The sequence below is a fragment of the Ranitomeya variabilis genome, chromosome 1 (genome assembly GCF_051348905.1).
Source record: "Ranitomeya variabilis isolate aRanVar5 chromosome 1, aRanVar5.hap1, whole genome shotgun sequence".
Lineage (NCBI taxonomy): Eukaryota > Metazoa > Chordata > Amphibia > Anura > Dendrobatidae > Ranitomeya > Ranitomeya variabilis.
In genome coordinates, this window is record NC_135232.1 from 752,193,851 (window position 1) to 752,338,029 (window position 144,179).

The 144,179-nt window shown below is 45.6% G+C and overlaps 1 protein-coding gene across 5 annotated transcripts; it reads right to left on the reverse strand.

Moving 5' to 3' along the window:
- Positions 1–26,279: 26,279 nt before the first annotated feature.
- S1PR4 (sphingosine-1-phosphate receptor 4) lies at positions 26,280–101,601 on the reverse strand. 5 transcript variants are annotated; one of them, XM_077270748.1, is made up of 4 exons: positions 72,663–72,726; positions 68,184–68,308; positions 30,890–31,099; positions 26,280–29,164 (listed from the first exon to the last, which is right to left on the reverse strand). In XM_077270748.1, the coding sequence occupies exons 2-4, from the start codon at positions 68,282–68,284 to the stop codon at positions 28,246–28,248; spliced, it is 1,230 nt and encodes a 409-aa protein (XP_077126863.1). In that variant the 5' UTR covers positions 68,285–68,308; positions 72,663–72,726; the 3' UTR covers positions 26,280–28,245. The 5 variants fall into 5 exon arrangements, with proteins under 5 accessions (XP_077126863.1, XP_077126835.1, XP_077126844.1 ...); XM_077270720.1 differs by lacking the exon at positions 72,663–72,726 and adding an exon at positions 101,529–101,601 and having other exon boundaries at positions 27,581–29,164; XM_077270729.1 differs by lacking the exon at positions 72,663–72,726 and adding an exon at positions 101,529–101,582 and having other exon boundaries at positions 27,581–29,164; positions 68,184–68,352.
- Positions 101,602–144,179: the final 42,578 nt, after the last annotated feature.

Here is a 144,179-nt window from a genome sequence, read left to right on the forward strand (position 1 = left end):
GTGTTTTTTTGTTGTTTTTCATACATGCTTTTTTTTTTTTTTTTTTTTTTTTTTTTTTAGACGAAAAGTCTTATTCAGATGCTCACATATATTTTCGTCCTTTTTTCACCATATATATGGCCTAGTTTTTATGTCATTTTTATATTTTCTTGGATATCAGAAGTGTAAACAATTTTTTTATTATGACCGAAAGTACAGCTAAAAAACATTTTTAATTGCGTTCCCCTTTACATAGGAATAATTTTATATACTGGACATATTTTTCCCACTGGGGATTGGGCTTGAAACACCAGACTGGCGGTGTCTTTTTGTTGTTTTATTTATGCTTTTTTTTTATTTTTTGCATTTATTTATTTTATTTTACACACTGTGCCTCCTATAATGTCTTAAAAGACCATTGAGGGACATTTTAACATATTCATACATTTTTTTATTGCCAATTTCCCCTCTAACTTTGCAGCCTTTCCTTTTCTGAAGTGATTTGCGTCATTTTGCGAAACGTGCAATTTTTTTGTTCTAAAAAGTTGTATGTAAGGTTAAAAACAAAAATGGCTATTTTTTTTCTTACTTTATGCAAAGTTTGTGACCCATGTGCATTGTTGGACTGGGGTGCCAAGGGCCCACCAGTAACAATGACTTTGGGGGCCCACTTTTCACCTGCATACAAATATTACACTGCCATCATTCCCAAATTCACCTATATCTCTATGGAATAATAAACTGGGTAGCGTGGATAATGACTGATGAGATGCTGCTTGTTTCTGTACAGAGTAAATCATGCGAATTATGCCAAGTACTACCCATGTAGTAGGGTTGGGGGCCCGTGTCTGCACAGGGGCCCTCCGGGGGACTCCCATGTTCCCCTATGGGCCAGTCCGAACCTGCACCTGTGCCGTTTTGGACAATTTGACACAAAAAAAACGGCAAGTACCACAAGATAAAAAAGAAAAGTGATTTTAAAAACACAAATGATGAATGTGGGCAATATCTTTTTTTTTTGTGATATTTTTCTTGATGCACATACTATATATTTTTATCGTTTTAGCAATCCGTGTGTCCTGTTTTTTCCTGTATGAAAGGTTCTGTCAACAGCTCTTTGAAAAATGGTCAGTGCTTGGAGTAAAGGGAACATGTCAGGTCCCCCATGCCCTCCAACCCAGCAGCATTCACCTATGTATGACTAAATTCCCTGCCTAACCAGCCCTGTATAAGGTTATTGAGTGAAAGCAAGGTATAGAAAAATAATTTATAATGTCGACTGTATCTATGCTAATGAGGGCATTGTCTAGTCGATGGGGCGTTTGTTGACTCAGACTAGTCAGGCCTCTTTCCATGTTATCACGCCCCTGTTATTGCCACTCACAATGGCGTATCCGAGGGGGGCATCCGGGGCATGTGCCCCGGGCGCAGCCGACAGGGGGGCACCAGCGGGCTGTCTGATGATGCGGCGGTCCAAGGAGGCTCCTCGTCCTGTACTGAGCGGTCACATGGTACCGCTCATTACAGTAATGAATATGCGGCTCCACCTCCCATAGATGCCAAACTGGTCTTTTGCCCCAGGTGCAGGAAAGGCTAGATACACCTCTGGCCACTCATGTAAATCTCGCTCATTTCTGCAGCGTCGCTGCTCCTCTGTAGCCGGGTGTACACTTCCCAACTTAAGAGGAGCACTGTGCATGACTGGAAGTTTAGAAGATGGCAAGTTTGGTATGTATTTGGAATAAAAACATGAATATCTTTTTTTTTTTGTTATGCGATTAACTTTCCCATCAAAACCAGACTTTGGTACAGGCACAAGTTCTAAGTTTTAATCCAGCACCAAGTCCCAGATATGCTCGATGGGAGACCTGGTACACATGGCATACTGTGCCAGGTGTACCAATCAATAAGATTTGGAGGTGATACGTCTCCTGCAAATCATGTTACTCCCACAGGAGCATGATGACATGAATAATGGGATGATTAGTCTGGAGACAACAACGCCCTTTAACTAGTACCCAAGTAATCAGCACAATGCCAACACATAGTTAAAAAATGATTTTTGGCAATGTGCATTGTGAAAAATATTATTTTTTATGACATACAAGCAGCGTCAGACTGGAGCACCTTGGGCTCACCAGAGAAAATAATTCTTGCGGCCCACTATGTAGCTGCATAGAAATAAATACAAGACCACCAACTGTGCAGTAATACACGCTAATTTCAGGGTATACTATAAGGTAGTACATGTCTTAACCCCTTAGTGACAGAGCCAATTTGGTACTTAATGACCGAGCCAATTTTTACAATTCTGACCAGTGTCACTTTAAGAGGTTATAACTCTGGAACGCTTTATCGGATCCCGCTGATTCTGAGATTGTTTTTTCGTGACATATTGTACTTCAAGTTAGTGGTAACATTTCTTCGATATTACTTGCGATTATTTATGAAAAAAATGGAAATATGGCGAAAATTTTTAAAATTTTGCAATTTTCAAACTTTGAATTTTTATGCCCTTAAATCAGAGAGATATGTCACAAAAAATAGTTAATAAATAACATTTCCCACATGTCTACTTTACATCAGCACAATTTTGGAAACAATTTTTTTTTTGTTAGGGAGTTATAAGGGTTAAAAGTTGACCAGCAATTTCTCATTTTTACAACACCATGTTTTTTTTAGGGACCACATCACCTTTGATGTCATTTTGAGGGGTCTATATGATAGAAAATAACCAAGTGTGACACCATTCTAAAAACTGCACCCCTCAAGCTGCTCAAAACCACATTCAAGAAGTTTATTAACCCTTTACGTACTTCACAGGAACTGAAACAATGTGGAAGAAAAAAATGAACATTTAACTTTTTTTTGCAAACATTTTACTTCAGAACCATTTTTTTTAATTTTCACAAGTGTAAAAACAGAAATTTAACCACAAATTTTGTTGTGCAATTTTTCCTGAGTACGCCGATACCCCATATGTGGAGGTAAACCACTGTTTGGGCGCACCGCAGAGCTTGGAAGTGAAGGAGCACCGTTTGACTGTTTCAATGCAGAATTGGCTGGAATTGAGATCAGACGCCATGTCGCGTTTCGGGAGCCCCTAATGTGCCTAAACAGTGGAGACCCCCCACAAATGACACCATTTTGGAAACTAGACCCCTTAAGGAACTTATCTAGATGTGTGGTGAGCACTTTAAACCCCCAGATGCTTCACAGAAGTTTATAACGTAGAGCCGTGAAAATAAAAAAATCGCATTTTTTCTACAAAAATGATCTTTTTGCCTCCAAATTTTTATTTTACCAAGGGTAACAGGAGAAAATGGACACCAGAAGTTGTTGTACAATTTGTCTTGAGTACGCCGACACCCCGTATGTGGGGGTAAACCACTGTTTGGGTGCATGGCTGAGCTCGGAAGCAAAGGAGCGCCATTTGACTTTTCAATGCAAAATTGACTCGAATTGAGATCGGACGCCATGTCGCGTTTGGAGAGCCCCTGATATGCCTAAACAGTAGAAACCCCCCAAAAGTGACCCCATTTTGGAAACTAGACCCCCATGGAACTTATCTAGATGTGTAGTGAGAACTTTGAATGCCCAAGTGCATCACAGAAGTTTATAATGCAGAGTCGTGAAAATAAAAAATATTTTTTTTTTAACAATAAAGATTTTTTAGCCCCCAAGTTTTTATTTTCACAAGGGTAACAAGAGAAATTGGACCCCAAAAGTTGTTGTCCAATTTGTCCTGAGTATGCTGGTACCCCATATGTGGGGGTAAACCACTGCTTGGGCGCACGGCAGAGCTCGGAAGGGAAGGAGCGCCATTTTGGAATGCAGACTTTGATAGAATTGTCTGCGGGCGTTATGTTGCGTTTGCAGACCCCTAATGTACCTAAACAGTAGAAACTCCCAACAAGTGACCCCATTTTCGAAAATAGACCCCCCAAGGAACTTATCTAGATATGTGGTGAGAACTTTGAATGCCCAAGTGCTTCACAGAAGTTTATAATGCATAGTAGTGAAAATAAAAAATATTTTTTTTCCCACAAAAAAGATTTTTTTAGCCCCCAAATTTTTATTTTCACAAGGGTAACAAGAGAAATTGGACCCCAAAAGTTGTTGTCCAATTTGTCCTGAGTATGCTGGTACCCAATATGTGGGGGTAAACCACTGTTTGGGCGCACGGCAGAGCTCGGAAGAGAAGGAGCGCCATTTTGGAATTCAGACTTTGATAGAATTGTCTGTGGGTGTTATGTTGCGTTTGCAGAGCCCCTGATGTACCTAAACAGTAGAAACCCCCCACAAGTGACCAAATTTTGGAAACTAGACCCCCTAAGGAACTTATCTAGATATGTGGTGAGAACTTTGAATGCTCAAGTGCTTCACAGAAGTTTATAATGCAGAGTAGTGAAAATAAAAAAATATTTTTTTTACCCACAAAAAAGATTTTTAGCCCCCAAGTTTTTATTTTCACAAGGGTAACAGGAGAAATTGGACCCCAAAAGTTGTTGTCCAATTTGTCCTGAGTATGCTGGTACCCAATATGTGGGGGTAAACCACTGTTTGGGCGCACGGCAGAGCTTGGAAGAGGAGCGCCATTTTGGAATTCAGACTTTGATAGAATTGTCTGTGGGTGTTATGTTGCGTTTGCAGAGCCCCTGATGTACCTAAACAGTAGAAACCCCCCACAAGTGACCAAATTTTGGAAACTAGACCCCCTAACGAACTTATCTAGATATGTGGTGAGAACTTTGAATGCTCAAGTGCTTCACAGAAGTTTATAATGCAGAGTAGTGAAAATAAAAAAATATTTTTTTTCCCACAAAAAAGATTTTTAGCCCCCAAGTTTTTATTTTCACAAGGGTAACAGGAGAAATTGGACCCCAAAAGTTGTTGTCCAATTTATCCCGAGTACGCTGATGCCCCATATGTGGGGGTAAACCACTGTTTGGGCGCACGGCAGAGCTCAGAACGGAGGGAGCACCATTTGACTTTTTTAGCGCAAAATTGGCTGTCGTGTTTGGAGACCCCCCTGATGTACCTAAACAGTGGAAACCCCCAAATTATAACTCCAACCCTAACTCCAACACACCCCTAACCCTAATCTTAACCCGATCCATAATCCTAATCACAACCCTAACGATAATCACAACCCTAACCCCAAAACAGCCCTAATCTCAACCCTAACCATAACCCTAATCAAAACCCTAAATCCAACACACCCCTAACCCTAATCCCAAACGTAACCCTAATCCCAACCCTAATCCAAACCCTAATCCCAACTCTAACCCTAACTTTAGCCCCAACCCTAACCCTAACTTTAGCCCCAACACTAACCATAACTTTAGCCCCGTCGTCACAAAAAAAGTTCAATGTAACCTTTTTTTTGTACGTCGCGTCCGCCATTTCCGCGCATGCGTGGCCGTAACTCTGCCCCCTCCTCCCCAGGACATAGACTGGGCAGCGGATGCGTTGAAAAACTGCATCCGCTGCCCACGTTGTGCACAATTTTCACAACTTGCGTCGGTATGTCGGGCCGACGCATTGCGACCGCCCCGTACCGACGCAAGTGTGATAGAAGCCTAAGGCTACTTTCACACTAGCGTCGTACTCGGCCCATCGCAGTGTGCCGGGCCGATGTACCGACGCTAGCGTTGTAAGCGCCGCACATTGGGTGCAGCGGATGCTGTTTTTTCAACGCATCCGCTGCCCCATTGTGAGGGGAGGCGGGGGCGGAGTTCCGGCCGCGCATGCGCGGTCGGAAATGGCGGACACGTCGCACAAAAAAGTTACATGTAGCTTTTTTTGTGCCGACGGTCCGCCAAAGCACGACGCATCCGTCGCACGACGGATGCGACATGTGGCAATCCGTCGCAATGCGTCGCTAATGCAAGCCAATGGAGAAAAAACGCATCCTGCAAGCACTTTTGCAGGATGCGTTTTTTCTCCGACGCATTGCGACAGAAGCCAAAAAACGCTAGTGTGAAAGTAGCCTAACCCTAACCCTAGCCCTAACCCTAAATTTAGCCCCAGCCCTAACCCTAACCCTAACTCTAGCCCTAACCCTAACTCTAACCCTAACCCTAACTCTAACCCTAACCCTAACTCTAACTCTAACCCTAACTCTAACCCTAACCCTAATTTTAGCCCCAACTCGTCTTCTCCTGCCGGCCGGCAGATGGCAGCAGATGGCGGGCGCACTGCGCATGCGCCCGCCATAAGGAAAAAGCCGGCTGGCAGGAGAATACAGAAGAGGACCCAGGGACACCGGGTGAGTATGTTAGGGTCCCCGAATCCCCCTATTTCTCTGTCCTCTGATGTGCGATCACATCAGAGGACAGAGAATTACAGAACGCTTTTTTTTTTTTTTTTTGCGGTCGCCGGTAAACTGTTAATTACCGGCGATCGCAAAACGGGTCGGTGCAAACCGACCCCGATCATGTTCTTTGGGGTCTCGGCTACCCCCGGCAGCCGAGACCCCAAAGATCTGCCGGGCGGCGGGCGTACTGCGCGTGCGCCCGCCATTTTTTCCCGGAAAAAAGATGGCGGCGCCCATGGGGACCCACGAGGAGCACCGAGGGAGATAGGTGAGTATTGGGGGGCTACCGGAGGCCATCGGGGACCCTATTTGTCTGTCCTCCGATGTGCGATCACATCGGAGGACAGAGAAATTAAACGGCACATCGCGTTTTTTTTTTTTTTGTTGTTGCGACCGCCGGTAAACGGTTAATTACCGGCGATTGCAACTCGGGGGTCGGTAAAAAAACCCCGAATCATGTTCTCTGGGGTCTCGGCTACCCTCGGCAACCGAGACCCCAGAGAAAATCCGACTCTGGGGGGCGCTATTCACTTTTTCCACAGCGCCGTTAATTAACGGCGCTGTGGTTTAAGTACCCTTAGCGGCCGCCGTTAAAAGGCGTATCGGCGGTCGTTAAGGGGTTAATTATGTAGCAGGGGTTGGGGTAGTCCCCCTCATAGAATATAAAGTAGCCCCCCTCATATAACATAATGCAGCCCTCAATAGAATATAATGTAGCCCCCCCCTCATAGGGTATAATGCAGCCCCTACAGAATATAATGCCATCCCCTCACAAGGTATAATGTAGCCCTCTCATATGGTGTAATGCAGCCTCCTCATAATATAATGCACCCCAATAGAAAATAATGTAGCCCCCTCATAGGGTAAAATGCAGCCCCCACAGAATATAATGTAGCCCCCTCAGAGTATAATGCAGCCCCCTCATAGGGTATAATGCAGTCCCCCACAGAATATAATGCAGCCCCCTTAGGGTATAATGCTGTCCCCCTCTTATAATATAATGCAGCCCACTCATAGGGTATAATGTAGCCGCCCTCACAGTATATAATGCAGCCTCCCTCATAGGCCATATTGCAGTCCCCTCATAGGATATAATGCAGCTGCCCTCATAGGGTATAACGCAGCTTCCCAACAGAATATAATGCAGCCCACGTCACAAGGTATAATGTAGCCCCCCTCACAGAATATAATGCAGCCTCCCTCATAGGGTATAATGCAGCCCGCCACAGAATATAATGTAGACTCTCATAGAGTATAATGCAGCCCCACATGGAATATAATGTAGCCACCCCCCCCCCATAGAAAATAATCCAGCCCCTCAGTCCTATGGCCACCAGGACTCATATATATATATATATATATATATATATATATATATATTTATATATATATATATATATATACACTTCCTGATGGAAGTTATGTCGCTTATCCATGTTATGTAATGTTATCCATGTTGTGTTAAATTCATCCATTGGTTGTATAAATTATTCTTTTGAAAGCTGAAACCCTCCGAAATGTTGTTTAGGTTAAGAAAATAAATTGGCATCAATGCAGAAATATAGATCAGTTAATGGACACAGAATGGTCAGATTTTGGCAAGACAAAAGTTTTGTTGCCCACAGAAAGTAATGTGATATTCAAACAATTAACTTAAAATACAAATATATGATGCATAACATTGGTGAATGAAGTTGTGGTGCTATTAGAGTCATATTTAATACTTTGCGTGACTTCCATGAGCTTCAAGGACTGCATCCATGCGGTTCAACAATGATTCATACAATTTATTAATGAAGTCATCTGGAATAACAAAGAATGCAGTCTTACATGCCTCTGAGAGTTCATCTAGATTCTCTGGTTTTGTCTTCCAAGCTTCCTCTTTCATCCTACCCCAAACATGCTGTCACGGGGAGACTAGGTAGGCTAAGGCTGGTTACCCGGGCCCCTGCGATATCCCTCAGACTAGGGAAACCCTGTCTGTCCCTCTCCCAGAATTTACACTAATGGTGTGCTTGTCTGGGCCACCAGGCCTGGCCCTGACTCCTGTTTCAGCCCTAAGCTGAAACCACCACGCGCCACCCAGTGAATAGACCACACACCAACCTCCACAGAAAGCACAGACAGGGAAAACTAAAAAACGCACCACGCCGCAGACACACAGGAAAACACAATAATGTGCCCAGGGCAAAAGAAATACAAATATAGGAAGGAGAAATAATATAACAAAGGATAATACACCACCAGATACGATATTTCTTCTCCAAGACCACCACTCCAGACCGGAATCACTAGGCACGAGGCACAAGCTATAATCGGCGATGCCCAAAGTCCAGCAATACTATTTAAAGGTCGTGGGCGTGACCTAGCCTCCAACCCGAGTACCAGCTAGATTAACCCTGGGCAACCTGGATAAAAATCTAGCCGGCGCCACTGAGCGTATAGTGGACGAATGTGGAATTACCGCTGTCTGTCGGACGCCCTAGTGTGAATAGCGTCCGACATGACAGTACCCCGCCTTCTACGAGGGACCCCAGGGCCCTCACGACTTATAGGACCCGGCTTGTCCGGATGGCAGTGGTGAAACATACTGACCAGCCGGTCCGCATGTATGTCCGAGGCTGGTACCCAAGACCTCTCCTCCGGCCCATAACCCCGCCAGTGTACCAGGTACTGTAAAGTGCGGCGCACTACTCGAGAGTCAACCACCTTGGAGACTTCAAATTGCCATCCACCAAGACCGGAGGTGGCATCAGCGCCGCGTCCACGGAACCCACCACCTTTTTAATAAAGATCTGTGGAACACGTTGTGTATCTTATATACCGTAGGGAGCTCCAATCGGTAGGCTACCGGGTTAATGATGGCGGCGACCCTAAATGGACCAATAAACCTTGGAACTAATTTCAGGGATGGTATTTTGAGTCTTATGTTTTTTGTGGACAACCACACCCAGTCACCCACACTCAGGTCCGGACCTGGCACACGTCTACTGTCAGCCACACGTTTGTACCTAGCACCCACGCTCAGCAAGCGCTGTTTCACTCTCCTCCAGACAGATGACAGTTGTGCTCCTAGCTGGTCCTCCTCCGGGACGCCAGCAGAGCCCCCCTGACGCACAGTACAAAATTGAGGATGGTGCCCGTAAACACAAAAGAACGGGGACTCCCCAGACGATTCCTGACGGTGATTATTTATGGCAAACTCCGCCAAAGGAAGGAACGTCGACCACTCCTCCTGATTGTCAGAAACAAAGCAGCGTAAATACTGCTCCAAATTCTGGTTCATACGCTCGGTCTGACCATTTGACTGAGGATGAAGCGCCGAAGAATGCGACAACTTGATCCCCAGCTGTGAGCAAAATGCTTTCCAAAATTTTGCCACAAACTGAGTACCCCTATCAGACACGATGTCAGAAGGGACCCCGTGAAGTCTGACCACCTCCTGAACAAATACCTGAGCCAGAGTCTTCGCGTTAGGCAACGAAGGCAAGGACACAAAGTGCGACATCTTTGAGAACCGATCAACAACCACCAGGATGACCATGTTCCCAGCTGAGGAGGGCAAGTCTGTAATAAAATCCATGGAGATCTCCGTCCATGGCCTACTGGGTACCCCGAGAGGATGTAGTGTGCCAGCAGGACGGGAGCGGGGCGTCTTAGCCCTAGCGCACGTGGTGCATGCTGACACGTACAAGACCACGTCCTATTGGATTTTGGGCCACCAAAACCGACGCGACACCAACTCCAAGGTACCCATAACCCCTGGGTGGCCAGCCAGGACAGCATCATGATGCTCACCCAACACCTTTAGGCGAAGATGGAGCGGTACAAATGATTTGTTTATGGGAAGCTCTGGTGGTACCTCCTCCTGAGCCTCGGCAATCTCAGCCTCAACCTCGGTCGTGAGAGCCGAGACCACTACACCCTTTTGGAGGATGGGTACCGGATCTTCCCGAGGTTCTCCCCCCGGAATACACCTGGACAAAGCATCCGCCTTAGGGTATGACTCCACGATCAGGATGGCCGGCGGTATCGCCGCAGCGGCGAAGCCGCTCGGCGCTAAGCCCCGCCCCCTTAATGGGACGCGATCATGCCGGATGTGTTAACTCTTCACATCCGGGATGATCGCTCTGTCCCATAGGGCCCTGTGATATGCCTTGCCGGGACGCTGCGTCCCCGCAAGGTGTACGGACATGCTGCGATCTGAAAAGACGCGTAGCATGTCCGTAGTCGCAGGGCCGCCGCGTGCGGGTTTCCACGCATAGTGGAGACGGGATTTCATCAAATCCCCTCCACTATGCTGGAACATCTGGACGCTGCTTGTTTGACGCTGCAGCGCTGCGCAGCGTCAAACAAGCAGCGTTTCCTGAACGTGGAAACATACCCTTAGTGTTCTTAGACCCCGGTCGGTAAGTAACAAAAAAGTTGAATCGCGTGAAAAACAATGCCCAGCGAGCCTGCCTGGGGGACAGACGCTTGGCTGACTCTAAATAAAGCAGATTTTTATGATCGGTGATAACTGTAACCTGGTGGACCGACCCCTCCAAGAAGTGTCACCATTCCTCAAAAGCCAACTTGATAGCCAGCAACTCCCTGTTGCCGATATCGAAGTTACGTTCGGCGGGCGACAGCTTCTTGGAAAAGTAGGCGCATGGACACAACTCACCCAAGGATGAGCCTTGTGACAGCACCGCCCCCACTCCAACCTCAGATGCATCGACTTCCACGGTAAATGGTTTTGATACGTCCGGTTGCACCAGAATGGGGGCCCGAAGCAAAACTGTTCTTCAGGAATTTGAATGCGCGCACAGCAGCCTCAGACCAGGCGGAGAAATTGGTACCATTTTTCGTCATGTCAGTGAGCGGTTTAGCAATGATAGAAAAATTTTTGATAAACTTTCTATAATAGTTAGAAAACCCAAGGAACCGCTGGAGCGCTTTTAAGTTATCAGGCCGTTCCCAACGCAGCACCGCTTGCACCTTAGTGGCGTCCATTTTAAACCCTAAAACAGACACAATATAACCCAAGAAAGGCAACTCCTGAACCGAAAATACACATTTCTCAAGTTTTGCATAGAGCTTATTCTCTCTGAGTAGCTGTATCACCTGCCTAACATGCTCTAAATGAGTATCACGGTCGCATGAATAAATGAGAATGTCATCTAGGTACACAATAACGAATTTCCCCCTGGAAATGCGAGAACACATCATTTATGAAATGTTGAAATACAGCAGGCGAGTTTGTCAACCCAAATGGCATCACCAAATTTTCAAAATGACCCTCAGGAGTATTAAAAGCCGTCTTCCACTCATCCCCTTGACGGACTCTTATGAGGTTGTACGCCCCCCTGACGTCAAGCTTGGAGAACCACTTAGCACCAGCCACCTGGTTGAACAAATCAGGTATCAGCAGCATAGGGTATGGATCACGAACCGTAATCTGGTTTAACTCCCTGAAATCCAGACACGGGCGTAATCCGCCATCTTTCTTCTTAATGAAGAAGAACTCCGCTGCCACAGGCGAGGACGAAGGCCTGATGTGCCCTTTGCTCAGACTCTCAGCAATGTAGTCTTTTAAAGCTTGCCTCTCAGGACCATAAATGTTAAACATCCTTGCTTTCGGCAATTTGGCCCCTGGTTTTAACCTAATAGTACAGTTATAGGGTCGATGTGGTGGCAATTCTGAGCAACCCTTCTCAGAGAACACATCCGCGAAATCCAGCAGTGACTCAGGAATGCTAGGAGTCACAGCGGACACACATGTGGCCAGGCAAATCTCCTGGCAGAATTCGCTCCACTGGATTATGTCCTGGGTTTTCCAGTCAATCACCGGGTTCTGCATAGATAACCATGGAAAACCCAGAACCATTTGTGCAGGAAGATTACTGAGCACCCTACATGTAACCTGCTCAAAATGTAGGACACCAATGTGGAGTTTCACCTCAGCCACAAACTCAGTAATCTCCCCCTGTGGGAGAGGAGCGGCATTGATGGTGACCACCCGGATAGGATGAGGCAGTTTTTCGATCCTGAACCCGGCTGTGCACGCAAACTCCTCATCAATGAGATTAGTGGCAGAACCACTATCCACAAAAACAGTGATTGGCAGCTCTCTGCCAGCGACCATAACTCTGGCAGGGAGCATACATTGAGAGACCACCATGGAAGATATGCATAAGCTCAGATTGGCCTCTTCCACACCCTCTGAGCTTAGTAGTTTTCTGCCGTTGCACTTTTCTTAGATAACAGAGGACAAGCATTTACTTAATGCCCATTTTTACCACAGCAAAAACAGACTCCCTGCTTCCTGAGCGAGGGGGCTCGATGATGTGACACCCCTGCGATTTGCATAGGCTCCGTGGGCTCACCTGCAGCAACCTCACGTGCACCTATGCCCTCCCCCATAGGCGGTGTCTCTTGTGCCCCCTGATGCAAACGGCGATCAATGCGGATAACAAGACTCATAGCAGACTCTAGAGAAGCAGGAGTCTCATACATCAGGAGGGCTTGTTTAACCCTTCTCGAAACCCCATGAACAAACTGACTCCGCAGCGCGGGGTCATTCCATTGTGTGTCCACCGCCCAGCGGCGAAATTCAGAACAGTAATCCTCTGCCATTCGCCTCCCCTGGCAGAGAGTGCGTATTTTAGATTCTGCTAGAGCCATTCTGTCAGGATCATCATAAATGAGCCCAAGAGCAGAAAAAAACTCTTCACTGAGTTAAATGCAGCTGAATCAGATGGTAAAGAAAATGCCCATGCTTGGGGGTCCCCGTTCAGTAATGACAACACCAGGCCCACACGCTGAGCCTCATTACCTGAGGAGATCAGGCGCATACGAAAATATAATTTGCAAGCTTCACGAAAAATAACAAATTTACTGCGTTCCCCAGCAAACCTCTGAGGTAAAGGGATCTTTGGCTCTGCAACTCTACCTGCAGTTTCAGCTTGCACATTAGATACTACTAGACCCTGTTGCTGAACCTTCAACTCAGGTGTCACGGGGAGACTAGGTAGGCTAAGGCTGGTTGCCCGGGCCCCTGCGATATCCCTCAGACTAGGGAAAACACTGTCTGTCCCTCTCCCAGAATTTACACTAATGGTGTGCTTGTCTGGGCCACCAGGCCTGGCCCTGACTCCTGTTTCAGCCCTATGCTGAAACCACCACCCAGTGAATAGACCACACACCAACCCCCACAGAAAGCACAGACAGGGAAAACTAAAAAGCGCACCACGCTGCAGACACACAGGAAAACACAATAATGTGCCCAGGACAAAAGAAATACAAATATAGGAAGGAGAAATATAACAAAGGATAATACACCACCAGATACGATATTTCTTCTCCAAGACCACCACTACAGACCGGAATCACTAGGCACGAGGCACAAGCTATAATCGGCGACGCCCAAAGTCCAGCAATACTATTTAAAGGCCGTGGGCGTGACCCAGCTTCCAACCCGAGTACCAGCTAGATTAACCCTGGGCAACCTGGATAAAAATCTAGCCGGCGCCACTGAGCGTATAGTGGACGAATGTGGAATTACCGCTGTCTGTTGGACGCCCTAGTGTGAATAGCGTCCGACATGACACATGCTCAATGATGTTCATGGCGGGTGACTGGGCTGGCCAGTCCTTGAGCACCTTGATCTTTTTTGCCTGGAGGAGTTTTGTTGTAGAGATGGATGTATGAGATGGAGCACTATCCTGCTGCAGAATTTGACCCCTTTTATGATTTGGAATATAACCGGTAACTAATACGTCTTGATATTTTAGGCTATTGATATTGCCTTCCACCTTGCAAATGTTTTGCACCCCCCCATACTATGATCTTTCCACCACCAAATTTAACTGTTTTCTGGGTGTATTTTAGATCCATAAGGGCTCCAGTAGGTCTCCTGCAGTATTTGCGGCAGCTGTGGTGTAATTCTACTGAAGATTCATCAGAGAAATCCACCTTCTGCCACTTTTCCAGCGTCCATCTGTTTAGCAGGCTGTGGGACTTTGCAAATGCCACATGGTTTTTTATTTGCCTTTTGTTTAGTGCTGGCTTCTGGGCACTGATTCGACCATGGAGGCCATTTCGAGACAGAATCCTACAAACTGTTCTAGTTGACACAGGGACTTGAGGTGACCAGGCCTGTTGGAGCTCTGCTGCAGTGGAAGAGGGGCTTGCTTTGGATTTTCTAACCAACAAGCGTTCCTCCTGAGCAGTTGTCTTGCGGGGTCTGCCGGACCTGGGCTTGTCAAGCACATCCCCAGTCTCTTCAAATCTTTTTTTAATTCTTTGTACTTGATGCTGAGACATATTAAAGGTGCCAGCCACCTCTGCAGTGGATCTGGTCTTCAGCCTCTTGATAATCCAGGCTTTGGTCGTAGGGTGGATTTTTGGCATGTTGTTAGAGGTCACGTTGCAGTTCAAGTGAAGGTCTGGGGTGCTGGGTTTCTTTTTATACACACACACTAATTAACCGATCATTTACTGAGCACATAGGAGGATGTAAACTAGGTTTGGGTGCATTATATGACCTGGCGACAAAACTTTAGTCTTGCCAAAATCTGACCATTCTGTGTAAATTAACTGATCAATATTTCTGCATTGATGCCAATTTATTTTCTTAACCTAAACCACATTTCGGAGGGTTTCCCCTTTCAAAAAACGCTTAGATATGCATCCTATCATTTAGAATGCATTCCGCATTTTTTGTGCACTTGATGCGTTTTTTTCTGCAAAAAAACGCATTGCGGGAAAAGAAGCATCATGTTCATTCTTTTTGCAGATTTTTTGCGGATTTCCCATTGTTTTGGAGTGTCAGGGAAAAAACGCAAAAAATCCGCAAAAAAAGCGTCAAATCCGCGAAAAAAACGCGAAAAAAAAACCTCGAAAAAAACGCATGCAGAATTCCTGCGGAAAACCTCAGGTTTATCTCAGGAAAATTCTGCATGCATTCCGGACGTGTGCACATACCCTAAAACATATCAAATGTTTAGAAATTCTACTGTGCCTAATAATTTGGAACCGTGCATTTTGAGTTTTTATTCATTTTGGAGATTATACTGTTATTATTGGGAGGTTTCTTCAATAAATTTCGATGTACCTGTATACTCTAACGGGTGATGACTTTTATTAGACTGACTGTCATTTGCACCAACCATTTAGGAAAATCCCAGAAAAATATAATTTGCATAATAATTTGGAACATGGTGTATGTAGCAGAGGAGATCATGTAGTGCATGCTTCTAGTCTCCCATGGAGAAAAAAAATGTTTAAAAATATTAAAAAAATAAAAATATAAAAGTTCAAATCACCCCCCTTTCGCCCCAATCAAAATAAAACAATAATAAATAAAATCAAACCTACACATATTTGGTATCGCCGCTTTCAGAATCGCCCGATCTATCAATAAAAAAAGGATTAACCTGATCGCTAAACGGCATAGCGAGAAAAAAAAATCAAATTGCCAAAATTACGTTCTTTTGGTCGCTGCGACATTGCATTAAAATGCAATAATGGCGATCAAAAAAACGTATCTGCACAAAACTGGTATAATTAAAAATGTCAGCACGCAAAAAAAAAGCCCTCACCCAACCCCAGATCACGAAAAATGGAGACGCTATGGGTATCGGAAAATGGTGCCTTTTTTTTTATTTTTAGCAAATTTTGGAATTTTTTTTCACCACTTACCGTATATACTCGAGTATAAGCCGAGATTTTCAGCCCAAATTTTTGGGCTGAAAGTGCCCCTCTCGGCTTATACTCGAGTCAAGATCGGTGGTGGGGTCGGCGGGTGAGCACTGTCATATACTTACCTGCTTCCGGGGCTCCTGGCGCTCCCCCTCCCCGTCCCACGGTCTCCGGGTGCCGCAGCCTCTTCCCCTGAGCGGTCACGTGGGACCGCTCATTAGAGAAATGAATAGGCTGCTCCACCTCCCATAGGGGCGGAGCCGCCTATTCATTTCTCTAATGAAGCGGTGCCGGTGACCGCTGATAGAGGAAGAGGCTGCGGCACCGAAGACAGGCAGGGGGAAGGAGCGGGACGCCGGGAGCAGGTAAGTATCGCATATTCACCTGTCCGCGTTCCACACGCCGGGCGCTGTCTCCATCTTCCCGGCGTCTCTCTCTCCTCACTGACTGTGCATGTGCAGGTCAGAGGGCGCGATGACGCATATAGTGTGCGCGCCGCCCTCTGCCTGATCAGTCAGTGCGGAGAGACGCCAGGAAGATGGCGCCGAGGAGCTGCAAGCAAGAGAGGTGAGTATGTGTTTTTTTTTTTTTATTGCAGCAGCAGCACAGATTTATGTGGAGCATCTATGGGGCAATGGTGCAGAGCACTATATGGCAGAGCTATGGGGCAACGGTGCAGAGCACTATATGGCACAGCTATGGGGCAACGGTGCAGAGCACTATATGGCACAGCTATGGGGCAACGGTGCAGAGCACTATATGGCAGAGCTATGGGGCAACGGTGCAGAGCACTATATGGCAGAGCTATGGGGCAACGGTGCAGAGCACTATATGGCACAGCTATGGGGCAACGGTGCAGAGCACTATATGGCAGAGCTATGGGGCAATGGTGCAGAGCACTATATGGCAGAGCTATGGGGCAACGGTGCAGAGCACTATATGGCAGAGCTATGAGGCAACGGTGCAGAGCACTATATGGCACAGCTATGGGGCAACGGTGCAGAGCACTATATGGCAGAGCTATGGGGCAACGGTGCAGAGCACTATATGGCAGAGCTATGGGGCAACGGTGCAGAGCACTATATGGCAGAGCTATGGGGCAACGGTGCAGAGCACTATATGGCACAGCTATGGGGCAACGGTGCAGAGCACTATATGGCACAGCTATGAGGCAACGGTGCAGAGCACTATATGGCACAGCTATGGGGCAACGGTGCAGAGCACTATATGGCACAGCTATGGGGCAACGGTGCAGAGCACTATATGGCACAGCTATGGGGCAACGGTGCAGAGCACTATATGGCACAGCTATGGGGCAACGGTGCAGAGCACTATATGGCACAGCTATGGGGCAACGGTGCAGAGCACTATATGGCACAGCTATGGGGCAACGCGGTGCAGAGCATTATATATATGGCACAGCTATGGGGCAACGGTGCAGAGCATTATATATGGCACAGCTTTATGTGGAGCATCTATGGGGCCATAATGAATGGTATGGAGTATCTATTTCTAATTTTGAAATTCACCGGTACCTGCTGCATTTTCCACCCTAGGCTTATACTCGAGTCAATAAGTTTTCCCAGTTTTTTGTGGCAAAATTAGGGGGGTCGGCTTATACTCGGGTCGGCTTATACTCGAGTATATACGGTAGATAAAAAAAGAACCTAGACATGTTTGGTGTCTATGAACTCGTAATGACCTGGAGAATCATAATGGCAGGTCAGTTTTAGCAATTAGTGAACTTAGCAAAAAAGCCAAACAAAAAACAAGTGTGGTATTGCACTTTTTTTGCAATTTCATCGCACTTGGAATTTTGTTTTACCATTTCCTGTTACAACAATGGTATCGTTCAAAAGTACAATTCGTCCCTCAAAAAATAAGCTATCACACGGCCATATTGATGGAAAAATAAAAGAGTTATGACTCTGGAAAGAAGGGGAGTGAAAAATAAAAATGAAAAAAGCCCCGGGGGTTAAGGGATTAAAGGGAACCTGTCAGCAGGATTGTGCATAGTAACCTACAGAGCGTGTCAGGCCAGCCCCGTTATACTGAATAAAATTATACCTTGGTTGATAAAATCCGTCTTGTAGTTGTTGTTTAATCTTTATTTTCAGTTTTGTGTTACTGAGATTCTCGTGCCCTAAGGCAGGGTTCATGTATGCGGTGCTCTAATTAGATATTCATAATGCAGACTGCTGACAGGTCACTGCTCCCTCACTGACCTGCCCCAAAGTTTGCATAATGAATATATGTACATAGAGAAGGAAAGCCGTGGCACCTGCACTGCAGTATAATGGCATGTGTACCTTGCACTTAATCCATTTTGCTGATTTAGTTGAGCGAGGAGAAGAAAAAAAAGGTAATTTGAAAATGGCACCTGCCACACCTGCGCAGTAGCAGCTATCGGTGTGTTGAGATTCGACGACCTGCATGTAGAATGGCTTGAATCACATGTATCCGGAGAAGATTTCCTCCAAAAGCTTTATGTCTGGGCTAAGAATCACCTACCAGAACAGGCCCCCACTGTTCAGGATGTCATGCAGGAAAAAAGGAGAAGCTGTGGAGAGGGTCTTCCACCGATTAAATCAAATGTTTCAGGATCTCGGATTTGATATACAAGTTAGCCCCCGAAAGAAAGAAGCTTTGACACCGGCATCAGCCACTCCTAGGACCACCACCACCAGGCTCCAAACCATAATAGGATATTGGCATACTGAATCCTCAAACACCAGAAGCACGTATACTCTGACACTCCACAAAACAGCCAAGTGGACCAACACCTACCCCCCAGATAGATGTTGAGGGTAACCACCTCAATTTCCTGGTTGATACCGGTGCAGCTAGAATCGTAATCAGGAACATTGATTTACCAGACCCGGATTGTTTCACGGATGAAGTGGTGCCTTGTGTAGGGCTGGATGGTAGCACACGGTACACCCCAATGACCAAACCCCTGCACATAGACCTACAACCTACACAGAGTATGCTGTCTCAACTAGTAGTCTCATCAGCCTGCCCCATCAAAACTCCAAGCCAACACAGCTACAGTCCTTCCTTGGACTTGAATGCTACTGCCTTCCCTGGATCCTTGATGCCTCTCTACACATGCAACCTCTGTATGACTCTGTCGTAGCTGTTTGCGTTCTGACCCAATGTCAGATATACCAGATCACCAGTGAGGCCAAATCAGGAGGTTACACCCTTAATTGACAAGCACGCGTGGAGAAAAAGGAAACTGCACACATGCTGGGAGCAAAATCACTTTATCTGATCTAATGGAGCAAGAGGCAGCATTTTATACCATTTACAACAAATGAAACTCAATGTAATTCATGTAGCACTCCCCGTTACCCCGGGTCATGCTGACCTTTATTTCCCACGTACCCAGAACATGTTGTGGCTGACTATTGAGAACATATATGATAAGAAGTACAGTCTCCTTGAAGAGGAGACTACCAGACTACTGCATCATAAGAGCAAATTCTAGCAGATTCTAGCAAAGGCCAAAGGCAAATTAAAGGCAACACATTAACCCTTCTATATCAACTCCCTCAAGGACACTCCCATCAGTCTAACCAAGGAAGCCATTGATGGATTCTACATGCTAAAGGCTGCAATCACATCCTGTCCTGCTCTATGAATACCAGACTACAACAAACTGTTCTGCCTGTTTATCATGGAGAAGCAAGGCCATGCAACTGGAGTCTTGACACAACTTCACGGAGGAAGACAATGCCCTCTTGGGTACTACTCTGCGAGACTTGACCCAGTTGTCTGAGGAGCACCAACCTGCATGAGAGCCGTGTTTTCAACCCACCTGTTGCTGGATAAGATTTCCTAAATAATTCTAGGCCACCAACTGAAGATAATGGCACCCCATGACTACTGTCATTCTGGCCCAGACACAGTCAAAACACCTGTCTGCCGGTCTCCACCTATGGCTGCAATGCTCTCTTCTGCTCCCAGACAATGTCACCATCTCCAGATGTGCTGTCCTTAACCAATCTACTCTCCTACCTCTGCCAAGTGGGGAAGAGGATGAAGATCATATCTCTGACACACCAGTGGAAGAGGTAATTGACGCTGAGATGGCTCAACAGATTGTCTCGCTTTCATGAGACAAGAAACCTCTGGCTTTGCTTCAGTCACTGATGTACTGTACCTTTGGAAAATACTGACCTGACGCTCTTTGTGGATAGATCAAGGTATGCAGACCAAGAAGGCCGTATCCACAATTGCATTAGTCACAGAAAATACTGTGCTGCTAGCAAAACCACTGCCTCCGTCTTTCACTGTACAGGAGTCAGACATGCGGGCCTTGATAGAAGCATGCAAGATGTCTGCTGAACGCAAAGCTACAATATACTCCGACTCTCGCTACGCTTATGGTGTGTGTCACGACTATGGGCCAATCTGGAGGGCAAGAGACTTCATCATGGCTAATTGAATGCCTGTCAGACACCACAAAGCCATACAAGAACTGATGGAGTCTTTATTGATGCCAGAAAGAGTTGCAGTGGTAAAGGTGAAGGCGCACACCAGAGAAACCTCAAAGGAAGCAGTGGGCAACAGTTTGGCAGACAAAGCAGCAAAAGAATCAGGAAAATAAGCTGTAATACTACTACTTGGTACAGAAACATCTCATCTATGCTGTTTGATGGACCCTAAAACATAGAAAGATGACACTAATGAACAATCCTGGTGGTAGACATCTTCTCAGGATGGCCAGAAGCCTTTCCCACAGAAAATCAAACGGCCTGGACCGCAGCTAATAAACTGCTCTCTTTTAAATAATTTGCAGATATGAACTTTCAGAGTTTATAGAACATGATCAAGTATTTGCATCCACAGCCAATTCAACAAAAAGGAAAAAGTTAAGGCCTCAGAACAAAGTTAACCCTACACACTTAATACTGCGCAAGAAACAGGGGAGCCATAGCATAAGAGTTTTAGTCTTGCTCAAAACGAATAATAAAGATAGCTGACCATATTGTTTGACTTTGAAGATTATGTGCAAGACAGATGTCAGCTTGACCTAATTAATTAACTAACCATTATAGTAATATAGGTAATGACATGTGGGCGACAGACATCAGCAATGATTAGCAATAATTATGAGATAAAGCAATGATAAAGCAATGAGGTGATGTGTGGCAAAGTCCTTTATTCTTCTCTATAAAATGTTGTACATTTTAACCAATAAAGCAGAACTCATTTGAGACATGACTCACTGTCCATGTCTTGTGATTTCTCTGGCCATAAAATTCCTATATACAATTTGGTGGCAGACAACTAAGATGAGAGCACACACATTTCGTGTTCCCTAACGCCATGTCTCTCCATATTGACCCCATAGTCATCCATAATAGTAAAATGCATTCCATAGTCATATATATCAGTATAACACACCTCCATAGTAGAATAATGCACCCCCATAGTAGTATAATGCACCTCCATATCCATACATAAAATATAATGCACCCCGAGTCATAAATAATAGCATAATGCACCACATAGTCATATATAGCAGTATAATGCAACCACATAGTAGCATAATGCACCCCCATAGTATAATGCACCCTCCCAATAGTATAATGCATCCTCATATTAATATAATGCACCCCCATAGCTGTATAATGCACCCCATAGTAGTATAATGCACCCCTATAGCAGTATAATGCTCCCCATAGCAATATAATGCAGCCCCATAACAGTGTAATGCACCCCCAATAGCTGTATAATGCACCCCCATAGTAGTATAATGCACCCCCATAGTATGATGCACCCCCATATCAGTATAATGCACCCCTATAGTAGGATTGGATTATGCACCCTCATAGTAGTATAATGCACCCCCATAGTAGTATCATGCACCACCATAGTAGTATAATTCACCCCCATGGCAGTATAACAACCCCCACAGTAGTATGATGAACCCCCATAGCAGTATAATGCACCCCCATAGTAGTATAATGCACCCCCATAGTATGATAATGCACCCCATAGTAGTATAATGCACCCCATTATACAATGCACCCCCATAGTAGTATGATGCACCTCCATATCAGTATAATGCACCCTTATAGTAGGATTATGCACTCTCATAGTAGTATAATGCACCCCCATAGCAGTATAATGCACCCCCATAGTAGTATCATGCACCACCATAGTAGTATAATGCACCCCCATGGCAGTATAACACCCCCCCACAGTAGTATGATGAACCCCCATAGCAGTATAATGCACCCCCATAGTAGTATAATGCACCCCCATAGTATGATAATGCACCCCATAGTAGTATAATGCACCCCATTATACAATGCACCCCCATAGTAGTATAATGTCCACCATACTGCGGCTTAACAAAAAAAGTTTCTCCTTACTTGCCGGGGTCCAGCGGTGTCCTCTACTAGGATGCATCTGAGGCGCGGACCTTCATTCTAGCGTATGACAGTGACGTCATACGTGATGATGTGCGCGCTGACGTCAGCTGCCGGCCTGTGATTGGCTGGCGGTTGTTAACTGTTGCCCTGGGGGAGGAATTTACACACGGCAACAGATTTTAACTGAACTTGTGTCTGAGGACGCACGATCAGTTACTGAAGCGGCAGCATCCTGACGCTGGGGCTCGGTGAGTAGAAGAGAGGGGGCCAGCTGTGGGCCAGCTGTGGGCCCCCTCTGCTCATTGGGCCTCATATGCCAGTAAGGGCAGTAACGCCCTGATGGCGGCCCCGACTAATAGTCATAAGAACATAGCCTAACAGTGTCCAACTACAGTATATAGAGCAGGGGTGGGGACCCTGTTTTGTGCCAAGGGCGTTTCGGATGTTTATACATCCTTAGGGGGCCATACAAATCGTGCGCTATCTCCGCCCACAAAGTACCTGACACTGGCATTGGTGTCAGGAAGTAATCACAGAACAAAATCTAGCTCACCACCTGCGATTCCACACTTCTGGAGCACAGATAGCACCCGGGCATGGTGCAACATCCAATGGAGAAAGCAGAAAAATCCAGCTCACAGATGAAATGCAGAAAAGTGCATTTTATTATCCAAGGTACTGTACATGAAGAAAAGAGCGCATGTCGCTTGAAACACGTCAAAAGATGCCTGTATTCTCTTTTTTGTGAGCACACAATCTTAATCTTTGCTTCATGTACCTTGGATAATAAAATGGCACTTTTTTGGATTTCATCTGTGAGCTGGATTTTTCTGCTTTCTCCATCAGGAAGTTATCTCTCATAGCATAGAAAAGGTTATTGCGGGCAATAATCAGCCCGTGGGATTAAGGGTCCCTGCCCCTGGTGTAAAGACAAACCACTTTGATAAGTAGAAAAGGTAACATCCAGTTGCCAGTTCATTCATACTTTTCCAGGATAAACAACAGAGGGGCGGCAAGATTCAAAGTTATTAGAATAGATGCTCCAGAATTGTAATTTTATGGGACATACAAGTATTTTCTTACACAAAAATGTCAGGAGGTGACAGGATGGCTTTTTTAAAAAATAGCCAAGGAAATGCTTTTACTCACATAAGAATCAGCTGTGATCCCATGCTGTGCTATCTGTATACTCTCTTTTGCTTCCTGCCCAGGAGCTATGGTATTATCCACTCCACCCATCATCACAAGTTGAACTGTATATGCATACAAGATGCCGCTACAATTGAAAGCAATGATAAAAGAGAGAGTGTCAGCTTACAATCCTTCATCCATTATTTTGCCTCGGCATGTGACGTCTCAGCACAGCGGGCCCGATGATGTCACTACATGGCGCCTGCTGTGATGAGATGTGCTGGCGCTTCAGAGCGCTCGGTGCAGAGACCAGAGCAGCAGGAGAACGAGGAGTAGAGGTGAGTAGTGTATTTTTTTTTTAAATAAATGAGTAAATTGTGATGGCCATAATACTATATGGAGTTCTATGAGGAGTGCATTATACTGTATGGACTATGGGGAGTGCATTATTCTGTATGAGGACTATGGGGAGTGTATTAAACTCTATGGACTATAGGGAGTGCATTATACTGTATGGATTATTGAGGATTATGGGGAGTGCATTATACTGTATGGATGACTATGGGGAGTGCATTATACTGTATGGAGGACTATGGGGTGCATTATACTGTGTGGACTACGGGGAGTGCATTATACTGTATGGTCTAATGGAAGTGTATTATATTGTATGGAGGACTATAGGGAATGCATTATACTGTATGGAGGACTATGGGGTGCATTATACTATATGGAGGACTAGGGAGGATTATATGGTGTGCATTATACTATATGGACTGTGGAGAACTATGGGAAGTACATTATATTGTATGAGGACTATGGGGAGTGTTATACAGTATTGTAAGGACTATGGGGAGTGCATTATATTGTATGGAGGACTATGGGGAGGGCATTATACTGTATGGAGGAATATGGTATGCATAATACTGCGTGGACTATGGGGGATTATGGGGAGTGCATTATACTGTATGGACTATGGGAAGTGCATTATACTGTCTGAAGAATTATAGGGAGTGCATTATACTGTATGGAGGACTATGGGATGAATTATTCTATATGGAGGACTATGGGCAGTGCATTATACTGTATGGAGGACTATGGGAAATGCAGTATGCTGTGGAGGACTATGGGGTACATTATGCTGTATGGTCTATAGAGGACAATGGGGAGTGCATGATACTGTATGGAGAGCAATGGGGAGTGCATTATACTGTATGGAGGACTATGGGGTGCATTATACTGTGTGGACTATGGAGGACTATGGGGAGTGCATTATACTGTATGGAGGACTATGGGGTGCATTATACTGTGTGGACTATGGAGAACTATGGGGAGTGCATTATACTGTAAGGACTATGGGGAGTGCAGTATACTGTATTGAGGACTATGCGGTGCATTACACTATATGGAGGACTATGAGGAGTGTATTATACTGTGTGGACTACTATAGGGAATGTAGTATACTGTAGAGGACTGTGGGGGTACATTATGATGTATGGTCTATGGAGGACTATTGGGAGTGCATTATACTGTATGGCGGACTATGGCGAGTGCACTATACTGTATTGGGGACTATGAGATGCAGTATACAATATGAAAGACTATGGGGCCCATTGTACTATAATAAGGGCTATGTTGTACTTATTATAATTTTTGGAGGGCTATGTGGGGGCCATTATAATATTTGCAAGGCTTTGTGTGAGCCTTTATACTTAGTGGATGGTTATGTGGGGGCCATTATACTGTATGCAAGCATTATACAATGTTGTAGTGCTAAGATGTTAATGGCCATCGGGAATCCATATTGGTAGCCTGTCTTTAAGGAGCCTTTAAGATATTAGACAGTAACAGTTCAGCTTATATTAGCCTTGTATTTTCTGTAATTTTCCCAACACCTGGACCGCATAACTCCTTTATCAATCTTCAGTGGGAAAGCGTATGTGCATAGTATCATCCAATTACTGCATAGTTTTGTTATCCATGTTTAGTGAGAAATGTTGTATTTATAGCATGGTAAAACATTTGGTACCAGGAGAACGTTTGGCATATTTTAACCGCTGATGTATTTTTCCGATGTTGATTGACGTCTGAAGAGTTGGCCACTCCGCCAGAGGGATACTGTACCGGACAAATAGAACATCTTAGGGCTTGTGTAATACTTGGTTATGCAAGCATTTGTTTCTAAACAAGATATAAGTTGGAGAAGACTTTAGCTAAGACAGAATCCCTGTTAACCTGTGGACTAAAAAAGGGACTCCCGTGAGGCCACAGTGTGGATCCCAGGAATTTCTCTGTCGTCACTGTTCTGCTTCTCACAGCTGATGTTTCCGGACAAATGATGTGGTACTCCTGGTGAAGTTTTTCCTGTGTAGTGTGCAATGTAAGTACTTTACCTTTGTGATTTATATTATGCAAAAGTGTTCACAATACCACACTATTTCCTATAATCATTTAATTATTATTATAAAATTAATTGCCTTCTTTAAAGCCGCATCTGACCCCTTTGAATACTTGGCAAAACAAATGTGAAGGTTTGTGTGGAGTCCATCATACTGTGTGGAGGGCTGTGTGTGGGTCATTGTCCTGTATGGAGGGCTAGTGGGGATCATTATACAGTGAAATGAGGTGTGGGAGCCATTTTACTGTATGTAGACCTATTATAAAGTACTGGATGGAAGGCTGTGTGGAGATCACAGTTGGGGGATCATACTGTATTGAGGTCACCATACTTTGCCGGGGGAGGTAAGGTGAGGTGAAGTAGGATCATTAGAATCTTCATACTGGCGTGTGGGGGTTACTGTGGAGGAATTCACTGTGGGAGTGTCATACAGTGTTTGGGCGACACTTTTGTTGGTATCATACTTTATGGGTGCAATGAAGGAGGAATCTAAGGCTTTAGTAGGAGAAAAGTTACTTTGTTAAGACTGCAAAGCTGTGAGATATGCTCTTCTGTGACCCCATCAATTTTTTTTGTGGGAATGGAGGGGCCCAATTAGAACCCTTGATTTCTATGTACTCCCCTGGGTATTGTGTCTAATTTCATATAACTGTCCTTTAACACTTTCTGCTTTTTACTTGCAGACCTATTGTATATTTTGCTTAGAATCTTGAGTTAATTTTGTTCAACTGGGTCACACACTTTATTTATTTATTTTTTTTATTGATCAAACACATAAACTTTAAAAGCAGATTTATTTGGTAGAATTTCATACCTTAAAACATATGCATAGATAAAAACACTTTTACATATAGATTACATATATACGTTTGAACAATACATTCAATTCTAAAGAAATAAATCACTGCAAGGTGATCTTTCACTTAGGCTCTCTTCTTTTAAGCATGTCAATATGAGTAAACTCTATAATAAAGGTAGTTTACACAAAGCAAATGTACAAATGGACTTCCACCACAAGATGGCCCTGTCAGCACTTATCTGCACTGTGCTGGGTGTGCAGGCCATCTGAAAGAAACCACTAGACTCATGATCCTCCATCCCACCAGTGCACCTAGCCTGGCAACTGCAAGTCCAAATTCTTGATAACCATTCTCTATAGGTATGCTGAAACCTAAATACAAAAGGACAGAGTATCGCTTACGCACTTAGATGTGCCACTGTGGTGTAGGAAACTCTTGAGTGCCTTTACTATGAGCTATTGTTTAGGTTTGGTATCTGGAACTGAATCATTGTCAGTTAGGCATCTTCCTTTTAACATTCAGCTCTAGAAAACGTTTGTGACGCTGCATCCATGCTTTTTCCATGGAAGGAAAGCATTTAAACACCCGAATGTCATATGTAAGTTTCAGATTAATATTAGGAATAGTGATGAGCGAATATACTCGTTACTCGAGATTTCCCGAGCACGCTCGGGGTCCTCCGAGTAATTTTTAGTGCTCGGAGATTTCGTTTTCTTCGCCACAGCTGAATGATTTACATCTGTTAGCCAGCAAGTACATGTGGGGGTTGCCTGGTTGCTAGGGAACCCCCACATGTAATCAAGCTAGCTAAGAGATATAAATTATTCAGCTGAGGTGAGGAAAACTAAATCTCTGAGCACTAAAAAATACTCTGAGGTCACCCGAGCGTGCTCGAGAAATCTCGAGTAACGAGTACATTCGCTGATCACTAATTAGGAAGTGATATTGCAATTGTTTCTATAGGACGGTTTTGTTTCTGTGACTTAACATTGTAGTTCACATATCTGCTACGCTAAAACTGGTTGTAGGGATTGGTGATTCTTCGGACTGCTCTGGGTGGTCCTCTGTTCTCTGTAACCCTAATTCTTGATCATGTTGTCTATCCACGTATATTGCACATTGGAACCTCCATAGGATATTGACCATATATACATACATGTCATGTGACATATCCTATAGAATCTGTATTCCTTTAGAAAAAAATAGGAATATGATCTCCCAGAGTTGGTCGCTCATTGTATTTTATTTTCTGGCCCATGCAGCGCTGTCCAGTGGGCTCACGACTCATTCCCTCCAGAACGCTTATCACGGCTGCAATGTAATACTGCGCATCAATGCCTATACTACAGTATGTTAATCTGGCAACATATTTTAGGTCACTTTAGCTAATGAAATTAAATATTGATGTAACAGAAGAAAATACACAGAATACAGTTATCTTTCCTTTCCGTCTTAGCTGGTTTGCTAAAAATGTTGACCAATATAAGAGAAACGCAATTTGCATAGTAAATTACATGGACCGTAATTCACCTAAATGAGCCCAAAGGCTTATTACTGACTGGGCACACTAGAAATGCTGGTTACAGGACTCCTAAAACTGGCTCGTGAAAGGCGCACACTGCTTTTCCTTCTGAGGGAACTTTCATTTGACGAGCCAGAGGTAACATCTCCGCCTTGCTGGCGGCATGCTGAAACATTGATTCCTGTCATAGCGCAAGCACAGCAAAGGAATGCCACCATTGCTTTACGTACTTCGGAGCTCCTGAGAGAGTAAATTAATGGGTTTAAAGCTGAGTTCAAAACAGCTAAGGCAAGCACCCATTCCAGACCTACTGGAGATTGACAAGAAGGAGGAGAGCATGAAGCGTCCACCAGGAGATAGACAAAGAGGGGAGTCCAGCAGATGACAAATGAGCCAAGGATGATGAGAACGGTTTGAAGTAAATGTATGGCACGCCGACTTTGGCTCGTGACTATATTGCCTCTGGCATTGCAACACACTAAGTAATAAATAGTGCAGTAAAAACCAATAATCCCAATCAGGCTAATGGACAGAAGTCCCAGGCTAAATAAAATGTATTGTCTTGAATAAAGGGGAAGAAGACTGGAGCAGGATTCAATGTGGCATAGGCAGTTCCACCCAAACAAAGGCAAGGACCCAACAGTAGCAGCCAGCACCCAACATAAAATGATCAGCCCCTGTGCACGCACCACTTTTCTAGAGCGGCTCTCTGATACTAGCGCCACCATTGTACAATAGCGCTCCACTGCGGTTATGAATAGACTGAAAGTAGAGGCAGCGAGTGTGGTAAATAGAAGGCCCTCTCTTAGAAACCATTGATGTGGGGTCAATCGGAAAGTCATTTCACCTGAAAGCCATATATTTAGCAGGTATGAAATGCCAGCCAGGAGGTCACTAAATGCAATATTTGCCAAACAGCAGTGAACCCAACGTCTCATGCGAAGGAACCTAAAAAGAACAAACAAAAAGCGTAGTTAAGTGGAATACCAGTATGTTTTGTGAAGGTGAAATGAGTGACTGGCCACAGCTTCCCCCAATGTTAGGAGATGAGTGGTGAGCGAAACAGACTGCATTTTCAGAATGTGTTCTCTTCAAGGACAAACTCTTTAAAGGGAGTCTGTCAATAGTAGTGATGAGCGAGTGTGCTTGTTACTCGAGTTTTCCGAGCATGCTCGGGTGTTCTCTGAGTATCTTGGACGTGCTCGTAGATTATGTTTGTGTCCCCGCAGCTGCATGATTTGCGGCTGTTAGTTAACCTGAACACATGTAGTGATTGCCTGTTTGTCAGGCAGCTGTGGAGACACAAACATAATCTATGAGCACGTCCAAGATACTCAGAGACCACCCAAGCATGCTCGGAAAACTCTAGTAACGAGCATACTCGCTCATCACTAGTCATTTGCTATATAATCTGAGAGCAGCATGACTTAAAGTCGGAAACCCTTATTCCAGTGATGTGTCACTTACTAGGCTGCTTCCTGTAGTTCTAATAAAAATCACTTTTGTCTGCTGCAAATCTACCAGTTTTCTGAATACTGATTTCTGTATAAATGTACCCCCACCACTGATTAGCATCTTTCTGTGTGCACTGTGCATAGGTAGAAAGCTGCCAATCAGTGGTGGGGCCAGGGGTGGGCTAACATAGAACTGAAGACCTACATTCCAAGAGACACCTAGTCCTCTAGTGATAATCTCATGCTGATAAAACACTGATTTTACTGAAACTACAAGCAGCCCAGTAAGTGACACATCACTGCAATCAGGGTCTCTTTTTCTCTGTCCTATCATGCTGTTCTTACATTGCATAGCATAAAGCTTTTTTCTAAAACAAAAAGGGAGAAATAATAATAATGGTCTGCACTTCAGATAATAGATAGTGATGAGTGAGTGTGCTCATTACTCGAGTTTTCCAAGCATGCTCAGGTGTTCTCTGAGTATTTTGGGCATGCTCGTAGATTATGTTTATGTCTCTGCAGCTGCATGATTTGCGACTGCTGGACAGCCTGAGTACATGAGGGGATTGCCTGTTAGGAAATTCCCACATGTATTCAGGTTGTCTAGCAGCCTCAAATCATGCAGCTGCGGTGACTCAAACATAATCTACGAGCATGCCCAAAATACTCGGAGACCACCCGAGCGTGCTCAGAAACCCTGAGTAACGAGTATACTCACTCATCCCTAGTATTAGACTTTCAAAGTGCGACCTGTAGGCATCATTCTTGATTTCTTCTATCTCCCAGATCATATCCTCCAAATTACTACACATTGTCTATTAATTTCCATGCTATTAAAGGGAACCTGTCAGAAACGTCATCATTCACATAGACTGTGTGTCCCATTAATAAAATAAAAAAATGATCCTTTTATGATCCCAAAGCACTTCTCCAGCAGCATGTTTTGAAGTTTTGTATGTGTCTGGAAGTGCATTGGGATGTGATGATGCACTTATAGCTACTGAGTCTTCCACTACATTGCCTGCCATAGATCAAAGCCAATGATCTGTCAGTCAACCAACGGAGGGTGGTACTAGGCAGGGAACACACTGTGAAGCTGAGGCGCTGTAAGTGCATCGTCACGCCCCAATGTTTTGTAGGTGCAGAAGTTTTTGACATGTTCCTTTGGAATTTAGGTTCTAATAATAAGCCTTTTCCCTGCTGCTTCATTGTTTCTCACCTCAGCAGCGCCACCAGCACTGTCAAGTTCTCCAATATGATGAATACACTGATTACACTGCTGATTATCTTCAAATGTATGCCATTTTCACTTGCTCGACCAATTAGACGCCCAGTCATGTTATAATGTAAGAAGATAATATTAACATTTTGTCTGTCCACCAACTCTAGACACTTGTTAGATGACAGGTTCATGATGGCATATAAATGTCTGAAAAATAAAATATTGATGGAATTATGAAAGGCTTATTTTGACTGTCTCTGCTCCAAGCAATAGATTGTTATTCCACTATTGATTTACTTTCTGTCTTATGTACTTTTAACAGTGAGAATAAATAACGGAAGATAATTTTTAGACCAACTCTTCTTGCTCTCTCACTAGTGCTTGACAACCAATGTAATTTCCCAAAGGCTGGGATGAGAGGTGGGCAAGGGTAGGTGCTTGAATATTTTGCCACCTCGCACCAAAGGAAGGGGGTGCCATGTTAATTAACCATTGAAAAGGAGAAGAAAAAAGAATTTCCTATGGTGATATCCAATGAGAACTTCATTCATCTGACTGATGGCAGTGCTCTTCAACCGGAGACCAGTGTGAGGCTGATATAATTCACTGCTTCTCGAACTCTTTTAGTCCAGGCACCAGTGGCATATCTAGGGGGGGGCAGCCGGGGCATGTGCCCCGGGCGCAGCCGGCAGGGAGGCGCAGTCGGGCCGACTAATGTGGGCCATGATGGGGATGGTGGGGGAGGAGAGGGCAATGATGGGGCTGACAGGGAAAGGGCAATGATGGGGATGGTGGGGGAGGAGAGGGTAATGATGGGGCTGATGGGGAGAAGGCAATGATGGGTATGGTGGGGGAGGAGAGGGCAATGATGGGGCTGACGGGGAGAGAGCAATGAATTGGATGGTGGTGGAGGAGGAAATGATAGAAGTGGTGGAATGGGCAAGGATGGGGATGGTGGGAGAGGAGGAAATGATGGAAGTAGAGGAATGGGCAAGGATGGGAATGGTAGGGGAGGAGGAAATGATGGAAGTGGTGGAATGGGCAAGGATGGGGATGGTGGGGGAGGAGGAATTGATGGAAGTGGTGGAATGGGCAAGGATGGGGATGGTGGGGAAGGAGGAAATGATGGATGTGGTGGAAAGGGCAATGATGGCATTGGGGGAGGAAATGCTGGAGGTGGGGAAATGGGCAATGATGGGGTGGGGTAGAGGACAATAATATGTGTGTGGACAATTTGAGTGGGGATAGGGGGATTTATGTGTAAGGAGAATTTGGGGATGGGGAATTTATTATGTGTGGGGTGAGATTTGGAGTGGGGATGGGGGATTTAATGTGTGGGGGAGATTTGAGGACACAAAATGAAGAGAAAAAGGGGAGATGGGGGCATATATGAGGAAACAGTACAGGGGAATGGGGGGCATGTATGAGGAAACAGTATGGGGGAATTGGGGGCATGTATGAGGAAACAATATGGGGAATTGGGGGCATGTATGAGGAAACAGTATTGGGGAATGAGGGCATGTACAAGGAAACAGTATTGGGGGATGGGGGCATGTATGAGGAAACAGTATGGGGGAATTGGGGGCATGTTTGAGGAAACAGTATGGGGAATTGGGGGCATGTATGAGGAAACAGTATGAGGGAATGGGGGGTATGTATGAGGAAACAATATGGGAAAATGAGGGCACAGTAAGAAGGAGCGATGTGAAAAATGTATGTGGACAGAGTATGGGGAGTGAGTGTGATGGGATGTGTGCAGACACAGTATGGGCAGTTAGGTGAGCAGGTAGTATAGAAAGTGAGGGGGTAAATATATGAGGAGACAGTATGGTGAACAGGGGGATGTGAGAGGAGACAGTATGAGGGAGGGGAATAATGTGAGGAGACAGTATGGGGAGGACAAACGTGAGAGGGCATAGAATAGAAACTGAATAGTGGGGGCGTAGCATGGAGAGACAGTGTAAGGGCACAGCCAGGAGGGGACAGTATACCAAGGAGGGGGGAGTGTGATGAGAGAGTACAGTATAAATACTGGGCCCTATAGGGGGAACACAGTGTGAGAGGACAGTATAAAGAGGGGGCCGGTATGGAAAGGAGAGGTCAGTGTAAAGAGCATGTACCATAAGAGGAACAATGTGTGGGTCATATTTTGTGCAGACAATATAATGAGGGGCATTTTTTATTCAGGAGCATTTTAATGACACTTTTATCTTTAAGGGCATCATGTGGAAATTTTCTGCAAAAGAGCGGAGAAGATGGAAGTCTGCAGAGACGGCTGTGGATGAGAAAACTCATCATGGGGTCTGGACTAGATGAAGAAAAGAAGAATGACTCCAGAGATTACATCATCTATAAGGTACCTGGATGTAAATGTTATGTGTGATGCTAACTAACTGTCATGTTTTTATTTATGTTAGGAGCATTAAAGGGGATGTCCAGGTTTGTAATGAGTCTGCAGTCATTCTCTGTGACTGCAGACTTCTGACTTCTCACAGTGCGCACTGCACGCTGTCAGGATTCTCTCGTGCTGGCGATTTAGATACATGCGGTCACATGCTGACTAGACGTGTGTGGCCTTACTCAATGAAAATGAACTGAGTGAGGCCGGGCACGTCTAGTCGGAATGTGGCCAGAGGTATACAAATCGCATGCTTGTGCTGACATGACTGTCCACAGGCAAGGGAGAATCCTAAAAGTGTGCAGTGCATTAGTTATGAGAATTCAGAAGTCTGCAATGTCAGGATTCAGCTCTGCAGATTCCAGTAGCCGTCACATGGACACTTCACTCATATGAGACTTTCATACTTATGGTCCTGTGACAACGAGCTTCTCTTCCTGCTTCTCTCAGTTTTTCACTGATCATTGAGAGTATTAAGGAGGGGAGCTCGTCGGTACATGACTAAGGGCTCATTTCCACTTCGGAGACGTCCGTGTCTCGCAGGTTAAAACCAAGCTCTGGAGCCGGCACTTAGGAGTGGAGCATGCAGCTCCATGTGTTACTATGCGGTCGCACGCTCCGCTCTGGAGTGCCGGCACCAGAGGAGGGTTTTAACCTGCGAGACACAGACACGCGCCAAAATGAATTCTTGCCCCGGGTGCCAGAAACCCTAGATACACCTCTGCACTCCCCTGACCTTGGCCTGACATGAAAAGCCTGAACGCCTAGCCCAAATCGTGTGTTTCTCACTACTGCACTATTCATCATAAGGTACAGCTCTGGTGCAGCTTATGTATTTAAACAAGTAATGTTTTTCTGACTGCAAAAAGAGAAATTGCTGATGCATTTTCATGTGTATTAACCTTTCAGGTTTTCCAAGAAATTATTCTTATGACATAAATGACATCCATGACATCAGAGAACTCATCACTACCAAAAATGAGAAGATCCTGATTCCTGTTTTCAGCGGAGAGGAACTGTATATGCACAATTAGTTACTTCATTGTGTACATCAATTGAAGTTATGGACACCTGCAAATAATAGCTCAGGATTAAATTAACTATTTTTAATTGAGAGAATTGGTTAGTATTCACTATTCTTTTCAATGTAAATGAAGGTAAGGAGGGCGGTGTGCAGGTGTATGGACCCATTAACAGCGGTGCCACATTTAAAGGGATTATCCGGGCTTTTTTTTTTTTTATTGCATGTGTGTACCTAGGCTGCAGAAGGCTGACAGTTTGTAATACTGTGGCATGTAAAAGTTTGATCACCCAAAAATTAGGTCAAAATGACTGTTATTTTGAACAGTTAAGCAAATTGAACATGAAATGATCTCTAAAACTCCCAAAGGTTAAAGATGACAGATTTACTTTGTATTTTAGGCAAAAAATATATATATCCTTTTTTAAATTTTAAAAGTTACAAAAAAGAAAATGGGTAGATGCAAAAGAAGATTTGTGTACTCAGACCCTAAAGGGAACCTGTCACCCCCCTCAGGTGTTTGTAACTAAAAGAGCCACCTTGTGCAGCAGTAATGCTGCATTCTGACAAGGTGGCTCTTTTAGTTCGTTTCCCTGGCACTGCTGAAAGAATTGTTTTTGAAATTTGTTCCTCATACCGTGAAATCGCCACAGGGGCAGGTCTTTCCCCCCGAATCCAGATGCCTTACAGCTGTCAATCATGGCCTCTGCGCGCCGGGCGCCGCCTCCTCTTCCTTCATTAGTCTCCCCAGCGCCTACGCTGTTGTTGTTTTTTTCGGGCATGCGCAGTTGCGCTGCCCATCGAACTTACAGCGCAGGCGCCAGGGACGCTAATGAAGGAAGAGGAGGCGGTGCCCGGCGCGCATAGGCCATGATTGACAGCTGTAAGGCATCTGGATTCGGGGGGAAAGACCTGCCCCTGTGGCGATTTCACGGTATGAAGAACAAATTTCAAAAACGATTCTTTCAGCAGTGCCAGGGACCCGAACTAAAAGAGCCACCTTGTCACAATGCAGCATTACTGCTGCACAGGGTGGCTCTTTTAGTTACAAACGACTGGGGGGGGTGTGACAGGTTCCCTTTAACTAGCCTGTTAGGGTTATGGCTTGTTCACTTTCATTGTTAGGAAAGGCCAGATGATGCAAATTTCCCAGCTTTATGAAAACCCAACCTCCTCTAACCTTGTGTGAAAAAACAGCAGCCATGGGTTCTTCTAAGCAGCTGCCAAGCACTCTGAAAATGGTGGAGGACAACAAAGCAGGAGAAGGCTTGAAGAAGATAGCAAAGCGTTTTCATACTGCCCTTTTCTCAGAAATGTAATTAAGAAATGGCAGTTAACAGGAACAGTGGAGGCCAAGATAAGGTCTGGAAGATCAAACAACATTTCAGTGAGAGCTGCTCATAGTATTGCTAGAGAGGCAAATCAGAACCCCTGCTTGACTGCAAAAGACCTTTAGAAACCTGCACAAATATGGCCTTCATGGAAAGGTCATCAGAAGAAAATGTCTCCTGCATCCTCACTATACAATTCAGCATCAGAAGTTTACTAAAGAACATCTAACAAGCCTGATGCATTTTGTCCTGTAGACCGATGAGGTTAAATTTGAACTCTTTGGCTACAATGATCAAACTTATGGAGAAAAAAGGGCACAGAATTTCAGGAAAAGAACATCTCGCGAAACATTAAGCATGGAGGTGGATCAGTCATGCTTTTGGGTTGTGTTGCAGCCCAATGGCACAGGGAACATTTCACGGATAGAGGGAAGAATGGATTGAATGAAATGTCCACAAATTCATGATGCAAACATAACACCATTTGTAAAAAAGCTGAAGTTGAAAAAAGGATGGCTTCTACAAATCTATAATGATCCTAAACACACATCAAAATCCACTAAAGACTACCTTAAAAGGTGCAAGCTGAAGATTTTACAATGGCTCTCACCATCCCCTGATCTGAACATAATTGAAAATTTGTGGCTAGACCTCAAAATAGCAGTGCATGCAAGATGACCCAGTAACCTTACAGAACTGGAAGAATTTTCCAAGACAGAATGGATGGAAATCCCTCAAACAAGAATTGAAAGACTCTTGTTTGACTACAATAAACATTTACAAGCTGTGATACTTTGAAATAGGGGGTACTGCTAGGTACTAACCATGCAGGGTGCCCAAACTTTTGCATTGACCCAGTTATCTTTTTGCAATTTTTACAATTTAAAAGATGATAGCATAAACACAGTATATATATATATATATATATATATATATATATATATATGTACTAGATGTTTCCAGCCAGCTAACGCTCGGCACGCTCATTGCTATCTAATTAACACTGCTGGTGATTAAACTAAAGTAAATAATGTCAACATTCAATAGCGCTTACGCAGGTGGTAAATTGACTTAAAATGAAGTTAATAACAATTGTGTGGTGATGTGTTGGGGCGGGATTATGTGTGGTAATGTGGGGGCGGGATTATGTGTGGTAATGTGGTGGGGGCGGGATTATGTGTGGTAATGTTGTGGGGGGCGGGATTATGTGTGGTAATGTGGTGGGGGACGGGATTTTCTGTAGTAATGTGGTGGAGGCGGGATTATGTGTGGTAATGTGGTGGGGGCGGGATTATGTGTGGTAATGTGATGGGGGGCGGGATTATGTGTGGTAATGTGGTGGGGGCGGGATTATGTGTGGTAATGTGGTGGGGGGGCGGGATTATGTGTGGTAATGTGGTGGGGGGGCGGGATTATGTGTGGTAATGTGGTGGGGGGGCGGGATTATCTGTGGTGATGTGGTGGGTGGCGGGATTTGTGGGGGGCAGGATTGTGTGTGGTGATGTGCGGATTGTGTGTGGTAATGGGGTGGGGGGCGGGATTATCTGTAGTAATGTGGTGGGGGGCGGGATTATGTGTGGTGATGTGGTGGGGGCGGAGCTACTGTGCAGGGGGCGGGATTAGCGAATAATCACGATGCCTCTTATATATATAGATATACATATATATTTCCTAAACTACAAAGGAAATGTGTCATCTTTAACTTTAGCCCTTTTAAAGATAATTTCATCTTCAACTTGCTTAAGTGTTCACAATAACAGTAATTTTGACCAGAGGTGTCCAAACTTTTACATGCCACTGTATACTCACTGTCAGTATTCTGCACTGTTGCCTAGCTACCACTCTTCGGCATGTGACCAGCTTCTCTCCCGATTCTGGAGAGGCTGGTCACACCCCGTCTAGCGTTTTCCTGTCTGGCAGAGGCTGGACATAAGGTGACAACAGATAACACACCCCCAGTCTCTGCCAGAACCTCCTCCTGGCTTCTCTGCTTCCTCTGCGCAAGCGCTGCCAGCGATTCCAGCACTTGTGCAGAGACTCTTCAGTATCCTGATATCTGCGCACTGTTGGTTAGTGCGATGCAGCAACACATCTGATTGGATCCAGCTGTCCAATAAGCTGTTAGCTGTGACAAGGCTCGGGCAAAAGGGACTGTCCAGTGAGCTCCACCCTCCTGGAGTGCGGCTGTCACAGCTCTCTCCTCCTCGGTCTTTTACACTAAGCTCTGACACAGGACAGATCCTACCCTGATCACAGGCTGCCCAGGCTCTGCACTCAGTCCTCATTGAAACCTCCCACAGATCCAGTGCTTGGCATACAACTCTGACATTGGTTTTTGGAATTGTTCTTCAGACATACATTGTGTGGTAGAAATGTCTTGATATCATGGTTCTCCTCATTAATACGATTACAGCCATACCAATCGTCCATTTTTTTAAATTTAGTAGTAAAAAAATAAATAAATGGGATTTTTTTTTTTTTAAATATATATTTTGCTTAAATTTTCTAAGACTCGCAATAATTTCTTTTTTCGGTATATGAAGATGTGTGAGAGCTTTTTGTTTTGAGGGTTGAGACAACATTTTTATCGATACTATGTTGGGTAGTATGATTTGACATTTTGATCGCTTGCTCAATGCACGTGAATTGAGTGAGGCAGAGCCCATCTGGTCGGGTTGTGGCCAGTATGCATATCGCATCCCTGTGGTCACATGACTGATCGCTCCCGGGGCTGACACAGAAGTCACAGAGTGACTGCAGACCATACAACCCCTAGTGTAAGGCTATGAGACTCCTAACAAGACTCCATGGACTTACGTTGACGTCCAGTTCACTCACAAATCCCTGTCATCTAGAAGGTCTGATTTCAGGTAACATGGGCCTGAGGGAAACCGGAGTGGCGTTGGAAACTGGACAAGATGGAGAACAGTAAGTGTTCACTTAAATCCCATTACGTACATAATTACGTGAAAAAAATGATGAGACTTCTCAGCAATGTTACTAGCAAGAAGCCCAAACTGTGCTGCTCCATTAGACAACCTCAGTGCTGCTGTGCCTATAGTACATGAAGTACAAGCATGGTTCCCATCCATGGAGTTAACTACCAGCCCGCCAATCTCATCGATGATACATAGAATGGGAGTCTACATACATAGGGGGTGTACACAGTTTTTACATCTTTTAAAAAAGAGATAGTGGCAAATCATTATTGCACATAGAACAGATAAGTGGCACTTACCAATGATGTTATTTCTTCTTTATTATCAGTCCTTTATGAACAAAGTGCAAAAATGTGGGAGGCAAGCTAGGTGACGGCTGTTTTGCATCTGGATGGACACCTCTTTGACCAAGGCACCTAAATATTGCTCTTTGTTTGCCTATAAAGCACTGATCATAAAGAGGAAATTACACCATTCTTGAGTGCCACTTATCTGTTTTACGTGAGATATGTCTTATAGTAATATACCATGAAGGTCATCCTCAGAAAACCTATTATTGGTGGAAAATAAACTTGATCTACAATCCATGTCATGTACAGATATAGAAATAATAAATACACATTAAAGCTCAAGCTCTAAATCCTAATCTATCCATCTTTACAATTGCCATTGTTGCAGCAAAATACACGTCACGCTATACGGAAAAACATGTCTTTGAAGCTTCAGTCTACACATGGTACTGCAGTTCTCTATTTTGTGGTTTAGGCGTTGCACAGACTTACAGGAAGGGTGTGTGTGTGAAGTTTGACAGAGCATGGCAAAGATTACTTCCAAGCAGTAAAACGACTGATCACGCATTATTGGTATTTTTACTATTCCTTATGTACTTTTATATAGTGACATTCTTATTGTGCACCGTGCTTGATTACAAGTTCAGAGTTAAACTTGGTATATGATATTTCCCTACGATGTGCCATTATATTATAACAGGTGTGGGTCCGACCTACATGACCCTCCCACCACAAGAAAGAAGAGACTGTCGCTATAAGAGGGCTTGTTTTTTGCAGAATGAAGTGCAGTGTTTAAATGACACCATTCATGATACCATACAATCAGGGCTGCCTTCAGGGCAGTAATGCCTTTACTGGCATAGGGGGCCTGATGAGCAGAGAGGGCCCGCAGCAGGCCCCCTCTCTTCTACTCACCAGGCCCCAGCGGCAGGATGCTGCCGCTTCAGTAACTGTTTGCCCATCCTTAGATGCACGATCAGTTGAAATCTGTTACCGTGCAGGAGATTCCTCCCGCACGGCAACAGTTAACAGCCGCTAGCCAATCATAGGCCGGCAGCTGATGTCAGCGTGCACATTGCTGGCGTATGACGTCATTGTCATACGTTGGAATGACGCTGCGCGCCTCTGCTGAATTGTAGGGGAGGACACCGCTGGACCTCGGCTAGGTAGGGAGAAACTTTTTGTTTTGGTAAAGCCGCTGTATGAGGCTCCAATATATCGCTATGGGGGTGGATTATACTGCCATGGGGGTGCATTATACTGCCATGGGGGTGCATTATACCACTATGGCGGGGTGCTTTATACTATGGGGGTGCATTATGCCACTATGGGGGTGCATTACACTATATATGATAAGCGGGTGCATTATACTATGGGGCTGCATTATACTGCTATTGGGTGCATTGTGCTATATATGACAAGTGGGTGCAGCATACTATGGTGTGCATTATACTGCTATGGGGTGCATTTTACTATATATGATAAGGGGGTGCATTATACTATGGGAGTGCATTATATTATGGGGTGCATTACACTACTATGGGGGTGCATTATACTACATATGACAAGCGAGTGCATTATACTATATATGACAAGGGGGTGCATTATACTGTGGGGGTGCATTATATCACTATTGGGTGCATTATACCACTATGGGGTTCATTATACCACTAAGGGGGTGCATTATAGTACTATAGGGTGCATTATGCCACTATAGGGGTGCATTATACAACTATAGGGGCACATTATACTACTACAGAGTGCATTATACTACTATAGCATGCATTATACCACTATGGGGGTGCATGATACCACTATGGGGTGCATCATACTACTATGGGGGTTCATTATACTACTATGGGGCTGCATTATACTACTATGGGGGTGCATTATACTACTATGGGGGTTCATTATACTATATATGAGAAGGGTCAAAACTAAGGAGAACTATAAGTCATAAATAGCCAAAATTTAAAATAGTCAGAATTTTATTAAAAAATTTTTTGCATAGAACAGTAAAATCATATACCATAATCAATATATGCTGTGATAAATCCCTAGGTGCATCCAAAATCTAAGACACATAGAACAGGATCCTGCTGAATACACTAAAATATCCGTATAGCAAAATGCAGCTACACCATTGCCACCAAGTCTGAATATAAATACATGGGCTGTGATACTCTAACTGTAGTAAATTCAGTGCATGTCTGCCTGTAATTCCACCACAATCCCAGTAATAGTCAGATTACCAGCGTGCATGCAAATAAATTAAGTGTAATTACCCATGGTGGTGTAGCAGATCCAGTTCCAGTGCCAAAGAGTTACCCCAACGCGCGTTTCGCGTGCTAGATAGCCTCGCTTCCTCAGGGGGCGTGGACTTAATTTATTTGCATGCACGCTGGTAATCTGACTATTACTGGGATTGTGGTGGAATTACAGGCAGACATGCACTGAATTTACTACAGTTAGAGTATCACAGCCCATGTATTTATATTCAGACTTGGTGGCAATGGTGTAGCTGCATTTTGCTATACGGATATTTTAGTGTATTCAGCAGGATCCTGTTCTATGTGCCTTAGATTTTGGATGCACCTAGGGATTTATCACAGCATATATTGATTATGGTATATGATTTTACTGTTCTATGCAAACAATTTTTCAATAAAATTCTGACTATTTTAAATTTTGGCTATTTATGACTTATAGTTCTCCTTAGTTTTGATACTTCTATTTTGAGTCGCCATTAAGGATATTTTTTGATTATAATTCGTACTGATGTTCTGTAGGTATATATATGAGAAGGGGGTGCATTATAGTATGGGGAGCATTATACTATTTATGACAAAGGGGTGCATTATACTATGGGGTGCATTATATTACTATGGGGGTGCATTATACTATATTTGACTATGGGGGTGTGCTATACCACTATGGGGGTGCATTATACTACTATAGGGTGCATTATGCCACTCTGGAGGTGCATTATACAACTATAGGGGTGCATTATACTACTATAGGGTGCATTATACTACTACAGGTGTGCATTATACTACTATAGGGCGCATTATACCACTATGGTGGTGCGTTATATTACTATGGGGTGCATTATACTACTATGGGGGTTCATTATACTACTATGGGGCTGCATTATACCACTATGGGGGTGCATTATATTACTATGGGGCTGCATTATACTGCTATGGGGCTGCATTATACTATTGGGGGGTGCATTATACTATGGGGGTGGATTACACTTTATATGGCAAGGGGGTGCATTATACTATGAGGTGCATTATACTATATATGACAAGAAGGTGCATTATACTATGGGGGTCCATTATATTATATATGAGAAGTGGATGCATTATAGTATGGGGGAGCATTATACTGTGGGGGTGCATTATACTATATATGACAAGGGGGTGCATTATACTATGGAGTGCATTATATTACTATGGGGGTGTATTATACTGCTATGGGGGTGCATTATACTGCTATGGGGCTGCATTATACTGCTATGGGGGTGCATTATACTACTATAGGGGTGCATTATACAACTATTGGAGTGCCTTATACTGCTATGGGGGTGAATTATACTACTATTGGAGTGCATTATACTACTATGGGACTGGGAGTGCATTATACTACTATGGGGGTGCATTATACTGCTATGGGGCTGCATTATACCACTATGGTGGTGCATTATACTGCTCTGGGGATGCATTATACCACTATGGGGATGAATTATACCACTATGGGATGCATTATACTACTATGGGGCTGCATTATACTGCTATGGGGCTGCATTATAATACTATGGTGTGAATTATACTGGTATAGGGGTGAATTATACTGGTTTGGGGGTGCATTATACTACTATGGGGGCACTTTATACTACTATAAGGGTGCAATATACTATACATTTTTCACTCTTTGTTTCATTGCAGCCATTTGGTAAATTCAAAAAAAGTTCATTTTTTTTACATTAATGTACACTCTGCACCCCATCTTCACTGAAAAAAAAACAGAAATGTAGATGAAGCGCCCCCACTGCCGCAGGGCCGAGGAGTACCCGGTACCGGGCCTCTGAGTCTCTGCTCTGGGGTTGTCACGGTGGCTAGGCCCCGGTCCGTGACCCTCTTTACTGAAGATCTCAGAGTCCTCAGTCCAGAATACGGTTCACCAGGCTGCGCAAGTCCGGCCGGTCCAATGGCACCTCCAGAGTACTCTTCACAGGTGGAAATCTGTGCCTTCCTTCTAGCGCTATGTGTTGCGGTCCTTCCTTGCTGTGCTTACAGAAAGTCCCCACAACTGTTGTGTCTGTTTCTTAAGTTCCCTCACAACTCGATTAGATGATGTTCTGCTAATCCTCCGTCCCTCCCTGATGTTCTGGTTGGGACGGCACCCGTTTGACGGGTAGGCTCGGAGCTCTTCCGGGACCCTAGAGTCGCCCCTCTCCACAAGTTGCCCCCCAAGACTGCATAGGTGATTTAAGTTAGACAGCCCGCCTTAGACTGACTGTCCTGCCGCTGTTTAGAGTATTGCTTGAAGCTGAATGTTATAATACTCCCTCGGCATTCCGGCCACCGGTAGTGCGCCTCAGTAGGATGTTGCCTCGGTCTTACAGCACGACTCCTACTGGTATATTCTCCTCTGCTTTGATCTCGTTTCTCACTCAGCACAATCTATCTCGCTTCTAGTCCTTCCTTGGGCACCGCCGCTATCCTGAGCAGGCACGGTCCCGATACGTTCGTTCAAGTTGCCAAGCCTCTGTCAGGATCCCACCCCTGACAGAGACCCTACTGTATCTTCCCCCACAACACCCTCTGCCACAAGGTGTTGCCTGGTTCCAACCCAGTCAGCTTTCTCATCTAACTTCCTGCCTGACCCCCAGTTTACCCACTATGGTGGGGAGTGGCCTAGTGAATAGAACCCTTAGCTCCCCCCGGAGGCCCGACTGTGAAATGTATTGGTGTCTGTGATACCTGATCAGATGAACTCCTTCAGTGCCATCAGACGTACCATAGCTCCCCTTAGTGGCGGAGCCACAGTACTGCAACGACCAGGACTCTGGGGCGCTGCACTCCCCCCTGGTTAAACACAGTACTCCGGGACTGAAAAGAAAACAACAATACAGGTTAGCAAAAAGACATACAATTTTTGTGAGTGCAATAACAGTAAGCATATTTAAACAGGCTTCCCTTTATGGGAGGTGAGGACACTTGAACGTTACAAACATGGTTAAATATCATAGCAACATGCTATAACTAACTTTCTTTTACCCAACCGGGTATTCTACTAAGTGCAAAATTGTTGAACAATAATTTAACATCGCCTTTAACCCCTCTGTGACCTTAGACGTACTATCCCGTCGAGGTGACCTGGGCCTATCTGACCCTCGACGGGATAGTACGTCATAGCCGATCGGCCGCGCTCACGGGGGGAGCGCGGCCGATCGCGGCCGGGTGTCAGCTGACTATCGCAGCTGACATCCGGCACTATGTGCCAGGAGTGGTCACGGACCGCCCCCGGCACATTAACCCCCGGCACACCGCGATCAAACATGATCGCGATGTGCCGGCGGTGCAGGGAAGCATCGCGCAGGGAGGGGGCTCCCTGCGGGCTTCCCTGAGCCCCCCGCAGCAACGCGATGTGATCGCGTTGCTGCGAGGGTCTTACCTCCCTCCCTGCCTGCTCCAGACCCGGATCCAAGATGGCCGCGGATCCGGGTCCTGCAGGGAGGGAGGTGGCTTCACAGAAGCCTGCTCAGAGCAGGCACTGTGAAGCAGCCTGCACTTCTCTCAGATCGGTGATCTGTCAGAGTGCTATGCAAACTGGCAGATCACTGATCTGTATTGTCCCCCCCTGGGGCAAAGTAAAAAAGTAAAAAAAAAAAAATTTCCCAAATGTGTAAAAAAAAATAAAAAAAAATATTCCAAAATAATGAAAAAAAAAAAAAAATATTATTCCCATAAATACATTTCTTTACCTAAATAAAAAAAACCAAACAATAAAAGTACACATATTTAGTATCGCCGCGTCCGTAACGACCCGACCTATAAAACTGACCCACTAGTTAACCCCTTCAGTAAACACCGTAAGAAAAAAAAAAAAAAAAACGAGGCAAAAAACAACGCTTTATTATCATACCGCCGAACAAAAAGTGGAATAACACGCGATCAAAAAGACAGATATAAATAACCATGGTACCGCTGAAAGCGTCATCTTGTCCCGCAAATAACGAGCCACCATACAGCATGATCAGCAAAAAAATAAAAAAGTTATAGTCCTGAGAATAAAGCGATGCAAAAATAATTATTTTTTCCATAAAATAGTTTTTATCGTATAAAAGCGCCAAAACATAAAAAAATAATATAAATGAGATATCGCTGTAATCGTACTGACCCGAAGAATAAAACTGCTTTATCAATTTTACCAAACGCGGAACGGTATAAACGCCTCCCCCAAAAGAAATTCATGAATAGCTGGTTTTTGGTCATTCTGCCTCACAAAAATCGGAATAAAAAGCGATCAAAAAATGTGACGTGCCCAAAAATGTTACCAATAAAAACGTCAACTCATCCCGCAAAAAACAAGACCTCACATGACTCTGTAGACCAAAATATGGAAAATTTATAGCTCTCAAAATGTGGTAACGCAAAAAATATTTTTTGCAATAAAAAGCGTCTTTCAGTGTGTGACAGCTGCCAATCATAAAAATCCGCTAAAAAACTCGCTATAAAAGTAAATCAAACCCCCCTTCATCACCCCCTTAGTTAGGGAAAAATAAAAAAAATGTATTTATTTCCATTTTCCCATTAGGGCTAGGGTTGGGGCTAGGGTTAAGGCTACAGTTAGGGTTGGGGCTAAAGTTAGGGTTAGGGTTGAGGCTAAAGTTACGGTTAGGGTTTGGATTACATTTACGGTTGGGAATAGGGTTGGGATTAGGGTTAGGGGTGTGTCAGGGTTAGAGGTGTGGTTAGGGTTACTGTTGGGATTAGGGTTAGGGGTGTGTTTGGATTAGGGTTTCAGTTATAATTGGGGGGTTTCCACTGTTTCGGCACATCAGCAGCTCTCCAAACGCGACATGGCGTCCGATCTCAATTCCAGCCAATTGTGCGTTGAAAAAGTAAAACAGTGCTCCTTCCCTTCCGAGCTCTCCCGTGTGCCCAAACAGGGGTTTACCCCAACATATGGGGTATCAGCGTACTCAGGACAAATAGGACAACAACCTTTGGGGTCCAATTTCTCCTGTTACCCCTGGGAAAATACAAAACTGGGGGCTAAAAAATAATTTTTGTGGGAAAAAAAAGATTTTTTCTTTTCACGGCTCTGCGTTATAAACTGTAGTGAAACACTTGGGGGTTCAAAGTTCTTACAACACATCTAGATAAGTTCCTTGGGGGGTCTAGTTTCCAAAATGGGGTCACTTGTGCGGGGCTTCTACTGTTTAGGTACATTAGGGGCTCTGCAAACGCAATGTGACGCCTGCAGACGATTCCATCTAAGTCTGCATTCCAAATGGCGCTCCTTCCCTTCCGAGCCCTCCCATGCATCCAAACGGTGGTTCCCCCCACATATGGGGTATCAGCGCACTCAGGACAAATTGGACAACAACTTTTGGGGTCCAATTTCTCCTGTTACCCTCGGGAAAATACAAAACTGGGGGCTGAAAAATAATTTTTGTGGGAAAAAATTTTTGTTTTATTTTTACGGCTCTGCATTATAAACTTCTGTGAAGCCCTTGGTGGGTCAAAGCGCTCACCACACATCTAGATAAGTTCCTTAGGGGGTCTACTTTCCAACATGGTGTCACTTGTGGGGGGTTTCTACTGTTTAGGTACATTAGGGGCTCTGCAAACGCAATGTGACGCCTGTAGACCATTCCATCTAAGTCTGCATTCCAAATGGCGCTCCTTCACTTCCGAGCCCTTCCATGCGTCCAAACGGTGGTTTCCCCCCACATATGGGGTATCAGCGCACTCAGGACAAATTGGACAATAACTTTTGGGGTCCAATTTCTCCTGTTACCCTCGGGAAAATACAAAACTGGGGGCTGAAAAATAATTTTTGTGGGAAAAAATTTTTGTTTTATTTTTACGGCTCTGCATTATAAACTTCTTTGAAGCCCTTGGTGGGTCAAAGCGCTCACCACACATCTAGATAAGTTCCTTAGGGGGTCTACTTTCCAACATGGTGTCACTTGTGGGGGGTTTCTACTGTTTAGGTACATTAGGGGCTCTGCAAACGCAATGTGACGCCTGCAGACCATTCCATCTAAGTCTGCATTCCAAATGGCGCTCCTTCCTTTCCGAGCCCTCCCATGCGTCCAAACAGTGGTTCTCCCCACATATGGTATATCATCGCACTCAGGACAACTTGGACAACAGATTTTGGGGTCCAATTTCTCCTGCTACCCTCGGGAAAATACAAAACTGGGGGCTAAAAAAATAATTTTTGTGGGAAAAAATTTTTGTTTTATTTTTACGGCTCTGCATTATTAACTTCTGTGAAGCCCTTGGTGGGTCAAAGCGCTCAAAACACATCTAGATAAGTTCCTTAGGGGGTCTACTTTCCAAAATGGTGTCACTTGTGGGGGGTTTCAATGTTTAGGCACATCAGTGGCTCTCCAAACGCAACATGGCGTCCCATCTCAATTCCTGTCAATTTTGCATTGAAAAGTCAAACGGTGCTACTTCCCTTCCGAGCTCTCCCATGCGCCCAAACAGTGGTTTATCGCCACATATGGGGTATCAGCGTACTCAGGACAAATTGTACAACAACTTTTGGTGTCCAATTTCTTCTCTTACCCTTGGGAAAATAAAAAATTGGGGGCGAAAAATAATTTTTGTGAAAAAATATGATTTTTTATTTTTACGGTTCTGCATTATAAACTTCTCTGAAGTACTTGGTGGGTCAAAGTGCTCACCACACCTCTAGATAAGTTCCTTAGGGGGTCTACTTTCCAAAATGGTGTCACTTGTGTGGGGTTTCAATGTTTAGGCACATCAGGGGCTCCCCAAACGCAACATGGCGTCCCATCTCAATTCCAGTCAATTTTGCATTGAAAAGTCAAATGGCGCTCCTTCGCTTCCGAGCTCTGTCATGCGCCCAAACAGTGGTTTACCCCCACATATGGGGTATCAGCGTACTCAGGACAAATTGTACAACAACTTTTGGGGTCCATTTTCTCCTGTTACCCTTGGTAAAATAAAACAAATTGGAGCTGAAGTAAATTTTTTGTGAAAAAAAGTTAAATGTTCATTTTTATTTAAACATTCCAAAACTTCCTGTGAAGCACCAGTAGGGTTAATAAACTTCTTGAATATGGTTTTGAGCACCTCGAGGGGTGCAGTTTTTAGAATGGTGTCACACTTGGTTATTTTCTATCATATAGACCCCTCAAAATGACTTCAAATGAGATGTGGTCCCTAAAAAAAAATGGTGTTGTAAAAATGAGAAATTGCTGGTCAACTTTTAACCCTTATAACTCCCTAACAAAAAAAAATGTTGGTTCCAAAATTGTGCTGATGTAAAGTAGACATGTGGGAAATGTTACTTATTAAGTATTTTGTGTGACATATCTCTGTGATTTAAGGGCATAAAAATTCAAAGTTGGAAAATTGCTAAATTTTCAAAATTTTCGCCAAATTTCCATTTTTTTTGCAAATAAACGCAGGTAATATCAAAGAAATTTTACCACTATCATGAAGTACAATATGTCACGAGAAAACAATGTCAGAATCGCCAAGATCCGTTGAAGCGTTCCAGAGTTATAACCTCATAAAGGGACAGTGGTCAGAATTGTAAAAATTGGCCCGGTCATTAACGTGCAAACCACCCTTGGGGGTGAAGGGGTTAAGGATGTACACTCTGAATCCGCTAAAGACCTTCTTATAATCACATTATAAGGCAATTTAACTTTTCATTCTCCTTCTTTAAGTCTGCAGGACCGCCTGTCCTAACGGCACCAGACCTACTGCCTCTCCTTTCTATGCAGGACCTCCCCTTTCAGCCCGGGCCTACTGACTTTTCAACTACTATACACAGTATAGAACATAACATTACTTTCAATTTGAGAGCACTGAGCCATCTCTACATGACTCCTATGAGGACTCAGGGTTTACCTTCTAACCTCATCGTCTATCAACATTATCAACCATTTTCTTTACATAACATTAAACCTTCTCATTACTTTCTTACTAACACGTATGCAGGACACTACGTCTACCCCTACGGGCCCACTGCATCCTTCTTCTAGCTTTCACTTTCTTTCAGGGAACATTATCAGCATTTCTGTACAATTAACTAGTTGGATACATATAACTTTCTCATACAAACAGTATCATCACTTTCTTTTCGTCAAAACATTATTGCTACCTGTCTTAAAGCAATATCACCATTTAAATGTAACAAATGAACATCCCCTTTTAAGAGGGGACCAAGTCTCTATGAGGTAGCATATCTTCTCAGGCTACCAGTCCGTACTCAGCAAAGGTTCCAGTGTGGTATCTTCACAAAGAGTCCCTTTTGAAGTAAAACCAGTAGGGAGCACCTTTAATAAGGTGCAAACTATGTACAAAAAGTTTGTATCATGCATTGTTCATGATTGCGGCAGTTCTTTATAACAAAGAAGAAAATAGAAAAATAACCAAAAAGTAATAGGGATCTCGGGTCAACAAGGAATCCCTTTAAAAGTTAACCCTGAACGGGTTTAGCAGCAACACAGGAATCAAACAAACAGTTAAGGAACTATTTACATGTACTGCAGTATACGGAAACATTTACTCAAACCACCCAGGAGGCAGCACCGGCGGGGGCAACCCCTTTGGGTATTGCGAGCCGCCTGGTACTGCATAAGGGGGTCTGTCGTCCCATCTGGGGGTCTGTGTACCCACAGTCTTCAGCTCTGCAGCAGCACGGGCACCACCCACCGAGAGAGGTGCCTCCTTGGCCACGAGGGTGGTGGAGGTGACGATGCTGCATGTCGTGGTCTTGACCATAGTGCACGTGGGGGTGTCTTCAGTGGTCCTGGCAGTGACCACGGGCTGACCGCAAGGGGACACCTTTGCTATAGGGGTTAACTTTACCGGCACCCTAATCGGAGGCATCGCAGGGTTTGGCTCCTTGCGGACATTCAGGGCAAACCACCCTTTTTCCCCAAAGTGCCTGGTGTATGAAACTTCATCCCCCGGATAGAGATCCCGGCCTGGGTGGCCCTCCCTGAGGTGCGACTCAACATCCCTCCGGTTCACAAACACCTCCGCATACAGGCCCGGCTCCTTGATGAAGCCCCAGCCTCCACGGAGCTTGAAGGTAGTGTTGATGCCCTGCCTGCGCAGGGCCTGGTGAGCAGTGGGGTCTTTGCGGGCCCGGTCCTTGACCGCCAAGTCTTTCCGATGGTAGGCTTCCAGCCCGGCCTGGTACTCTTTTTTCTTCTCCTTCCACTGCTGCTCTAGCTGGACCTGATATTCTTCCCAGCTTAGGGCCTGCACCATCTCTCCCTCCTGGGTCTCCACCCCGGGGAACCCCATAAGATTGGATCCGGGGTTCACCCAGCGGCACACTGTGCGCTCCGCGTGGACCTCACACAGCAGGGGAGTGGGGGCGATTGGGGCTCGCATACGGTGTTCCATGCCCGTGGCTTCCTCCCATGGTAACAGGCGTTGGAGTTTATGGGTTCCCGGGAGAGGGGGCGCTGCTACGGGACCCACTAGCAAACCCTCAGCCGGTGGGGCGGGGTCGGCGGACTCACCAGCCGATGCAGGGGCCTCCTCCGCGGCAGATTCCTCCGGCGGTGTCGGCGAGGATCTCAGCGGTTGCTCCGGTAACGGTGCAGGATCCGACGCCTGAGGACCTTCTTCCGGCGCTGCCTGGTGCGGAGCCTGGGCCTTCATGTTCAGTTGGAGGAGCTGGTCGATCAGGCTCTCCATCTCGACCCGCAGAAGTTCGGTGCTGTCCACGGAGAACGGGCTGCTGTGCTCATCCGGGTAGTTGGGGGAGACTTCCACTTCAACCCCACTGTCGGGTTCGGAGCTGCTGGCCATAGCGTCCTCCACGTGGGTCACTTCCTGGTCTTTTTCCCGCTCTCTCCTTCGTGGGCGGTGTCGTTTTCTCGATCTCCGCCCCCCATTGAGGATCAGGAGGCGGATCTCCGCTGCTGACGGACACGTCCTCACAGTGCAGAAATATTTAGACTGGGCGGCCATTGTCTTTTGCGCTCTCCAGCTTGCCTACGCCCACTCCACGCCCCTCTTCTTCTCCGGCGCTCTCCTCAGCACTGTAATGGCGGCGGATTTTGGCGGTAAATGGCGCAGCACACAGTCTTTGCAATAAAGTACAGTCCAAGCACAATAAATCACAGTTCCAAGGCACACATGACCTGATTCTTCAGGCTTAAGTAGATCCTGTTCGTGATGCCAAGTTTGAAGCGCCCCCACTGCCGCAGGGCCGAGGGGTACCCGGTACCGGGCCTCTGAGTCTCTGCTCTGGGGTTGTCACGGTGGCTAGGCCTCGGTCCGTGACCCTGCCGAGGGGCGCACAGTGAATGATGTGAATAGATGATGATAGTGGTGCAGTGCAGTAAATAACGAGGACACCAGGTTGCAGTCTCTTTACCTCTTTACTGAAGATCTCAGGGTCCTCAGTCCAGAATACGGTTCACCAGGCTGCGCAAGTCCGGCCGGTCCAATGGCACCTCCAGAGTACTCTTCACAGGTGGAAATCTGTGCCTTCCTTCTAGCGCTATGTGTTGCGGTCCTTCCTTGCTGTGCTTACAGAAAGTCCCCACAACTGTTGTGTCTGTTTCTTAAGTTCCCTCACAACTCGATTAGATGATGTTCTGCTAATCCTCCGTCCCTCCCTGATGTTCTGGTTGGGACGGCACCCGTTTGACGGGTAGGCTCGGAGCTCTTCCGGGACCCTAGAGTCGCCCCTCTCCACAAGTTGCCCCCCAAGACTGCATAGGTGATTTAAGTTAGACAGCCCACCTTAGACTGACTGTCCTGCCGCTGTTTAGAGTATTGCTTGAAGCTGAATGTTATAATACTCCCTCGGCGTTCCGGCCACCGGTAGTGCGCCTCAGTAGGATGTTGCCTCGGTCTTACAGCACGACTCCTACTGGTATATTCTCCTCTGCTTTGATCTCGTTTCTCACTCAGCACAATCTATCTCGCTTCTAGTCCTTCCTTGGGCACCGCTGCTATCCTGAGCAGGCACGGTCCCGATACGTTCGTTCAAGTTGCCAAGCCTCTGTCAGGATCCCACCCCTGACAGAGACCCTACTGTATCTTCCCCCACAACACCCTCTGCCACAAGGTGTTGCCTGGTTCCAACCCAGTCAGCTTTCTCATCTAACTTCCTGCCTGACCCCCAGTTTACCCACTATGGTGGGGAGTGGCCTAGTGAATAGAACCCTTAGCTCCCCCCGGAGGCCCGACTGTGAAATGTATTGGTGTCTGTGATACCTGATCAGATGAACTCCTTCAGTGCCATCAGACGTACCATAGCTCCCCTTAGTGGCGGAGCCACAGTACTGCAACGACCAGGACTCTGGGGCGCTGCATAGACATTTTTGCAAATTTAATAAAAAAGAAAAACAGAAAAATTACATGGTCATAAGTATTCAGACCCTTTGCTTAGACACTCATATTTAAGTCACATGCTGTCCATTTCCTTGAGATGGTTCTACTCCTTCATTGGAGTCCAGCTGTGTTTATTTAAGCTATGGGGTACATTATACTATTATGGATGATTGACTATGAGGGCAATATGAGGAGACATGGGGGAAGTATGGAGAGACATGAGGCAGAATGGGAGGACACATGGGGTCCAGAATGGGATAAAATGTGGAGTCCATAATGTGGGATATTATTGCTGTAGGGGCTAATTAAAGGATATTATTTTTGAGGATACTGTTTTCAGTCTGAGCGAGAAGTCATGCCACTGTGCAGGGCGTCACGGTAGCTTTTATTCTTCATCTGGCATAGTGTAGAGGTTGTGTAAAAATTGGGGAATGTGCTCTAGATAACTATTTTATTTTCTGCAGAGACGAGTCCTGGCTGGATGAAATGATGGCAGTGTGCACTGAATGAAGATGAATAGCGAAGATGAAGGACTTTAACTAGAGACGTCACCGGTAAGTCAGTGTGTTACCTGTACACTGACACTATACACTGTATATTATATACAGAGGTCCTGTGTATAATGTCACTGGTGATCACTGTATATTACCTGTACACTGACACTATATACAGAGCTCCTGTGTATAATATCACTGGTGATCACTGTATTACCTGTACAATATATGCAGAGCTCCTGTGTATAATGTCATTGGTGATCACTGTATTATCTGTACACTGACACTATACAGAGCTCCCATATATAATGTCACTGGTAATCTCTGTATTACCTGTACACTGACACTATATACAGAGCTCCATTATATGTCACCGGTGATCACTATTACGTGTATGGAGTGCCCCGCTAGGACCTAAGGGTTACTCGGTACCGGGTCTGGTCGTCGTTAAAGGGGTGGTCATGGTGGCAGCAACTTGGTCCGTGGCCCTGGGCATCCAAATTAAAGGAAAGGTCTTTAAAGGGGTTTTAGGAATAAGAATGCTCGTGACACCACCTGTGGTATTCGGTCAGAGGTGACCAATGCTGCTTAAAGGGGTCCTCTGGGGAGTGATGGCACTGCAGAAAGGATGGTATGGCTTCCCACAGGTGAAGCTGGGGTCCCCAGGGCTTCTGTGTAGTAGGGGCAGATGGTAGATGGTGTAGAAAGAACTAGAGGACACAAGGTTGCAGTCTCTTTATCTCTTTACTGGTATAAGGCAGCCACAGTCCTTTGCTGCCTTAGGCCTCATAAGGTCCTCACGTTCTCTCTGTCCCCCTTGTTGGTAGGACTGTTGTGAATTCTGTTGTGGGTTCTGCTCTTAGGCTCCCTCCGGTGGTTATAAGTGGTAGTGCTGCTGTTTGTCCTTCACAACAGTCATCAGCTGCTTCCACTTTGGACGGCGCTATTTAGTCTGGCTCCTTCCTTTATTGAGTGCCAGTTGTCCATTGTTTTCTAGGGATCCACATCTCTGCTTGGTTTCTCCTTCTGGATTGTCCAAATCATCAAAAATAAGTCCTGGCTCTGTTTTTGCAGTCCACATGCGGTGGACTTAATAGTTCTGTGAATTGCTGTTTTTTCTTGTCCAGCTTTGTCTGTGTTAAGATTTACTCAGCCAAGTTGGATGCTCTGGAGTCACAGAGTTACCCTCCATGCCTATAGTTAGGTGTGGAGATTTTTGTATTCTCTGTGGTGGATTTTGTAGTATTTTTTATACTGACCGCACAGTACTCTTTCCTGTCTTTTCTTTCTAGGTAGCGTGGCCTCCTTTGCTAAATTCTGTTTTCAGTCTGCGTTTGTAATTTCCCTCTCCTCTCACAGTCAATATTTGTGGGGGGCTGCCTTTCCTTTGGGAATTCTCTCTGAGGCAAGATAGTATTCCTGTTTCTTTCTTTAGGTGTAATTAGTCCTCCGGTCGTGACGAGGTGTCTAGGGAGTAACAGGAACATCCCACGGCTACTTCTAGTTGATGTGTTAAGTTCAGGGTCTGCGGTCAGTATAGAGGCCACCTACTCCAGAGCTCGTCCATGCTGCTCCTAGGCCACCAGTTCATAACAGTACAACTGGCCAACAATGAGTTAACCGCATCTCAAAAGAAGGGAAAGAAAGTGCTGAGCCATTTTTTTTTCTGTACTCTGTTGTGTTTTTTTTCCCCTCTTCACTTCTGGGTGGCTCAGGAGTTAGGCGTAGACATGGATATTCAGGGACTTGCTTCTCGGGTGGATCAACTTTCTGCTAGAGTACAGGGTATTTCTGATTATATCGTGCAGACTCCTGTTTTAGAGCCTAGAATTCCTACCCCCGATCTGTTCTTCAGGGACAGGTCCAAATTTTTGAGCTTTAAGAATAACTGTAAACTGTTTTTTGCTCTTAAGCCCCATTCCTCTGGTGATCCCATCCAGCAGGTAAAAATTGTCATTTCTCTGTTGCGTGGTGACCCGCAGGATTGGGCATTTTCCCTGGAATCTGGGAATCCGGCCTTGCTTAATGTAGACACCTTTTTTCAGGCGCTTGGGTTATTGATAGGATTGTGTCTAGAGCGGAACGCCAAGGATTCAGACGTCAGAATAGGTTGTGCTTTTACTGCGGCGATTCTGCTCATGTTATTTCTGATTGCCCTAAGCGTGCCAAGAGAATCGCTAATTCCGTTACTATCAGTACTGTACAACCTAAATTTCTGTTATCTGTGACCCTGATCTGCTCATAATCGTCATTCTCTGTCATGGCATTTGTGGATTCAGGCGCCGCTTTAAATTTAATGGACTTAGAATTTGCCAGATGTTGTGGTTTTTCCTTACAGCCTTTGCGGAGTCCTATCCCTTTGAGGGGGATTGATGCTACACCATTGGCTAAAAATAAACCTCAGTTTTGGACACAGTTAACCATGTGCATGGCGCCAGCCCATCAGGAAGATTGTCGCTTCCTGGTGTTACATAATTTGCATGATGCTGTTGTGCTGGGGTTTCCATGGTTACAGGTACATAATCCGGTGTTGGATTGGAAATCTATGTCTGTGACTAGTTGGGGTTGTCAGGGGGTTCACGATGACGTTCCTCTGATGTCAATTTCCTCCTCCCCCTCTTCTGAAATTCCCGAGTTTCTGTCAGATTTCCAGGATGTTTTCGATGAGCCCAAGTCCAGTTCCCTTCCACCGCATAGGGACTGTGATTGTGCTATTGATTTGATTCCAGGCTGTAAGTTTCCTAAGGGCCGACTTTTCAACCTGTCTGTGCCTGAACATGCCGCCATGCGGATCTATGTAAGGGAGTCTTTGGAGAAGGGGCATATTCGGCCATCTTCTTCTCCATTAGGAGCAGGTTTTTTTTTTGTTGCCAAGGATGGCTCCTTGAGACCCTGTATTGATTATCGCCTCTTGAATAAGATCACGGTCAAATTCCAATACCCTTTGCCTTTGCTTTCTGATTTGTTTGCCAGAATTAAGGGGGCTAGTTGGTTTACTAAGATTGACCTTCGAGGGGCATATAATCTGGTTCGTATTAAGCAGGGTGACGAATGGAAAACTGCGTTTAATACGCCCGAGGGCCATTTTGAGTATCTTGTGATGCCATTCGGACTCTCTAATGCCCCATCTGTGTTTCAGTCCTTCATGCATGATATTTTTCGGAATTATCTTGATAAATTCATGATTGTATATTTGGATGATATTTTGATTTTTTCAGATGATTGGGAGTCTCATGTGAAACAAGTTAGGATGGTATTTCAGGTCCTTCGTGACAATGCCTTGTTTGTGAAGGGGTCTAAGTGCCTCTTTGGTGTACAGAAGGTTTCTTTTTTGGGCTTCATTTTTTCTCCATCATCTATAGAAATGGATCCGGCTAAGGTTCAGGTCATTCATGATTGGATCCAGCCCACATCCGTGAAGAGCCTTCAGAAATTTTTGGGCTTTGCTAATTTTTATCGCCGTTTCATTGCCAACTTCTCCAGTGTGGTTAAACCCCTGACCGATTTGACGAGGAAGGGCGCTGATGTAGCTAATTGGTCCTCTGAGGCCGTTTCTGCCTTTCAGGAGCTTAAGCGCCGATTTACTTCTGCCCCTGTGTTGCGTCAGCCGGATGTTTCTCTTCCTTTTCAGGTTGAGGTTGATGCTTCTGAGATTGGGGCAGGGGCCGTTTTGTCTCAGAGGAATTCTGATGGTTCCTTGATGAAACCGTGTGCCTTCTTTTCTCGAACGTTTTCGCCTGCGGAACGCAATTATGATGTCGGCAATCGTGAGTTGTTGGCTATGAAGTGGGCATTTGAGGAGTGGCGACATTGGCTTGAGGGGGCCAAGCACCGTATTGTGGTCTTGACCGATCATAAGAATCTGATTTACCTCTAGTCTGCCAAACGGCTGAATCCTAGACAGGCCCGATGGTCCCTGTTTTTCTCCCGTTTTGATTTTGTTGTCTTGTATCTTCCAGGTTCTAAGAATGTTAAGGCTGATGCCCTCTCTAGGAGTTTCTTGCCTGATTCCCCTGGGATTCTTGAGCCGGTTGGTATTCTTAAGGAGGGGGTGATTCTTTCTGCCATCTCCCCTGATTTGCGACGGGCTCTTCAGGAGTTTCAGGCTGATAAACCTGATCGCTGTCCAGCGGGGAAACAGTTTGTTCCTGACAGATGGACTAGTAAAGTGATTTCTGAGGTTCACTGTTCTGTGTTGGCTGGCCATCCTGGGATATTTGGTACCAGAGATTTGGTTAGTAGGTCCTTTTGGTGGCCTTCTTTGTCACGGGATGTGCGTTCTTTTGTGCAGTCCTGTGGGACTTGTGCGCGGGCCAAACCTTGCTGCTCCCACGCCAGTGGGTTGCTTTTGCCTTTGCCGGTCCCTGAGAGGCCTTGGACGCATATTTCTATGGATTTTATTTCGGATCTTCCTGTTTCCCAGAGGATGTCTGTTATCTGGGTGGTCTGTGACCGGTTTTCTAAGATGGTTCATTTGGTACCTTTGCCTAAGTTGCCATCCTCTTCTGAGTTGGTTCCGTTGTTTTTTCAGCATGTGGTTCGTTTGCATGGCATTCCGGAGAATATTGTGTCCGATAGAGGTTCCCAGTTTGTTTCTAGGTTTTCTCGGTCCTTTTGTGCTAAGCTGGGCATTGATTTGTCTTTTTCTTCCGCATTTCATCCTCAGACAAACGGCCAAACCGAGCGAACTAACCAGACTTTGGAAACTTATTTGAGATGCTTTGTGTCTGCCGATCAGGATGATTGGCTTTCTTGCCATTGGCCGAGTTTGCCCTTAATAATCGGGCTATTTCTGCTACCTTGGTGTCACCCATTCTTTTGTAATTCTGGGTTTCATCCTCGTTTTTCTTCAGGGCAGGTTGAGTCTTCTGATTGTCCTGGGGTGGACTCTGTGGTTGACAGGTTGCAGCAGATTTGGGCTCATGTTGTGGACAATTTGGTGTTGTCTCAGGAGGAGGCTCAGCGTTTTGCCAACCGTCGTCGGCGTGTGGGTTCCCGGCTTCGGGTTGGGGATTTGGTCTGGTTGTCTTCTCGTCATGTTCCTATGAAGGTTTCTTCCCCGAAGTTCAAGCCTCGGTTTATTGGTCCTTATAGGATTTCTGAGATTATCAATCCAGTGTCTTTTCGTTTGGCCCTTCCAGCCTTTTTTTCCATCCATAATGTTTTTCATAGATCTTTGTTGCGGAAATATGTGGTGCCCGTTGTTCCCTCTGTTGATCCTCCTGCCCCGGTGTTGATTGATGGGGAGTTGGAGTATGTTGTGGAGAAGATCTTGGATTCTCGTTTTTCTAGACGGAGGCTTCAGTATCTTGTCAAGTGGAAGGGTTATGGCCAGGAGGATAATTCTTGGGTTGTTGCCTCCGATGTTCATGCTGACGATTTGGTTCGTGCCTTCCATTTGGCTCGTCCGGATCGGCCTGGGGGCTCTGGTGAGGGTTCGGTGACCCCTCCTCAAGGGGGGGGGGGGTACTGTTGTGAATTCTGTTGTGGGTTCTGCTCTTAGGCTCCCTCCGGTGGTTATAAGTGGTAGTGCTGCTGTTTGTCCTTCACAACAGTCATCAGCTGCTTCCACTTTGGACGGCGCTATTTAGTCTGGCTCCTTCCTTTATTGAGTGCCAGTTGTCCATTGTTTTCTAGGGATCCACATCTCTGCTTGGTTTCTCCTTCTGGATTGTCCAAATCATCAAAGATAAGTCCTGGCTCTGTTTTTGCAGTCCACATGCGGTGGTCTTAATAGTTCTGTGAATTGCTATGTTTTTTCTTGTCCAGATTTGTCTGTGTTAAGATTTACTCAGCCAAGTTGGAAGCTCTGGAGTCACAGAGTTACCCTCCATGCCTATAGTTAGGTGTGGAGATTTTTTTATTCTCTGTGGTGGATTTTGTAGTATTTTTTATACTGACCGCACAGTACTCTTTCCTGTCTTTTCTTTCTAGGTAGCGTGGCCTCCTTTGCTAAATTCTGTTTTCAGTCTGCGTTTGTAATTTCCCTCTCCTCTCACAGTCAATATTTGTGGGGGGCTGCCTTTCCTTTTGGAATTTTCTCTGAGGCAAGATAGTATTCCTGTTTCTTTCTTTAGGTGTAGTGGAGTGACAGGAACATCCCAAGCTACTTCTAGTTGATGTGTTAAGTTCAGGGTCTGCGGTCAGTATAGAGGCCACCTACTCCAGAGCTCGTCCATGCTGCTCCTAGGCCACCAGTTCATAACATAGGACACTACCTGCATGACAGGTAACTTGAGCCTTTTTACAGGGATCTCTCAGATGACTCCGGGCTCTATCTGTTACTGTGCCTTCGGGTGTTAATGGTGGACAGGCGATCTGCAATCTCCTGTCTGCCGGTTTCTGCAGTGGGGCATAGAGTTACCTCCACAACCTAGGTCTTCCGGCTATTGGAATTCTGCGCTTCATTATGGAGGAAGCTCTGTCGCAGCTTCTCTCCAGCTCTTTACTTCTCCTGTGCTTCTTTTCCCCTTTCAGTCTCCTACAGACTGCTCTTTTTCTCTTTCCTTCCTGGAGCTGCAGCACCACGTGGCTGCAGGGCCCCAGCTTTCCTCTCAGACTCCCTCTCTCTGTCTCTCCCTCCGACAGACTGACTAACTCCTCCCCAGGCAAGAATATATATTAAACCGGGTTCAGAGCTCCCCCTTCTGGCCTGGAGTCAGAACAGTTTTGTATGTGCTGGTCACCTGTTAAAGGGATCCTTCCTCGCTTCCAAGCATGGTATCACTCTCCCCGTGAGGAAAGCAATGCCACTGTAACAACACTATACACTGTGCACGATATACAAAGCTCCTGTGTATAATAAAACAAAGAAAAAAGAATGAACCAGCTCACCCACAGCGGCATACGGCTTGCACGGAACTCGTGCAGTCACACGTGTAGTACTGATAAGAAAAAGGAGATGTATTCCAGCTTCTTTGAATCCAAAAATGTATTAAAAAATGCTTCTTAAAAAACCATGGCAATGGCAAAGTTCACATGGCAAGATCCTGTGTATAATGGTGCTTATGGTAAAATTAGTATTTTTTTTATTAATGATCAGTATTTTAGTATTCGGTCACTATATGGTTGTAATATGTGGTCCGGCCATGATGTGGCCGTATTTGTCCCTTGTATGTGGTATTATTCGGTCACTATGTGATGGTAATATGTGGTCTGGCCATGGTGTGGTGGTAATTCTCCCTTGTATGTGGTGTAATTGTTCGTATTAAAAATTGTATGTAACACATTCCCTTAAAGAAACATAAATATAAATATACCTAAAAAGAGTAGGGCCCGGACAAAATAGTCTACCTAGTCGTGGTGGCAGCTTAAAATTTTTTTTAGACAAAACAAAAGCTGATGGCTATGTATGTGATATGGTGTTAGATGGGAACTGATAATGTGTGATTGGTGAGGGCGTGGTGCAGATGTAGAGTTTTTCTATGAGTGGGCGGTGGGACTGTAGAAGGTTGGAGGCAGAGCTGGGGTGGAGCCTAGGCAGAGTCTCAAGGGGCCCCAAAAATGTTGCCAGTATGGGGCCCCGAAATTCCTGGTGGCAGCCCTGCATACAATGTAGTGAAAAACGGGAACAATAATTCAAGGTGGGTTGAAATGTTGAAAAAAAAATGCAATTCTGTCATTACATTTTTGGAGTTTTGTGTAAACGGCGTTCATTGTGCTGTTTATGGAGGTGTATGATAACTTCTTTTTTGCATATTGATCTTTAGTATAATTTTGGGGAATGATTTGATTGCACTTTTTGGAGAAGGTATGGTGAAGAAAATGTTAGTTCTAGAGTTTATCTTTTTTTTATTGTTTTCTGCATTTAGCTCATAGGTCAATTAATGCTAGATTTTAATAGATCAGACTTTTACAGATGATCATTTTTATTTGTTTTGTTTTTTTCAGATTGGAAAAATAGGGTGATTTAAAGATTTTTTGAAGATTTTTTTTATCAAATATTGTTTTAACTTTTTTTAATCATGTTTTACTTTCATTTTTAGTTCACTTATGGGGCTTGATTGTTTATAGTAAAAATAATGATCTGTAAGGAAGTCCATCTTGCGACTGGCTTTTTATCTAGATCAGTGATTCCCAAACTCCAGTCCTCACGGCCTACAACAGATCATGTTTTCAGGGTTTCCTTAGTATTGCACATGTAATAGCGTGCAAGGTAGACTATGTCACCACGGAACAGACAGAGCAACTGTTGAGGGGGGTTTATTAACAGGGGCGATATTCTCCTCACAGGGAGAAAACAGTAGAATATAGACTGCAGAAATAACGGTGCAAAATATATGGGAAGCGGTATAATAGAAGTAAACGGAAGTTCTTGGGAAAAAAAAACTTATCAGTTTGATGAGGACTTGCTTGTAGGGTCGTCTTCTCCAACGTCGTCCCTCTGTTATCCGTGAGTTGTGTAGTCTCTGGGAACCCGCAACCTGGGGTTTGAGGGGTTACTGTGGTGAGCAGAGGGGATGCTAGGCAAACGGGGTCCCCTGTGCTCTGAGTCTTCTGCCTCAACAGTGCAGCCTATCTCGGGAGAATGATGCTCAGTCTATTATTGGGTCTCCCAACAGGAATCAGGGGCTCTGCACTAATTCAGTGGGTGCTAGGGGCCACTGTCTCTGCACGGGTCACTGTCTTTGCACATGTCAATGTCTTTGCACGAGCGTCAGGGCGCACCTCTCCAGTCACAGCAGAGTCTGCTTTCACGTACTCACAAGATGCAGTCTTTCTGGACAATCTTCCTGTCTCTGTCCTCCGACCGGGAGCTCTCTCCTCCCCAGAGTGCAGTTGCGTTCTGTTCTGTCTGCTGCACACGTTGCTCTCTCTGCTGCACACTCCGCTCTCTCTGCTGTGCACGCTGCTCTCTCTGCTGTGCACGCTGCTCTTGCCCTGGAAAGCGCGCCTCTTTTCTCTCTCAGCCCGGCTTCCTTCCTGTCCCGACCTCTAAGTCTGTCCCAGGGAAACCTGCTGCACAGCTAAGTGGTTCCAGGCATGGAGCAGAGAAGGTAACCTGTTGTGAAATTGGATTTTGGGCTCCCCCGGTGGCCACTGGTGGAATTGAACTTGTGTGCATCATCCCCTCTGTTCACCTGTTCCCATCAGGATGTGGGAGTCGCTATTTAACCTTGCTCCTCTGTCACTTCCATGCCGGTCAACATTGTAATCAGAAGCCTTTCTGTGCATGTTCCTGCTACCAGACAACTTCCAGCTAAGTCGGACTTTTGTCCTTGTTTGTTTTTTGCATTTTGTTCCAGTTCACAGCTGCAGTTTCGTTTCTGTGTCTGGAAAGCTCTTGTGATCTGAAATTGCCACTCTGATGTTATGAGTTAATACTAGAGTCTTAAAGTAATTTCAGGATGGTGTATTGATAGGGTTTTCAGCTGACCATGAAAGTACCCTTTCTGTCTTCCTGCTATCTAGTAAGCGGACCTCGATTTTGCTAAACCTATTTTCATACTACGTTTGTCATTTTCATCTTAAATCACCGCCAATATATGTGGGGGCCTCTGTCTGCCTTTCGGGGAAATTTCTCTAGAGGTGAGCCAGGACTATATTTTCCTCTGCCAGGATTAGTTAGTCCTCCGGCCGGCGCTGGGCGTCTAGGGATAAAACGCAGGCTACGCTACCCGGCTACTGTTAGTTGTGCGGCAGGTTTAGTTCATGGTCAGTTTAAGTTTCCATCCTTCCAAGAGCTAGTTCCTATGTATGCTGGGCTATGTTCTCTTGCCATTGAGAACCATAACAGTAACCCCCTTACACACATGTGATGGAAGTATCATCAAGGCAGTAGAAATGACTGAAGGTTCCCTCACCTGTGCAACACTAAGGAAATCCTGAAAATATGACGTGTTGGGGGGGCCATGAGGACTGGGTTTAGAAAATGCTGATCTAGATCTCGGTGATGGGACTTTCTGTGGGACAAAGTGTTTGGTTACGAGTAGTGATGAGCGAACATGCTCAGATAACGTGTTAGACAGGCTATTACCAATCCCCACATGTGTTGTAGCTGTCTAACAGCGGCAAAACATGCAGCTGCAGGGACTCAAACATAATATACAGTGCTAGCACTTCCAGATGCCTGGGTAACACCCATGAGTTCTGGGATAACATGTTAACCGAGCACGTTCACTCATCACTACCGTGTTTCCCCGATAGTAAGACACCCCCGATAGTAAGACGTAGTGGGGGTTTTAGCGGGGTCGGCTAATGTAAGACGCACCCCCGAAAGTAAGACATAGTACTGTACGTTGTAAAAATATAAGCCGTACCGGTACCTTTTGCTGCATTAACTGCGGGATGCGGACGATTCAACCACTGGTAACCAGGGTAAATATCGGGTTACTAAGCGCAGGGCCGCACTTAGTAACCCGATGTTTACCCTGGTTACCAGTGTAAATGTTAAAAAAAAAAAAGAAAAAAAAGTGAGGTGTCATATCTTGTTTTTTCCAGAGGTGATTTTGGAGTTTTTGGGCTGTCGGGACAGAATACAGTGGCTCTTCCTTTGCCTTTTGGTGTTTTTAATCCTTCATAAAGATACTGTTGACTTCCATCTCCAAGTTCTAATCGTCGCTTCGCCGGAGGGCGCCCCAGTGCAGGCTGCAGTAGGCCGGCTCTGGCGGCGGGTCCATGCGGGGTGGAGTAGATGAAGCTGGCCGCTGCTTGCTGCTCCGGAGCGCACAGTCCGTGCGGGGGATGGTGCACCGGGCCGGGGGAGGACAGGACGTGCAGGTATCCGCCGCCTCCTGCGCCAACCACAGCGCCGCCCCCGGCCACGAACCCCCCGGAGAAGCTGGAGCATTTGTCGGGGAGCAGCAGCTGGTCGTGCCCGAGGTGGCTTCCCTTTCTCATGGTACGGAGCCGCCGCCTTCTTATATAGAGTCATTACAAACAGAGTGATCTATTTCAAGTGTTGATGCTTACAGCCAATGAAAACCCAAAAGTCATTATCTCAGTAAATTAGAAATTAATATCTGAAATGTTGACCTACTGAAATGTATGTTCAGTAAATGCACTCAATACTTGGTCGGGGCGCCTTCTGCATCAATTACTGCATCAATGTGGCGTGGCATGGAGGCAATCAGCCTATGGCACTGCTGAGATGTTATGGAAGCCCAGGTTGCTTTGATAGCAGCCTTCAGCTCTTCTGCTTTGTTGGGTCTGGGGTCTCTCATCTTCTTCTTAGCAATACCCCATAGATTCTCTATGGGGTTAAGGTCAGGCTAGTTTGCTGGCCAATCAACCACAGTGATACTGTTGTTTTTAAACCAGGCATTGTTACTTTTGGCAGTGTGGACAGGTGCCAAGTCCTGCTGGAGAATGAAATTTACATCTCCAAAAAGCTTGTTGGCAGAGGTAACCATGGAGTGCTCTAAAATTTCCTAGTAGACGGCTGCGCCGACTTTGGTCTTGATAAAACACAGTGGACCTACATCAGCAGATGACATAGCTCCCCAAACTATCACGGATTGTGGAAACTTCACAGTAAACCTCAAGCAGCTTGTATTGTGTGTCTCTCCATTCTTCCTCCAGACTCTGGGAACCTTGATTTCCAAATGAAATGCAAAATTTACTTTAATCTGAAAACAACACCTTGGACTACTGAGCAACAGTCCAGTTCTTTTTCTACTTGGCCCAGGTAAGACGCTTCTGGCGTTGTCTATTGGTCATGAGTGGCTTGACACAAGGAATGTGACACTTGTAGCCCATATCCTGGATACCTATGTGTGTGGTGGCTCTTGAGGCGATGACCTCAACAGCAGTCCACTCCTTGTGAATCTCCCCCACATTTTTGAATGGCCTTTTCTTAACAATCCTTTCAAGGCTGCGGTTATCCGGGTTGCTTGTGCACCCTTTTCTACCACACTTTTTACTTCCACTTAACTTTCTATTAATATGCTTGTATATAGCTAGCTTAACAGCTAGCTTCTTTAGCAATGAGCTTTTGTGGCTTACCCTCCTTGTGGAGTGTGTCAATGACTTCTTTCTGGACATCTGTCAAGTCAGCAGTCTTCCTCATGATTGTGGAGCCTACTGAAAAAGACTAAGGGACCATTTTAAATGCTTAGGAAGCCTTTGCAGGTGTTTTTGTTAATTATTCTAATTTACTGAGATAACTTTTGGGTTTTCATTGGCTGTAAGCCATAATCATCAACATTAACAAAAATAAACACTTGAAATAGATCACTCTTTTTGTAATAACTATGTAATATATGAGTTTCACTTTTTGCACTGAAGAACTGAATTAAGTTAACTTTTTGATGATATTCTAATTTTGCAAGAAGCACCTGTATATTACATAGATAGATAGAAAGAAGAAAAGCCGGCAATTCAGCAGCCACATACTGTAAAATCACAGCCGGAGCCGACAGGATAGAAGAGATGGATTACATACAGTATATACATATAGAATAGATATACAGATGTCAGTGACATATACAATTAGTACAGTGTTTGTGCAGCTTACTGTACATGTATTTAATTATTAAAAGATTATTTTTCTGAAAAAAATGGCGTGGGCTCCAGCATAATTTTCTTAACCAGCAGAGGGAAAGCCTACAGCTGGGGGCAAATGTTTATAGCCTGGTAGCCTGGGAAGGGGGTAATACCAATGGAGCTTCCCAGGCTATTAATATCAACTCACAGCTGTATACTGTATACTTAGCCTTTACTGGCTATTAAAATGGAGACCCCCCCCCACCCAAAAATGATGTAGAGTTCCCCTATAATAACCAGAAATGGCTATGCAGACAGCTATGGGCTGATATTAATAGCCTAAGAAGGCTATTGCAAGTAAGTAACACCACTGTGGGCAAGGAGGATTTAACATTGTTCTTAAATATACACATGTGGCATTTAGGTATAACATAAGATTTATTAAAAACAGTCTTTGGAGCCTGATAAAGCACCCCTAATACCTTCTAAGGTGGCAAACAGATGGACGTATTTTTCGTGTGAGGATCGCATTACAGTGTAGACCTGAGTGTGACAGCATTATATATTTCTATGCAGTTGTCACACTCAGGTCAGGAGTGCCTACAGGCCGTCCAAGGATTGCATTGCGATCCTGGCACGAGAAATACACCCATCTGTCTTTCCCCTAAGGGTAACTCTAGCTGACAGTTTCCCTTTAAGCCCATTTTGCCATAACAAAATGTGAGCTACCCAATAGTGCTCTCCACACAATGCTCTAATGCTCACTCACTACCCACTAAATACTGTATGCTTCTCACTGATGAGGACCTATAAAAATGCAGCCTTTAGGCCCACTATAATGGCAGTGTTCCCTCTAAGCCTTGGCTGCTGCAGAGTGGAACGGCGTAGGAGTTGATCAATATTCCATCAAAGGTGTGCAACTCTCCGACACTCAGCAGTTATGCCCATATCCTTCTTTAAACAGCAGGACACATGCACAATAGTATTGGACAGCATGCTGCCTGGTCTCTCCACAGCAAAAGAGATATATTTTAGTGGCCAAACGGTTTTCTAGGTAAAGCTGCAAACCAGCGCTACCATTAGAGGGATTTTCTACAATTAGGAGTCCGTCACCCTCAAAATGAATTTTAAGGCTACACAGTGTTGTAGGGAACTTAACCCCTATTACAATGCAGTGTCTAAGAAAATAACTTTTAGTTGATATTCAAATGAGAAGGATTCAGTGCACACTTGGTGTAGCAAAGAGTTTAGTGCACAGTTAACCCCTTCACAACCTTGGACACACCCATACGTCCTGGTTGGTAGATACCTACCGACCTTGGATACGTCCTGGCGATTTTGCGTGCACAGAGGCTGTGAGTGTGATCGACGCTGGGTGTTCAGCTGACATGACAGCTGACACCCGCCACTCACTGCCAGGAGCAGAGCCAGCAGTTTAAACCTCTAAATGCTGCAAATGATATAGGTTGCAGCATTTAGAAGGCATGCAGTGGGAGGTTTCTTCTGCCCTCCGATCGGCGCCCCAGCAACATCGTCACAGCGGGCCAATTGTTGCCATGGTGACGCAATGTTATCATGGCGACATCCGAGTCACCAGGCGATAGCAAGCTTGTTTGACCATGTGCATAGTCTTGTGTCTGAAGCACTGACTGCTTTATAATATTGATCATACTGCAAAAACTGAAAGTCATATAGTGGGACTAAGTAAAAAAAAAAAAAGTGAAAAAAAAATTTAAAAATATATATTTTAAAAAAAATCCAATAATAATAATAATAATAATAATAATAATAATATATTTATATATACAGTTGTTCTGAAAAGTTTACATACCCAGCAGAATTTTTATGGCCTTTTTTTCAGAGAATATGTGTTAGCACCACGCTGGAGTCCTGCTCTAACAGGCAGCGTCTCTGGCGTGTCTCTTCCCTTCCCCATGCTCTGCATGCTTCCAGTCGGTTCTCTAGCCATGTCCTTAGGGCATGCGCGCGTGCACTCCCGCCCTCTTAAAGGGTCAGCACGTGCACTTGCTATTTCCTCCCCAGCCAATAGCTGTGGAACATTATGTATATATTGCTTCCTCCCCACTGGAGAGTTGCATGAGCAACCTTCCTGCGTCGCAGTCTAAGTTGTGTAAGGTTGCATACCAATCCCTGCTGCACTCTACTGCAGATCCTGCCTGCTGCACTCTACTGCAGATCCAGCCTGCTGCACTCTACTGCAGATCCAGCCTGCTGCACTCTACTGCAGATCCTGCCTGCTGCACTCTACTGCAGATCCTGCCTGCTGCACTCTGATACAAACACTGACTGTTGCACTCTGATACAAACGCTGCCTGCTGCACTCTGATACAAACTCTGTCTCCTGCACTCTGATGTGAACTCTGTCTACTGCACTCTGATGCAAACGGTCTGCTGCACTCTGATGTTAATTGTCTGCTGCATTCTCATACAAACTCTGCCAGCTGCTCCCTCCAGTCTGTCCTCTGGGTCCAGCTGCTGCGCGTCCGTTGGTCTGTCCGGGAGTGGCACCTGGCGTTCATCGGGAGCCAAGTCTAACCTCACCATCAGAGGCTCTAGTGAATAGTCAGGTGTTTGCTTAGTCACGCCCCTCCAGGATCTCCATGGTCCGTGGCACAGTGGTTCAACAAACCACGTCTGTGACAATATGAATGATATCACCAAAACTTTTTCTCCACTCACGGTTAGTGGTTGAGTGAAGTCATTCATTGTCAACCTACTGTGTTTTCACTTTTTAAAACATAATGACAACCCAAAACATCCAAATGACCCTGATCAAAAGTTCACATACCTTGGTGATTTTGGCCTGATAACATGCACAGAAGTTGACACAAATGGGGTTGTGTGCATAAAAGCTGAGTGAGTTTCTGGAATCCAGACAGACTCTTGCATCTTTCATCCAGCCACTGATGGTTTCTGGATTGTGAGTCATGGGGAAAGCAAAAGAATTGTCAACGGATCTACGGGAAAAGGTAATTGAACTGTATAAAACAGTAAAGGGATACAAAAAGATAGCCAAGGAATTGATAATGCCAGTCAGCAGCGTTCAAATTGTGATTAACAAATGGAAAATCAGGGGCTCTGTAAAAACAAAACCACGATCAGGTAGACCAACAAAAATTTAATCCACAACTGCCAGGAAAATTGTTCGGGATTAGTGATGAGCGAGTATACTCGTTGCTCGGATTTTCCCGAGCACGCTCGGGTGGCCTCTGAGTATTTGTAACTGCTCGGAGATTTAGTTTTCATTGCCTCAGCTACATGATTTACAGCTGATAGACAGCTTGATTACATGTGGGGATTCCCTAGCAACCAGGCAACCCCCACATGTACTCAGGCTGGCTAGCAGCCGTAAATCATTCAGCTGCGTCAACAAAAACTAAATCTCTGAACAGCTAACAAATACTCGGAGACCACCTGAGAATGCTCGGGAAAACCTGAGCAACACGTAGACTCGCTCATAACTATTCGGGATGCAAAGAAAAACCCACAAATAACAGCTGAAATACAGGACTCTCTGAAAATTAGCAGTGTGGCTGTATCAAGTTGCACAATAAGGAGGCACTTGAAGAAAAAGGGCTGCACGATCGAGTCGCCAGAAGAAAGCCTACAATACACAAAACATCACAGAGACACCATTTTCCAGTACATGATATGTTAAAACCAATAGTGTTGTTCAAAGGTACAACTCGTCCTGAAAAACACAAGCCCTCACATGGCCATATTGACCAAAAAATTAAAAAGTTATGGCTCTGGGAAAGAGGGGAGCAGAAAATGAAAACACAAAAATGAAAATCCCTTTGGTCATGATAGAGTTAAAAACCTGTGTATTAGGCTATGTTCACACTAGGCTTTTTTTCAGCATATTTTTTAAATGGAAATTTTCAACTGTGTTTTACAGTACCAGCAAAGTCTATGAGATTTCAGAAATCTCATGCGCACAGCTTGGGTTTTTTGCCCTCAGTATTTTGCGCTTTGCTTCTTTTTTTGCACAATAGAGCATGTCACTTCTTTCAGCATTTTTTTCTGCACATTTTTTACCCATTGAAAGTAATGAGTGGTGAAAAAACGCTGAAACAAAGCTGCAAGAAAACACAGGTATCAGGTTTTGCGGCGATTTTAGTGAAATAAAAGGCAAGGACAACAGTATATTTTTATGTTTTTTGCAAATTTACCATCTTATCTTGGTCACCTGAGATGACAGTGTGGATTAGTACAGTTTAATTAAATTAGTGATGTGTAGAAAAGTAAACATTGGCCGACCAAGATGCGAGATTGAACAATGCTTGTGGTCAACCAAGGTGTGAAATTGAACAATGCCTGAGCAACTCAATGCCAGATCAAAATGTGGAAGTAATCAGTGTCCTACAAAATCAGTGCACTGCCAGTGTCTTAGGGTACTGTCACACAGTGGCACTTTTGTCGCTACGACAGTACGATCCGTGACGTTCCAGCGATATCCATACGATATCGCTGTGTCTGACACGCAGCAGCGATCAGGGACCCTGCTGAGAATCGTACGTCGTAGCAGATCGTTTGGAACTTTCTTTCGTCGCTGGATCTCCCGCTGTCATCGTTGGATCGGTGTGTGTGACACCGATCCAACGATGCGTTCGCTTGTAACCAGGGTAAACATCGGGTTACTAAGCGCAGGGCCGCGCTTAGTAACCCGATGTTTACCCTGGTTACCATCGTAAAAGTAAAAAAAAACAAACCGTACATACTCACATTCCGGTGTCCGTCAGGTCCCTTGCAGTCTGCTTCCCGCTCTGACTGACTGCCGGCCGGAATGTAAGAGCAGAGCACAGCGGTGACGTCACTGCTGTGATCTGCTTTCACTTTACGGCGGCACTCAGTCAGAACGGGAAGCAGACTGCAAGGGACCTGACGGACACCGGAATGTGAGTATGTACTGTTTGTTTTTTTTTACTTTTACGATGGTAACCAGGGTAAACATCGGGTTACTAAGCGCGGCCCTGCGCTTAGTAACCCGATGTTTACCCTGGTTACCCGGGGCCTTCGGCATCGTTGGTCGCTGGAGAGCGGTCTGTGTGAGAGCTCTCCAGCGACCACACAACGACTTTCCAACGATCACGGCCAGGTCGTATCGCTGGTCGTGATCGTTGGAAAGTTGCAGAGTGTGACAGTACCCTTAGGGTACCGTTACACTAAACGATTTACCAACGATCACGACCAGCGATACGACCTGGCTGTGATCGTTGGTAAGTCGTTGTGTGGTCGCTGGAGAGCTGTCACACAGACAGCTCTCCAGCGACCAACGATGCCGAAGTCCCCGGGTAACCAGGGTAAACATCGGGTTACTAAGCGCAGGGCCGCGCTTAGTAACCCGATGTTTACCCTGGTTACCATTGTAAATGTAAAAAAACCAAAAACACTACATACTCACATTCCGGTGACTGTCATGTCCCCCGCCGTCAGCTTCCCGCACTGACTGTGTCAGTGCCGGCCGTAAAGCACAGCACAGCGGTGACGTCACCGCTGTGCTCTGCTTTTACTTTACGGCCGGCGCTCACAGTCAGTGTGGGAAGCTGACGGCGAGGGACGTGACAGTCACCGGAATGTGAGTATGTAGTGTTTTTGGTTTTTTTACATTTACAATGGTAACCAGGGTAAACATCGGGTTACTAAGCGCGGCCCTGCGCTTAGTAACCCGATGTTTACCCTGGTTACAAGCGAACACATCGCTGGATCGGTTTCACACACACCGATCCAGCGATGACAGCGGGTGATCCAGCGACGAAATAAAGTTTTAAACGATCTGCTACGACGTACGATTCTCAGCGGGGTCCCTGATCGCAGTAGCGTGTCAGACACAGCGAGATCGTATGTATATCGCTGGAACGTCACGGATCGTGCCGTCGTAGCGACCAAAGTGCCACTGTGAGACGGTACCCTTAGGTAAACTATTCCTAACCAATTCACTTCCTCCTGCTGTTACATTTGTATATGTATTTTTTCATGAACATATGTCTTGCATTGTTGACTTGTGTTCAGCTGTGCTTCCACCACAGAAACATGAACTTTGGGATTCTGAAAAACAGACCTAAAAAAGCAGCAAAAACTTTTGTTTTTAGGCTGCTTATTTTCTGCCAACAGAGCAGGTTTTCCTGCAGAAAAAAACGCAGCAAAAACATCTGGTGTGAACATAGCCTAAGTATACAGGGGAGAATAGATACTTTGATGCTATTTTGAAGGCAAAAGGAGGTCACACTAAATATTCATTTAATTTAGATTTCTCTTTTATTCATTCACTTTGCATATTGTCCCCGTCTATTCCTCCCCCCTTTGTACCACCTCCGTGCATGTGTCCTGCAGCCGACAAGCGTTGATCAGTGTCACAAATCATTGATCCACACTCGTGCTTGCTGATTTCCGGGACTTTTTTTTCTCTAGCTACATCTTCCCCCCACACTTTGCACCACTCCGTGTGTGTATCCTACAGCCGCTGAGCCGCTGATCAGGCGCACAACACTGACTACACTGACTAGCACCGGCACTTGCTTTTGGCAAGGACATTTTTTATCCTGTCTATTTTTTTTTATATCCCCTGTCGTACAGCCATGGAGTGCTGGTCGGTGATGAATATCACTAACCAGCCTCTGGATGTTTTTTTTTTGTGAAAAAAGAATCGAGGAAAAAATAGTTAGATTATTTGAAAGAAGTAGGTTAGGGGCAATAAAATATACTGTAGTAATTGTCATCTACTACAGTATTTTTTTACAAAATTGAGTTAATGTCAGATAGCAAAGAAAAATAAATAAAACAAAATTTAGATTAGTTGATAGATTAGGGACAGTAAAAATATACCATAGTAATTGTCATCTACTACAGTATATTTTACTGAAGGGAGTCAGAGTGAGGCCATGTGCACACGTTCAGTATTTTTCTGGTTTTTTTCGCGTTTTTTCGCTATAAAAACGTGATAAAAACGCTAACATATGCCTCCCATTATTTTCAGTGTATTCCGCATTTTTTGTGCAAATGTAGCCTTTTTTTCCACGAAAAAATCGCATCGCGGAAAAAAAAGCAACATGTTCATTAAAATGCGGAATTGCAGGGGATTCCGCACACCTAGGAGTGCATTGATCTGCTTACTTCCCACACGGGGCTGTGCACACCATGCGGGAAGTAAGCAGATTATGTGCGGTTGGTACCCAGGGTGGAGGAGAGGAGACTCTCCTCCACGGACTGGGCACCATATAATTGGTCAAAAAAAAAGAATTAAAATAAAAAATAGTCATATACTCACCTTTGATGTATTCCCGCCTCTCAGCTGCATGCTGCCGCTTCGGTTTCTATAGCTGGTGTGCGGTGAAGGACCTGCGATGACGTCACGGTCTTGTGATTGGTCGAAACCGGTCATGTGACCGCTCACGTGACCGCGACATCATGGAAGGTCCTGAACCACACCGGCATTTATAGGAACGGACGCCTGCAGGTGAGTATAACCATTTTTTTTATTTTTTTTATTATTTTTAAACATTCTATCTTTTACTATAGATGCTGCATAGGCTGCATCTATAGTAAAAAGATGGTCACACTTGTCAAACGCTATGTTTGACAAGTGTGACCAACCTGTCAGTCAGTTTTCCAAGCAATGCTACAGATCGCTTGGAAAACTTTAGCATTCTGCAAGCTAATTACGCTTGCAGAATGCTAAAAAAACGGAAAAAAAAAACGCAAAAAAAAATATGCGGATTTCTTGCAGAAAATTTCCGGTTTTCTTCAGGAAATTTCTGCAAGAAATCCGGACGTGTGCACACACCCTGAGTGCAGAAAAAAATAATCAGATCTGTGCGTCTGTCCTACAGCCGTTGAACGCTGATCAGAGACACATCAATGATTGGCCTCCAGCTGTTTTATTTTGTGTGAAAAAAGAATAAAGAAAAATAATTTAGATTAATTTATAGTATTAGAATAAAAAAAGTTTACGCCAAGCACACACACACAAAATTTGGTACACATATATTCTCCGTATGCTTGAAAAAATGTCATCCCGCTCGTCCCATACACGGTATTTAGTGGAGGAGGCATACGCATTTCTTGCCTCTGACACTGACAGTGAGGGAGAGGAGCACACCTTCCTTTATTTTTCTGACTCATCATCTTCCTCCACTGGACAGAAAATGAACCAGCGCCCACCATTACTGACCCCGTAAGGACCTCACCTCCAAAAGACTATGAGCCACAGATTCCTGATTTTGTGGCACAATCAGGAATCCAATGTGACAACACTGGCCTCACAGAAATAGACTTTTTCAAAGTCTTTTACTGTGAGGATTTTGTAAACCTCATGGTGGTCGAGTCTAATTTATATGCCCAGCAATTTTTGCCACAAAACCTCAGTAGAAATGATGACATTTTGGAGCCTGGTTCTTCACAAGGGGTTAGCGAACAAGCCAGAACTTCAGCAATATTAGAGTGTTGATGTTTTACAGTGGTGTGAAAAAGTGTTTGCCCCCTTCCTCATTTCCTATTCTTTTGCATGTTTTTCACTCTTAAATGTTTCAGATCACCAAACCAATTTAAATACTAGACAAAGATAACACAAGTAAACTTACAGGGCCCTGTGTGAAAAAGTGATTGCCCCCTAAATGTAATAACTAGTTGGGCTACCCTTAGCAGCAACAACTGCAATCAAACATTTGATTTGCAATTCAGCCACATTGGAAAGTTTCCGAGCATGAACCGGCTTTTTAAGGTCATGCCACCGCATCTCAATTAGATTAAGTCAGGACTTTCACTAGGCCACTCAAGTCTTAATTTCGTTTTTTTAAGTCATTCAGAGGTAGACTTGCTTGTGAGTTTTGGACATTGTCCTGCTGACATTCCCCTTTTGGATTTTTTGGTAGACAGCAGAATTCATGGTTCTATTTACCACAGCAAGTCTTCCAGGTCCTGAAGAAGCAAAACTGCCCCAGGCCATCTTACTACCACCACCATATATTACTGTTGGTATGATGTTCCTTTTCTGAAATGCTGTGTTACTTTTACGATAGATGCCATGCAGGCCATTTTTGCCCTGTCTCTTTCTTATGGTGAAGAACACTGACCATAACTGAGGCAAGTGAGGCCTGCAGTTCTTTGGATGTTATTGTGAGTTCTTCTATGGTCTATTGGATCAGTGCTCTTGGGGTGATTTTGTTCAGCCACTCCTGGGAAGGTTCAACTGTTCCATGTTTTCAACATTTGTGGATAATGGCTTTCACTGTGGTTTACTGGAGTCCCATAGCTTTAGAAATGGCTTTATAACCTTTTCCAGTCTGAAAGATCTCAATTACTATTTAGGCACATCAGGGGCTCTGCAAACACAACATGACTCCTGCAGACCATTCCATCAAAGTATACATTCCAAAATGTCACTCCTTCCATTCCGAGCACAGCCTACTCATGAGAAAATGCACAAGTTTTGAGGTCCATTTTCTCTTGTTACCCTTGTGAAAATAAAATAAATTGTGGCTAAAAGATAATTTTTGTGGAAAAAATTAGATTTTTTTATTTTCATGGCTGTACGTTACTACGTTATAAACTTCTGTGAAGCACCACACATCTACATAAGTTACTAGAGGGGTCTAGTATACAAAATGGGGTCAGTTGTGGGGGTTTAGACACATCAGGGGCTCTCCAAACGTGACATGGAGTCCACTCTTGATTCCAACCAATCTTGCATTCAAAAAGTCAAACAGCACTCCTTCCCTTTCAAGCCATGCCATGCACCCAAACAGTGTTTTTTCCCCACATCTGGGGTATTGGCATACTCTGGAGAAATTGCACAACAAACTTTGGCATCTATCTTTTCCTGTTACTTTTCTTTTCTTGTGAAAATAAAAAAAATTGGGTCTAACTCTAAACCAAAATTTTTGTGAAAAAAAGTCAAATGTTCATTTTTTCTTTCCACATTCCATTATTTCCTGTGAAGCACCTGAAGGGTTACTGAACTTCTTGAATGTGGTTTTGAGCACCTTGAGGCTATGTGCACACGTTGCGGAATTGCCGTGGAAATTTCCACGGCAATTCCGCAACTCCCTGCCGCGTGAAATACGCATGCGGAATTGGCATGCGTATTCCCGCTAAACACTAGCGTTTTGCAAGCGTAATTAGCTTGAGAATGCTAGCGTTTTCCAAGCAATCTGTAGCATCGCTTGGAAAAATGATTGACAGGTTGGTCACACTTGTCAAACAGTGTTTGACAAGTGTGACCATCTTTTTACTATTGATGCTGCCTATGCAGCATCAATAGTAAAAGATAGAATGTTAAAAATAATAAAAATTAAAAAAATCGTGATATTCTCACCTTCCGGCGGCCCCCGCAGCCTTCCTGATCCTCGCGATGCTCCCGGCAACTCCCGTTCCCAGTGATGCCTTGCAGCAATTACCCCAGATGACGTAGCATCACGCGAGACCACTACGTTATCACAGGTCATTGTCGCAAGGCATCCCTAGGAACGGGAGCTGCCAGGAGAATAGCTAAGACCTGGGCTGGATCCGGGGGCTGCCAGAAGGTAAGTATATAACTATTTTTTTATTTTAATTCTTTTTTTAAGGGCCTGGAGGAGAGTCTCCTCTCCTCCACCCTGGGTACCATCCGCACATGATCTGCTTACTTTGCGCATGGTGGGCATAGCCCCATGCGGAAAGTAAGCGGATCAATGCATTCCTATGTGTGCAGAATCGCAGCGATTCCGCACAAAGAATGAGCATGCTGCATATTTTTGCATCCCATTGAATTCAGTGGGTTGTGCTGTATATGCGTTTTCGCAGTGAAAAAACTCGGCAAAAACGCATACAATCCGCAACGTGTGCACATAGCCTGAGGGGTGCAGTTTTTAGAATGGTCTCACTTTTGGGTATTTTCTGTCTTATAGGCCCCTCAAAGTCACTTCAAATGTGAGGTGGTCCCTAAAAAAATGGTTTGGGAAATTTTGTTGGAAATATGAAATTGCTGGTCAACTTTTAACCCTTATAACTTCCTAACTAGTGTTGAGCGATACCGTCCGATACTTGAAAGTATCGGTATCGGAAAGTATCGGCCGATACCGGCAAAGTATCGGATCCAATCCGATACCGATACCCGATACCAATACAAGTCAATGGGACTCATGTATCGGACGGTATTCCTGATGGTTCCCAGGGTCTGAAGGAGAGGAAACTCTCCTTCAGACCCTGGGATCCATATAAATGTGTAAAATAAAGAATTAAAATAAAAAATATTGCTATACTCACCTGTCCGACGCAGCCTGGACCTCAGCGAGGGAACCGGCAGCGTTGTTTGTTTAAAATTCGCGCTTTTACTTGGTTACGTGAAGTCCCGGCTTGTGATTGGTCAGGGCGGCCATGTTGCCGGGACGCGGACCAATCACAGCAAGCCGTGACGAAGTTACGTCACGGCTTGCTGTGATTGGTCCGCGTCCCGGCAACATGGCCGCCATTAACCAATCACAAGCCGTGACGTCACGGGAGGCTGGACACGCGCGCTTTTTAAAATACGCGCATGTCCAGCCTCCCGTGACGTCACGGCTTGTGATTGGTTAATGGCGGCCATGTTGCCGGGACGCGGACCAATCACAGCAAGCCGTGACGTAATTTCGTCACGGCTTGCTGTGATTGGTCCGCGTCCCGGCAACATGGCCGCCCTGACCAATCACAAGCCGGGACTTCACGTAACCAAGTAAAAGCGCGAAATTTAAACAAACAACGCTGCCGGTTCCCTCGCTGAGGTCCAGGCTGCGTCGGAGAGGTGAGTATAGCAATATTTTTTATTTTAATTCTCTCTTTTACACATTATTAGATTAATGTTGTTGCGATACCCGATACCACAAAAGTATCGGATCTCGGTATCGGAAATTCCGATACAGCAAATATCGGCCGATACCCGATACTTGCAGTATCGGAATGCTCAACACTATTCCTAACAAAAAAAATATGTTTCAAAAATTGTGTTGATGTAGACATGTGGGAAATGTTATTTATTAACTATTTTGCATGACAGAACTCTTTGATTTAAGGGCACAAAAACAGTCTCAGAATCAGTCGGATCCATTGAAGTGATAGTGGTCAGAATGATAAAATTTGGGAGACGAGTGCCGCCTGCTGATCTGGAGATCAGTCTCTGATGAAACGTCCATCTGCCAGCATCGTTCCCTCTGTCAGTGATGTGATCTGTATAGTTATGGCGGTGACAGAACACACATCGACTCTTGTTAACAAGCGTCAGCAGGGAGGCACGTCATTCCATGTGCCCGTGACATGCTCACGAGCCGCTGATGGGTTACCATGACATCCATGTGCTACAGTGCCTTGCGAAAGTATTTGGCCCCCTGGAACTTTTCAACCTTTTCCCACATATCCTGCTTCAAACATAAAGATACCAAATGCAAATTTTTGGTGAAGAATCAACAACAAGTAGAACACAATTGTGAAGTTGAACTAAATTTATTGTTTATTTTACATTTTTGTGGAAATTCAAAAACTGAAAAGTGGGGTGTGCAATATTATTCGGCCCCTTTAACTTAATACTTTGTTGCGCCACCTTTTGCTGCAATTACAGCTGCAAGTCGCTTGGGGTATGTCTCTATCAGTTTTGTACATCGAGAGCCTGAAATTCTTGCCCATTCTTCCTTGGCAAACAGCTCGAGCTCAGTGAGGTTTGAAGGAGATCGTTTGTGAACAGCAGTTTTCAGCCCTTGCCACAGATTCTCGATTGGATTGAGGTCTGGACTTTGACTTGGCCATTCTAACTCCTGGATACGTTTATTTGTGAACCATTCCATTGCAGATTTTGCTTTATGTTTGGGATCATTGTCTTGTTGGAAGACAAATCTCTGTCCCAGTCTCAGGTCTTTTGCAGACTCCAACAGGTTTTCTTCAAGAATTGTCCTGTATTTGGCTCCATCCATCTTCCCATCAATTTTAACCATCTTCCCTGTCCCTGCTGAAGAAAAGCGGGCTCAAACCATGATGCTGCCACCACCATGACTGACAGTGGGGATGGTGTGTTCAGGGTGATGAGCTGTGTTGCCTTTACGCCAAACATATCGCTTGGCATTGTTGCTAAAAAGTTCGATTTTGGTTTCATCTGACCAGAGCACCTTCTTCAACATGCTTGGTGTGTCTCCAGGTGGCACACTTGAAATAGATCACTCTGTTTGTAATGACTCTATATAATATATGAGTTTCACTTTTTGTATTGAAGAACTGAAATAAATTACGTTTTTGATGATATTCTAATTTTGTGAGAAGCACCTGTATATTACAAAGTTGCTTATTTTCATGTGTACTATTAATTTAAGAAATTCCAACTAGACTGTGTCCAGCTTCACTCAATATACTTGCACTGAGCAAGGCTGAGCCCAACTAGTTGACACTTGACAGAGTGCAAATCATATACTTGCAGTCACACACCCACCACCTGTATTGGAGAATCCTCACAGCGCACAGTGCACAATGTGAAGATTTCCAAGTCTGTAAGTCACATGCAGTGACTGCAGACTTTCAGCCTAAGGCCGAACAATCCCTTAAGAAGCTCATGTCTCTCAATGAATCAAGCATGTCTAAAAAGTGGGGTGTGCCTACTTGTGCTTCACCACAAACCTTACTCCAACCAGTGACTGGAGTAGGGTATGCCATAGGTATTCATGAATTAGATGAGCTGTGGTGTCACATCTGTCATGATCTCCATGGCCAGAGAACTAGCATAAGCCTCTATAGGAACAAGCTCTTGGAAGATGTAACTATACTGACCATGAACTAAACCTACCGCATCATCTAGAAGTAGCCAGGTAGCATGTCCTACTTTTTATCCCTATATGCCCAGCGCCGGCCGGAGAACTAAATAATGCTAGCAGAGGGAAATATAAGACCTGACTCACCTCTAGAGAAATGCCCAAAAAAAAGGAGACAGAGGCCCCCCACATATATTGGCGGTGATATGAGATGAAACAACAAACGCAGCAGGAAAATAGTTTTAGCAAATTTGAGGTCCGCTTTCTAGATAGCAGAAGACAGAAAGCATACTTTCATGGTCAGTAGAAAACCCTAACAAAACACATCCAGAAATTACTTTAGGACTCTGGCATTAACTCATAATACCAGAGTGGCAATTCCTGATCAACAAGAGCTTTCCAGACACAGTAACGAAACTGCAGCTGTGAACTGGAACCAAAATACAAAAACAAAACATGGACGAATGTCCAACTTATCTAGTAGATGTCTGGGAGCAGGAACAAGCACAGAGAGGCTTCTGATAACATTGTTGACCGGCAAGCATCTAACAGAGAAGCCAGGTTATATAGCGACACCCAGATCTAATCAGAACAGGTGAACAGGGAAGATGATGTCACAAGTTCAATTCCACCAGTAGCCACCGGGGGAGCCCAGAATCCAAATTCACAACAGTACCCCCCCCTCAAGGAGGGGGCACCGAACCCTCACCAGAACCACCAGGGCGATCAGGATGGGCCCTATGAAAGGCACGAACCAGATCAGAGGCATGAACATCAGATGCAGTGACCCAAGAATTATCCTCCTGGCCATATCCCTTCCACTTGACCAGATACTGGAGTCTCCGTCTGGAAACACGGGAGTCTAGGATTTTTTCCACAACGTACTCCAACTCACCCTCAACCAACACCGGAGCAGGAGGCCCAACGGAAGGCACAACCGGTGCCTCATACCTGCGCAATAACGACCGATGAAAAACGTTATGAATAGAAAAGGATGCAGGGAGGTCCAAACGGAAGGAAACAGGGTTAAGAATCTCCAATATTTTATACGGACCGATGAACCGAGGCTTAAACTTAGGAGATGAGACCCTCATAGGGACAAAACGAGAAGACAACCACACCAAATCTCCAACACAAAGCCGAGGACCAACACGACGGTGACGGTTGGCAAAAAGCTGAGTCTTCTCCTGGGACAACTTTAAATTGTCCATCACCTGCCCCCAGATATGATGCAATCTCTCCACCACCGCATCCACTCCAGGACAATCCGAGGATTCCATCTGACCGGAGGAAAATCGAGGATGGAACCCCGAATTACAGAAAAACGGGGAAACCAAGGTGGCAGAGCTGGCCCGATTATTGAGGGCGAACTCCGCCAATGGCAAAAAAGCAACCCAATCATCCTGGTCAGCAGACACAAAACACCTCAGATATGTCTCCAGGGTCTGATTAGTCCGCTCGGTCTGGCCATTAGTCTGAGGGTGAAAAGCAGACGAAAAAGACAAATCTATGCCCATCCTAGCACAAAATGCCCGCCAAAATCTAGACACAAATTGGGCTCCTCTGTCAGAAACGATATTCTCAGGAATACCATGCAAACGAACAACATTTTGAAAAAACAGGGGCACCAACTCGGAAGAAGAAGGCAACTTGGGCAGGGGAACCAAATGAACCATCTTAGAAAAACGGTCACACACCACCCAGATGACAGACATCTTCTGAGAAACAGGCAGATCTGAAATAAAATCCATCGAGATGTGTGTCCAAGGCCTCTTAGGAATAGGCAAGGGCAACAATAATCCACTAGCCCGAGAACAACAAGGCTTGGCCCGAGCACAAACGTCACAAGACTGCACAAAGCCTCGCACATCTCGTGACAGGGAAGGCCACCAGAAGGATCTTGCCACCAAATCCCTGGTACCAAAAATTCCAGGATGACCTGCCAACGCAGAAGAATGCACCTCAGAGATGACTTTACTGGTCCAATCATCAGGAACAAACAGCCTATCAGGCGGACAACGATCCGGTCTATCCGCCTGAAACTCCTGCAAGGCCCGCCGCAGGTCTGGAAAAACGGCTGACAAGATAACTCCCTCCTTAAGAATACCTGTGGGGTCAGAGTTGCCAGGTGAATCAGGCTCAAAACTCCTAGAAAGGGCATCCGCCTTAACATTCTTAGAACCTGGTAGGTACGATACCACAAAATTAAACCGAGAAAAAAATAATGACCAGCGCGCCTGTCTAGGATTCAGGCGCCTGGCGGTCTCAAGATAAATCAAATTTTTGTGGTCAGTCAATACCACCACCTGATGTCTGGCCCCCTCGAGCCAATGGCGCCACTCCTCAAACGCCCACTTCATGGCCAAAAGCTCCCGATTCCCAACATCATAATTCCGCTCAGCGGGCGAAAATTTACGGGAAAAGAAGGCACAAGGCCTCATCACGGCGCAGTCAGAACTTTTCTGCGACAACACTGCCCCAGCTCCGATCTCAGAAGCGTCGACCTCAACCTGAAAAGGAAGAGTCACATCAGGCTGACGCAACACAGGGGCAGAAGAAAAACAGCGCTTAAGCTCCTGAAAGGCCTCCACAGCATCAGGGGACCAATTAGCAACATCAGCACCCTGTCTAGTCAAATCGGTCAATGGCTTAACGACATCCGAAAAACCAGAAATAAATCGACGATAAAAGTTGGCAAAGCCCAAAAATTTCTGAAGACTTTTAAGAGAAGAGGGCTGCGTCCAATCACAAATAGCTTGAACCTTGACAGGATCCATCTCAATGGAAGAGGGAGAAAAAATATATCCCAAAAAGGAAATTCTCTGAACCCCAAAAACGCACTTAGAACCCTTGACACACAGAGAATTAGACCGCAAAACCTGAAAAACCCTCTTGACTTGCTGGACATGAGAGTCCCAGTCATCCGAAAAAATCAGAATATCATCCAGATACACTATCATAAATTTATCCAAAAAATCGCGGAAAATATCATGCATAAAGGACTGGAAGACTGAAGGGGCATTAGAAAGACCAAAAGGCATCACCAAATACTCAAAGTGGCCCTCGGGCGTATTAAATGCGGTTTTCCACTCATCCCCCTGCCTGATCCGCACCAAATTATACGCCCCACGGAGATCAATCTTAGAGAACCACTTGGCCCCCTTTATGCGAGCAAACAAATCAGTCAGCAACGGCAATGGGTATTGATATTTAACCGTGATTTTATTCAAAAGCCGATAATCAATACATGGTCTCAAAGAGCCGTCTTTTTTTGACACAAAGAAAAAACCGGCTCCTAAGGGAGATGACGATGGACGAATATGTCCCTTTTCCAAGGACTCCTTTATATATTCTCGCATAGCAGTATGTTCAGGCACAGACAGATTAAATAAACGACCCTTTGGGTATTTACTACCCGGAATTAAATCTATAGCACAATCGCACTCACGGTGCGGAGGTAGTGAACCCAGCTTGGGTTCTTCAAAGACGTCACGATAATCAGACAGGAACTCAGGGATTTCAGAGGGAATAGATGATGAAATGGACACCAAAGGTACGTCCCCATGAGTCCCCTTACATCCCCAGCTCAACACAGACATAGCTCTCCAGTCAAGGACTGGGTTGTGAGACTGCAGCCATGGCAATCCCAGCACCAAATCATCATGTAGATTATACAGCACCAGAAAACGAATAGTCTCCTGGTGATCCGGATTAATACACATAGTCACTTGTGTCCAGTATTGTGGTTTATTATTAGCCAATGGGGTGGAGTCAATCCCCTTCAGAGGAATAAGAGTTTCCAAAGGCTCTAAATCATACCCACAACGATTGGCAAAGGACCAATCCATAAGACTCAAAGCGGCGCCAGAGTCGATATAGGCGTCAGTAGTAATAGATGACAAAGAGCAAATCAGGGTCACAGACAAAATAAATTTAGACTGTAAAGTGCCAATGGAAACGGATTTATCAAGCTTTTTAGTACGCTTAGAGCATGCTGATATAACATGAGTAGAATCCCCACAATAGAAACACAACCCATTTTTCCGTCTAAAATTCTGCCGCTCGCTTCTGGACAGAATTCTATCACACTGCATGCTTTCTGGCGTCTTCTCAGTGGACACCGCCAGATGGTGCACTGGTTTGCGCTCCCGCAGACGCCTATCGATCTGAATGGCCATTGTCATGGACTCATTCAGACCCGCAGGCACAGGGAACCCCACCATAACATCCTTAATGGCATCAGAGAGACCCTCTCTGAAAGTAGCCGCCAAGGCACACTCATTCCACTGAGTAAGCACAGACCATTTACGGAATCTTTGGCAGTAAATTTCAGCTTCATCTTGCCCCTGCGATAGGGACATCAAAGTTTTTTCTGCCTGAAGTTCCAAATGAGGTTCCTCATACAGCAAGCCCAAGGCCAAAAAAAACGCATCCACATTGCGCAACGCAGGATCCCCTGGTGCCAATGCAAAAGCCCAGTCTTGAGGGTCGCCGCGGAGCAAGGAAATCACAATCCCAACCTGCTGTGCAGGGTCTCCAGCAGAACGAGATTTCAGGGACAAAAATAGCTTACAATTATTTCTAAAATTCTGAAAGCTAGATCTATTCCCTGAGAAGAATTCCGGCAAAGGAATTCTCGGCTCAGATACCGGAGCATGAATAATAAAATCTTGCAAATTTTGTACTTTCGTGGTGAGATTATTCAAACCTGCAGTTACACTCTGAAGATCCATTATTAACAGGTGAACACAAAGCCATTCAAAGATTATAAGGAGAGAGAGAAAAAAAAGAAAGACTGCAGCATAGACAGACTGGCAAGTGATCCAATTAAGAGCACAGAGAAAAAAAAAAAAAAAAAAAAAAAAAACTCTCAGCAGACTTCTTATTTCTCTCCTTTCTCAGCCAAGGATTTTAACCCTTTAGTGGGCCGGTCAAACTGTCATGATCTCCATGGCCAGAGAACTAGCATAAGCCTCTATAGGAACAAGCTCTTGGAAGATGTAACTATACTGACCATGAACTAAACCTACCGCATCATCTAGAAGTAGCCAGGTAGCATGTCCTACTTTTTATCCCTATATGCCCAGCGCCGGCCGGAGAACTAAATAATGCTAGCAGAGGGAAATATAAGACCTGACTCACCTCTAGAGAAATGCCCAAAAAAAAGGAGACAGAGGCCCCCCACATATATTGGCGGTGATATGAGATGAAACAACAAACGCAGCAGGAAAATAGTTTTAGCAAATTTGAGGTCCGCTTTCTAGATAGCAGAAGACAGAAAGCATACTTTCATGGTCAGTAGAAAACCCTAACAAAACACATCCAGAAATTACTTTAGGACTCTGGCATTAACTCATAATACCAGAGTGGCAATTCCTGATCAACAAGAGCTTTCCAGACACAGTAACGAAACTGCAGCTGTGAACTGGAACCAAAATACAAAAACAAAACATGGACGAATGTCCAACTTATCTAGTAGATGTCTGGGAGCAGGAACAAGCACAGAGAGGCTTCTGATAACATTGTTGACCGGCAAGCATCTAACAGAGAAGCCAGGTTATATAGCGACACCCAGATCTAATCAGAACAGGTGAACAGGGAAGATGATGTCACAAGTTCAATTCCACCAGTAGCCACCGGGGGAGCCCAGAATCCAAATTCACAACACACATCCCCGTCTTACACTGCTAAAATGGCTAAAAGTTGCTAAATTTTTTGCACAGCTACGCATTGAACACAAATTTTGCAAGTTTTTAAAGCAATTTACTATTACTACTACTTTATTTATTGAAATTATAGTTTGTTAGGAGCGACAGTGACAAGCTTTCCTACACGAGACCCTTATGTAAATAAAGGTGATCTATATAATTTTCTTAACATTAACTATGCCGGATGTCAGTACGTCCACACCTGCACACGGATGACATAAAGTAGAGAATAGATAGATAAGGGGTAGATAGATATCTTAGATTATCTAGATAATTAGTGGCTTCTATGTCTAGCAGAGATCTGATAATAATAATAATCTTTATTTATATAGCGCCAACATATTCCGCAGCGCTTTACAGTTTAACAGTTTCAAACACAACAGTCATAAGTAACAACGTTAACAATACAATAATTAAAGCACAATAAGACGACCCTGCTCGTGAGAGCTTACAATCTACAATGAGGTGGGGAGATACAAAGTACAGGTGTGTATTTACAATTATGTATTTACAATGATGGTCCAGCCATCTTCAGGGGGTGGGGGATAGATGGAGATAGTGAATTGGGCTACACACGTGCCCTTACACATAAAATGACTTTATTAGGGAACGTGATAGGCCGCTCTGAACAAATATGTTTTGGGATAGAGCATTCCAAAGGATTCGTGCAGCGTGGGAGAAGTCTTGGAGACGGGAGTGGGAGGTACGGATTAGTGCAGAGGTTAGTAGAAAGTCATTTGCAGAGCGCAGCGGTCGGTTAGGTCGATAGACAAAAATGAGGGAGGAGATGTAAGGGGGTGCTGCACTTTGAAGAGCTTCATGGATAAGAACAAGTAATTTGAATTGTATCCTGCAATGAATGGGCAGCCAGTGTAATGACTGGCGAAGAGCGGACACGCCTAATACCGATTAGCTAGATGGACGACCCTGGCTGCTGCATTAAGGATGGACTGGAGAGGGGAAAGTCGAGTAAGGGGGAGGCCAATTAATAGAGCATTACAGTAATCCAGGCGGGAGTGGATCAAGGCGACAGTGAGGGTTTTTGTTGTTTCCATGGTGAGAAAAGGGTGGATTCTAGAGATGTTCTTTAGGTGTAAGCGGCAAGAGTGGGCAAGAAATTGTATATGGGGTGTGAAGGCGAGATCGGAGTCAAACATAACACCCAGACAGCGCGCCTGCTGCCGGGGTGTTATTATGGTGCCACCCAAGGAAAGGGAAACATCAGGTTTAGGGAGGTTAGTAGATGGTGGGAGCAGAAGAAGTTGAGTTTTGGAGAGGTTGAGTTTCAGATAGAGGGTGGACATGATGTTGGAGACTGCAGACAGACAGTCACTGGCGTTCTGTAGTACAGCGGGAGTAAGGTCAAGGGATGACGTGCATAGTTGTGTGTCATCGGCATTAAGATGGTACTGAAAGCCAAATCTGCTGATGTTCTGTCCAATTGGGGCTGTGTAGAGGGAGAAGAGAAGGGGGCCAAGGACTGAGCCCTGAGGTACCCCGACAGTGAGAGGAAGAGGAGATGAAGTGGAGCCAGAGAACAGAACACTGAAGGAGCAGTCAGAAAGATAGGAAGCGAACCAGGAGAGAGCAGTGTCCTTATTGCCTAGTGACTGAAGCCTAGAGAGTAGGAGAGGGTGGTCAACAGTGTCGAAAGCTGCAGAAAGGTCAAGAAGAATGAGCAGAGAGTGGTCACTCTTACACTTTGCTGTCAGAAGGTCATTGGTCACTTTGATGAGTGCAGTTTCTGTTGAATGTAGGGGCGGAAGCTGGACTGTGAAGGGTCTAGGAGGGAGTGAGTTGAGAGGTAACTGGTAAGGCGGGAGTAGACCCGGTGCTCCAAGAGTTTAGAGATGAAGGGGAGATTGGAGACTGGTCTGTAGTTATTTGTGCAGGATGGATCGAAAGAGGATTTCTTTAGTAATGGAGTAATGATAGAGTGTTCGAAGGAGCAGGGGAAAATGCCAGAGGAGAGGGACAGATTAAAGATTGTAGTTAGGTGAGTTGTGACGACTGGAGAGAACGACTGGAGGAGGTGTGAGGGAATGGAGTCAGTAGTGCATGTAGTCAGACGAGAAGAAGAGAGGAGCCTGGAGACTTCTGTGATGGGATCAAATGTGGAGAGTGAGCCAGGGGAAATGCAGGGAGGGATGGGAGTCACTGTACTTGGTGGCTGGGAGCAGATTTCCTGATGGATATTATCTATTTTCTCTGTAAAGTGGGAGGCCAGGTCATCAGCACAGGGCCGGCGTCAGCACCCGGCGCGCCCAGGCAAGTGCCGGGGCCCTGAGCCATCGGGGACACTGGTGCGCTATAGTGGACCCCCCGCCTGCTCCGAGCCCTGGCACTTGTGATACTTGCCTCTCCCGATTCCAGCACTGCAGCATCTTCCATCCTCTGACTGTGACATTCAGGACAGAGGGCGCGATGATGTCACCAGTGCAAGCCCTCTGCCTGAGCAGTCGCAGCACAGAGCAGGAAGACGCCGACGGTGAGGAGTCCAGAGCAGAGCAGCGACACGCAACGAGAGGTGAGTATTTCATTTTTTTTATATTTGGAGCAATATATGGGGACCATCAGAAGGGGCCCATATTTTGAGCATTATATGGGGCCAATTTAATATGGAGCATCTTATGGGGCCAATAATATATGGAGCATCTTATGGGGCCAATAATATATGGAGCATCTTATGGGGCCAATTTAATATGGAGCATGTTATGGGGCCAATTCTATTGGGAACATCTTATGGGGCCAATTTAATAGGGAGCATCTTATGGGGCCAATTATATATGGATCATCTTATGGAGCCAATTCTATATGGAGCTTCTTATGGGGCCAATTACATATGGAGCAGTATATGGGGCCATTTACATATGGAGCAGTATATGGGGCCAATAATATATGAAGCATCTTATGGGACTAATTATATATGGAGCATTTTATATGGCCAATTATATATGGAGCCTTATATGGGGCCCATTATACATGGAGCATCTTATGGGGCCAATTATTTTTGGAGCATTATATGGGACCCATTCTGTAAGGAGTATTATATGGGGCCCATTCTGTATGGAGCATCATATAGGGCCCATTCTGTATGGAGCAATATATGGGACTCAGTATACTGTATGGGGCCGATCATATACTGTATGGATCATTATATGAGGCTCATTATATATGGAGCAACAGATGGGGCCCATCATATACTGTATGGAGAATTATATGTGGCTCACTATACTGTATGGAGCATTATATGGGGTCAATTCTGTATGGAGCAATATATGCGGCTCATTCTGTATGGAGCACTCTGTGGTGCCCATTATACTGTATGGAGCATTATATGGGGCTCATTATTCTGTATGGAGTACTACGTGCTGCCCATTATACTGTATGGAGCAATATATGGGGCTCCTTATTCTGTTCGGAGCATAATATGGGGCTCATTATTTTGTTTGGAGCAATGTATGGGGCTCATTATTCTGTTTGGAGCAATATATGGGGCTCATTATTCTGTTTGGAGCAATATATGGGGCTCATTATTCTGTATAGAGGACTATACTGTCCGGTTTCTGAGCTAATGTAGAATGTACCATAGATATCACTCATGTAATATAAGAAGTGAAATCTTTGGCATTGTACTATACCTATATTTCTCTGCCGTATCGGTGCATTATGAATTGTGGTATGTGTTAAATGGGTCCACCGGGACTCTTTCGCCCAGGACCCATGAAAACCTGGAGCCGGCCCTGCATCAGCACAAATGTCTGTGATAGAGGCTTGTGCTTTTGGCCTGAGGAGGGAGTGAAAGGTGTCAAAAAGTTTCTTGGGGTTGTTGGATAGCGAGGAGATCAGGGTGGTGAAGTTGGTCTATTTAGCGAGGTGAACAGCAGAATTATAGGTTCTTAGCATAAATTTGAAGTTTGAAGTGTTCTGGTGTGCGAGTTTTCCTCCATAAGCGTTCAGCACTTCTAGAGCATCGCTGGAGAAGCCGAGTTTGCGATGTGAACCAGGGCTGTTTTACTCTGTGTTTGGAGGTTCTTAGGGTGAGGGGCGCTACTTGGTCCAGGGTGCTTCAAAGAGTGTCATTGTAGTGATGTACAGCCAGATCAGGACAGGAAAAAGAGGAGATTGGGGACAGTGATGAGTGTAAGGAGTCTGAAAGTGTATGAGGGTTAATGGCTTGTAGATTTCTGAATGTATGGTAGGTAGGAGTGTGCTGGGGTGGGTGAGGAATTGTGAGTGTGAAAGAGAGAATGTTGTGGTCAGAGAGGGGAAGCGGTGAGTTATCTAGGTAGGAGATTGAGCAGAGCCGGGCGAAGACCAGGTCAATGGTGTTACCGTCTTTGTGTGTTTCAGAGGTTGAGAGCTGTGAGAGGCCGAGAGAAGTGGTTAGCGATACAAGCTGGGACGCAGATGTGGAAGTGGGGCTGTTTATGGGGATGTTGAAGTCTCTCAGGATAAGGGTTGGGAGTTCTGAGGACATAAAGTGGGGCAGCCAGGCAGAGAAATGGTCCAGGAAGTGAGTGGACAAGCCTGGGGGCCGGTATATGACCGCTACTCTGAGGGAGAGGGTACGAAAGAGCCTGAAGGTGTGGACCTCAAAAGAAGGGAATGAGAGTGATGGAACTGGGGTGATGACCTGGAAAGTGCATTGTGGGGACAGGAGTATGCCGGCTCCACCACCATGTCTGTTTGTGGGTCTCAGGGAATGGGAGAACTGTAGGCCACCATGGAAATTGGCAGCAGGGGAGACAGTGTCAGAATCCTGGATCCAGGTTTCAGTGAGGGCCAACAGATTCAGAGAGTTGTTCAGAAAGTAATTATGCAGAAAAGGAATTTTGTTACATACAAACCGTGGATTCCATAGGGCACAATTAAAAGAAGGATATGTAGGAGTGCAAGTAATATTATTAAGATTAGTGTGGTTATGATACGAGGTAGGATAGGGGCTGAGGTTGCGGAATGGTGGACCAGGGTTGGGGGAGATCTCCTCTGAAATCAGTAGGAGTAAGAAGCTAAAGAGCAAGTAGGGAATGGAGTTGTACAAAGTTTTTTGTGCAGTGTGTTTGGGCAAGATGGGCTGAGGTTTTTCAGGAAGATGAGAAGTGCATGGGAGCTGTACATGGGAGAGGGAAGGAGAGAGGAGCTGATGTATATGAGTCGTGATGGAGGGGGGATTGGGCGGTGAACGTGGATGATAAGGGAACATAGGAGGATAGGAATAAAGCACATGGATAGAAGGGAGAGCAGAGTGTGGGTTACCTGACTCCTGCCCTGACTAACTGCCATGAAATAACTGCCTTTTGATCGATGCTTATCTTCGGGATGCTTTGTTTCGAGGATGCTCGTGTGCACCCCCACATGCGTGCACCCCAAGAATGTTTCTAAATTTATAGTCCAGAATGCTGGATCAGAAAAGATGGATTGTGGGAACTGGTTGGGGATAATTTGGCAGCTGGGGCCAGCACACCAGTGGGTGGTTAGATGATCAAAGACATTGGGGCTGGCAACAACTATATGCTATAACACCTTCCACCAGATAATATCTAGAGCGACCAGAGTCATGGATATACATCAAAAAGTGAGTAAAATGTACAATGCAACAAATGAATTATACCAATCATTAAGCAGGCACATTAAAATATGTTTCTAGATGGTAAAGTGGCAAATGACAGACAGCAGACAGCAAGCAGAGGTGGGAGGTTGTACCATTAGAGTCTATTGCAGCAGATGCGACAGCAAGCAGAGGTGGGAGGTTGCACCATTAGAGGCTATTGCAGCAGATGCGAAAGAAGCAGAGGTGGGAGGTTGTACCATTAGAGGCTATTGCAGCAGATGCGCCTGCAAGCAGAGGTGGGAGGTTGCACCATTAGAGTCTATTGCAGCAGATGCGACAGCAAGAAGAGGTGGGAGGTTGTACCATTAGAGTCTATTGCAGCAGATGCGACAGCAAGCAGAGGTTGTACCATTAGAGTCTATTGCAGCAGATGCGCCTGCAATCAGAAGTGGGAGGTTGCACCATTAGAGTCTATTGCAGCAGATGCGACAGCAAGAAGAGGTGGGAGGTTGTACCATTAGAGTCTATTGCAGCAGATGCGACAGCAAGCAGAGGTGGGAGGTTGTACCATTAGAGTCTATTGCAGCAGATGCTGATGACATTGCTTCTTTGCCCAGCCTCTGCTCCCTCCTATGTAGTAGCCTACTCATTCCTACCTCCGTCTTTTGTCCCCACTGGCTGCCTGATTACTGCCTGGGCTACTGTTAAACTGTACGACCGGAGGGCACAGGCACTGCTGTTGTATTCTGCAGCTCAGCTTGCCAAATACCAAATCAGCACTCTTTTACCATTATCCACTATTTTCCAATGTGGGAAAGCACTGAACGCAGAGCTCTTAGCAGACTCAAGCAGCATTCTCCTGTAAGCAGTATGCTCCAGTTAGCTGGCAGGTCATACTAACATAGTAGCATAGCAAGGCCAAAAAAAAGACATTGTCCATCCAGTTCAGCCTATATTCCGTCAGAATAAATCCCCAGATCTACGTCCTTCTAAAGAACCTAATAACTGTAAGATACAATATTGTTCTGCTCCAGGAAGACATCCAGGCCTCTTTTGAACTCCTCGACTGAGTTCGCCATGATCACCTCCTCAGGCAAGCAATTCCAGATTCTCACTGGCCTAACAGTAAAGAATCCTCTTCTATGTTGGTGGAAAAACCTTCTCTCCTCCAGACGCAGAGAATGCCCCCTTGTGACTGTAACCCTCCTTGGTATAAACAGATCCTCAGAGAGATATTTGTATTGTCCCCTTATATACTTATACATGGTTATTAGATCACCCCTCCGTCGTCTTTTTTCTAGACTAAACAATCCTAATTTTGCTAATCTCTCTGGGTATTGTAGTTCTCCCATCCCCTTTATTAATTTTGTTGCCCTCCTTTGTACTTGCTCTAGTTCCATTATATCATTCCTGAGCACCGATGCCCAAAACTGTAAACAGTACTCCATGTGCGGTCTAACCAGTGATTTGTACAGAGGCAGTATAATGCTCTCATCATGTGTATCCAGACCTCTTTTAATGCACCCCATGATCCTGTTTGCCTTGGCAGCCGTTGCCTGGCACTGGCTCCAGGTAAGTTTATCTCCATGTTAGATCTACCCAGTGGTTTTCCGTTCAGTGTGTAATGGTGATATTGATTCCTTCTTCCCATGTGCATAACATTACATTTATTTTTGTTAAACCACATCTGCCACCTCTCGGCCCAAGTTTCCAACTTATCCAGATTAGTGATGTGTCGTTCATGAATGATCCGAGTCAAAGAGCCAGTTCCCTGCTGTGAACGATGGGAGCCAGCACCCTAGTGAGAGCCACTAAAGTCCCTGATTGGCACTCACTGGGCATAAAATCCCTGTGTTTGGCAGACATAACTCCGCCCACCTGGACAAAACTCCACCCACTCATCAATTTAATTGGCTGCTAGAAAGCGGGCGGAGTTTCTGCCATATATGGGCGGGGTTTCAGACACCTAACATCAGCATAAATATGTGTTCACATATTGTGAACACATATTTACTAGGGATCCATTTAGGATCCAAATAGAGCCGGCTCTTTTTGGTGAGCGGAGCCATAAGAGCCAAAGCACCAAAAAGAGCAGGACTGCCCATCACTAATCCAGATCCATCTGTAACAGAATACTATCTTCTCTTGTATTGATTGCTTTACATAGTTTTATATCATCTGCAAATATCGATATTTTACTGTGTAAACCTTCCACCAGATCGTCAATAAATATGTTGAAGAGAATACAGTAGGTCCCAACACCAACCCCTGCGGTACCCCACTGGTCACAGCGACCCAGTTAGAGAATATACCATTTATAACCACCCTTTGCTTTCTATCACAAAGCCAGTTACTTACCCATTTACACACATTTTCCCCCAGACCCAGCATTCTCATTTTGTGTACCAACCTCTTGTGTGGTATGGTATCAAACGCTATGGAAAAATCAAGATATACCACGTCCAATGACTCACCGTGGTCCAGCCTATAGCTTACCTCTTCATAAAAACTGATTAGATTGGTTTGACAGGAGCTATTCCTCATAAACCCATGCTGATATGGAGTTAAACAATTATTCTCATTGAGATAATCCAGAATAACATCCCTCAGAAACCCTTCAAATATTTTACCAACAATAGAGGTTAGACTTACTGGCCTATAATTTCCAGGTTCCACATTTGCTATGCGCCAGTCCTGTGGAACAGACCCCTTTCGTTATAGAGTTCCTAAATATAAGAAATAATGGTTTTCTATTACATTACTTAGTTCTGTTAGTACTCGTGGATGTATGACATTCGGACCCGGAGATTTATAAATTTTAATCTTATTTAGCCGTTTTCGCACCTCTTCTTGGGTTAGATTGGTGACCCTTAACCTCTTTCTTTCATCGGATGGAATAGTACGTCCGATGGCAGAACCCCCGCTTGGATGCAGGCTCCGGCGGTGAGCCCGCATCAAAGCCGGGACATGTCAGCTGTTTTGAACAGCTGACATGTGCCCGCAATAGGCGCAATCATGATCCGCCCACGCCTATTAACTAGTTAAATGCCGCTGTCAAACTCTGACAGTGGCATTTAACAAGCGCTCCCGGCCATCCGGCCGGAAATGCGCGCACTGGTGACCCCCGTCACGTGATCGGGGGTCATCGGTGCGTCGTCATGACAACCAGAGGTCTCCTGAAGACCTCTATGGTTGTTGATGCCAGATTGCTATGAGCTCGATGGCACTCATAGCAATCCTGTAATTCTACTACATAGAGGCGATCTGAGCATCACCTCTGTGTAGCAGAGGCAATCAAGTTGTGGCAGCTTCTAGCCTCCCATGGAGGCTATTGAAGCATGCCAAAATTAAAAAAAATGTTTTTAAAAATATTAAATAATAAAAAAATCTAAAAGTTTAAATCAAATCTACACATATTTGGTATCGCCGTGTTCAGAATCGCCCGATCTATCAATAAAAAAAAAGAGGATTTACCTGATCGCTTCACGGTGTAGTGAGAAAAAAAGTAAAAACACCAGAATTACGATTTTTGTTCGCCGCGACATTGCATTAAAATGCAATAACGGGCGATCAAACGAACGTATCTGCACCAAATGGTATAATTAAAAACGTCAGCTCGGCGCGCAAAAAATAAGCCCTCACCCAGACTACGAAAAATGGAGATGCTACGGGTAGTGGAAAATTACACAATTTTGTTTTAGCAAAGTTTGGAATTTTTTTTTACCACTTAGGCCGGGGTCACACATGCGTGTTTTACGGACGTAAGAGCGCAGAAACTACGTCCGTAAAACTCGCATTACATACTGCACAATTATTCTCAATGGGGCTGCTCCTATCAGCCGTATATTACGGATCCGTAATATACGGCTTTCTACGGCCGTACAAAATCGCAGCATGCTGCGTTTGTCAGCGTATTGCGCAAAAAAATCGCCAATGAAAGTCTATGGGGGCGAGAAAAATACGGATTCCACACGGACCAGCAGTGTGACTTGCGAGAAATACGCAGCGGTGTTAGTGAAAAGTCGGTAGTTCAATTGCCGGCTTTTCATTTCTCCTGCACAAACCCGACAGGATATGAGACATGGTTTACATACAGTAAACCATCTCATATCCCCATTTTTTTTGCATATTCCACACTACTAATGTTAGTAGTGTGTATGTGCAAAATTTCAGCGCTGTAGCTGCTAAAATAAAGGGTTAAATGGCGGAAAAAATTGGCGTGGGCTCCCGCGCAATTTTCTCCGCCAGAATGGTAAAGCCAGTGACTGAGGGCAGATATTAATAGCCAGGAGAGGGTCCATGGTTATTGGCCCCCCCGTGGCTAAAAACATCTGCCCCCAGCCACCCCAGAAAAGGCACATCTGGAAGATGCGCCTATTCTGGCACTTGGCCACTCTCTTCCCACTCCCTGTAGCGGTGGGATATGGGGTAATGAAGGGTTAATGCCACCTTGCTATTGTAAGGTGACATTAAGCCAGATTAATAATGGAGAGGCGTCAATTATGTCACCTATCCATTATTAATCCAATTGTATGAAAGGGTTAAAAAACACACACACATGATTTAAAAGTATTTTAATGAAATAAACACAGCGGTTGTTTTAATAATTTATTGCTCTCTCAATCCATCAGCAACACCCTCGCTTGGAAAAATAATAAACGCACAAGATACATACCCTCTGGTGAACTGTCACGTCCAACGAGGTAATCCATCTGAAGGGGTTAACTAATATTACAGGCAGGAGCTGCGATAAACCACTCGCTCGTGCCTGTAATCCCCCGGGTGCTGAAAGGAAAGCAGTGATCTATACTTACATTCAGTCGCGGTGATGCGCCCCTGCTGGATGTTCTCATGAACTGCAGCCTGGGAACTTTTTCCCACGCTCCAGGTCATATGAGGACATCCACCAGGGGGCGCATCACCGCGACTGAAGGAAATGTAGGTCAATGACCTACATTTCATTCATTCGCCGGGGATTACAGGCACGGAGCACAGCTGCATTTGCAGGGCTCCTGCCTGTAAAATATTTTAACCCCTTCAGATGGATTACTTCGTGGGACGTGACGGTTCAGCTGAGGGTATGTATCTTGTGCGTTTATTATTTTGCCAAGCGAGGGTGTTGCTGATGGATTGAGAGAGCAATAAATTATTAAAACAACCGCTGTGTTTATTTCATTAAAATACTTTTAAATCATGTGTGTGTGTGTTTTTTAACCCTTTCATACAATTGGATTAATAATGGATAGGTGTCATAATTGACGCCTCTCCATTATTAATCTGGCTTAATGTCACCTTACAATAGCAAGGTGGCATTAACCCTTCATTACCCCATATCCCACCGCTACAGGGAGTGGGAAGAGAGTGGCCAAGTTCCAGAATAGGCGCATCTTCCAGATGTGCCTTTTCTGGGGTGGCTGGGGGCAGATGTTTGTAGCCAGGGGGGGCCAATAACCATGGACCCTCTCCTGGCTATTAATATCTGCCCTCAGTCACTGGCTTTACCGCTCTGGCGGAGAAAATTGCGCGGGAGCCCACGCCAATTTTTTTCGCCATTTAACCCTTTATTTTAGCAGCTACAGCGCTGAAATTTTGCACATACACACTACTAACATTAGTATTGTGGAATATGCAAAAAAAATGGGGATATGAGATGGTTTACTGTATGTAAACCATGTCTCATATCCTGTCGGGTTTGTGCAGGAGAAATGAAAAGCCGGCAATTGAATTACCGACTTTTCACAGATATCGCGCTGAATGAAATCTAAATACAGAATATATATATATGTGTCTCAATGACATATATATATATATACTGTATATATGTTTTAATTAACATTTGAGCACATAAATCCATTAGATGTCGGTTTTGCAAGCCTGCGCGAAAATCTCGCAGTACGGATGCCATACGGATTACATACGGAGGATGCCATGCGCAAAATACGCTGACACACCCTGCCTACGGATCAATATTTTGGGAACATTTCTCCGTATTACGGACGTATAATACGTGGCGTATTGTCTTACGCCAAGTGTGACCCCAGCCTTAGATAAAAAAGAACCTAGCCAAACAAAAAACAAGTGTGGGATTGCACTTTTTTTGCAATTCCACTGCACGTGGAATTTTTTTCCCATTTTCTAGTACACGACATGGTAAAACCAATGGTGTTGTTCAAAAGTACAACTCGTCCCACAAAAAATAAGCCCTCACGTGGCCATATTGATGGAAAAATAAAAAGGTTATGGCTCTGGGAAGGAGGGGAGCAAAAAACGAAAATGCAAAACCAAAAAAAGCTCCAGGGGTTAAGGGGTTAATATAGGGGTTTCTTTGTCTCTCGGCATTTCACCTAACATTTTATTTTACACCGTGAATACCGTGGAGAAGAAGGTGTTTAATACGTTAACTTTTTCCTCTTCATCTACAGCCATTCTTTCCTCACAATTTTTTAAGGGGCCTACACTTTCACTTATGATTCTTTTACTATTGATATAGTTGAAGAACAGTTTGGGGTTAGTTTTACTCTCCTTAGCAATGTGCTTTTCTGTTGTTTCCTTTTTGGCAGCTTTAATTAGTTTTTTAGATAAAGTATTTTTCTCCCTATAGTTTTTAGCTTCAACGGTGCCATCCTGCTTTAGTAGTTTAAATGCTTTCTTTTCACTGTTAATTGCCCCTCTTACTTCTTTGTTTAGCCACATTGAGTTTTTCCTATTTCTAGTCCTTTTATTCCCACAAGGTATAAACCGCTTACAGTGCCTATTTAGGATGTTTTTAATCATTTTCCATTTATTATCTGCATTCTTATTTCTGAGGACATTGTCCCAGTCAACCAGATTAAGGCCATCTCTAAGCTGGTCAAACTTTGCCTTCCTAAAGTTCAGTGTTTTTGTGACTCCCTGACAAGTCCCCCTAGCGAAAGACAGGTGAAACTGTACAATATTGTGGTCGCTATTTCCTAGATGCCCAACCACCTGCAGATTTGTTATTCTGTCAGGTCTATTAGATAGTATTAGGTCTAAAAGTGCTGTTCCTCTGGTTGGATTCTGCACCAATCGTGAAAGATAATTTTTCTTGGTTATCAGCAGAAACCTGTTGCCTTTATGGGTTTCACAGGTCTCTGTTTCCCAGTTAATATCCGGGTAGTTAAAGTCCCCTATAACAAGGACCTCAATATGGGTTGCAGCTTCATCTAGCTGCCTTAGTAGTAGACTTTCCATGATTTCTGTTATATTTGGGGGTTTGTAACAAACCCCAATGAGAATTTTGTTACTATTTTTCCCTTCATGTATTTCAACCCACGACATCCTCATTCCCTTCGCTAATATCCTCCCTCCATCTGCTCCATTCTTCCACAGGTTGGATAATCTGAGAGAACAGTGCTGCTGTTATTAAAACTACTATCTTGCAGCTTGTTGTCTTTGAGTAGTGACAAGAATGATTCTGCTCGGCTCTTCCCCAGGTTTCAGAAGTGGTGCTGCGTCACGGATGTGTCGAGGCTGCAGACCATTGAACTGCATCTGTCTGCAGAATGTCTCAGTTGTTAGCTTTGCAGACTAGTGGCCACCTTCCCGGGTGCTAATGACCACACCTGGAGCCGGGTGTTTATATCTCCCTACTTCCTGTTGGGAGGCGCGGGTGTTATTTCCATTCCTCCCTTGTGAAGGCTTTGAGCTACAGGAGTCGGCTAACTTCCTTCCTGGTGTTGGGAGGACGTCTGGTGTTTCCTCTCTGAGCCTGTGTAGGATGGGGAGCCAGGGAGGTAGCCATGGCCAACAGCAATCCCTGTATCACTCCTTGGACCCCCTCCTGCATAAGTTCACATTTCTCTGCTGCGTTATCTCTGTGCTGACTCTCTGTGCCATCTGGACTTGCCCGGTACGGGGATGTATTCCTCACAGATGGTTCCGAAATAAAGGAGACACACTCCAGCTTAACTTCAATATGAACTTGTTTACTCAGCACAACTTGCTCAAATACAGGCACTTCGGGTATCACAGTCAGTACCTTCTCTGTCCCTGCTCTGTCCTCTGTTTCTCCATATTCAGCCCCGGGTTGTACTGTATCTTACAGTCCTGCAGAATCTATTCCATCCGGAATTCTTGCCTCACATGGGGAAGTCCTACACCACTTTGCCCCGGTTCTAAGAACTGCCGCCCAGGCAAAGACCTGCCACATCTTGCTTGTGCTGCCTGGCTCAACAAACTTTTTTCTTTCTCTATGGGGACAGATTCCTTTAGCTGTGTCCGCATCACTGCCGCACTTCTTCCTCCTAGAGGAACCTTCCTGTGCAAGCTGTTCTATGCTGGGCACCTCTCTGGTAACATTGTGGGGCACAGTGACTCCTGGCCAGGCAGCCCAGTGAGCTGCATGAGCGTCCAGGCCCTGACTGACTAAAACAAGGAAGCCTAACTATTCTTATGCCACTGTGCCCTTCCTACTCTAGCTATGTGCTACAGTACCCCCCTCTAATGGCCAACTATGGACACTACACCCCTATCACTATACTGGGCCCAGGGACAAACTTTCCCTAACACAAAGTGTGCCAAACATATATATATATTTACAGAGCAATACACAGACAGTATAGCAATGCTCTTGTGCACGGTGGTAATACACTTTAGGTGTAGCAGTACCACCGTGTACGAACACATTAATAACATTTACATTGTTTACACTAAAAAGGGGTTGGGGAGAAGGGAACAAAAACATTTACATCGCCTACATCTGATCAAAGATAAGTGTTCCCCTCTGTTTTTCTTTCCCAGTTGTCTGTAGTGTAGTGGGGATTGACTAGTGCTCATCCTGTCTTTCATTATGCAGGACTTACCGCTAGGGTCTGGCAGGGCTAATGTATCCTGCTCGGCGATAGGTACGAAACCTATTTAGGGTCTTAGGGCAGACAGGGTGACGTTAGTTCTGCCTAGGGGTCTCCACTCCCTGCTTCCCTAGCATTGGGCTCCCCTTCCCCTTATCCCTTTGTGTTGTACTTAGTCTGTATTACACCTTGCGAAACAAGGGAGAGAAAGAAACACTCCAAAGTACTGCACACCACTATACAGTACAAGCGTATAAAAAGGTAAACTTTATTGATACACCAATAATAAAAACATCTAAAAAAATCCCACAATCCCCAAGATGATCCCGCCAAGATAGTGGAGGTCAAGAAAAGTGCATGTCCTATATAAACGTTTTATAACAAGACAAGATATAAGGCAAAATGACCATATATCACATGACATTTTAAATTCATAAGTGTTTTATAATAAAACAGGATACAATGCAAAATGTCCGTAAATCACATGACCTCTTAAATATACAAATCGCCAATAAGCCCCCCGGGGGTTAAAGATATAGACAATACATGTTTGTACCCAGGGTGAAAAAGGCCCCTGTCCGAATAGCTGAGTAGCCAATAATGTACCCAAACAAAAAATTCGATATGGTTAGTACCTGTATGCCAGAAAGATATCAATGCGCCTATGGTATAGAGAAAGTGGTGCCAGTAAACGCTCTGCCACAATATGTGACACAATCACCATATCACAGCGGCATCAAACTAGGTTCTGTGCCCAACCACGTGCAAACCAAGTGGTTCTTTCTCTCCCTTGTTTTGCTTTGACACATTACCACTCTTCTGCACCCCTCCAAATTGGACCTACACATTAAGTAGTGCGCCGGTGTTCTCGTTATGGTATTGTCTTATACCTTGCATGACACCAGTGCAACTGAACAGTGTAATTGCTGTTTCCATTGGCCCCTCACCACCCCAGTTCAACAGCTGTGCTTGTTAGTTGCTGCCTGATGTTCCTCTCCTCCCACTGCCCACAGAGAAAAGTGTTCCCTGGGGCTTTCAGTCAATTGGGGTGGAAATTGCTGTTGGGGTTGCAGGACCCACCTTTGAATAGGGGTGATATGCATGGTGGTGGAGATTGCCCACTGCGTCTGTAAGGGGAAACTGAGGTCCCCTCCCAACAACAATATAAGCCTTATATGAATAAGAACACCCCCCCACATACACCACCTTCCTAAATACAGTACTTGGTGACGGAGAGGGGGCCCTTAGGCTGTATCCAAAGCAGAATAATGCACATGTATTTTTAGTGCGTTTCCACCACGGAAACGCAGGAAAAACACATGTGATCTGCACCTATTTATATCAATAAAGTTATGTCAAAGCAAAAAATCCAAAGAGTATCAAAAACAAACCGGCTTTATTTTAAAAGCATGACACCCCAAACACAGGCAAAAAACGCATTTAAAAAAAAAAAACCCCAATGAAAAAGCGTAAGTAACCACATTAAAATAATAGGTGCAGAAATTCTGCTACATCAAATATGCACCTAAAGCTCATCATGGGATTGGAGCCTTACACAGGTGATGTAAATACCCACAAGTCCTTAGAAAATACCAACAGTGTTCTGTTATGAACAGGAGCTCTCTGCACAGGCTATCCTATAATTCTCACCTATTGGAGGACTTGAGAACTAGAGTTGAGAAATACTGGTCTAAACAATTTAAGAGACCAAGCAAGGGCACTGTAATAGAGAGAAAAACTTCCCCAAGAAAAAAATAATTCAATTTAAACATCTATTTCCCTTGTTCAGTATCTACAATTTTCTGAAAACAAAAAATATGGAAACGATCATCACATCGGAAAAAAATTATTTGTATATATTCCTTACGCCACATGCATCAACAACCTTGTTTTAGCAACTATAGACTGAACTCTTAGAAAGCACAAACTTGCACCAGTTTGTGTTATAATATACACATTTTCTTCACTCTCTCTTAATATAAAGTACATTTAATTTATGTCCACTTTGTTATTTCTAGAAACACAGTTGTATCTATCTATTTTTTATCCTATTATCTATCTATCTATCTATCTATCTATCTATCTATCTATCTATCTATCTATCTATCTATCTATCTATCTATCTATCTATCCATCCATCCATCCATCCATCCAATCTACCTGCTTAATAACTTCACATCCAGCTGATCTTATAGTTAGTTATATTATCCTTTACTTTAATTTTTTTCTATTCTGCCCCATCTCTTTGTATATTTAGTGTTTAGCCATGAAAGGATTAGCTACATGATCTTTCCCATAAGAATCCATTGAATCCCTGCTCACCTGGCATCAGATGGTCACTTTGTGCATGCATGCAGGTGATCTCTGATCTCTGAAGAAGTGACAGCTAATTGACATCTAGAAGTTCTGGCAGGAAATAATGTAACCTCTACCACAGGTTTCAGGATGGACCCCACCCAGGGGAGAGGCAGGGGTACTGGTAACTGCAAAAACTGTCAATACTAATGTTTTGCTTTGTATATTAAATTGTGTCATTTTGCTAAGATTTACATATTTTATTCATTGTAATTGATTTTGTGTATATAAAATGTAATTATTTATGTTGTTTATTATAAAGAAGTAATATATTTTATTTCAAAATACATTTGGGCTAGATATATAATGTTATAAATAGAGATGAGCGAATCTGTTCGGGTCCCTCCTTATTCGGCAAGCGATAGCACTTACCGAATAAGCTGCAGAGGGAACCCGGATACCTGGATTGCACTGGCTGTCCGGCGCCGCAGCTGCATGTGTCCCAGCTGTTTCACTGTGACAACACATGCATGGAGAGCCAGTTTTTTGGGGTCTCCATGCAGGTTGTGACTGTCACACAGCTGCAACACATGTAGCTGTGGAGCCAGATAGCTGATCAGCAGTTGTGATCCAGGTATCCGGAGTCCCTCTGCAGCTTATTCGGTAAGCGCTATAGCTTGCCGAATAAGGAGGGACCCAAACAGATTCGCTCATCTCTAGTTATAAACTGAGAACAATACTATATGTTCTCAATATGCACAAGTTTATTTCATACATCATGAGGCAATGGTACCAATGGATTAGTTGATTGTCCAATGGGTTTCTGCTATCTTTGATAGCATTTAGAAGTTTTGACTGTCATAAAACTTCTATATGCACATCCGTCTTTTACTAAGACTCAAATTAGACGATCATATTTCATGGCCCTTATATGGATTTCAAAGCCCGTTCTCCTTAATTTACAGTCTAGCGGCTCATACTTATTTGTGAGAAAAATGGACGAGTGCAATCCAATAAAAAATCGGTTTGCACTCGGACCAATGTTAATTTAGGAGGCCCTGCTCATCTGCAATTATTTATTTAATTATTTATTTTCCCTCAGATCAGGCGTTGAAAAGAATTACAGCTTGCCGTGATTGTCCTTGTATCTTGGACAATGGGTGTGAAAAAAAAAAAATCGCACGGCGCTCAGACCATGCGAGTGCCTTCCCATTTTTACACACCCAAGTTTTTGAAAACCCGACATTTCATCTGCCACGTACAGTAATATCACAGCGTGACCCGACAGAATAGAATATATATATATATATATATATATATATATATATATATATACATACATATAGAATAGATATAAAGATGTCAGTCACCTATTTAGTTTGCACAGTGTTTGTGTAGTTAACTGTACATGTATTTTATCAATAAACAAATGATTATCTGAAAACACTGGCGGGGGTCCCCCAAAGTCTTATTAACCAGCGGACAGCTGGGAGCAGATGTTTATAGCCTGGGAAGTGGGTAATACCCATGGAGTTTCCCAGGCTATATCAGCTCACAGCTGTATACTTAGCATTTACTAGTTATTAAAATGAGGGACACCCAACAAAAATTACGTAGGGTCCCCCTATAATTAATAACCAGCAAACTGCTGCTGGCTGATATTAATAGACTTGGAAGGGACCATAGATATTGACCCCTGTCCCAGACTAAAAACATCAGCTTTCAGCTGCCACAGAAATGGCACATCCATAACAAGCACCAAATCTGGCTCTTGGCCTCTCACTTGTCCAATTGACCAGCGACTTTTCTAGCTCTGCTACAGCTAGATGGCAGGCTGCATTGTTGCAGGATGCGACTACACACCTGCCATCCAGCAGAGATACTGAGTAGCGCGTGCTAAAGTTGAGCGGAGTTCATAACCAATGAACTCCTTTGACCTCACGGTCGCAGTGCCATCAGAAAGGTCATCAGAGTTCAGAGCCAATTAACTCAGTTTAACTCAATGACATCAGCGCAAAATCAGACAAATTGATTTTCTGAATTTGTTTTCTCATTTTGACTTTCATAGATGTGGTCTACTTATGATGTTAATCACAGGCCTCTCTCATCTTTTTAAGTGGGAGAACTTGCACAATTGGTGGCTGACTAAATACTTTTTTCATAGTAAATATAAGTAAACTGACTGAACAGCAATCTAGTCTGAACTGGTGCATAACCAAAAAACTCTTACATAGCAAATAGATCAATGGCTGCACTCAACTGTACTAAAGCAAGGAAATGTGCGATACATGAAATGTGAATAGCATAATGGCTTGTGAAATCTATGAAAAAACACATGAGATGCTTAACACAAGATTTGGCCAAAAAATGTGAGCCCATCCACCAAACGTCAAGGTAATCTCAAATCGGATGGGTAGAAATCTTGTGCTAAGCATCTCATGTGTTTTTTCATAGATTTCACAAGCCATTAAGCTATTCACATTTCATGTATCACACATTTCCTTGCTTTAGTACAGTTGAGTGCAGCCATTGATCTATTTGCTATGTAAGACTTTTTTGGTTATGCACCAGTTCAGACTAGATTGCTGTTCAGTCAGTTTACCATTACTTGCTATGTACTATTTTTTCTGACTTAAACGCCCCGCCCTTCACCATGCTGTGATTTTAATTACATCCAAACACAGTTGGTTCTGACCTTCCTATAAATGCAGGCTTTACCATGTTATTAGCCAGATGTAAGTGTTCACACTAGGCAGTCAGGTCAGGTACCCATCCGATTTGAGATTACCTTGACAATTGGTTGATGGGCTCACATTTTTTTGCCAAATCTTGTGCTAAGCATCTCATGTGTTTTTTCATAGATTTCACAAGCCATTAAGCTATTCACATTTCATGTATCGCACACTTCCTTGCTTTAGTACAGTTGAGTGCAGCCATTGATCTATTTGCTAAATACTTTTTTCCCCACTGTATATATATGTATATACATCCATATATATATATATATATATATATATATATATATATATATATATATATATATATATATATAATTAATGAATATTTCCTTTGAAAACTGTGTAAGTGATAGAGTGATTCTCTATGTAAAAGCTCATGTTAAAATCGCATTACATTCGGATGCTAGGTGCTGAAAATCGCATTGTACTCACAAGAAAATAGCATGACACTTGCTTGATACACGTCTCACTTTTGTGGACTGATATCAGACCGTTTTTTTACGGTGATGGGTATGAGCCCTAATATTGATATTTGAGGCAGTAAGTTCAAGTCAGGTAACTCTACAAACTACATAACCATAAGTACAATTAGTTGAAAGGGTTCAGAGGTACAACCAAAATAATTAGGGTAATGGTAAGAGTATCAACAAAGATGACATTTATTTACATGGCAATGCTTATGTTTTTACCAGCAAAGTTACTGGTCAGATGTAGGTCATAATAAACATGTAAATGCTATAGAATAGTCCTTAGCATACTTATACAAATTCAAAGTGCATTAGATTTCATGATTTGAAAAAAAAAATTACATTAATTCATTAAGTTCAACCAGTTAAGTAGGTAAAAATGTAATCTGACTGTAGGGTAATCCATCACCTTAAGTGGGCAACCATGACAGACTTTCTGTAAACCGCTGGATTTAGCAGGTCTCAGAGGCTTCCTGGTCTTCACCTCTTACCTCTGTACAGGGATTTGGCCACTGCTACAGGGTCCTCTTGGTTCCATCCATGAAGTAGCTGCTGGTCAGAGGCAAACATTGATTCAAGAAACAAAAGCTGGCTGTCTTAAAGGGAACCTGTCACCCCCAAAATCGAGGGTGAGCTAAGCCCACCGGCATCAGGGGCTTATCTATAGCATTCTGTAATGCTGCAGATAATCCCCCGATGTATCCTAAAAGATGAGAAAAAGAGGTTAGATTATGCTCACCTGGGCGGGCGGTCCGATCCGGTGGGCGTCGCGGTCCGGTCCAGGGCCTCCAATCTTCATAGGATGATGTCCTCTTCTGGTCTTCACGCTGCGGCTCTGGCGCAGGCATACTTTGTCTGCAAGAAATGTCAGAAAGGCCCGACGCCTGCGCACTGCAGTACTTTGCTCTGCCCTCAACAGGGCAGACAAAGTTTGCCTGCGCCAGAGCCGCAGCGTGAAGACAAGAAGAGGACGTCATCTGATGACGATGGAAGGCGCCGGACCGCGACACCCATCGGACCGGACCGGGACCGGGACCGCCCCTGGGTGAGTATAATCTAACCTCTTTTTCTCATCTTTCAGGTTACATCGGGGCTTATCTACAGCATTCCAGAATGCTGTAGATAAGCCCCTGATGCTTTTGGGCTTAGCTCACCCTCGATTTTGGGGGTGACAGATTCCCTTTAACGCCAGAGAGATGGGAACAATAACTAAGCAGGGTTCAAGCCCTTAAGATCAGGTATTTCAAATGCAATAAATGGCAGCAAATGATTCGGTGATTTAAAGGGAACTTGTCACCAGAAAAAATGCTATTAACCTGCAGACATAGGGTTAATCTGCAGGTCAATAATGTTATTTACCTGCCCGATGCCAGCACTTACCCGAACGCTTTGGGAGGAAAGTTAACTTTATTCTTCCCAGCAGCGTCACGGTTTCAGTCACGGGGGCTGCGCTGGGACTTGTTCAGTCATCACTCTGACTATAGAGAGCAGCAGCTGTAACCGCACCCATGCACTGACTGACAACCGGCTCTGCATTAGGGCTGGCTGTCAGTCAGGAATGGTGAAAGCTACCACTCTATATACACAAAGCTGTCACTGAAACTGAATGCTGCCCATGGAAATAAAGTTGATTTTCTCTCCGCAGTGTTCAGGTTAGTGCTCGGACCAACAGGTTCAGAACGTTGTTAATCTGCAGATTACCCCCATATCTGCAGGTTAATAGCTCATTTTCTGGTGACAGGTTCCCTTTAAAGGGAATCTGTCACCTCAAATTGGCAGGCTATGTAAATGCCCTGTGTCCGGTCCATAAGTCCTCCCTGACGAAGCTCCACTTGTGGGAGCGATACGCGTAGGTCATCTCTTCCACCCTTCTTGGACTTGGATCTTGATTCTTTGCCCTCTTCATATGCCACATTTTGGGTAATATAACCCTTGGTTGTTCTTGGCCCCAGGGCCGTATTTAGAGTTTCTGCTGCCCTAGGCACTTTTCGTGCTGCGTCCCCCACTGGTCAGTATGACTAATGCAGACACTGTCGGCAGTGACTTGGGCTACTTTCACATCAGCGATTTTTACCATTCGTGGCCGATCCGACAGTTTTTCTGCATCTGCCACGTAACACATCACTTACGGCAACACTGCGTTCGGTCTCATTCATTCCCTGTGGGACTTGCGGACATGTGCCGCACTTGCAGTTTTGCCGCGATCCGATAAATGCGGTACTTGCAGCAACGGAAAAAAACGCTGCTAGCAGTGTTTTTTTGTCTCATCGTAAGTGTAAAACCGCAAGTGCTGCACATGTTCGCAAGTCCCATAGGGAATCAGTAAGGGGTCCAAAATCTATGTATATGCCCATGTAGCTCTTTCAAAGACAATTCCAGCAATATTTTTACATGTTCAGTCCATTCATCTGAAATCAGTTTGCATACATATGCAAATGAGGGAGTAGATCTGTTACTCCAGCTCTATACCCCCTCAGTGCTGTATTATATAGTATATAACACAGCCACATAGTATATAAGAGCCACGTAGTATATAGCACAGCCCACGCAGTGTGTAACACAGCCCACGCAGTGTGTAACACAGCCCACGCAGTGTGTAACACAGCCCACGCAGTGTGTAACACAGCCCACGCAGTGTGTAACACAGCCCACGCAGTGTGTAACACAGCCCACGCAGTGTGTAACACAGCCCACGCAGTGTGTAACACAGCCCACGCAGTATATAGCACAGCCCACGCAGTATATAGCACAGCCCACACAGTGTATAACACAGTCCACGCAGTGTGTAACACAGCCCACGCAGTGTGTAACACAGCCCACGCAGTGTGTAACACAGCCCACGCAGTGTGTAACACAGCCCACGCAGTGTATAGCACAGCCCACGCAGTATATAACACAGCCCACGCAGTGTATAACACAGCCCACGCAGTGTATAACACAGCCCACGCAGTGTGTAACACAGCCCACGCAGTGTGTAACACAGCCCACGCAGTGTATAACACAGCCCACGCAGTGTATAACACAGCCCACGCAGTGTATAACAGCCCACGTAATATATAGCAGTATAGGCACCATATCCCTGTTAAAAAAAGAATTAAAATAAAAAAGTTATATACTCACCCTCCGGCGTCCACCGAAGCTGTCCCGATGCGCGTGATGCTGCCGCCAGCTTCTGTTCCCAGTGATGCATTGCGAAATTACCCAGATGACTAAGTCATCTGGGTAATTTTGCAATGCATCACTGGGAACGGAAGCTGGCGGCAGCATCGTGCGCATCGGTGGACGGCGGAAGGTGAGAATAGCACAATTTTTAAATTTTTTACTTATTTTTAACATTATATCTTTTTATTATTGACGCTGCATAGGCAGCATCAATAGTAAAAAGTTGGTCCGGGATGGGGCGACACACTGGCACTGACAGCTCCGCACATACGTACAGCTCCACACAGACACACACATACATACAGCTCCACACACACACAGCCCCACACACACATACAGCTCTGCGCACACACACATACAGCTCCGCTCCTTGCACACACACATACAGCCCCACACACATACAGCACCGCACAGACACACACATACAGCTCCACACACATACAGCTCCGCTGCTTGCACACACACATACAGCTCCGCACAGACACACAGCCAGCTCCGCTGCCAGCCAACACACACATAAAGCTCTGCTGCCCGCACACACACACATACAGCACCACACACACATACAGCACCGCACAGACACACACATACATACAGCTCCGCACACATACACAGCTCCGCACACACACAGAGCTCCACACACACAGAGCTCCACACACACACATACAGCACCGCAGACACACATACATACAGCTCCGCACACACAGAGCTCCACACAGACACACACATACAGCTCCGCACACACAGAGCTCCGCACACAGACAGCTCTGCACACACAGACAGCTCTGCACACACAGACAGCTCTGCACACACAGACAGCTCTGCATACACAGACAGCTCCGCGCACACACACATACATACATACATACAGCTCCGCACACAGACACATACATACAGCTCCGCACACACAGAGTTCCGCACACACAGAGCTCCGCACACACAGACACACACATACAGCTCCGCACACACAGAGCTCCGCACACACAGACACATACATACAGCTCTGCGCACACAGAGCTCCGCACACACAGACAGCTCTGCGCACACAGAGCTCCGCACACACAGACAGCTCTGCACACACAGAGCTCCGCACACACAGACAGCTCTGCGCACACAGAGCTCCGCACACACAGAGCTCCGCACACACAGACAGCTCTGCGCACACAGAGCTCCGCACACACAGAGCTCCGCACACACAGAGCTCCGCACACACAGAGCTACACACACATACAGCTCTGCACACCAGCAGTGGCAATGATTGCTCCCAGGACCCAGATAGTGAGTGAGGGTGTATTATACCCCACCCCCACCACTCACTCTCTGGGTCCGTCTGCCGGGAGGAAAGATCAAACAGATATCATCCATTCAGGGCTGCTGTGTTTGCACGGCTCCTCCAGCCTCAGGCACTACAGGAAGTAATGAGGCTGAGGAGGAATGTGAGGGAAGAAGTGAGCACCGTGAGGTGAGTCACAGACAGCCGTGCAGCAGGCAGCGCGCGGGCAGGAGCAAGGAGGGAGATCGTTACAGACAGAGTCACAGAGACAGTACACTACTTACTGTGCATGTACTGCTCTACTGTCTGCGAGTCCTCCAGCTCCTGGCCAGCAATGTGCGAGTCCAGGAGAGGACACAGGGTCGGCACACAGGGCGCCGCCGCTCCACCTCAGCAGTCACATTCCGGCCGGCACCACCAGTGAGGCTGTGAGCATGGGGTCAGTGAGGTCACTGTGAGGGGGAGTAGGGAGAGTCGGCACCAGCACCACGTGTTCTGACTGCCGCTCTGCCGCCCCCTGTCTTCAGGAAGGGACCCACAGAACTAGTATTCAAAAAAAAAAAAAAAAAAACGAAAAAAAAAAAAATACACTTGCTCAGGTGCCGCCCCCCCGCCTGTCCCCGCCCTAGGCACGTGCCCTCAAGTGCCTAGTGGCAAATACGGCCCTGCTTGGCCCATATGGGGTTCATTGCTTCCCCATATAGACACACTGGGGATTCTCCATGAGCTATCTCATGGGGTTTATTTGATTTATCCCTTATTATATGCGGTCCGGTGCTTCGGACCATGGGGGACGTTTTTGCTCCACATTGGTGTCTATTTAGGGCTGTTTGTATCGCCTCATGAGCAAATAGGTTTAGGCTTTGCATATGTTACTGTTATATTGGGCATATATTACACGTCCAGAGGGGTGTTTGCTTATGTGTATTCTGGTTTTAATTATGTTTTAATTGTAGTGATGTGTTCTTGTTTATAATAATAAATATTGTTGTACACAACTTTATTCATACTTGTGTGGTGTGCGTATATTGCAGCAGTGCTTTTTCTCCATTTTTTTCGAATACTGTGCTCCTAGCACACTATCTGAGCAACATGAAAAGCGAGGCCATGGTGGAAGGGGAATTAGGCTTGGTGTTCAAGATGTACGTGGGGTAGGTGGTAAGGTTAGTGAAAGTACTAGTGAACCAACAAAGTTATGTCCTATGCAAAGACAACTGAGAACGTCTGTTAATGGATTGGGTACTCCACTAACTTTCTTTGGCAGACACACAGCGGTACGCCTTGTTGATGAGACCCAGAAAGAGCATGTTCTCGAGTGGATGGCAAGCGGAGCTTCAAGTGCCATATCCTCTACTTCCTCCACCTCAACATCACACCCAGTACAGTCCACAGAGGTGGCACCAAAATTCCCCTTGCTTCCCCCCACATCCCAACTCTGAAGAGATGTTCACACATTCTATGCCATGGTCATCAGAAGTGTACAAAAAAAGCTTCACAGAGTCAAGAGGAGGAAATCTGCACTGATGCCCAAAATATTTTAAGCTTGGATAAGGGGCAGGACGAAGTAGGGTCTGAGCAGCACAATGAAACTCATCATCAAATGTTAACCCCTGGGGGAGGTGATCCTGATGAGATTCAGATATCTGAGGCTCATGCGGGCTGTACTGTGCTGTCAGGGTAGGAAGAGGAGCAGGGTGACTCCAAGGGTGAGAAATGTGATAACAAAGAGGATGATGATGATGAGGTGTTAGATTCCAGTTGGCATGAACATGGATAAACACAGCTGACTAGGTCATCCGAGGAGGAAGACAAAGAGGTTACGTGCGCCGTATGTTTCAGACATGTAGTGATGCAGCCACAACGAGCAATGCATCCTCGGCGAAAACTGTGGCTGTGACCAGCAGCGTCCGCAGGTCTGCAGCTTGCAGGGGTGGCAAGGGTTGCCTAGCCTGGGCCTTTTTTGACACTGCAAATGTTGAGCCAACCCACGTAATCTGCCAACTTTGAAAAAAAAAACTGAGTAGAGGGAAAAAGTGCAATAATTTGACTACTACATGTATGAACCTTCACATGCGTAATCAACATGCATTTCTCTAGGAATCCCACTGCACAAAAATGCAGACCAACGGACCTCAACAACCATCAGCTGCCCCATCAATCGCATCTGTTGCTTCTTCCTCCTCCTCTGTAACCGTGCCAACTATTGAGACACAGGTCTTTGACTGCAGAACATCGGGTTCTTTACCCACTCCAGTCTTGCTGACTGAGAGCCCGCCGTCAGCTGTAACAGATGTGGACATGCCTGCTATTTTAGATCCATCTCAAAGAATGAGCACATCACAACTTTTGCAATCCACCGTAACATCTCTGCCAGCACCTCTCTCACGGTCCAGCAGTTTGTTCAGTTCACCGTACTACGCCCTCTCTCAGCACTGCAGCCAGCCCACGGTTCCGCAGTTGTGGTCACAGATACAGAGGGTTTCCGAAAGTTGATGGCTGTCGCAGTCCCCCAGTATCAATTGCCCGGTCGCCATTACTTTTCTAAGAAAGTGTAAGGGTTCTGAATGTTCCTTGAAGCCTGTTTTGCCCTTGTCCAAGATGGAGTCTGGTACTTCGCCCTGCCATTGAACTTCCTGTCTGTCCTGCTATTTTAGTCCAGGTCAGGAGTTCCTCCTTGCTTGGTTATTTTGCTGTTGGCTCCTGAACTTCTGCCTGTTTGCTACTGAACTCCCTGCTGCTGCTCGTTACTCAGTGCTCTACCTCTCCACGTTCAGCTGCCTTCAGTCCTCTGTGCGGCTCCTTGATCCTGACCAGGGTTACCTATTGTCCAGACTTCTAGTGAGGAGCTACTCTCCTCTGGATCTACTGTGGTCAGTAAGAAATCCTGACATCATTGTCTCTTCTCGGACTGTGTCAGTTGGACTGCGGAGTTGGACTTGAGCGGGACTTTTCAGTCTAAAGGTAGAGACTTTCTCCCGTTAACGCTCCACCAGTGTATTACCGGGCTTCCACACAGGGGTGAACCTAGCCTCTGCTGCCTGAGACGAACTGCAAAATGGCGCTCACCCACCCCGTCATAAAATCAGTACAAATAAATCTGGTTTACTCTCTACTAGCCTAACCTGACGCACATGTAAAATACATACACTTTTAAATAGGACTATATGTAGGAAATTAGAAAGATTTTTTTAAGCCTCCACCACGACAAGGTAGACTCTTTTGGGCCAGCTCTACTCTACTCTATCGTATTAAACATTTGTTAAAATATCCAATACAATTTAGGTATTTATTTTTTTTTTCTAATTTTAAAATGATCAATAATATAACATATAGGGGACAAATACCACTCACCATGACCAAACCATATCATACCACCACATAGTGACCTATAATACCACATACAAAGGAACAAATACCACCACACCATGTCCAGACAACATATTAACACCACATAGAGACCTATAAAACCACATACAAGGAACAAATACCACCTGTGTATAGGTAATGCAGTAATCACCGGTGACATTATACACCGGACCACTGTATACAGTATGCAGTGTCTAGTGCACGTGTACATGTAATACACTAACTCACCAGTGACGTCTCTAGGTGAAGTCCTTCATCTTCGCTTTTAATCTTCATCCAGCACAGTTCTCTAGAGCACCACTTCCAGAACACATTACTTAATTTTATCTCAAATTCTAAACTACACCAGATGAAGAAAAAAAGCGACAGTGTTGCTCTGCACATTAAAAGGACCGCCCCCCATTTAAAACAGTATCCTCAAAAAATTAAAATAAATACATCATTGCAGTAATAATATGCCTTAATTAGCATATAAATCAGGAATAGAGCATTCCACAAAATAGATTATCTGTGTTGAAAGGTGGATATTAAAACTTTTCCTTTATTAGGTAAAATGGTAAAAAGCCAAATTAGTCAAACAAAAACAAAGGGGTACCACAGTGAAGGAAGTACCCTACAACCAACGAACAGAAAAAGGGGGGGGGGGGGGGTTGTTAAAAAGGTACTACTGGCCTCTCAGATCCTCAATATTAATCTGACCTGATAGCAGAATGACTATAGTTGCCCATAGGATATGTCTTCCACTTGCCCAAGTAAGTCACACTAACATGTGTGGGTATTATATCCTTTTCTTATAAGCACCACTTATTTGTACCATATAAATGGGATCATGGGCAACACGGTGGCCCAGTGGTTAGCACTGCAGCCTTGCAGCGCTGGAGTCCTGGGTTCAAACCCCACCAAGAACAACATCTGCAAAGAGTTTGTATGTTCTCTCCGTGTTTGCGTGGGTTTCCTCTGGGTACTCCAGTTTCCTCCCACACTCCAAAGACATACTGATAGGGAATTTAGATCATGAGCCCCAACGGTGACAGCGATGATAATGTGTGTAAAGCACTGAAAGCACTGCAGAATATGTTAGCGCTATTAAAGATTATTATTATATTATCACGTATATAGTATTCATCCTATGGGCAACTATAGTCATTTTGCTATCAGGTCAGCTTAATATTGAGGATCTGAGAGGCCAGTAGTACCTTTTTAACACCCCCACCCCCTTTTTCTGTTCGTTGGTTATAAGGAAAGGAAGAACAGAGAATGAAAGAAAGGAGAGAGAGAGAAAGAAAGAACAGAAAGAGGGGAAAGAAAGAAAGAACAGAGAGATAAAGAAAGAACAGAGAGAGAAAGGAAGAACAGAGAGCAAGAAAGAGGGGAAAGAACAGAACAGAGAGAGAAAGAAGGAGGGGAAAGAAAGAAAGAACAGACAAAGAAAGAAAAAACAGAGATCGAAAAAGAAAGAGGGGAAACAAAGAAACAACAGAGAGAGATAGAAACAGAGAGAAAAAAGAAAGAATGGAGAGAGAGAACAGAGAAAGAAAGAAAGAAAGAAAGAAAGAACAGAGAGAGAGAAAATAGAAAGAATGGAGAGAGAAGAGAGAAAGAAAGAAAGAAAGAACAGAGATATAAAGAAAGAACAGAGAAAGAAAGAAAGAAAACAGAGAGCGAGATAGAAAGAGGGGAAAGAAAGAAACAAACAGAGAGAGATAGAAAGAACAGAGAGAGAAAAAAGAAAGAATAGAGAGAGCGAACAGAGAGAGAAAGAAAGAACTAAGTGAGAAAGAAAGAAAGAATGAAAGAAAGAACAGAGATAGAAAGAAAGAACAGAGAAAGAAAGAACAGAGAGAAAGAAAGATTAAAGAGGGAAAGAAAGAACAGAGAGAGAGAGAGAGAGAGAAAGAAATAGAGAGCGAAAGAAAGAAAGATTCTATAAAGATACTACAGCAGCCCGGCTCCCATTGTAATGCCCACCTGAGCCTCCTGATGCAGGACATATCATGATCCGCTCACATGGCCGGCATCTCTAATTCCAAGGTGATCCCGCTCTCCACGCTGTCGGAGAAGGACACGGTGATGGGTCTGAAGCATTCCCTGAAGTGCCTCCATGGTTCCGTCACAATCTCCTCCTGAAATTACCTCATTTCAGGTCAGCTTCCAGCACGTCACTTCTGGTGGAACGTCACGTGTGAGTTTTAAAGTGTTCCTTGGGTCTCCGCCGTGTACTACTGTGTCTGCGGGAAAAGTGAGCTCCCCGCCGGGACAGCGAGGCAGACTCTGAAAAGCGGGATTGTCCCGCTGGATCCAGGACGGTTGGGAGGTATGAAATTTGCTCCACATCATTCACCGACTTCTTACACGCACGGCTCTGCACACCTCATACACACACGGTTCTGCTTTGTATGCCTCGTACACACACAGCTCTGCTCTGTTCACCTCGTGCACACACATGGCTCCACTCAGTACACATGTGGCTCTGCTCCATACACCTTGTACACACGCGGCCACGCTACGTACACCTCGCACACACATGGCTCCACTCCGTAAACCTTGTACACATGCGGCTCTGCTCCATACACCTCATACTCATGCGGCTCCATGCCGTACACACAAGGCTCTGCACACACATGGCTCAGCTCTGTACACTTCGTACACACAGGGCTCCATTTCGTACACCCGGTACAGACAGGCTCCACTCCGTACACCCTGTACACAAACGGCTCCGCTCCGTACACCAAGTACACACACGGCTCCGCATTGTACACCAAGTACACACATGGCTCCGCTCCATACACCTTGTACACACACAGCTCCCCTCCGTACACCTCGTACTTATGTGGCTCCGTGCCGTACACCCCGTACACACACACGGCTCTGCTCCGCTCCGTACACATACACGGGTCAGCTCCATACACTTTGTACACACACGGCTCTGCTCCGTACACCTCGTACACACACGCGCAGCTCCGCTCCGTACACGTCGTACACACGCGGCTCCACTCCGTACACCTCGCACACATGTGGCTCTGCTTCGTACACACAAGGCTCGGCTCCGTACACCTCGTACACACACAGCTCTGCTCTGTACACCTCGTACACACACGGCTCCGCTCTGTACACCTCGTACACATGTGTCTCCACACACATGCGGCTCCGCTCTGTACACACGTGGCTCAGCTCCGTACACCTCGCACACACTCGGATCCACTACATCCATACTGTAAACCCTTCCTGACCCCACAGATAAGCTTACCCTCATCCAGCACCATGACAACCAGCTGTCAGGACTCTGAACATTTTTTACCTTTTGTGCATTACTGCCCTTTTCCAAGATGGCGTCTTTGGTCTCATGTGCACTGTGTTTTCCTGCTATAAAACTCCACCCCAGCCTTCAGTCTGTGCTACAGTATTCTGCCTTAATAATAATAATAATAATAATCTTTATTTATATAGCGCCAACATATTCCGCAGCGCTTTACAGTTTAACAGTTTCAAACACAACAGTCATAGGTAACAATGTTAACAATACAGTAATAAAGCAGAATAAAACAAAATAAGACGACCCTGCTCGTGAGAGCTTACAATCTACAATAAGGTGGGGAGATACAAAGTACAGGTGTGTATTTACAATTATGTATTTACAATGATGGTCCAGCATCCAGCTCCTGACCTCTGATTACTCCTTGGCTATATACCTGTTCCAGTGAACCTGTGTGGTGATCCTACTACTCTGCTCTGAGTTCCTGCTGCATACACCAGTTCCAGTAATCCTCTTTCATCTGCTGCTCGTATTTACTTCCATCTGCATTTGCTGGACATGTAAGCTGTTTGCTGCTCTGCAAAAACCTGAGACTATTAACCAGGCCTCCCTGGTTGAGCTAAGATATTATTTGAACTGCCTTATAAGCTTATCTATCTGTGTTTGGACTAAGACAAGGATTTATTTGTGTCAAGGATCCTCAAGAATAATTGTGCTTCATAGACTTTCTGCGTGATTGCATTTTCCTCTGAAGTTTCCTATAGACTGCTGAGCTGCATTTGATATTTGCACCAAGTGTTGTGGACTTGAGTTTCTCTCTGCACCTGTTTGAATCACCGTGTGATAATATAGACTTTACCACTTATAAAACTGTGTCCTGTAGTTGCCTTGTTCCACGCAAAGAGTCTCCTGAGTTATCCCCTATAATTATTACACCAGCACAGCAACGTCCTGCATACACTGAGGCCACTGATCATGTGACCCCTGACTCCTCCCCTCCGGTAATGTCATCACAGGTCCTGTGCGCACAGAACAGCCTTCTATTCTATGAGCAGCTGGAGCAGATACAGGAGAAGAGCGACTTCAGGTTCAGGACGCATCCCCAGCAGATGCAGGAGAGGAGTGAATTCAGGTTCAGGATGCAGCCTCAGCAGATGCAGGAGAGGAGCAACTTCAGGTTCAGGACCTGTGATAATGTCATGATCACGTGACCGGTCACGTGAGGCGGGGAGGGCTGGATGAGGGAATTCGGCCATTTGGGACGGTTGGGAGCCCTGAATACAGTAGTAACCGAACCTGCGTCTACGACGCAAATTCAGTTACTACAGCGGCAGAATCTGCCACCCCCTCTCTTCATTGAAGGCAGTGCCGCCCAGAGCCGGACTGGCCATCTGGCAATTCTCGCAAATGCCAGAAGTGCCTGTCTAGTCATAGGCTGCCTTGTCTGCTATGTTGTTAGCAGAATTAGTGTTCTCAAGACACCCATGCTGTTAAGAGTTGTGAAGGAGCAGGTCACAGGTATCAATAGAAATATTGGTCTTGTAGTAAATATTGCTTTCCTCCATCCAGGGTAATATTAGTAATATATCTACATCTGTTGCTTGGGGATAGGGACCGTATGGGCCTGTGTGATTTCCAATGCCAGGGCTGAATTTCGACCCCAATCCATACCTGGTGCCGCCTGAGGCAAATACTCAACTTGCAACATGGTAGCGGCGCCCCTGCTTCCACATATAAGTGCCGTGTGCGCTTCTGATCATATTATTACTGGACTTCCACGTTTAAGTGCCGTGTGCATTCTCGCTCATCTTACTGCTGGACTTCCTCGTTTAAATGCCGTGTGTACTCCTACATTATATTACTGCTGGACTGGTTCAAATTAGCGGTCGCGCCCCGCTATTCAGTTTGCTGAACATTTCTATATTGTGCTGTGTACTTTGGTACAATTGCAGGAAGATATCTGTTAGGTTTTGTTCCACTTCTTACTTTGTTAAATACACTTGTTTGCCTCAGCTTTGGTCTCAGATTAGTTTTATCCCACGCTATCAGATTCCATAGTACCCACATAATTGTTTCAAAAAGCTGTGCCTACACTACACCAGCATGTCGCAGACAACCTCACCCATTCCTTGACTAAATCTATGTCTGCCAGCGTGCATTTCACCACAGACACTTGGACGAATAAGCATGGCCAAGGGCATTACATATCGCTGACTGGGCACTGGGTGACTCTGATGGCTGTAGGGCAGTCGCTGCTCCCCAAGTCTTGGAATCCCCAAGGCTTGCAGGACAAACCTCTACATTTAACACTTACTCCACTGCTTCTGCCTCCTCCTCTATCTCCTCTATAGCCTCCACCTGCGCCCTCAACCTCTGCCTTAATGAGACACATGTTCCAACAGTGCAGAGCGAATCCCCACCACCTCCGTACTGCACAGCCAGGGCTCACCCCCAATCTGGCAGTATTAAAATTGATATGCCTTGGAGATCGCAGTCATACAGCTGAAGAGTTGTGGACAGCTCTCCAGGCTGAGTTTGAGCAATGGCTGTCTCCGCTGAACCTGCATCCAGGGAAGGCCGTGTCCGATAAAGGTGTGAACCAGGTGGGGGCCCTAAGGCTAGGCAAACTCACACACGTGCCTTGCATGGCTCACGTTATCAATCTGGTGGTACAGTGTTTTCAACGCCACTATCCTGACCTGGGCGAGAGAGCCATATGTTAATAGAGTCCCAGTGGACGAAAGGGACTGAGGTATTGTCCCCATGCGCATCGCTGCAAGAGGCAGCTTCGTCAGGGAAAGTCATCTTCTAACATATGGCTCTCCATATGAGCCTCTTCTGAGCTGATATTTTGCATATGGCTATAACTGCCTGCACTTTATATACTATTAAGCCTTTCCACAACCTCTTTGATCACTAGGTCTCTACTTATCAGGTTGTACAGTGGGGCAAAAAAGTATTTAGTCAGTCAGCAATAGTGCAAGTTCCACTACTTAAAAAGATGAGAGGCGTCTGTAATTTACATCATAGGTAGACCTCAACTATGGGAGACAAACTGAGACAAAAAAATCCAGAAAATCACATTGTCTGTTTTTTTATCATTTTATTTGCATATTATGGTGGAAAATAAGTATTTGGTCAGAAACAAAATTTCATCTCAATACTTTGTAATATATCCTTTGTTGGCAATGACAGAGGTCAAACGTTTTCTGTAAGTCTTCACAAGGTTGCCACACACTGTTGTTGGTATGTTGGCCCATTCCTCCATGCAGATCTCCTCTAGAGCAGTGATGTTTTTGGCTTTTCGCTTGGCAACACGGACTTTCAACTCCCTCCAAAGGTTTTCTATAGGGTTGAGATCTGGAGACTGGCTAGGCCACTCCAGGACCTTGAAATGCTTCTTACGAAGCCACTCCTTCGTTGCCCTGGCGGTGTGCTTTGGATCATTGTCATGTTGAAAGACCCAGCCACGTTTCATCTTCAATGCCCTTGCTGATGGAAGGAGGTTTGCACTCAAAATCTCACGATACATGGCCCCATTCATTCTTTCATGTACCCGGATCAGTCGTCTTGGCCCCTTTGCAGAGAAACAGCCCCAAAGCATGATGTTTCCACCACCATGCTTTACAGTAGGTATGGTGTTTGATGGATGCAACTCAGTATTCTTTTTCCTCCAAACACGACAAGTTGTGTTTCTACCAAACAGTTCCAGTTTGGTTTCATCAGACCATAGGACATTCTCCCAAAACTCCTCTGGATCATCCAAATGCTCTCTAGCAAACGTCAGACGGGCCCGGACATGTACTGGCTTAAGCAGTGGGACACGTCTGGCACTGCAGGATCTGAGTCCATGGTGGCGTAGTGTGTTACTTATGGTAGGCCTTGTTACATTGGTCCCAGCTCTCTGCAGTTCATTCACTAGGTCCCCCCGCATGGTTCTGGGATTTTTGCTCACCGTTCTTGTGATCATTCTGACCCCACGGGGTGGGATTTTGCGTCGAGCCCCAGATCGAGGGAGATTATCAGTGGTCTTGAATGTCTTCCATTTTCTAATTATTGCTCCCACTGTTGATTTCTTCACTCCAAGCTGGTTGGCTATTGCAGATTCAGTCTTCCCAGCCTGGTGCAGGGCTACAATTTTGTTTCTGGTGTCCTTTGACAGCTCTTTGGTCTTCACCATAGTGGAGTTTGGAGTCAGACTGTTTGAGGGTGTGCACAGGTGTCTTTTTATACTGATAACAAGTTTAAGCAGGTGCCATTACTACAGGTAATGAGTGGAGGAAAGAGGAGACTCTTAAAGAAGAAGTTACAGGTCTGTGAGAGCCAGAAATCTTGATTGTTTGTTTCTGACCAAATACTTATTTTCCACCATAATATGCAAATAAAATGATAAAAAAACAGACAATGTGATTTTCTGGATTTTTATTTCTCAGTTTGTCTCCCATAGTTGAGGTCTACCCATGATGTAAATTACAGACGCCTCTCATCTTTTTAAGTGGTGGAACTTGCACTATTGCTGAATGACTAAATACTTTTTTGCCCCACTGTATATTTACCTTTGTTTTCTGCACTCTTTAGGCAGTGAGACAACTCAGGTCTCTGGTCTCTCTATTCCCATTAGGTATATTACACATAAGGATTTACTAGCTTCCATTTATTTATATATGTGATGAAGGCTTTGTGTATATAGCCTATGGTTCATTGCATTTTCTAATTATTAGACACACTATAACAATGAAAAAAAAAAGATGAGTTCCAGCTCCGTAAAATTCAAAAGTTTAATTGAGTCCTTCATTAAAATACAAATAGGTGACTGTGCTCCCTCCGGTATATATTCCCAAGTGTGAGACGCAAATGGCGACGCGTTTCGATCCGAAGATCTTTCTCAAAGCCATACCTGTATCTGATTGTGTTTCTCTATATAGAGAGATCCACCAATCAGATTGAATTATTGGATCACATGACATTTCTTAAGGTCCTAGTAAAAACATTGACAACAAATAAATATATATATAATTAAAATATTCACTTTATATTTAACAATAATGCAGCATGGTTTCTGTACGTTTATTTAGTCCCATCGGGTATCTGGTATTTAAATGGAAAATCCAATACGCCTCCCGTGTTAGGAGACGTCTTCTCATATCTCCACCCCGACGAGGCATATGCACCTGCTCTATGGCCTGGATCTGGAAATTGGCAGTATTACGTGCATGACAGGTAACAAAATGTCTGGATGCTGCTGACATATTCCTACTGCCACCTGTTATGTTATTGATGTCATATAGATGTTCCCGAATACGGGTTTTGAGTTTTCTCGATGTGCAGCCCACATATGACATATTGCACTCTTTGCAGTTGATTTTATACACCAAATTGGTAGAATTACAATTAATATATTGTTTAATACTAAAATTAATTGTGCCTTCCGCATTTTGAAAAGTTTTAGCTACCAAAGCATGTTTGCATGCACTACAGTTGTTCGTGCCACATCTGAAAAAAACAGGATAATTCAACCATGTTTTTTTCTGTCCCATTATCGGAGATTGAAATAAACTGGGGGATATTTGGCTACCTATGGTTGGAGCCCTTCTTGATACTATATTTATCCCTGATTTTAAAATATCATTTAGGTGTTGGTCCTCATTGAGGATGGGCAGATATCTATGGATAATATTTTTGATTTTATTGAATTGAGGACTATATTGAAAACATATATACGGCTTTTTCGCCTGATTTAAATCTATCCTCCTTTCTGAAGTTATTAGATCATTACGATCTTTTTTTTCTACTATTTTTTTTGCTCTGTTGATTACCCAATTTGGATATTTCCGATTTTTTAATTTATTTTCAATCTGCCTAAATTCTCCCTGTAGATCTACCTCCAGAGAACAATTTCTCTTAACCCGAGTTAACTCCCCCACCGGGATTGCCTTGATCGTGTGCTTACTGTGGCTGCTGTCTGCATGCAAAATAGTGTTTCCACTAACTGGTTTGTGATGGGTTTTGGTAGTAATATTTAGATCAATAGTACCACTTAGTTCTAAGTCCAAAAAAGAAATTTTTGACCTATCAAATTTGTATGTAAATTTAATGTTGTACTGATTATCATTAAGATATTCCACAAAGTGTGGTATGGCAGATACATCACCCCCCCAGATAATGAGGGTATCATCTATGTATCTGCCATACCACACCATACAGTCCAAATACGGATTGGCCACCGAGAAGACGTATTCCAACTCCCAAAATGACATAACCAAATTTGCTAGGGAGGGTGAGTATTTGGCACCCATGGCCACTCCCGTTTTTTGCATGTAAAATTGGCCATTAAATGAAAAAAAATTATTAGTTAGTAAAAATTGAATTACCATTAGCAAATAATTAATTAGATCCATAGAGTAGTCACTAAATTTAACAAGATGATACTGTATTGCTGTAAGTGCCACATTATGAGGGATGCACGTGTACAGGGAGATAACATCACAACAAACCCAAGAATAATTAGTTTGCCACATTTTGTTGTCCATAATCCGCAATACCTCCTTGGAATCTTGTATATACCCCGGAGTTCGTTTTACTAATGGTTGGAGGAGAGAATCAACCCACTGACAGAGCTTTTCATTGCATGAACCTACTCCCGACACTATTGGTCGCATAGGGGGAATCCCTTCTTTTTTATGAATTTTGGGTACCCCATATATAATGGGAAGAATCGGATTCTCTACCATGATATAGTCTATTTGTTTTTTGGTTAGTACCCCTAAACTCTGTCCCTCCTTGACAATCAGGTCTCTTTCTTTTATGATTGCACTGGATGGATTTGATTTCAATTTGTCATATGTGTTTGGATCAGACAACAGTTCCATCATTTTGTTATGGTAGTCTGATGTATTTAATACTACTACTACCCCTCCTTTGTCTGACATCTTAATAATAATATCTGTCATGTCTTTGAGTTCTTTTAGTGCATGTTGAAATCTCCTGGGTATATTGTTCTGATTTCTCACAGTGTTATTTTTATTTTCACTGTATAGTTGTCTAAGTTCCCTCTCCACACCTTCCTGAAAACGATCCATACATTCGGATCTATCTTGCACTGGGTAGTAATATGGGTTTTTCATTTCAAAAACCTGTGAGAAATTAACTCCATCCGAGTCAGACATCATATCAGATCCGAGATCCTGCAACATGACCAATGTAATTTGATCTTTAAAGTCCATATTAGAAAATTCATTTCCTACTCCATTAGGGGTGGTACTGACCATCTGTTGTCTATCATCCTCAGGAGTCTCCCCTTGTAAAAAATGTTTTTTAATAGTCAAATTTCTAATAAACTTATTTGTGTCCATAATAGCTGTAAATAAATCAAAATTCTGATCTGGCACAAAATTTAAGCCCAAGGACAATATTTGAGTCTGATCTGCATTTTAGTGACTACTCTATGGATCTAATTAATTATTTGCTAATGGTAATTCAATTTTTACTAACTAATAATTTTTTTTCATTTAATGGACAATTTTACATGCAAAAAACGGGAGTGGCCATAGGTGCCAAATACTCACCCTCCCTAGCAAATTTGGTTATGTCATTTTGGGAGTTGGAATACGTCTTCTCGGTGGCCAATCCGTATTTGGACTGTATGGTGTGGTATGGCAGATACATAGATGATACCCTCATTATCTGGGGGGGTGATGTATCTGCCATACCACACTTTGTGGAATATCTTAATGATAATCAGTACAACATTAAATTTATATACAAATTTGATAGGTCAAAAATTTCTTTTTTGGACTTAGAACTAAGTGGTACTATTGATCTAAATATTACTACCAAAACCCATCACAAACCAGTTAGTGGAAACACTATTTTGCATGCAGACAGCAGCCACAGTAAGCACACGATCAAGGCAATCCCGGTGGGGGAGTTAACTCGGGTTAAGAGAAATTGTTCTCTGGAGGTAGATCTACAGGGAAAATTTAGGCAGATTGAAAATAAATTAAAAAATCGGAAATATCCAAATTGGGTAATCAACAGAGCAAAAAAAATAGTAGAAAAAAAAGATCGTAATGATCTAATAACTTCAGAAAGGAGGATAGATTTAAATCAGGCGAAAAAGCCATATATATGTTTTCAATATAGTCCTCAATTCAATAAAATCAAAAATATTATCCATAGATATCTGCCCATCCTCAATAAGGACCAACACCTAAATGATATTTTAAAATCAGGGATAAATATAGTATCAAGAAGGGCTCCAACCATAGGTAGCCAAATATCCTCCAGTTTATTTCAATCTCCGATAATGGGACAGAAAAAAACATGGTTGAATTATCCTGGTTTTTTCAGATGTGGCACGAACAACTGTAGTGCATGCAAACATGCTTTGGTAGCTAAAACTTTTCAAAATGCGGAAGGCACAATTAATTTTAGTATTAAACAATATATTAATTGTAATTCTACCAATTTGGTGTATAAAATCAACTGCAAAGAGTGCAATATGTCATATGTGGGCTGCACATCGAGAAAACTCAAAACCCGTATTCGGGAACATCTATATGACATCAATAACATAACAGGTGGCAGTAGGAATATGTCAGCAGCATCCAGACATTTTGTTACCTGTTATGCACGTAATACTGCCAATTTCCAGATCCAGGCCATAGAGCAGGTGCATATGCCTCGTCGGGGTGGAGATATGAGAAGACGTCTCCTAACACGGGAGGCGTATTGGATTTTCCATTTAAATACCAGATACCCGATGGGACTAAATAAACGTACAGAAACCATGCTGCATTATTGTTAAATATAAAGTGAATATTTTAATTATATATATATTTATTTGTTGTCAATGTTTTTACTAGGACCTTAAGAAATGTCATGTGATCCAATAATTCAATCTGATTGGTGGATCTCTCTATATAGAGAAACACAATCAGATACAGGTATGCCTTTGAGAAAGATCTTCGGATCGAAACGCGTCGCCATTTGCGTCTCACACTTGGGAATATATACCGGAGGGAGCACAGTCACCTATTTGTGTTTTAATGAAGGACTCAATTAAACTTTTGAATTTTACGGAGCTGGAACTCATCTTTTTTTTTTCCTTGGATTTTACTCGTTTTCCTGCAAACGGAGTTCCGTGCACCTGTGTTCATCAATGGTGAGCTGGCTTACAACTTCTTTCTATTACACTATAACAATACATGCCTGATATCTGATGTATGCAAATCCCATGTATTTGTGTTTCTACTAGACATAATACTGTGGTGGTTATATTCCGATTCATGTGCACTGCAGTTCGGCATCAATACACATAGAGATCCTATGGTTGTTATTACCCGTACTGGTTACAGATCCACTACATCTTTATCTTAATATGTGTTTTCTATTAGCCAGCTCACATATTTTGCCTTATGGTGGATTCCCATGAGCTATATAATTGGGGTTGTTTACTTTTTATTACTTATATGTGTTTTAAATGTTAATAATCTTGTGTTGTTGGAGGTGCAATAAAGGTATTTTCTATTTTTCTAATTTGTGGATGTGCATACCATAATTAGTCTAGTCTTCTTTCTTTTGTTGTGCCTAAACTTCCTTGGACTCAACTACCCGTGCTACTATCTGTGATGCACTGACCCCTGTTACAGGTAGGGGGCACTGCATGGTCTCCTCAGAATATGTACAGAGGCATACTGAGGCCATGGGAATGCATGGCAGTCACAGGCATAACTGTGATGATGAGACAACGTCCGGCATGATTGTAAATGGCCGGTATGTGTCGCAGAGGGAGTCTGCGCTGTAAGCCTGAAGTAAGGTTGTTCTGGGGCCTGTAGTTCCACAAGTATTTGTGTAGTTTTAAAGGGAGGCTTACAGGGTTAGTCGGCAAGCTGGGTGGGTCTGACTAACCACACACACCTTCCATCCATGGGAGTGGTTACAACTACATAATGTGACTGTAACGAATGGAAACGGAGGCACAGATGTAGAAGTTCACATTTGTATTTATTAAGGTTTGATGTGGAACCACTAGACCACGGTCCGGGGGGCTCCGAAGGGGGCGTTTGTTATGATCCTTAGTGGTTGAGGATCACAAATTACTCCAGCAAGGTGACTATACATAGGACAAGCTCTAGGGAGGTGGAAAACTGGACTGACCGCAAAACTGAACCTATCCAACCACACTAGAGGCAGCTGGTGAACGTGTCTAAAATCCTAGACGTCTCGAGCCAGCCTGAGGAACTAACTACCCCTAGAGAGAAAGAAAGACCTTGCCTCCAGAGAAATAATCCCCAAAAGATATAGAAGCCCCCAACAGATAATAACGGTGAGGTAAGAGGAAGGCACATACACAGGGGTGAAAGCAGATTCAGCAAAAGAGGCCCACTAATTCTAGATAGCAGAAAATAGAAAAGGGGTCTATGCGGTCAGTAAAAAACCCTTACAAAATATCCACACTGAGATTTCAAGAACCCCCACACCAACTAACGGTGTGAGGGGAGAAATTCAGTCCCCTAGAGCAACCAGCAAGTAAGAAATCACATTTTAACAAGCTGGACAAAAAACATGATGAACGCTGATAATCAGAAACTGAACAAACAAAAACTTAGCTTGTCTTGGAGAGACTGGGAGCAAGGTAGTCACCAGGAATCTGAAGAGCACTGAATACATTGATAGCAGGCAAGGAACTGAGTATCCAGGTGAGCTAAATAGGAAACCAACCAAGGATAACGAACCAGGTGATGAAGCCAACCTGCAGAAAGACAACACTACACAGTACCGCTTGTGACCACTAGAGGGAGCCCAAAAATAGAGTTCACAACAGTACCCCCCCCTTGAGGAGGGGTCACCGAACCCTCATCAAGACCCCCAGGGCGATCAGGACGAGCTGCGTGGAAGGCACGAACCAAATCGGCTGCATGAACATCAGAGGCGACAACCCAGGAATTATCCTCCTGACCATAGCCCTTCCACTTAACCAGATACTGAAGTCTCCGTCTAGAGATACGAGAATCCAAAATCTTCTCCACCACGTACTCCAATTCGCCCTCGACCAGCACCGGAGCAGGAGGCTCAACAGAAGGAACCACAGGTATCACATACCTCCGCAACAAAGACCTATGGAACACATTATGGATGGCAAACGATGCCGGGAGATCCAAACGAAAAGACACCGGGTTAAGGATTTCCAAGATCTTATAAGGACCGATGAAGCGAGGCTTAAACTTAGGAGATGAAACCTTCATAGGAACATACCGAGAAGACAGCCACACCAAATCCCCAACACGAAGTCGGGGACCCACACCGCGGCGGCGGTTGGCAAAGCGCTGAGCCCTCTCCTGTGACAATTTCAGATTGTCCACCACATGGCTCCAAATCTGCTGCAACCTATCCACCACAGAATCCACCCCAGGACAGTCAGAAGACTCAACCTGACCCGAGGAAAAATGAGGATGGAAACCAGAATTGCAGAAAAAAGGCGAAACCAAGGTAGCAGAACTAGCCCGATTATTAAGGGCAAACTCGGCCAATGGCAAAAAAGTCACCCAATCATCCTGATCAGCAGAAACAAAACATCTCAAATAAGTCTCCAACGTCTGATTAGTTCGCTCGGTTTGGCCATTAGTCTGAGGATGGAAGGCCGACGAAAAAGACAAATCAATGCCCATCTTAGCACAAAAAGTTCGCCAAAACCTGGACACAAACTGGGATCCTCTATCAGACACAATATTTTCAGGAATGCCGTGCAAGCGAACCACATTCTGAAAAAATAGAGGAACCAAATCGGAGGAGGAAGGCAGCTTAGGCAAGGGCACCAAATGGACCATCTTGGAAAAACGATCACACACCACCCAGATGACAGACATTTTCTGAGATACTGGCAGATCCGAAATAAAATCCATGGAAATGTGCGTCCAAGGCCTTTTCTGGACAGGCAAAGGCAAAAGCAAACCGCTGGCACGAGAACAGCAAGGCTTAGCCCGAGCACAAATCCCACAAGACTGCACAAAGGAACGCACATCCCGCGACAAGGAAGGCCACCAGAAGGACCTAGCCACCAAATCTCTGGTACCAAAAATCCCAGGATGACCCGCCAACACCGAAGAATGAACCTCGGAAATAACTCTGCTGGTCCATCTATCCGGGACAAACAGTCTCTCTGGTGGACAACGGTCAGGTCTATCTGCCTGAAATTTCTGCAGCACTCGTCGCAAATCTGGAGAAATGGCAGACAAAATCACTCCCTCTCTGAGAATACCAGCCGGCTCAGAAACTCCCGGAGAGTCAGGCACAAAACTCCTAGAAAGTGCATCAGCTTTCACGTTCTTCAAACCAGGCAGGTACGAGACCACGAAGTTGAAACGGGAGAAAAACAACGACCAATGAGCCTGTCTAGGATTCAGGCGCTTGGCAGACTCGAGGTAAATCAGATTTTTGTGATCAGTCAGGACCACCACACGATGTTTAGCTCCTTCGAGCCAATGTCGCCACTCCTCAAATGCCCACTTCATAGCCAACAACTCCCGATTACCAACATCATAATTTCGCTCGGCAGGCGAAAACTTTCTTGAAAAGAAAGCACACGGCTTCATCACAGAGCCCTCAGAGCTTCTCTGCGACAAAACAGCCCCTGCTCCAATCTCGGAAGCATCAACCTCGACCTGGAAGGGGAGAGAGACATCTGGCTGACATAAGACTGGAGCTGAAGAAAACCGGTGCTTAAGCTCCCGAAAGGCCTCCACGGCCGCAGGAGACCAATTAGTCACATCAGAGCCCTTCTTGGTCAAATCCGTCAAAGGTTTATTCTCAGCCAATGGCGTAGCATCAATTCCCCTCAGAGGAATAGGAAATTCCAAAGGCTCCAGGACAAAACCACAGCGCCTGGCAAATGACAAATCCATCAGATTCAGGGCAGCACCCGAATCCACAAAGGCCATAACCGAGTAGGACGACAAAGAACAAATCAAAGTAACAGACAAAATAAATTTAGGCTGTATAGTACCAATGGTGACATGTTTAGCAACCTTTATTAAGCGTTTAGAGCATGCTGAGATAACATGAGCAGAATCACCACAGTAAAAGCACAACCCATTTTGACGTCTATGACTTTGTCGCTCAATTCTGGTCAGAGTTCGATCACATTGCATAGACTCAGGTCCCTGTTCAGAAAATACCGCCAATGGATGAGCAGATTTGCACTCCCGCAAACGCCGATCAACCTGAATGGCTAAAGCCATAGAATCACTCAGACTTGTAGGGGTGGGGAACCCCACCATAACATCCTTAATGGCTTCAGAAAGACCTTCTCTGAAATTTGCAGCCAGGGCACACTCATTCCATTGAGTAAGCACTGACCATTTCCGAAATTTTTGACAATACACCTCTGCTTCCTCCTGCCCTTGAGAGAGGGCCAGCAACGCTTTTTCTGCCTGATTCTCAAGATTAGGCTCCTCATAAAGCAATCCAAGAGCCAGAAAAAACGCATCCACATTAAGCAATGCAGGATCTCCTGGCGCCAGAGAGAAAGCCCAATCCTGCGGGTCGCCACGCAACAAGGAGATAACAATTTTTACTTGCTGAGCGGAATCACCAGAGGAACGAGGTCTCAGAGATAGAAATAACTTACAATTATTCTTAAAATTCTGAAACCTAGATCTATCTCCAGAAAACAACTCAGGAATGGGTATCTTTGGTTCTGACATAGGGTTATGAATAACAAAATCCTGAATACTTTGCACCCGTGCAGCAAGATGATCCACACTAGAAGTCAGAGTCTGAACATCCATGTCTGCAGCTGAGCTCAAAACCACTCAGAGTTCAAGGGGATGAAAGAAGCTAGACAGACTGCAGCACAAAAAAAAAATGTACTCAGGTCTTCTTTTAATCCCACTTCTGTGATGCATAAAACACTTTTTGGCCTGCTATACTGTTATGATCCTTAGTGGTTGAGGATCACAAATTACTCCAGCAAGGTGACTATACATAGGACAAGCTCTAGGGAGGTGGAAAACTGGACTGACCGCAAAACTAAACCTATCCAACCACACTAGAGGCAGCCGGTGAACGTGTCTAAAATCCTAGACGTCTCGAGCCAGCCTGAGGAACTAACTACCCCTAGAGAGAAAGAAAGACCTCTCTTGCCTCCAGAGAAATAATCCCCAAAAGATATAGAAGCCCCCAACAGATAATAACGGTGAGGTAAGAGGAAGGCACATACACAGGGGTGAAAGCAGATTCAGCAAAAGAGGCCCACTAATTCTAGATAGCAGAAAATAGAAAAGGGGTCTATGCGGTCAGTAAAAAACCCTTACAAAATATCCACACTGAGATTTCAATAACCCCCACACCAACTAACGGTGTGAGGGGAGAAACTCAGTCCCCTAGAGCAACCAGCAAGTAAGAAATCACATTTTAACAAGCTGGACAAAAAACATGATGAACGCTGATAATCAGAAACTGAACAAACAAAAACTTAGCTTGTCTTGGAGAGACTGGGAGCAAGGTAGTCACCAGGAATCTGAAGAGCACTGAATACATTGATAGCAGGCAAGGAACTGAGTATCCAGGTGAGCTAAATAGGAAACCAACCAAGGATAACGAACCAGGTGATGAAGCCAACCTGCAGAAAGACAACACTACACAGTACCGCTTGTGACCACTAGAGGGAGCCCAAAAATAGAGTTCACAACAGGCGTTACTGCGTGAGCCCCAGACACCAATAGTAAGTCCCCTCGAACAGGGACAGAATGAAATGCCTGGAGGACACGGGTGCTACCTTCAGTTAGATCCCGAACTCGTGGCGGCTGTCCCAGCGGAACAGACGGACGAGCAAAGTTAACGGACGTTGCATTGCTGACTGGAGGATACCGGGTGTAGGAGTGGAAGCTGGCTCCGGGAGTACTGGAGTGGTCCGGAAGTGAGGCTGGCGGACTGGCAGGACTAGACGGGTCCAGTGTAGATACTGCGGAAGCAGTCCAGAATGACCGGGTAACTGGTAGCAGAAGATCTGTGGAGACAGACAGAATGAGCGGAGTTCCTTGCAGATACTACAGAAACAGCAGCGCAAGATAACAGGAACCGGAAGTTAGCAACAGTAGGAACTTGTTGCTCCGGCGCCCTCCATACGGTGGAAGGGCTAGAAATAGTAGTAAAACACACGCCATTGGTTAGAGGCAACATTTGGAAAATGCACACTGTCTCTTTAAGAGACCGGGAGCGAGCGCGTGTGCGACCTAGTAACCCTGTCAGGAAACCTGCTGGCCACATGCCAGGAAGCAGGAGAGGAAGGAGGGATGGGGGCTGTGTTCAGACAGCATGAAGCCGGCACAGAGCGAGAGTCCCGACGGAGACCTCCTGGAGGTACAGTAAGCAGACCGGGTGTAACAGTGACCATGGTGTGGTCACATGAGGGAGAGTGTATGGACCTGAATGGTCTGTGTTCTAAGGTCCTGGAAGGCCTATGTGTTGGAGGTGCTAACTTCCTGAAGAGCACATGCTGAGGCTTTGGACCTGGTTTCCTGTGTGTTGGACGGTTCCAAGTGGGGACGGACGTCCTGAACAGCACACAAAGAGAGGCCGTGTCTGCAGAGTCAGTGATGGCACTGCGTTTGGGGGAGCTACCTTCCATCTGAGGATCTGGAATGTTGGGGAGTGCACTGATCACAGGGATGGTGATCCCAGTTCGGCAGCTTCACCAGGAGAGAGGACTAACAGGAGGTTATTGTGTGGAGCAGGAGCTCCAGAAAGGTAACACCCAGAAAGGGGGTTATAATAATGGCAGAGAAGTATCTGCCAGTGGAACAAACTGTCACTGATTGACATGTTCCTTGGATGTATATAATGAACTGTACATGACCCGGTTTATGCTGCATAAAATAAACCGGATAGATTGTTTAAGTGGAAACCTGTTCCTGTGTGTCTGAATATTGCGGCCAAGTGAGTGTCCCCAACCCGTTAGTGATCACGGCATCACATATGGTGCTAGACTGCTGGCAACGGTCCAGGAAGCACATGTGGAGTTTATTGCTGTAGCCCAGAGGGGTTACGAAGTTTGCTGTGGATCGGCGGGTCCACAAAGCTTACAAGCGTCTGGCTGTAACTCGACAGGGTTACGAAGAGTTTCTGTGGATCGGCGGGTCCATGAAGTCTGTGGTGCGGGGCTGTGCAGAGCTTTATGGAGAGTAGCTGCAGGTGCAGCAAGAGGTTCTTCAGCAGCAGCGGCACCCGGAGGTGCCGGCAGTTTATGGCTGCAGCAAGAGCTGTTGTAGTGCCAGTGAGAGCTGGTGAGGTGTCGTAAGGACATTGGTGGTCCAGATCGTGCAGACTCTTAAAGGGCCAGTGCCGACCCAAAGAGACTTTTTTTGTACTGTGAACTGGTGCCTGAGAGTACAGTGGGGAGTCCACGGGGTGTAACCCAGGGAAGGGGTGGTGTTCCTAAAAAGGTGGTGTCCCTAAAAGGGGTGGTGTTCCTAAAAGTGGGCGGTGACCAAATCAGGGATGGTTGCCCAAAAAGGGTGGAGTCCCAAAAGGAGGCAGTAGCCCGAACAGGGATATTTGCCCCAAAAGGGGTGGAGTCCCAAAAGGGGGCGGTGACCCAAACAGGGATAATTGCCCAAAAGGAGTGGAGTCCTGGGGAATGGTAGTTTCCTAAAAGGGGCGGAGCATCCTGAAGGGGTGCCGCAGACAAACTGTTGCTCGGGGCAAGTGCATTATGTGTGTCCAGTCTGCTATGTGAACTATCAACCCGGCGAGAGTTTGTGCGGGGGGGTGTCCTGTGGATGCACGAGAAAGAAATGTGCGGACTGGTTGATTCTGGGAGCCCGGTGGCTCTTGTGAGGGTTGCACCCAAGGGATTTGAAATACCCAATAGGAAGGTCAGGGTCACCTGCATCCATGGGCGCACTAAGGACTATCCAGAGGCCAGGGTGGTCCTCAAGATGGCCAGGGACAGTACAATCCATTATGTCGCTGTAGTCTCAAACTTAACTGATAATAGGCCAGGACTCTGGGCTATACTCATAGCAAAAGACTCGGCACTCAACTTAACTTAATCAGATAAGTGGTTTAATTGTGTCCATGCTAGTAACTAGTGTTGAGCGATACTTTCCGATATCGGAAAGTATCGGTATCGGAAAGTATCGGCCGATACCGTCACAGTATCGGAATCCAATCCGATACCGATACCCGATCCCAATGCAAGTCAATGGGACGAAAATATCGGAATTAAAATAAACCCTTTCTTTCCTTGTAGGTTAATTCTACATGAAGGAAAACAACTAAGAATAATGTAGGATGTATTGGGGGAGGTGGCGGAGACATTAAAGGCACAGGGGTTTATCCCAATCAAATAGAATAGCAGTATTTTTAATTTTTTTATGACGTTCGGCGTTAGAAAGAATTTGACTATGTTAATTTTTTATTTATTTTGTCAGATATTGATGTTTCACTACTTCCACGCCCTTCACCCTATTTTTTACTTCTCCCACACTTTCTTCTTCATTATCCTCATCATCAGCTTCTGTGACATCAACTTCTTCACCTTATTCATCTTCTTCTTTTCTACGTATATATATATTTTTTTTTTTACATTGTTCATATTCTTTTTATTTAACTATTATCTTTTTTATATTCAACTTCTTCATCATATTCTTATTTGTGACAGGCATTCCCGTAGTTGTTATCTATAAAAGTTTGAAGATTACACCTTCCGTTCTGCCTGTCACAAAACAGTTACATTTGTCCGCGTTCAGTTTGGCCTGCAGCATCAGGCTTTATCCAGGGGCACCACGAGGAGGAACGGACTCACCCCCATACACTGCTTAGTCTTCTTCTGCTTATAATTTAGATAATATCTTTTGCTCTGATATTTAGTCTTATGCTTAATGTTCTTCTGCTCTTTGTTCTGCAGCCTCTTGTTCTTCTGCTTCTCGGTCTTCCAGGTTGTCGTCGTCATCTCCAGGGTCGTCATCTCCAGGGTCGTCGTCATCGGGGTCGTCGTCATCGGGGTCGTCGTCATCGGGGTCGTCTTCAGGGTCATCGTCTCCAGGGTCGTCGTCATCTCGGTGGTTGTCGTCTCTGGTGTCGTCATCATCTTAGGGGTGGTCTTCCGGGTCATCGTCTTTCGGGTCTTGAACTTGGAAATGTAGCAGAAGGTACAAGAAGGCTGAGAAAATGCCGAGAAACAGCTGATGGAACTGGAACTCGGATGGCTACCCGAAGGTCCAAGAGCCAATGGAACTACCGAGGACCAGCTGACGTTACTGGAACCCGGTTACTAAGCAGGAGGTACCCGTGCCTGAAAGCACTACCAAGGACCACCTGACGTTGGTGGAACTCGGATACCCAGAGGGAGGCACCTAAGCCAAAGGCTCTGCCCGGAACCAGCTGACGGTACTGGAACCAGGATGGGGAGCAGAAGGTACAAGAGCAAAAGACACTGCCGAGAACCAGCTGACGGTACTGGAACCCGGATGGGTAGCCGAAGGTCCAAGAGCCAATGGAACTACCGAGGACCAGCTGACGTTACTGGAACCCGGTTACTAAGCAGGAGGTACCCGTGCCTGAAAGCACTACCAAGGACCACCTGACGTTGGTGGAACTCGGATACCCAGAGGGAGGCACCTAAGCCAAAGGCTCTGCCCGGAACCAGCTGACGGTACTGGAACCAGGATGGGGAGCAGAAGGTACAAGAGCAAAAGACACTGCCGAGAACCAGCTGACGGTACTGGAACCCGGATGGGGACCTATTCAAGCTTGTCTTCCTAGGGCCCCAACTGGCGGTGTGTTAGAGCCCAGGGACAGCAGGAGGAGGAGCAGGGGGAGGAGGAGCAGGGGGAGGGGAGTGTAGGCCGAAGCCTGCACAGGCGGCAGCTTTGGGTGTGTTGTGTCTGCGTGGCTTTTGCAGGACACGTTGCCGGCTACACAGCAGGGGAACAGCTGGCGGTGCTGGACCCCACTGACACATTGGCGAGGTGTTTGGCTCTGTGCAGCCAGCACTTCCGGACAGCAACTAGCGTTGTTGGAGCCCGGGCTCTGCAGGTGGAGCAGAGTGTAGGCCGAAGCCTAATTGAACCGATTTCAAAAGTCACCTTTAACCCCCCCTCAGGGGTTACAAAGTAGAAGAGCCACAGCTTATGCAGCAGCAGTGCTGCGCAAGTCAAAGGTTGCTCTTGTAATTTTTCTCCTTGCACACGCTGAATGGAACACGTATAACATTTAGCCCTTTATACAGTCAAACTGTGTTGGAGGCGCGAGTTCCCTTTGTAATGAGACGCAGCACAGATGTCAAGAATCCCACCTTGGTGCTGGGTGCAGCCTCCTGAGCGTTGTTATTTGCTGTACAGGAGTCTGCGCTGTCGTGTTATCCCCTGGCCTAGCGCTGTTAGCGCTGCCCATCTTCTGACCTCATTTAATGTTGGCTGGTGCGGTTCGCGATGCCCATGAATCACAGCCCCGCAGTGTCTTGACATAGTTAAAACACTGCGGGGCTGGGATTCATGGCCTGGCGCAGTACATATGTTCGCCTCTCGCTTGGGTTCTTACACCTGCTTCAGACTATGTGGCGTCAGCTGATCCCTTATCGCATGCCACGGCCATGAAGCCGCACAGTCTGAAGAAGGCGGAAGGAGATGAGGGACAGGCGAACTGATGCACTGCTCATGCCCATCAAACACACCCTCGCAGTCCCAATAAATAAGACACCGAGGGGCGTTGTGTGGGTCAGGGCGGCCGCAGAGGCGCAGCCAGCCAAACAATGATGCCAGAAGACGGGCAGCGCTACCAAGGGGGTTGCAGCGTGTCATTACAAAGGAAAGTCACACCACCGGGACGGTTAAATGGTCACACAGAGGACACATTGCGGACGTGTTTTCAGTTCCACATGTGCGAGGAGAATACGTTTCTGAGCCACCTTGCACACATGCAGCATTACCGCTGTACAAGGTGGCTGGATAACGTAAAAACGCCTGGGGGAGGGGGGACAGGTTCCCTTCAATTTCAGTTCTGGTGTCTGCGTGGCTTTTGCAGGACACGTTGCCAGCTGCACAGCAGGGGAACAGCTGGCGGTGCTGGACCCCACTGACACATTGGCTGGTGTTTTTCTCTGTGCAGCTAGCACATCTGGGCCCCAACTGGCGGTGTGTTAGAGCCCAGGGACAGCAGGAGGAGGAGCAGGAGGAGGAGGAGCAGGGGGAGGGGAGTGTAGGCCGAAGCCTGCACAGGCGGCAGCTTTGGGTGTGTTGTGTCTGCGTGGCTTTTGCAGGACACGTTGCCGGCTACACAGCAGGGGAACAGCTGGCGGTGCTGGACCCCACTGACACATTGGCGAGGTGTTTGGCTCTGTGCAGCCAGCACTTCCGGACAGCAACTAGCGTTGTTGGAGCCCGGGCTCTGCAGGTGGAGCAGAGTGTAGGCCGAAGCCTAATTGAACCGATTTCAAAAGTCACCTTTAACCCCCCCTCAGGGGTTACAAAGTAGAAGAGCCACAGCTTATGCAGCAGCAGTGCTGCGCAAGTCAAAGGTTGCTCTTGTAATTTTTCTCCTTGCACACGCTGAATGGAACACGTATAACATTTAGCCCTTTATACAGTCAAACTGTGTTGGAGGCGCGAGTTCCCTTTGTAATGAGACGCAGCACAGATGTCAAGAATCCCACCTTGGTGCTGGGTGCAGCCTCCTGAGCGTTGTTATTTGCTGTACAGGAGTCTGCGCTGTCGTGTTATCCCCTGGCCTAGCGCTGTTAGCGCTGCCCATCTTCTGACCTCATTTAATGTTGGCTGGTGCGGTTCGCGATGCCCATGAATCACAGCCCCGCAGTGTCTTGACATAGTTAAAACACTGCGGGGCTGGGATTCATGGCCTGGCGCAGTACATATGTTCGCCTCTCGCTTGGGTTCTTACACCTGCTTCAGACTATGTGGCGTCAGCTGATCCCTTATCGCATGCCACGGCCATGAAGCCGCACAGTCTGAAGAAGGCGGAAGGAGATGAGGGACAGGCGAACTGATGCACTGCTCATGCCCATCAAACACACCCTCGCAGTCCCAATAAATAAGACACCGAGGGGCGTTGTGTGGGTCAGGGCGGCCGCAGAGGCGCAGCCAGCCAAACAATGATGCCAGAAGACGGGCAGCGCTACCAAGGGGGTTGCAGCGTGTCATTACAAAGGAAAGTCACACCACCGGGACGGTTAAATGGTCACACAGAGGACACATTGCGGACGTGTTTTCAGTTCCACATGTGCGAGGAGAATACGTTTCTGAGCCACCTTGCACACATGCAGCATTACCGCTGTACAAGGTGGCTGGATAACGTAAAAACGCCTGGGGGAGGGGGGACAGGTTCCCTTCAATTTCAGTTCTGGTGTCTGCGTGGCTTTTGCAGGACACGTTGCCGGCTGCACAGCAGGGGAACAGCTGGCGGTGCTGGACCCCACTGACACATTGGCTGGTGTTTTTCTCTGTGCAGCTAGCACATCTGGGCCCCAACTGGCGGTGTGTTAGAGCCCAGGGACAGCAGGAGGAGGAGCAGGAGGAGGAGGAGCAGGGGGAGGGGAGTGTAGGCCGAAGCCTGCACAGGCGGCAGCTTTGGGTGTGTTGTGTCTGCGTGGCTTTTGCAGGACACGTTGCCGGCTACACAGCAGGGGAACAGCTGGCGGTGCTGGACCCCACTGACACATTGGCGAGGTGTTTGGCTCTGTGCAGCCAGCACTTCCGGACAGCAACTAGCGTTGTTGGAGCCCGGGCTCTGCAGGTGGAGCAGAGTGTAGGCCGAAGCCTAATTGAACCGATTTCAAAAGTCACCTTTAACCCCCCCTCAGGGGTTACAAAGTAGAAGAGCCACAGCTTATGCAGCAGCAGTGCTGCGCAAGTCAAAGGTTGCTCTTGTAATTTTTCTCCTTGCACACGCTGAATGGAACACGTATAACATTTAGCCCTTTATACAGTCAAACTGTGTTGGAGGCGCGAGTTCCCTTTGTAATGAGACGCAGCACAGATGTCAAGAATCCCACCTTGGTGCTGGGTGCAGCCTCCTGAGCGTTGTTATTTGCTGTACAGGAGTCTGCGCTGTCGTGTTATCCCCTGGCCTAGCGCTGTTAGCGCTGCCCATCTTCTGACCTCATTTAATGTTGGCTGGTGCGGTTCGCGATGCCCATGAATCACAGCCCCGCAGTGTCTTGACATAGTTAAAACACTGCGGGGCTGGGATTCATGGCCTGGCGCAGTACATATGTTCGCCTCTCGCTTGGGTTCTTACACCTGCTTCAGACTATGTGGCGTCAGCTGATCCCTTATCGCATGCCACGGCCATGAAGCCGCACAGTCTGAAGAAGGCGGAAGGAGATGAGGGACAGGCGAACTGATGCACTGCTCATGCCCATCAAACACACCCTCGCAGTCCCAATAAATAAGACACCGAGGGGCGTTGTGTGGGTCAGGGCGGCCGCAGAGGCGCAGCCAGCCAAACAATGATGCCAGAAGACGGGCAGCGCTACCAAGGGGGTTGCAGCGTGTCATTACAAAGGAAAGTCACACCACCGGGACGGTTAAATGGTCACACAGAGGACACATTGCGGACGTGTTTTCAGTTCCACATGTGCGAGGAGAATACGTTTCTGAGCCACCTTGCACACATGCAGCATTACCGCTGTACAAGGTGGCTGGATAACGTAAAAACGCCTGGGGGAGGGGGGACAGGTTCCCTTCAATTTCAGTTCTGGTGTCTGCGTGGCTTTTGCAGGACACGTTGCCGGCTGCACAGCAGGGGAACAGCTGGCGGTGCTGGACCCCACTGACACATTGGCTGGTGTTTTTCTCTGTGCAGCTAGCACATCTGGGCCCCAACTGGCGGTGTGTTAGAGCCCAGGGACAGCAGGAGGAGGAGCAGGAGGAGGAGGAGCAGGGGGAGGGGAGTGTAGGCCGAAGCCTGCACAGGCGGCAGCTTTGGGTGTGTTGTGTCTGCGTGGCTTTTGCAGGACACGTTGCCGGCTACACAGCAGGGGAACAGCTGGCGGTGCTGGACCCCACTGACACATTGGCGAGGTGTTTGGCTCTGTGCAGCCAGCACTTCCGGACAGCAACTAGCGTTGTTGGAGCCCGGGCTCTGCAGGTGGAGCAGAGTGTAGGCCGAAGCCTAATTGAACCGATTTCAAAAGTCACCTTTAACCCCCCCTCAGGGGTTACAAAGTAGAAGAGCCACAGCTTATGCAGCAGCAGTGCTGCGCAAGTCAAAGGTTGCTCTTGTAATTTTTCTCCTTGCACACGCTGAATGGAACACGTATAACATTTAGCCCTTTATACAGTCAAACTGTGTTGGAGGCGCGAGTTCCCTTTGTAATGAGACGCAGCACAGATGTCAAGAATCCCACCTTGGTGCTGGGTGCAGCCTCCTGAGCGTTGTTATTTGCTGTACAGGAGTCTGCGCTGTCGTGTTATCCCCTGGCCTAGCGCTGTTAGCGCTGCCCATCTTCTGACCTCATTTAATGTTGGCTGGTGCGGTTCGCGATGCCCATGAATCACAGCCCCGCAGTGTCTTGACATAGTTAAAACACTGCGGGGCTGGGATTCATGGCCTGGCGCAGTACATATGTTCGCCTCTCGCTTGGGTTCTTACACCTGCTTCAGACTATGTGGCGTCAGCTGATCCCTTATCGCATGCCACGGCCATGAAGCCGCACAGTCTGAAGAAGGCGGAAGGAGATGAGGGACAGGCGAACTGATGCACTGCTCATGCCCATCAAACACACCCTCGCAGTCCCAATAAATAAGACACCGAGGGGCGTTGTGTGGGTCAGGGCGGCCGCAGAGGCGCAGCCAGCCAAACAATGATGCCAGAAGACGGGCAGCGCTACCAAGGGGGTTGCAGCGTGTCATTACAAAGGAAAGTCACACCACCGGGACGGTTAAATGGTCACACAGAGGACACATTGCGGACGTGTTTTCAGTTCCACATGTGCGAGGAGAATACGTTTCTGAGCCACCTTGCACACATGCAGCATTACCGCTGTACAAGGTGGCTGGATAACGTAAAAACGCCTGGGGGAGGGGGGACAGGTTCCCTTCAATTTCAGTTCTGGTGTCTGCGTGGCTTTTGCAGGACACGTTGCCGGCTGCACAGCAGGGGAACAGCTGGCGGTGCTGGACCCCACTGACACATTGGCTGGTGTTTTTCTCTGTGCAGCTAGCACATCTGGGCCCCAACTGGCGGTGTGTTAGAGCCCAGGGACAGCAGGAGGAGGAGCAGGAGGAGGAGGAGCAGGGGGAGGGGAGTGTAGGCCGAAGCCTGCACAGGCGGCAGCTTTGGGTGTGTTGTGTCTGCGTGGCTTTTGCAGGACACGTTGCCGGCTACACAGCAGGGGAACAGCTGGCGGTGCTGGACCCCACTGACACATTGGCGAGGTGTTTGGCTCTGTGCAGCCAGCACTTCCGGACAGCAACTAGCGTTGTTGGAGCCCGGGCTCTGCAGGTGGAGCAGAGTGTAGGCCGAAGCCTAATTGAACCGATTTCAAAAGTCACCTTTAACCCCCCCTCAGGGGTTACAAAGTAGAAGAGCCACAGCTTATGCAGCAGCAGTGCTGCGCAAGTCAAAGGTTGCTCTTGTAATTTTTCTCCTTGCACACGCTGAATGGAACACGTATAACATTTAGCCCTTTATACAGTCAAACTGTGTTGGAGGCGCGAGTTCCCTTTGTAATGAGACGCAGCACAGATGTCAAGAATCCCACCTTGGTGCTGGGTGCAGCCTCCTGAGCGTTGTTATTTGCTGTACAGGAGTCTGCGCTGTCGTGTTATCCCCTGGCCTAGCGCTGTTAGCGCTGCCCATCTTCTGACCTCATTTAATGTTGGCTGGTGCGGTTCGCGATGCCCATGAATCACAGCCCCGCAGTGTCTTGACATAGTTAAAACACTGCGGGGCTGGGATTCATGGCCTGGCGCAGTACATATGTTCGCCTCTCGCTTGGGTTCTTACACCTGCTTCAGACTATGTGGCGTCAGCTGATCCCTTATCGCATGCCACGGCCATGAAGCCGCACAGTCTGAAGAAGGCGGAAGGAGATGAGGGACAGGCGAACTGATGCACTGCTCATGCCCATCAAACACACCCTCGCAGTCCCAATAAATAAGACACCGAGGGGCGTTGTGTGGGTCAGGGCGGCCGCAGAGGCGCAGCCAGCCAAACAATGATGCCAGAAGACGGGCAGCGCTACCAAGGGGGTTGCAGCGTGTCATTACAAAGGAAAGTCACACCACCGGGACGGTTAAATGGTCACACAGAGGACACATTGCGGACGTGTTTTCAGTTCCACATGTGCGAGGAGAATACGTTTCTGAGCCACCTTGCACACATGCAGCATTACCGCTGTACAAGGTGGCTGGATAACGTAAAAACGCCTGGGGGAGGGGGGACAGGTTCCCTTCAATTTCAGTTCTGGTGTCTGCGTGGCTTTTGCAGGACACGTTGCCGGCTGCACAGCAGGGGAACAGCTGGCGGTGCTGGACCCCACTGACACATTGGCTGGTGTTTTTCTCTGTGCAGCTAGCACATCTGGGCCCCAACTGGCGGTGTGTTAGAGCCCAGGGACAGCAGGAGGAGGAGCAGGAGGAGGAGGAGCAGGGGGAGGGGAGTGTAGGCCGAAGCCTGCACAGGCGGCAGCTTTGGGTGTGTTGTGTCTGCGTGGCTTTTGCAGGACACGTTGCCGGCTACACAGCAGGGGAACAGCTGGCGGTGCTGGACCCCACTGACACATTGGCGAGGTGTTTGGCTCTGTGCAGCCAGCACTTCCGGACAGCAACTAGCGTTGTTGGAGCCCGGGCTCTGCAGGTGGAGCAGAGTGTAGGCCGAAGCCTAATTGAACCGATTTCAAAAGTCACCTTTAACCCCCCCTCAGGGGTTACAAAGTAGAAGAGCCACAGCTTATGCAGCAGCAGTGCTGCGCAAGTCAAAGGTTGCTCTTGTAATTTTTCTCCTTGCACACGCTGAATGGAACACGTATAACATTTAGCCCTTTATACAGTCAAACTGTGTTGGAGGCGCGAGTTCCCTTTGTAATGAGACGCAGCACAGATGTCAAGAATCCCACCTTGGTGCTGGGTGCAGCCTCCTGAGCGTTGTTATTTGCTGTACAGGAGTCTGCGCTGTCGTGTTATCCCCTGGCCTAGCGCTGTTAGCGCTGCCCATCTTCTGACCTCATTTAATGTTGGCTGGTGCGGTTCGCGATGCCCATGAATCACAGCCCCGCAGTGTCTTGACATAGTTAAAACACTGCGGGGCTGGGATTCATGGCCTGGCGCAGTACATATGTTCGCCTCTCGCTTGGGTTCTTACACCTGCTTCAGACTATGTGGCGTCAGCTGATCCCTTATCGCATGCCACGGCCATGAAGCCGCACAGTCTGAAGAAGGCGGAAGGAGATGAGGGACAGGCGAACTGATGCACTGCTCATGCCCATCAAACACACCCTCGCAGTCCCAATAAATAAGACACCGAGGGGCGTTGTGTGGGTCAGGGCGGCCGCAGAGGCGCAGCCAGCCAAACAATGATGCCAGAAGACGGGCAGCGCTACCAAGGGGGTTGCAGCGTGTCATTACAAAGGAAAGTCACACCACCGGGACGGTTAAATGGTCACACAGAGGACACATTGCGGACGTGTTTTCAGTTCCACATGTGCGAGGAGAATACGTTTCTGAGCCACCTTGCACACATGCAGCATTACCGCTGTACAAGGTGGCTGGATAACGTAAAAACGCCTGGGGGAGGGGGGACAGGTTCCCTTCAATTTCAGTTCTGGTGTCTGCGTGGCTTTTGCAGGACACGTTGCCGGCTGCACAGAAGGGGAACAGCTGGCGGTGCTGGACCCCACTGACACATTGGCTGGTGTTTTTCTCTGTGCAGCTAGCACATCTGGGCCCCAACTGGCGGTGTGTTAGAGCCCAGGGACAGCAGGAGGAGGAGCAGGAGGAGGAGGAGCAGGGGGAGGGGAGTGTAGGCCGAAGCCTGCACTGGCGGCAGCTTTGGGTGTGTTGTGTCTGCGTGGCGGTCGCAGGACACGATGCCGGCTGCACAGCAGGGGAACAGCTGGCGGTGCTGAACCCCACTGACACATTGGCGAGGTGTTTTTCTCTGTGCAGCTAGCAGTACCGGGCCCCAACTGGCGGTGTTGGAGCCCAGGGTCAGCAGGAGGAGCAGGGGGAGCGGAGTGTAGGCCGAAGCCTGCACTCGAGCAAGTTGAAAGGAAACCTTTAACCCCCCCCCCCCCCAGGTGTTTGTAGCTGAAAGAGCCATTGTGTACAGCACTAATGCTGGAAAAGGTAAACTTAGCTCTTTTAATTATGGTCCTTGCACATGCGGAACCTAACAGTTATGAAATGTGTCCCCTCACAGCGTTAAACCGTCCGGTAGGTGGAACTTTCCTTTGTCGTGTGACCTCATTTGGTGTCAGGCTGGCTGCGCCTGTGCGGGTGCGCTGGCCGAGATCCCGCCTCGCAGTGTCGTCTAATGTAATCCCACCGCGGGCCTGTGATCCGTGCCCGTGCGCAGTGCATATCCTCTCCTCTCACTCCCCTCCCTACGGCTTTTTCAGACTGTGCGGTGTCACGGCCGTGGCATGCTATTAGGGACCAGCTGACACCAAATGAGGTCAGAAGACGGGCAGCGCAACATGTGTGCATGGCCAAGGGCTAACCTAACAGCGCAGGCTCCGGGACAGATTAAAACAACGCTGAGGAGGCGGCGCCCGGCGCCAAGGGGGTAACAATGATGGCTGTGCTGCGTCACACGACAAAGGAAAGTTCCACCTACCGGACGGTTTAACGCTGTGTGGGGACACATTTCATAAGTGTTTGGTTCAGCATGTGCAAGGAGCATCACGAAAAGAGGCACTTTTTCCCTTTGCATCATTACTGCTGCACAAGGTGGCTCCTTCAGTAACAAACGCCTGGGGGGGGGGGTCAGGTTCCCTTACATTTAACTTGTTGTGCCTGCGTGGCGGTCGCAGTACACGTTGCCGTATACACAGCAGGGGAACAGCTGGCGGTGCTGAACCCCACTAACACATTGGCGAGGTGTTTGGCTCTGTGCGTACAGCACTTCTGGACGGCAACTGGCGGTGTTGGAGCCCAGGGACAGGTGGAGGAGGAGGAGGTTGGAGGAGGTTGGAGGGGGTAGGAGGGATTGCCACACACACAGCAGGGGAACAGCTGACGTTACTGAACCCCAATAACAGAGGAGGGACTGTTGACTGTGCGTACAGCACTTCTGGACGGCAACTGGCGGTGTTGGAGCCCAGGGACAGGTGGAGGAGGAGGAGGTTGGAGGAGGTTGGAGGGGGTAGGAGGGATTGCCACACACACAGCAGGGGAACAGCTGACGTTACTGAACCCCAATAACAGAGGAGGGACTGTTGACTGTGCGTACAGCACTTCT

Excerpts from the sequence above, each read along its gene's own strand:
- S1PR4 (XM_077270748.1), bottom strand. The coding sequence starts at position 68,284 with ATGCAAGAGTCTGTCTGGATTCCAGAAACTCACTCAGCTTTTATGCAC. Across the intron at positions 31,100-68,183 it reads ATCAGGCCAAAATCACCAAG|ACATTTATATGCCATCATGA; the intron begins GTATGTGAACTT and ends TTTATTTTTCAG. Across the intron at positions 29,165-30,889 it reads GTGCTGGTGGCGCTGCTGAG|GTTCCTTCGCATGAGACGTT; the intron begins GTGAGAAACAAT and ends TGTTCTTTTTAG.